Source organism: Delphinus delphis, chromosome 19 (assembly GCF_949987515.2).
Source record: "Delphinus delphis chromosome 19, mDelDel1.2, whole genome shotgun sequence".
Classification (NCBI taxonomy): domain Eukaryota; kingdom Metazoa; phylum Chordata; class Mammalia; order Artiodactyla; family Delphinidae; genus Delphinus; species Delphinus delphis.
In genome coordinates, this window is record NC_082701.1 from 11,778,079 (window position 1) to 11,901,319 (window position 123,241).

The following is a 123,241-nucleotide window of genomic DNA, read 5'->3' on the forward strand; positions in this document are numbered from 1 at the left end:
GGGCAACGTCACTGATCCCTGGAGGCACAGGGTGAAGCCCGTGCCATCTGCAGCCAACATTTTGATCAGAGAGATGAAAGCCTCTGAACCACGTTCAGCTCAAGGGGGAGCAGGTTTTGAGGGAAGAGCACATCTAAGTAAAAGCCTGGGGAGGAGGGAGCTAAGAGCCGCATCTGGGTGGCAGGAGATCGGCCATCAGCTGGGCCCACGCCCCCCGTGCCAGCCTCCTGCACAGAAGACACGTGGCAGAGCGGGCGCGGGGCACCCTGTGGGGACAGGGCCACTGCTCTGCCTACTGAACCCACAGGCACCAGACTCTGGGGTGAGGTGCAGGTGCCCTCCTTCAGACCCCCAGGCCAAATGAGGCTTGTGCCAAGGTCATGGGTGCCCCCCCCTTTAGTAAACTTTACATTTTAGGACTGTTTACATTTACAAAATTACTGCAAAGATAGCCCACACCCAACAGTCTCCCCTATTGTCAACATCTCACATTGCTGTGATGTGTTTGCTACAATGAAAGGACCAACATGGAATCACTGTTGTTAACTAGAGTCTGGACTTTATTCAGGTTTTCTTAGTTTTTACCTCGTGTCTTTCTACTGCTTCAGGACCCGTCCCGGACCCCAGGTGACATTTAGTCATCATGTCTTCTCGGGCTCCTCTTGGCCAGGACGGTCTCAGGCTTCCCTGGCTCAGATGATGTGCTGGGCAGGGATCTGCAGACTGTCCCTCTGCTGGGATTGGTGATGTTCCTCTCATGATAAGCCTGGGGTGATAGGTTTGGGGAGGAAGAGTACAGCGAAGTGCCTTTCTCAGCACGTCAAGGCCACGTACAGTCCCCGTGGCTCACCCTGCGCGTGTGGCCTGGCTGGCCTGGCTGAGGTGTGCTTGTCAACGTCTTCCTGGCACCTGTGCTCTCTGGAAGTCGCCGCGCAGCCCACACCGAAGCTGGGGGTCTCCTGGAGCAGCCGCTGTAAAGGGCAGCTTCTCACGTGCTTTCCCACGGGCACTCGGGTGCTCTCTGGAAGGTCCTGTCTAACCACTGACGATGACAATCTCTAAGACACACCGACGGCTCGCCATGTGCCGGGCACAGTTCTCGGTGCTTTTTCTGCCACCTACACCTCGGCTCTCCCAACACCCTGCTCAGGTACCTTGCCCACCTGGAATCTACCCAGGCCCCCATGGCCGTCACACTGCTGCTGTCCCAGCAACTGGCCCCGGGTACTGGCTCCCCAAGTCGGTGGTCATGCCGTCAGCAGCAGCCCCAGGTAGACGCCAGGCTTCGCCCTGTGGCAGGCAACATGGCCCTGCCTCATGCTGGACAAAGCCACAGTGTGCTAGAAGCCGCTGAGGTTACCTTCCTGACAGCAGGACACAGGCCTCCCCCCACCCCGGAGCTTCTGGCTCCAGGCACCCCCATGCCTTCTTGCTGACAACGCCGACAGTGTGAAGAATGTGGGCCGAGGACCAAAAAGACAGTACTCTGGACACAAGTCGGACAGTTCTGCCCAGTGACCCTGCCCGGGCCGGTCGCCCAGAGCACCTGGCGTGGAAGGAAGAGGCAGCAGTGGCCAGAGAGGATGGGGAAGATGAGACAGTGCCCATGCCTCCACTCTCTCCTGCTCTGGAACTTTCTGGTTACTGATTACAAGTGCTCTAATCCAGGAAGGAGAAAAGGAAGAGGAGTTCTGATTGGGTGGATTCTTCTCTTAGAGAGACGGGGAGGCTGCCAGGAGGAGGGGGGCGGTGGAGAAACAGCTCCCTTGACAGGCACGAAATTTCCCTGTGATCTGAGACACATCGCCACCCCCTTAGGCCAAGCTCAGCAGAAACCGGGTTGGGCTGGTCAGAGAGAGAGATGGTGGTGAAAACCCTTCAAAGTTCTGCGGTCACCTCAGAAAGGGCTCCTTCTGTTTAGCAGAAATTCACAAATCCTTGTGCCTGCCTTGCCAGGAGAACAGCTTGCTTGAAAAGCAGAGGCTGTCATCCTGTAATTAAATCTGAGACCCCCCCTCCCTACGTGACGTTGAAATGAAACCACTTACATAACGCAACTAAAAATAAGTTGATGAAGAGATGCACTTTGATTCTCCCTGCTTCTAGCCTTTTTCTCCGGGGCCACCCATGCTGGGGTCAGTTGACCCAGGGTCAGTGTCCGCAGCACCACGTGGTCAGATTCTTGTCTCCGACCCCTGCTCCGCACCCTGTGTGCGCGAGGCCCCATCACCGGTGCATGGGGCAGGGGGACCTCAGGTTCAGAAGTGGGATGCTGTGGGTCACCATGGCTACACACCTCCCTCGTCGCTCGGCCTGTGGAGGTGAGGACCGGCAGTAAGAAGTGACGGGAAACCGGCAGCGGGCAGATTCCAGCCCATCTGCTTTCTCAGTGATTCCTGATGAGCTGCTCATTTATAGAAAGCCGCTCCCCGACCCCAAGTAGTGCAGGAAGAACAACACCCTGGTCCGGGTGAGAGCAGTGGGCTTGGGGTGCTGGGGGCTGAGTGTTCTGGCTGGTCCTGGCCCTCTTGCTAGTCCCTGCAGAGCAGGCGGGAAAAGCAAAGGCTCTCCATCATGACAATGGCTTCTTACGGGTCTAGGAGAGGGATGGGCCTGACCCCAAGTCTAAACAACCCCCGCGGCACTGACCACCAACCTCCAGGCAAGTCACTAGATCCCACAGCACCCCGACGAACTCTCAGAGTCCAGGGGAAGGGAAGGAGGTGGGGTTGGTAAAGGTACCGAGACAAGCAGGCCCTCCTGACTCCCAGGAGTGGCACTGGGGCTGCCTTGGCACCCAGCCCACCCCCTGGCCCTGGGCACTGCTCAGGCTCTAGGTCCTCACCTGTGGTACTCAGCCCTGCCCAGACACTGCTGCCATCTGAAAGGCCTCCCACCTAAGAAAGGCCTGAGAGGACACTGGTGGTCTCCTGGCCCGAGGCTCTGACCTCCTTGCAGCTGAAGCGGTGAGCACCCAGCGCTGGGCACCTCGGCAGGCTGGTGGCTGGGGGAAGCCGCCCGGTAGGGGGCGGACTTTCTCGCTGCGGTTCTCCAGGCCCAGGTGCGACCCCCTCGCCAGTCCTGCTCTGCACCTGCCATCAGCCCCGCGTTTCTCAGTGCTATTGGGCTCAATGCGCTTATTTTCACTCGCCCCAGGTGCTCTGTGAGCACACTTCTTACTGATGGCTTCCCTCCTAACTGTCCACCTCCTGCCCAGCTGTCAGCTGGAGGGTGCAGGCCAGAGGTGAGGCTGCAAAGCAATTAGCCCAAATCAGGCAGGCCAGGCTGAGTGGGTCTCCTGCCTCAGCTGCTACCAAATGTGAGCGTCCCGTTGGGCAGGAGGAGGGCAGTCAGGAGCAGGGCCTTCTAGAGGGTGGGGCGGGGCTCAGAGCCATGGAAGATTTTCTGGTGAGGCCCCTCTCCTTTCTCTACTGTCTTGTGGCTGACGGGAGCAGACAGCCCGGGAGAATTCTCCCCAAGCTAATTCCCCTCCCAGAGTGATGAGACCCTGTTTTCTCCGGCCAGCCTCCACCCACCATTCCCCTGGTCCTGGTCACTCCACTCCCTAAAGACGAGCAACAGCTCTTGCCCTGCACCCACCCAGCTCCATGTTGGCCCGTGACTCCATGCAGGTCAATGGATGTCAGTCCTAGGGCTGGAAGGATGTAAGCGTGCGCTGCATCTAGCTGGCCTGGAGGAAAGGGAGCTGGGGGAGGAAGACGGGCCTGACTTCTGTCACCTGAGCCAACAACGCCCTCATTGTCAGAGCCAGTTTGAGCTGGCTTTCTGTTACTTGCAACCAAAAGAATCCCAGAAATTACTTACACCGGAATCTACCTTAAAACACTGCAAGCAATAAAACGGGGGCTGGTAGCAGAAAGGAAATTAAACCAAGAAGAATCTCTGTGAACGAAGGCTGGAGGTTAGGACAGAAGGCAAATGCTTCCTGAATATCCCTTCCATTTTCTTCGAATCCACGTGAAGCAGAGTGTAGTCCATTCAAGTCAATGACCCTGTGGAAGAAACCTGTCTTATGTCCCTGCTGTCTTCTGGACTCCCCCACCTGTCTGGGGTGGGGTGCGGGGGTGGGGAGGGAGTCTGTCTCCTGGGGCACCTGCACTTGAAGGGATGACTGTCCAGGGATGGGATGCTGGCAGAGACTGTCAGGTTTAATTAAAGGGAAACACTTAGATCTGGTGTTTTACGATGTAAAGCAATTAATTCCTCTACGTTAGTCTAATTTACGTAAATACTTCTCCAAGGGAATTGTACGGAACCCTCTGTGCCAACTTGGTCAGCTTATGCAGCAGAACCTCCCAGGAATCGCCTTCAAAAACCAGGCATCTCTGACCCCTTGATCCACCTAGGAAGGTTCCCCCTCCCCCAGGTTTTCCCACCCCACCAGAGTGCTCCCTGCCCCCCCTCCCCTTGAGTCCTCCCTCCCCAAGGAAACTGCCCCCAAAGAGGATCTTCTGCCACTACGAGGGTCCTCTGTTTCCCTAAGCGTTCGCCCTCAATCATTCCCACAGGATCGTCTCCCCACACCCCCTCCAGAATCTGCCCCCCAAATCCCCACTCCCCAGAGTCCTCTTCTGCAACCCAGGGCCCTCCCCTCTCCAGAATCCCAGCCTCAGGCCCCCCTCAAGATGCACCCCTCACAGGGTCCACCCTTCTCCAGCGTTCTCCCCAGGGTCCTCCCTCCTCCGAGACTTCCTTCAGGGTCCTCCCTCCCCAGAAGGGCTGGCCCGGGGATCGCAGCCACCCAGTGAACTTACCTACTAAAATTCCGGGTCGCGGCCGGACCCCCAGGGCACAGCGGCGGCCTCTCACCATCCTGCACCAAGCCCGTGCGGCAGGCATCCGAGCGCCCAGGGACCCTCCCCTACCCAGCGAGGGCACCCGACCCCGACCGCGTTCGGGGGAGCGGCGCCCAGGACACGGCCACCCCGACTCGCCACTTTGCTGAGTGCCTCCCCCACGCGCGTTCGCGGCCGGCGTGCCCCCCCCCGCTTCTGCTCCCTTCTTCCTGCGCCACCCCGCCCCCGCCTCCCCGCCCCCAGCCCGGCTGTCGCCCGGGCCCCCAAGGCTGTTCCCAGGGCCCCAGCCTGAGCCGCGCCTCCGCCTCCTCCCCCGCGATCGACGGCGCCAAGGCCCAATCGCTGCCTGAAGCCGGCCCAGAAGCCCCGCCCCTTACCCGCCCCCTTCCCCGGGCTCCGGAACCCGCCAATGGGAAAGGCGTTGCGGGGTCGGGGCCTGTCGGTTGCCTAGCAGCAGCGACTGGGCGGGGGCGCCAGGCCGGGGGCGGAGATCCGGGTGCGGCGGGGGCGAGCACGAGGTGGGCGGGGCCTCAGGGGGCGGGGCCTGATCGGCTATAAAGGCGGACGCCGGCTGGACGCCGCACTTTTGGTTTGGCTCTGCGCGCTTCGCGTTGGTAGTCGTTGCCGCGTCCGCAGTCGCAGCTGCTTGCGCCCCCGCTCCGGTCAGTGGTGTAACCGGACCAGCACCATGTCGCTCTCTCGGTCGGAGGAGATGCATAGGCTCACGGAAAATGTCTACAAGGTGAGCTCTGCGCCACCCGCGCGCTCGCGCCCGCCCGGGCGGTCCCTGGGCTTTCGGGGGTCGTCCCGGCGCGGCCGCGGGGACCCAGCACCGGCCCGGCATAAGTTGGCGCGGGCGCCCTCGTCCAGACAGCCCCCTGCTGCCCACGCGCTCCCGGGGGCTGGAGCCCTCGAACCCGAGTGAGGTGGGGGCACGGGCGCGGGCTGCGGTGTCCGGGGTCTGCCGGGGTCCGGGGCCGTGGCTCCTCGTCGCTCTGCGCTCTGTGGTGGTCCCGCCGGGCGCGGTTACGCAAGCCTCGGGCACTTTTTTCTCAACAGGCTTTTCCTTTCCACAACTCCTTCCCGGGCGTCTGTGGACGTGGCCGGGTGGGAGGTCGCGCAGGGGCAGCTTCGATGGGTGGACAGATAATCCGTCATCTTATGTAACCGCGGAGGGAGAAGACTAATTGTGTAGGAGGCTGGCGCGCCCGCCTCTGCTTCTGATGTGTGAGGAGTCGGCTCGCAGCCCCCGGTGCGGAACGCGGGTGTGCCCGCCGGACCCTCGTCGCCCCCGCCCCGGCATGTTTTGCGCCTGTGTGCACGTGGGCAGACACCCGAGTTTCAGTTTCTTAGCATCCATTTTTTCGGTTTGGACCCCCGCCCCCACCAGCACAGACCCAGGCTCCGGTGGCTCAGGGCTGTTCCCGGCAGCATTTCCTCACGGGAGATTCGTTCCTTGGGCGGTCCACGCAGTCCTCTTACAAAACCGTGCTCTGTTTCAAAACTGTGCCTCGGGGTTAAGCGGTGGTCGGGGGCGGGGAGGGGTGGGGGGTTCGGAGTTGGTATTTACGCGGCGGCGGCGGCTGGTTCATGGCGGCGGAGTGGGTTTGCAGCGCGCTGGCAGAGCAACAGTTTCTAATTGTGTTAAACAACTACGCTGTGCCTCTTTAGCCAGCGGCCTGCCAAGCCCTCTTTGCGCGCGGCGGGGGAGGGCGGGGAGAGGCCTCTGGGGGGCCGTTAGCTTTCAGCTGGAGTCCGGCGCGGCTGGAGTCGATCATGGCTGCTAATAAAGGTTTTTAAAGTTGTAGCTAGGTCACCTGGAAGAATCCTGAAGCTGGGTCAGGGTAGACTAAGTCAGTTCTGAAGCCATGTTAGAGGTGCTGGTAAACAGGAGACTGACGAAGAAGCAGCACGTAAAAGGAACAGCTCTTGGGGGTTTTATATTTGTCTCACGTAGAGTCGGTGGCATAGGTTTTTGGTTGTGTTGCTCTGTAAATGCTCTCAGGGGAGGGAGGTTTATTAAATTATTAGTCATTAGTTCTATTTCGACTTGCTCATTATTGCAGGGGGTAGAAGAGAAATGCCTGGCTTGGAGGTTTTTTTCCCCTGTTTTCCCTGCTTCTGCACTGAAACCACCAAACAGGAACTTTAATGGCGAGAACTAGGAGGGAGTGTGTGGCGTGGCTTTGCTCTGGAGAATCCCATGATCAGCCTTAATAAAACACTTAAAACCGAGCAGTCAGGCGTGTTGTTCCAGCTGAGCAGCTTCTGGATGGAGCTATGATTTGTCTGTAGGTCTGAAGTGAAATCTGTCGGCAGGATGGTGGCAGAAAACGGTTAGGATCCCAGCTTTGGGGGGTTGGGGCACACGTTCAACAGGCTAGTTTGCGGTCTGTGCTCGGCGGGTCAGCTGATGACTGAGCTCCCACGGGAAGGTGTGGCTGAGACCAAGGACTTTCACGTTGGACACATCGGAAAGTGGGTGTCCACAGGCTGGGCACCTCACACACTCCTGGCTGGTGACGGCTGCAGAGCCCGTGGGCAGGTCGGTTTGTGGGCGGTGCTCCCCTGCCACTCTGCGACCTGACTGGTGGGTTTTTGGTCCGGTGCTCTTACTGTTTGTGGTTTGTCACTGGGAGCTCGGGTTCTGCAGCAGAGCCAGGACAGGTTGGGCAGCTTCAGCACACTGGCTGGGCAGAGACCAGGCCACCTGAGGCGCAGTCAGGATACAGCCAAAGCCACTGTGTGTGGACCCAGGCCGGTCCGGCTGGTCCTCTGCTCTGTCCAGGGACGCTGCTGCCTCTGTGCCTGGGTTGGCAACTTGTTGGAGAGTGGCTGAGATGTGGCCCTGCTTAGTGTCACCCCAAGCTGCAGCTCAGCTGTTTGTTTTGGCCCCTGTGTCTTATCAGCTGCAGTTCTAAGTGGTGTTTGTCTTGTCAGAGAAGGGAACGGTGGGGACGCTTGTCCTTGGCCTTGCTGATTAAAAATGCGAGACTAAAATGTACAGTTTTGATTCTCTTCCCTGGAAGAAGCCCTAGCGCCGGATTTAATCTCTCTCCCTGTGGCCCGGTTCCCGTGGGAGCTGTGTCCTCGGGGAATTTCATGGAAGATGAAGGGGCGAGAAATGGAATGGTTTCCAGACATCTGCTGAGAGCTCACCCTCAGACCGCGGGTGCAGGGACAGGGACTGAAGCCCTCTGGGGACTCCCTGGGCTGGGCCCCTCAGGGGATGGGGGTGCAGGCAGCAGAGCCTGGAGCCCAGGACTTGGCTCTCAGGCAGCCCTGGGTAATTGCCTGGGGTGAGGAACAGAGTTGCGGGGTGGGGGTGGGGAGTCTGCTGCTCAGGATTAAGCCCAAATTGCAGCTCTCTTGGGAGAGGCCGCCAAGCATCCCCTTGTGCTGGAGAGAGAGGGCCTTCTTTAACAGCTGACCCTAGACCCCGGCTTCAGGAGAGTGACTGTCAGGTTCGTGTATTTCTCTCGGTCCTGTATCTCAAGAGAAGCCCTGGCTCCAGGCACCCTAATGACCTGGGAGGGGGGCGGCTCTGGCACCTTTTGTAGGAACAGCACCACGGGTCTCCGTCCTGTCCTGAGGATGTGGGAAGGTGGGGGACAGCCTGAGGAGAAGGATGTCTCTGGGAAAGCTTCAGGCATGGCTCTTCAGGGTGTCGTGGGCCTTGGGCCTTGGTCACCAGAGGCTGTCCAGTGGTCCTCACTCTGCAGCTGTGTGGGGAAGCTGGCCTGGCCTTGCGTACCCGCCCTGCGAAGGCTGCTGTGGCCAGCAGGTTCCTGCAGCCGGAGTCGGTCAGGTTTGCCACCATTGGTGCAAGGTGGTGGGCGTCAGCACTGGCAGGAGAGACCCCACCTGGTAGGTGAGAGCCCACTGCTGGCCAGGCCTTGCCCGCCACCCTCCTCCAGGTGGGAGCAGAGGGAAGCACGAGGGCCCAGGTCCTCTACTGCTGACCCTAGACCCCCTTCCACTGCTCAGCAGTCACAGCAAACTGTTGGCCGCCATCAGAAGCCTGGCGCCTAGAGTGGACAGAGCTGCGCCAGCTCCCCATTGGGGATGGTGAAGTGCTGCTCTGACAGGCGCTTCCTTGGCAACAGAAACGCCTGCTGGGGAGCAGCCCTGAGGGCTGTGTGTGTGCATGTGAGTGTGTGCTTGTGTGAGCAGGAACATGTGTGCACATGTGTGTATGTGCAGACGTGTGTGAGCTCGAGCACATGCATGCAGGTGCCTGCTGGTATATTCACAAGTCTGTCCAAGTGAGCACGTGTGTGCCTGAGTGCACGCATGTGCGTGCATGTGGTGCTTTGTTTTGCTTTAAAGGTGACTCGAGTGCCGCATTGGGGTAGAATCTTCTCATAAAAAGAGGGGCCTGATGTCCCTGAGTGGACTCAGAGCTGCCCTTCCATGAAGCGCGCTATGTGGTACCCACTCTTTCCACCACCAGCGCAGCAGCAGTACTGCGCCTTCCATCCCTTCTGGAGTAGCCAGGGCAGTTTCTTTGTCGCACTGATCTCTGGGCAACTGGCTTCAGCAGCTGCTTGTGCCCAGGTCACGTCCCTGAGGTTGCTGCTGGACATTGCCGAAGTTTGCTGATGGTCATGAGGTGGCTTGGTGCCTGGGGTGTGGTGGCTCTGCAGAGTTCCTCACTGGGCCAGGAGTGTTTTGCCTGTGCTGCCATCCCTATTGGTCTCTCCTGGAGAACGTGTCTTTTGTTGGGGAGGCTGCTCGGGACAGACCATGTGCACTTGAGGCTCTGGGTACTGGTCCAGGGCTCTCGGGGCATCAGTGGGGAGGGCCATGGGAGGTGCTGTGGAAGCTGCATGCTTGTTGCCACCTTGTTTTAGGCCAGAGCTCCTCTAGGCCTGAGAGCCAGCAGGTCCGTCCACCTCCCTCCCTCCCTCCCCTCCCTCTTCGGCACAGGTGGTGCTGGCTGGGCTGCCCAGGTTTTGGGGCCTTTCAGGGGAGGACAGGCCATTGAACAGAGGGCCCCGTCCCCTCCGGGCAGGAAGGCAGGCTGGCAGGGAGTCCGAGGCCCTCCTGGCACTCCCCCCCCAGTTTGCAGGTCTGGATCCTGCTCAGGGGAGCCCTGCACAGGACTGAATGTGTGGCAGGCAGGGCTGGCCTTGTCACTCGGCGGTCCCCACTCAGGCTTGCATGGCCCCCGGGACAGGCGCTGCCTGGGCTGCCCTCCAAGGGCAGGCACACCTGAGCAGTGATCTGGTGGGGGGCTCCCTGGGGCACTGGCTGGCTGGCTCCCGTCCTCCTTCCTCAACCCTCAAGTGCACCGGGCCAGGGCCCACCGCATGAGGCCTTCCTGGCCACTGTGTTCGGGCAGTTTCCCATGAGGCCTCAGAGTGGAGAGGCTGTCCTCATTACGGTGCAGGCCTGTGCCCGCTGAACACGCTGCACCGGCGTGCCCGGTGGGGCTGTCAGCACTCTGCTACTGTCTGCTGCCTGCGGCCGTGGCAATTACAGGCAGGTGTGGACTGTGCCTGCCCTGTACTTCCCCCACCCCCCAGCTCTGATTCATTTGGGCCCTGATTGTGCTGCACAGCTGTGAGATGACTCAAGGGGCCCCAACCAGAGGGTGCAGGGTGCACGAGGGTATGCACCCATTTCCCCCACCAGGTGGGTTCCCAAGGGCTCCAGCCAGCGGGCCTGGGAGGAGGTTGGCACCCAGGCTTCTCTTATTGGAGAAGATCCTTTTGTCCCTACCTGACGTGCTCCCGAGCAACAAGGTGTGGTGACTCAGGACCCACATGGCCCCTGACTGTGGGGACCCTGGCCTGGAAGGGTGGCCAGCACATGTGTGTCAGTGCTTGGGAATGGATGGACCTCGTTTCTGATTCTGGGGCTCTCGCTTTGCTCACTGTGACCATCTCTGTCGTGAGTCTGCTCTCTTAGCTGTTTGCTCCACAAGCAGTGGCCCAGGACCCCCGCAAGTTCTGAAGGTGGTGCCAGGCTCCTGTCCCCACGCAGAGTTCCTTTTTCTCAGGGCCTGAAGGCAAGCCAGGGTGTTAGCCAGAAGCACCTGGTCCTGCCATGTCCTGGGGGCCCAAGGGGTCAGTTGGTGTGAAGGCAGGGCCTGATGGGAGTCCTGTCTCTAAGAGGTGACCTTGGAAACCTCAGGAGCAGGCAGGGGATCTGCACCTGCGAGTGAGCATGCAGTGGGTGTCAGCAGGACCCCTTTCTGTCTGTCAAGGGGCGGTGGGGTGGCAGGTTGGCCCCTCCAGCTGCCTTTGGCCCCTCCTCCCAACTTTCACCGCAGGAGCCATCCTCTGCCTTGGAGGTCTTGTCTGGTGCTCTGCTCCTGCAGCGAGCACAATGACCAGGATGGCCCCAGGTCCCTGCAGGCTCCCCTTGCAGCTCCAGTGCCTGTCTGGGGCCTGGTGGAGCCAGTCCTGACGCCCTGGGCCGTGAGTTGAGCATCCCGAGGGCCTCCTGCAGACCCTCGGGGCATGTGCGTGAGAGAGGGACCCGCGCCCTTGGGTCACGAGTACCCTGTGCCGTAAGGGGCTGGGAGAGGTTGTACACCGCAAGGAGGAATCAGGGCCAACAGCGGGAACAGCGTGCTTTTTTTCTTGCTTGGGATATTTATTTTCTAGTTATGAAAACAGTTCTTTTAGAATTACTTGGACAGGTTTTTTAAAAGTGATATGTCAAAGGCACATGACATAGGGCTTCCCTGGTGGCACAGTGGTTAAGAATCCGCCTGCCAATGCAGGGGACACGGGTTCAAGCCCTGGTCCGGGAAGGTCCCACATGCCACGGAGCAGCTAAGCCCATGCGCCACAGCTACTGAGCTCGTGCTCTAGAGCCTGTGAGCCACAACTGCTGAAGCCCGCACACCTAGAGCCCATGCTCCTCAACAAGAGAAGGCACTGCAATGAAGAGAAAAAGAAAAAGAGAAAGCCCGCGCCCAGCAACAAAGACCCAATGCAGCCAAAAATAAAATAAGTTAAATAAATTAATAAATTAAAAAATAATAATAAAGACATGAGATTAATTGGTAGAGTTTTCCTAAAACCTCTTCGGATTCAGAGTCTGACTCTTCGGAGCTTTGTTTCAGCTCACAGTCATCAGGGTCAGGGTGTCGCCTGGGCCTCACCTCTGGCCATCCAGGTGTTGGAGAAATGGGGGCTTTCCTGAGCACGGCTGTGGGCTTTTCTTCCAAGCCCTCAAACCCTTGTTCTGCCACTTTCGTTTGCTGGCATTTTGTTTCTTGACCAAAGAAGGTTTCCCCACGACAGCCAGGATCTCTGTTCCTTCTTACTCGCTAAGTGGTCTGTAGATGTAATGTCCCCGCTTGCCCCTGCCCAGCGGTGCCAGGAACAGTCACCAAGCAGCCCTGTGCCGGGTGACGACACACGTGTAACAGGTTGTGAAACGTGCTGGGATTTCACAGGTGTCTGTGCTGTGAAAGAAATCGACATCCTGACGTTGGAATGGGGGTGGGAGCTTTGTGGAGGAGGGGCTGTGCCCCCCACCTCTGGGAGCTAGAATTCCATCCAGCAGGGCGTTTGCATCTCTGGGAGCCAAGCGTGGGCAGAGCTGACCTGCTGAGCCAGAGTGGCCTGGCTGCTTCCAGCCCGGCTATTAAAAGAAGGGGGTGTGGTAGAGCCTGCATTGGTGCTGATGTGCCCCAGGTGGAGGGGACCGGGGGTCCCTCCACACCCACTGCCCCTCTGAACCCACTGTGGGGCAAGTCAAGCCCCTCTGCCCTAGCCAGCACCTTGGCAGAAGCAGTTGTCGTCCACACCTCTATTTATTCCCTCCTGCCCCTCCCACGGAAGGCACATCCTTTGCAATCCAGGGACTAGTGGTTCCCAGGCTGTGGCCAGTCCTGCCCTTGGGGATCCAGGGCCTTGCTGGCCACAGGCAGGGAGGCAGCCAGGGGCTACAGTCAAGCCCCGGCAGGAGACCTGATTTCAGGCTTCTTGCACAGGCCCCCCTGGGCAGGGGACCATGAAGTTGGGTGAAGAGGCTGGACCGTCTCACGCTCTCATTCTGGCTCTGCGCTGTGGGAGGTGCCGTGGCCGCCTGGGCTTTGCAGTTGGCTGGTAATCCTGAATCATCGTGAAGAACCTTCAGTGGGTTGCTCGGTCCAGGCACCATGCTGGGAGTAGTGTGTGTGCCTCATTTATCTCTAAACCTGCTTCACGAGGGGCCCTGGGTGTCCCAGCGGGTGGGGGAGGCTCAGAGCCATGAAGCAGCACATCGCAGCCCGTCCCGGGTGCCCGGCTGAGCCAGAGCCTGCTTGAGCTGGGCCCTGTGGCTTCAATCCTGCTTCTCTGTTTTTCCATTTGGGAGCCCTGAGGGCTTCGGGCGAGGGTTTTTAGCTTCTGTGCCACCACTTTCTCATTCGTGATTAGCTGGAACCAGAGAACCCTTCCTGGCCGCAGGGAGCATCAGGAAAGTGGTGGCTATGGTTGGTAGCTTTCAGGATGGAAAGTTCTTGGAGGAGCTGGAAGTCCGTGGAGAGGGCAGGGAGGCCCAGCCAAGGCCTCTGTTGCTGCCGTCTGATTTCCTGGGTGCTGAGTGGCCTGTGTACCCACCGGCATGACAGCCTCCCCAGCTGGCTCGTCCCACCCGGCGGAGGGCGGCAGGAGGAGAGGCAGCTCCAGAGTGTTCCGGGGCTGTGTCCCTGCTTGCTCATCGAGGCTCCTCGTCCAGCGGGGAGCCCAGCCCTGTGAAACTCGGGTCAGAGCCTTGTCGGGGACAAGGACAGGTCAGCGGCCCTAGAATGTTCTAACCAGTTGAGCAGTAACCAGATGATAAGAGAAGTGATGGTTGGGCCTTCATAGGGCGAGTGGGGATCGGCCCAGCGACTGGGTCTGCTCGGGCAGCCAAACAGAGCGCCACGGGTGCTTGAACAGCAGAGAGGTGTGTCTCATCTGAGGCCTGGAGGCCAGGGTCCAGGTGTGGGCAGGGTGGTTCCTCCTGTGGTCTCTCTCCTGGGCATGTGCAGGCCACCTTCTGCCTGTGTCCTCACATGGTCTTCCCTCTAAGTGTTGTGTCCTGATCTTTTCTTAGAAGGACACCAGTCCTATGGGAGTGGGGCGCACCCAGATGACCTCGTTTTACCTTGATTGTCTCTGTAAAGACTCCCTGCAAAAACAGTCACCAATGAGGTGCTGGGGTTAGGCCTAACACGTGAATTCTTAGGGGACGAATTCAGTCCCTGACACCCAGCAGCCGTAAGGCCCCCACCTCAAGGTGCAGTGGGCTGGTATGTGGGGGACCACATGCCCCGGGGCAGGGCTGAGAAGTCAGGCAGGTGTGGCAGGGCCTGGATGCTGGAAGGCGTCTGCGGCCTTGCAGCGTCCTGCTCCTCTGAAGTCGGGACTGGCCGGATGTGCCTCTGGATAGGAAGGAAGTGGCCGGGCTGGTGGGGCCCGCGTGTGGACCCTGCTGCGCGGCTCCTGGTCTGAGGGGGAGGCTCTCCCAGTGGCACAGACCCCACCCAGCACTCACTGGCCCCTTCTCCAACCTGAGCCCACTTGTGGCTTCCTGCCCCCAAGACCTATTCCAGGAGGGGTCAGTCGGGTTGGGGGCACCTGAGGATCCAGGTCCTGAGGGAGAGCAGGGGTGGGAGGCGGGTGTCCACAGCCCCAGGAATCGGTGATGGTGCTCGGTCCCTGAACGTGGGCCTCTGGGGCTGTGGGAGCTTGGCTGCCCCTTCCTCACCTTGCATCACCTATGCCCATCCCCTGCAGGGGCCCAGAAAGTTCCCGCCCTCAGATCAGGACCGGGAGAGTTGGCCAGAATTTTGTCTTTTTCCTGGTGTCGCCCACCCCGTGGCTCAGGGCCTCCTGGGCCCCCTGCCTCAGGGCCGTAGGGGTGATGGGAAGGGGTACCCGCCCCCACCTTGGTCCCTCCTCATGGGAGGCCGCCATGCTCCCTGGTGTCACTCTGGGCTCCATGCCAAAGACATAAGTTGTCACTTTATTCTAATGTTGGCAGCTTCCCCAGAAGCTGGCGGAGGCCGAGAACCAACGTTTCGCTGCAGGGCCGCTTGTCAGCCTCTCACGCCCCGGGGCGACCCTTTGGCCGGGCTGCCAGGCCAGCTGGAGCGCCCCCCCCAGCATGAGGGCCAGCTCGGCTGCCCCCCAGGCCTCTCCTCTGGCTCCCAAAAGAGCCAGCTGTGCTCCCACCGCCTACCCCTCTCTCGGCGGCAGGGGACTGTCCTGGGCAGCATGGGTGCCTTGATTCCTGATGCTGGGTCCTGCTGCAAATGCTCTTTTGTGCACCCTTCTTGAGAGGCTGTGGTGAGCTTGGCCTCTCTGTGCACTGGTGGGACCCTGGCCCTTGTCCCCGCTGGAGGTGGTTGGGCTGAGAACATGCATGCCTGGGGGCGGGGGAGGGGTGCTCTTGTGGTCTGTGGGGGGCTCATGGCCCATGGGGGGCGTCCATGGAGGACGTGGGGAGGGGGGCCTAGTGCTGTTAAAGTGAAATCAGCCGGAGTTGATCCCTGCTTGGTTTGTTCTTGTTCGTTCGGGGGACTTTTCTGCAGCCACCACCAGCTTTGACTGTCCTGTCCTCACCTCACAGGCCATTTCATTCTGGAAGCTGCTGCGTCCACTCACTTTGTCAAGTGCAGACCCATTGTTATCTTCTCTCTGGCTGTAACCAAGAGAGATCCAGTGCAAGTTCTGCCTCCTCCAGGAAGCCCTCCCAGCACTCACTGAACTCCAGTTGGTTTTCTTCCCTTAAGAATGGTCCCCAGGACAGATGTCCCAGTTAATATAGGGGAGCAGAGGCAGGAGTCATGCAGAGCTGCAGTGTGAGCTGGGCCCTCTGTCCAGAGCCTCAGGTAGTCGGTGCTCCTGTGGAGGGCAGTTACAGCAGGCAAGGACAAGCCGTCCCTTGAAGGACGGCTGCCACCTTCCCCTGGCAGTGCCTGGACAGTGGCCCCGCGTTGGATGTGGGTTGTTGGCTGCAAAGCTGGCGCCTGCTCTTCCTGCCACAGAGGTGGGATGAGAGGACAGGTGGTCAGAGGTAGTCAGGCACCAGGCCCCCCCCCTCAGATGACCAGGTATCCTGGCATCAGCCCTTGCCCTTGCTCTGACGTTGCTGGAACGTGGCTTGTGAGGGAGCCCAGGGCAGGCGGAGTTGTTGTGTGGCACCTGGTCCTGTCCTGCCTGCCTCGGTGACCTGTCCAGAGAGCATTGAGGCCCGTGTGGAGAAAGGGACAAGCTGGGCTGTGCAGCCAGCCTGTAGTCGAAGCCGGGACTGGCTCCACCAGGACCCAGAAGGCTGGCTCTTAGCCTCCCCGAGCCTCTCTCCATCCGTCTGTAAAATGGACAGTGGCGCCCCCCACCAGTCCAGTGAAGATTCGGGGTGATGGGGTGTAAGGCCGCCCCTCCCCAGATGGCAGATAGAGCCCAGCGAGGTCTCATCCCCTGAGTTTGTTATAACAGGCGTCGACTGTGTAGGGAGGATGCAGCCTGGCTTGGCCACGACACGCGTGCACACCCATACATGCACACATACGCACGTGTGCACTGGACGCAGGCAGACACCCCACCCTGCCTTCCTTGACTGCAGGAGGGCAGGAGGGGAAGCAGGAGGCACGTCACTTCCCTGTGTCAGCAGAGAAACTTTGCTCTTTGTTTGTGGCAGCCCTGCCAGGAAAGTGCTGGAGGGGGGCTGTCGCCAGGAACCAGAGCCGTGAGGGATAAATAGAATTCCCGCGCTGGCGAGTGGCAGACCCTGGGCGCGGGCGTGGGAGCAACTGGAGCACAGTCCCTGGACAGAGCCCCCTCTCTCCTTGCGACCCCAAATTGGGGATAGGGGCGTCCTGCTGCCCCTTGTCCTCACTGGCCAGGCAGACCCGTGATCCAGGTCACTCAAAATGGGCGTCACTGTGCAGACGCTGGGCTGCCCAGGAGCCCGCCAGGCAGGAAGTCCTCTGCGCTCACGGCTGCTGGGGTGCTGACACCACCGCCCCTGCAGCCAGGCCCGGCCCCTCCCATCGGCTCCCTGGACATGCAGGGCTGGAGGCCCGGGGTGGGGGTGGGCGGGCCAGCCCTACCGTGGAGATTTGGTTTAAGGCCTGGATTCCTGGGACTGCAGGGGTGGCAGGGACATCCAGTGTGGGGACATCTCGGCAAGAGGGCCACCATGAACCGCGCCTGAGCTTGCAAGAGTCTCCGGCAGAGATCCCTCCTCTCCCTGACCTTTCTGGGGCGCTTGTGTGGTGGGGTGGCAGGGAGCCCTTGTGGCAGCCCAGCTTCCTGAGGGCACCTCGTAGGCACTGAGCCAACCAAGGAGTGATAGAAGGTGCTGAGCGCAGTGCTTGGCCCACGCCCCCTGCAAGGGGGTCGCACACACAGTCGCCACGTGCCACGGCATGGCGTTTGAAGGGATTTGGTTTCATCTGCGTAGCACAGGTGTCAAGTTTGGAGAAGGTGCTGGTCACTGCCCACGTTGTCGGGTCTCTGTCCCGGCTGCGGAAAAGCGGTCTCAGGATGCAGAGCCTCTCCCAGGCCCTTGAGTTTCACGACAGGCGTTTCACGACAGAGGTGTGTGCGGGGAGGCCGCCCTCCTGGCCTGGCCTTCGTTTGCACACACCCTTTGGCGTCGATAAGGAAATGCATTCCCTTCCCTTTGGGAAGTAAACAGGTCTCCCTCTTCCCGCCCTCCGTGGGAGGACGTCTTGGGGTTTGCATCTCAGTTCCCTCCATTGCTCCAGTAAAGAGTCCCATGGAAAGACACCGTCGTTCCATCACTTCTGAAAAAGTATCATGGGGCGGGTAATGTGTAGCAGAGCCCCACGGCCTCCTCGCCATGGCAACCGTGCCTCTGTTGGCTTCCGGCTTCCCCTCCCAGGGCCCCCTGGTGCGTGGAGGGGCTGCGCAGGCCCCCTTGCAGTGGGCGTGGCAGGGCCCCACTCCAGGCTTCTGATGGTGGGTTTGGGCCCATCATGGGCCTAGCACGGCCCCCTGGGTCCAAATGCCTCTGCCTGAGCCCTAGGATGGCAGTGGACTCAGGCTCTGAGAGGCCCCCAGTGTCGGGGGCCCCCTCCCACAGAGAAATCCCCTGCAGAGAGGATCCCCCACCAGAGGGGCTAGGCCCTTTTTGGGCCACCAGGGTCCCTCCTGACAAGGTCGTCTTGGACCTGGCTGGTCTCTGGTGGTCGCGGTTCTAGGAGATCGGTGACCTGGAGGTGGATGGGAGCCCGCTCTCTGGCCAGGGCAGCATCTGTGAGGAGCAGGGAGGAAGAATAGCTTTTGGCCAGGGAAGGAGGGCCCCCCTGGGACACCAGCCCCACAGCATTTATGCCTCTGCCACTGCCTCCAGGCAGGCGAGTCAGCGGCACCTGTGTGACCCGGCAGTGCCCTGGCCAGGTGTCCTGGCCGACACCCCAGCACCCCTCCTGCCCTGCCCCTCGCTCCCACATTCCTCGTGCCTGAGCTCAGCAGCTGTGCTAAGGAAGCGAAACCTGGCGGCTGTCCCCGTGTGTCACTGGGCGGCCGTGGGTGGGTGCCGAGGTGACCCTCTTTGTTGGCCTGGGTGGCTGCTGGCCTATTTCCTGCTGTCATTGAGGATGTTTGGGGCTCTAGGGAGGGAGCTGTGGAGCTTCCTCTCCTGCCCCCGGGATGGGTGGGGGCTGCAGTCCTAGAGCTCTGCAGCCCAGGTCTGCCCTCACATATTCCCACCCTAGGGCCTTTTTCAGCCCTGTGCCCATCGCTGCAGCGAGAAATGCATCTTACACTGAAATGCTGTACACACGCGCGAGCACATGCACAGATGTGCATGTGCATGTCTGGAACACCAGAATCGGGGACAGAAGCCACCCTTACTGGGTCTATACCCTGCTTTCGGTCCATTTCCTTTGAGCAGACACATGCGCCCTCCAGTGCTTTTCTGCCCCGACACAGGTCTGGGTGGCGCTGAGCAGCGAGGCTGAGGGCTCAGCCAGCCTGTGCGTGTACCCTTGGCAGACAGCCCCACACTGAATTCCCCTCCGCGCCCTGCCCGGACGCCAGTCCCTCGTCTGCTGCCTGTTACGTGACATCCCTGCCCTGACTGCTGGGCACTCCTCAGACTGGATGCATCCAGACTTGGGTTCCCCCCTGCAGAGTCGTCCCCAGACCACTGAGCTTCGTACTGCCCCCTGACCCCATCCCACACTGCAGTGGAGCCAGCTCTCTGATCCACCTTCACATCTTAGGTTTCTGTGCAGCTCTGAGGGGTCTCCCGCGTCTGTGCGGTCTCAGCTACAACCTGGGCTCCCTGGAGCAGTCAGGGGTACATTTCCTTTTGAAATGTAGTTGGATCGACCCTCGGCTTCCTGTCAGGGAAAGCAGGTGTCCCTGCCACGGGCTGCGAGGCAGTAGGTTTGGGCCATTAACTGCACACTTCCTGCCTCTTCTTACCTCCCGCCACCCTTTACCCTGCTCCTGGCATCCTGTCCCTGACACCAGCAGGCCCTGGCCTTGGGGCCTTTGCATGCCCCTGCCTGCAGCCCTCCTCTCTCGACAACATGCTTCTCTCCCCTGCTGTCCCCTGAGCCGTGTCCTGCTGTCTCGTTCTCCAGGTACGGGGTCCTGCCCGGTGTGTGAGGTGGGCCTGCCTTCCCTCTCGGGACTTTGTCCCATGGGGTCACTGCTGCGTCCCCCTGTGTGCCTCAGCCCCGGTGCAGCACGTGGCAGGTGCCCTCGCCTTTGTCGTGTCCAGAAAGGAAGGTGCACCTGCTCTCTGGACTCAGGCATGTGTCAGGTGTATCTCCTTCCCAGGTTCCCTGCACGGCGTAGAGCAGGTGGGCACCCAGCCCCGGGTGTTAGGAGGTGGTGGCTCAGGCTTGGGGTCTCATCACCCTTGGGCACAGGTCTCTGTTCCTCTTTGTGCTGACACTCCAGGCTGCTCCTCAGGGTGGGCGACAGAAGTAGTGGGTTTTTCTGGAGCCCAGATCCCACAGCCCTTCTCGGAATCCATTGTCGGTCCTGCTGGCTGAGGGCCCGGAACAGGGATAGAAGGGTGTTACCTGGGGCCGGGGCTGCCTTTGGCCTGTTGGCCGGGATGGGGCGGGCACTGCCTCTGTTCATGCAGAAGCACCTGGGGCTCTGCGGTCTGCCCACGGGGCCAGGCAACTTTCCCTCCCTGGTGACGTTTCTCTCTTACCCTGCGGAAAGATCAGACACATATCACGATAATTGACCCGAAGATGTAGGATGTGGCCGAGGTGGGGTTCTCCTTAGAAGCTCCTTGCAGTGTTCTTGCTGGCTGGGGTTGGCACCCAACCATCAGGGTACATTACCCAGTAGCGCTCACGTTTGGCTGTTGTTTGTGTGTGCCTGTTTTTATGCCTTGTAATTAAAACATTTATTTGGCCTTCGCAGTGAAAATCTAATTTCTTCAGTCTAAGGACTAGTGGTATTGGCACCAAGACTTGAGTCCATCAGGCGAGCGGATCCAGAGCCTGCTGGATTATTCATCGTGTGGTGTTTGCAGTCAGGCTGTGCATTGCTCTAATCAGAGCTGACGTTTCGTAATTGATGTGTTGAATGAAGATCGTGGTGGGAGGGGGCTCCAGGCAGCGATGAACCCTTTGTGTGTGGCCTGCGGAGGGACCTTCCTCGCTGACTCAGCCCTGCCAGACGGGGTAATGGCACCTCAGCGCAGCATATCTGAGCGCCGGATGTATGTCGGGTACTGCCCCACGTGTCATACGCATGCTCACTTGTTTAATCTGCAAGGCCCCTATGGAGCAGGTTCTGTTCTTTCCCCCATCGTACAGGTGTCAAAACTGAGGCTTGGGAAGGTCATTTGCCCAAGGACATTCAACAGGGGCAGAGCTGGGATTTGGACCCGGGGCCCGGCCATGGCTTCGTGGTCTTGACCCCGCATGTGATGCTTGTGGGATTTTCCCCTCGCCGTTCAGGCCCCCAAGCCGCCGGGTGCCTTGCCTCTGATGCCGTTCCCTGCTCTCTTCCAGACCATCATGGAGCAGTTCAACCCCAGCCTGCGGAACTTCATCGCCATGGGCAAGAACTACGAGAAGGCGCTGGCAGGTGAGGCTGACGTCCCTGGCCCGCGGGTGCGAGTGAGGACATCTCAGTAGGTGGACAGCTCCTGGGGCCTGATTAGGGAGGGACTGCGGTGTTTCCAGAAGCACACCGTGGCAGAGTGAAGGTGGAGGTGCTGCACCACGGAGGGCCATGATGTTTAGCGCACACTGTGGACATGGGGCCAAAAGTGGCAGGATGGTTCCAACCCTGGAGCTGGGGGGATCGGCCTGCACATTTCAGGCCGATGGTGGTTCCTTTCCTGAAAGCATCACCCAAGGACATCTTACCCCCGGGGGTTTTCTCTCAGAGTGACGTAACTTCATTCTCAGCTGCCCAGCGTCGATGGCCTAGGGTGAATCCGTCAAGGCCCGGCCTGGGGTCTCCCACTCACGTGCCCCAGCCCTTGGACATGAGGCACAGGCCTCCTTCCAGGCTCCTCCACCCCCACCTGGGCCCCCAACAAAGTTCTGTGGAGGGGGGGCCTGGAGGTGTCCTCCCTTCCCCATCTTCCTGGACTGCCCCATAGGACAGAGCCCCTCAGCTGTCCTCGGCCGCCCCAAGGCCAGGCCTGGGCCCGCTAGGCTTTCCTTTCATCTCTTTGAAGGAGCCCACCCTGCCCGGCAGCAGACGCGCTCCAGCTGCTGGGGTGCGGAGCCCGCACGCACTTCCAGACTGCAGAGCAAATTGCGTGTGCTTAATTGAAAACTACCTAAATAAAATGTGATCAAGTGTCCAGTAATAAGTCCCTAACTGGGTTCTGGAGAAAACGGATTAGAAATAGTAATTATGCTGCTGGCGGGTGCTCCCCATGGTCCTGCTCCAGAGGCGCCCTCGTCCTCCTTCCAGCGTGAAGTGCAGCTGGGGGGGCTCTTCTGATGAAGGAGTTTGTGGGCACACCCGGGGTCTTGAAGGGTCTCCGAGTTCTTGGAGGAAACTCCATCCCAGGCAGTGGGCAGCGGGCACCAGGTGTGGTCCCAGGAAGTCAGCAGGCCCGGCGCTTCCCGTGCCAGTCCCTTGCGAAGTCAGGTTAGAGCAGAAGTTGCCCTGGGAAGTGGTGTGAGTCCCCCGGCTCCGTCCCGGTGGTGCTGCCTTTAGCCCACTTTGAGCGTGTGACTCACTCCCACTTACTTGCTCTCTCTGAGACCACAGACGGGGACAGAGTCCTCAACCCAGGTTGGCTGGGGGGGGTCTTCCTGCCGACCTACTTTGCAAGTCTCCTGCCTGGGGTTGGTGTTTGTCTCGTCAAGACACCAGGCCTTGTGGTCAGGGTGGCACACTGCGATTTGACTTGAAAAGCTCTGGACCCAAGCGGTACACTGTGCTCTTACACAGAGAAGGAGCTCTCAGGATTGGAACGAGAGAACATCAACAAGAAACGGGCTTAGGTCCTGCCGGGGCTGGAGCCTGCTGGGCACAGGGGAGGCGGCTGACTGCCAGGCAGGCAGGATCGCCGAGTAGGTGCTGCGGGTGTTGCTACTTCCCAGCGAGGGAAGTGACTGCCCCTTGCTCTTCTCTCAGGTGTGACGTATGCTGCCAAAGGCTATTTCGATGCCCTGGTGAAGATGGGCGAGCTGGCTAGCGAGAGCCAGGGCTCCAAAGAACTCGGTAAGACCCCTAAATGTGGCAGAGACCCCGGAAGTCCCTGAAGTCGTTGGATGTCCCCATGCCGATCTGGGACCCCGCCCTGTCCTGTGTCTGGTCCTTTGATTTGGGATCAAGTTTTCCCTGTACAACAAGGGAAGACTTCCTAAAATGGCAGTTCCCTTGGAGCTGGCGAGGACTGTGGGGCACACACCCTGCTGAGAATGGGGCGCACCGGGCGGCTCCAGGTCCCCTGAGAAGCACGGTGTGGGGATGAGGAGACAGGCAGATCCACGTTTACGGGGGTGTTTGTGGCAAAACTTGAATGGTTGGCATAGGGGAGCCATGTGAAAAGTTGGACTCAGATGATGGTCTTTAATGGTGTGGGGAAAGGTTCTTGGTATAAAAATGAGCCAAAAAGGAAAAAAAAAATGAGCAAAAAAGGATGCAAACCCATAGCATGGTGTGACCAGATTTTGTAAAAATACACTGGGGGCCGTTTGTCTCATAATACAGGAGGAGACCCCAGAAGCTCAGCAGGTAGAATTCCTGGGATGGGTTGTCTTCTTTATGCTTTTACTGGGTTTTGCACATTTCCAGCATGAGCTCACGTTACTTTTATAGTCGGGGCACACAGTGTGAAATGGCAAGAGCTGTGGGCTCCCTTGGAGAGGCTCTCGGTTGTTGGCAGGTTGGAGGGTGTTTGTTTTCTCTGTGTGTCCATTAATTCCAGCTCCCAGAGGTGCCTCTGTCTTATCTATGGTGCGGCCTTTAGCAGAGGCTGCCCGCTCTCGCCCGCAGCACCGCCCTTCAAACTTTTCACACCGCCCTACCCCGTAAGTCAGGCCTGCCCACTGCCGGGCTTTGTGGTGCCCTCTGCTGCTCCCTGTTTGAGGACACGGTGGCCCAGCTGGCCCTGCCGTCCCGGCCCTGGGTCCACACCTTCCCCAGCAGGCCTGCCAGGTGTGTGTGCTGTGTGTCGTGACTGCCACCCCGGCAGAGCAACAGTGGCGTCCGGGTTTTCCTGAGAACAGAGAACAGTGTAAAAGCCAGACACAACTATGGGACCTTCCTGGGCTGGGAGCAGGGGCAGGCGACCATGTGCAGGCGAGGCTGGGCGGAATGAGTGACCAGGGCTGGACTCCTCATGTGGGCTGGGCTCTGCTCACCTGGATGTGGGCCTTTCTTCAGTGTCTACAGAGCTGGCTGGTGTCCGGCTCTGTGGCTCTAGAGGGAAACCTGCTGGCCTCTTGGGGATGCTCAGCTGACCTGCCCTGGGCAGCCCCGTGAGGACATGGAGGCCGGGGTGCTGTGGTCAGGCCTGCAGGCTCGGCCTGGCTGGTGACGTGTTGGATGTTTGGGCAGATGGAGGCCTGGACCCCTTTGTGATCAGCGATGGCCGTGAACCAACCGACTCTGAGCTCAGAGGCCACGCATGGGCCCCGCCCAGCACTCCTGGGCATCCCGGCTGCGACTCCTGCAGCCACTGTCTGGACCCCTTGGAAGAAAGTTGGGTGTTGTGTGTGATCCTGTGTGTTTATACACGGCTCCTGTCTGTGAAAGGGGCGCTTTCCTATCGTGGTTAATCGTGGTGGCCTTCTCCCCGCAGTCACACACACGTGTGGAAGGGGAGGGTCTGTCCACGGGGAGATCGGGTCCCACGTGGCCCCATAGTGAGGGTGGGCATGTGCGAAACCGCAGTGAGATTCCTGTGGGCAGAGTCCTTGGGAGTTGTTGCTACAGCAGGCCCCGTGAGCAGGACAGCAGGCAGACTTCTGCTGTGGAGTCCGCACATGGAAGGGGCGGGCGGGGGGTTGGAACATCCCTCCACCCACCACTCTAGGAGCTGTCTGGGCTCCGGCCTGAATCAGGGAGCTTCTGGTTTACTTGTGGGTTTTTGAACTCTCTCCAGGGGCTTTTGGGGCTTTGTGCATCTGCAGAGGTGGCTGGTGAGGACTCTGTTTCCTCTACTCCCAACGGTTCTGACACCAGATGTGGGTTTTCCTGCACCAGCCAGCCCTCCAGTTTCTGAGGACCCCAGCTGGGCGTCCCATAGTTCAGCTCACTTCTGACACCATCTACCCAGGGTCAGTGCAGACCCACAGGGTGAGGGCCCCATCCCGAGGGGCTGCCCCCCACCCCATAGGCTGGCACAAGTCATGGGTCCCCAGTTCACCACAACTCTGTCCAATTTGGCTACAAATCGGGTTCCCACCACTCCCTCCTCAGACCTGGTAGTTTGCTGGAGCGGCTCACGGGACTCGGGGAGGCTTACTTCAGAGTCCCAGTTTGTTGTAAAGGGTATAACGAAGGACCCAGGTGAACGGCCGGAGGAAGGGCTGCACAGGGCAAGGTCTGGGAGGGTGCCGAGCGCAGGAGCTTCTGTCCGCGTGGAGTCGGGGTGCCCCACCCTCCCAGTCCATGGCTGTGTCCATCACCCTGGAAGCTCTCTGAACGCAGTGGTTTAAGGGTTTCCAGGCATGAACGATTGTTGGCTCTGTCTCCAGCCCCTCTCCCAGAGGATGGGGGTGGGGCCCAAAGTGCCACTTCTAGCCCTGGCTCGGTCTTTCTGGTGACCACCCCCATCCAGGAGCCCACCCAGAGTTGCCTCATTAGAACAAAGGATGCTGCTATCACCAGGAGATAACAAGGGATTAGGAGCTCTGTACCAGGAACGGGGGCAGAGACCAGTGTGCATTTCTTCTCAGGTCACTGTCAGCCCTGCTCTGGGAACTGAATTTTTTCTTTTGGCGACAGCTTTACTGAGATGTAATTCACATGCCATACAACTCAGCACTGAAAGTGTACAATTCACTGGTTTCTGATGTATTCACAGAGTTGTGCAACCATCACCATATCTAGTTCCCAAACTTTTCCTAACCCGCAAAATGTAAGCCGTCCCCATTAGCAGTCCCTCCCCCTCCCCCAGCCCCTGGAAGCCACTGATCTGCTCTCTGTGTCTGTGGCTTTACCTGCTCTGGACGTTTCGTATGGATGGAAGCGTGCACTGACCCATTGTGACCATTTGTGTCCAGCTTCTTTCAGTTAACATGTGTCTTCGAGGTGCATCCACGTTGTAGCGTGTCGGCTCCATTCTTTTTATAGCTGAATAATATTCCATTGTGTGGATTCCATTCCCCAGTTGATGAACATCTGGGCTGTTTCCATGTTTTGACCAGTTTCCATAGCACTGGTGTCAGCAGTCGGCACAAGTGTCTGTGTGGACACTTCATGTATGCCTGGGAGGGGAACTACTGAGTCACACGGTTGGAGTTGAATTTATATTAAAGCAGCACACACCCTGGTTTAAAAATAAGTCTCCCTGCCCCCCACGTGCCGAGGCCCTCTTCTCAGCCCTGCATGTCGTCTGCCTGTGTTTGCTTCCATACATGTAAACAGGCAGGTTTGTGCTGCTGTTTTTCATGTTTTTTTTTTTTTTTTTTTTAATTTTTCGGCTATGCCGTGCGGCATGCGGGATCTTAGTTCCCCGACCAGGGAGCAAACCCGCACCCCGTGCGGTGGAAGCACGGAGTCTTAACCACTGGACCGCCAGGGAAGTCCCTGTGCTGTTCTTTTTAATTTTGGACATTATTTAATTAATGTTTTTCTAGGAGATTTGGATTTAGCATTTTTATACCACTTCTCACCCCACCCAATAGAACGATGACAACTTTCGCTTAAATCGGTGTCCAGTATAGCCTTTGTGCGGTGCTGGCGGGAATACTCAGCTCAGACAGAGCAGTCTGACTGCAGTGCAGCGGACTGCACGTCTGAAGTGGAAGCATGATGAGATGGACATGCGTGCACACCTGCCTAGGTAGTGCACACCTGCCCAGCTAGCAAATGGCCCTGTCACCCCCAGCATTTCCTGGGGCCCCCCAGAAAACCTCGTGCCTTTCTCCCTCCGTGCCCCCCACCCCTTGCCAGGCAACCACTGCTGTGTATTCTGCCCTGAGACTCGGTGTGCATTTGCTCAAGTTTTGTGTAAATGGACTCGAGTAGTGTGTGCTGTGCTCTCTCTTGGTCTGGCCTCTTTTATCTCATGATTGTTTTGAAAGTCATCCCAATGTTCCACGTACCTCCAGACCATCCTGCCTTCGTGGCAAGTAGTTTCCGCTCCGTGGAGGTGACCCGTTGTTTATACATTCTTCCGTTGATGGACATTTGGGTTGTTTCCAGTTTGGGGCATTTCCATGTCTGCATTTCTCTAACGAAGTAACGACATCGAGCATCTTTTCACATAGTGTTTGCTGTTTGTTTATCTTCTTTGGTGAAATGTTTCTTCAGATCTTTGTCTCCCTTTTTTCAGTTGGGTTTTTGTCTTATAATTGAGTTGTAAAAGTTCTCTGTGGGGGACTTCCCTGGTGGCGCAGTGGATAAGAACCCACCTGCCAATGCAGGGGACATGGGTTCAATCCCCGGTCCGGGAAGATTCCCACATGCCGCAGAGCAACTAAGCCCATGTGCCACAACTACTGAGCCTGAGCTCTAGAGCTAGAGCCCATGCTCCGCAACAAGAGAAGCCACTGCAACGAGAAGCCCGTGCACCGCAACGAAGAATAGCCTCTGCTCGCCACAACTAGACAAAGTCTGTGCGTAGCAACAAAGACCCAACATAGTCAAAAATAAATAAAATTAAATCTTATATAAAAAAAAAGTTATCTGTGTATTCTAGGTTGAAGTGCTCTCTCAGATACATACTTTGCAGATATTTTCTCCCAGACTGGCCTTTCATTCTTGTCACAGTAGTTTATTTATTTGTTTGGCCGTACCACATGGCATGTGGGGTCTTAGTTCCCCAACCAGAGATCGTACCCCCTGCAGTGGAAGCGTGGAGTCTTAACCACTGGACCGCCAGGGAAACCCCTGTCACAGTGGCTTTAGAACAGAAATATTTAATTTTAATGAAGTCCAGTTGAGTGATATTTTTTCTTGAACTGTGGTCCATAGGTTTTTGTTACTATTTTGACAACTTTGTTTTTGCTGGAGTTAATAATTGCTTCCCTTCATTTGCATAGTGGTCAGTTTGCGATCATTAACTCGCTCCCAAACCCAAGACCGTGCTCTGGGACTCCTCCCTGCCGGCCGCAGTCCCGTTGATCTGGCTGCTTCTTCCCCTCTTGGAACTTGCCTCCCGGAGCCCCGACCTGCTCTGATACCCTGGGCCGGTGGCTGGGCCATGCATGGGACACCCCTTCTCCAGTCTGGGACCATGTTTTCTGGGTCGTGGGTCCTGTTTTACTCCCTCAATTAGGGAGATCATCCTTCCTTTTAATGGTTCCTTAGCGGGAAGAGGGGAAATAACGTTTCTGAGCCCATGTCTGTCTGCGGGTGTTTCTCTACCTCGCACTGATGGCTTAGAATTCCAGGTGGGAGACCGCCTTCCCTCGGGGTCCTCACCCCCGTCCTCTGACTTCTGGTGTTGCAGTCTTCACTGTCGTTTTGGCTGATTTTTTTTTTTTTTTAACCGTGAGTTTTTTGTTTTTCCCTCCTGGAAGCTTTTGAGATCTTTGTCCTTGGTTGGCTGTTGTGAAATTTCCAGACGTAGCTCCAGTGTGTATGTTGGGGGAGGGCCCAAGGGGGCCTGGAGAACAAAGCATCCCAAGGGTGGGTGTGGTGTGTGGCCTCCCGGGCCACAGGAGGGGGCAGGGGTTAAGCTGCAACTCCGACCTTGGGTGAGGCCAGCAAGGGCACCAGGAGGGGCGGAGGACAAGAGCAAGGGTATGTCCACAAGTGCAAGGTGGACAAAAACGAGGCATTCTGGCAGAAATGGGAAAGTCTGGAGAGGAGGGAGGGGGGCGAGGCTGGGGGAAGGGGGCAGGGCCTGGCAGGAGCTGGGGCTTCTGGCCGTGGGAAGCTGGGTTTGTGCAGCCTGCTTGTTGTACCCGCATTCCGATCCGCCTGTTGCCTGCAGTAGCGGGTGTTGCGTTTTCACTGCTGTAGAATATTCCGTGAACACGTGATGAACACAGTGTATTTCTCTGTCTTCTCGATCGGCGCTTGGGTTACTCCCGGTGGGGGTGGGTTTGCTGCTCTGAACGAGCTAGTCCTCAGGACCATGATGCCAAGCCCACCGTGGGGTGACCTCCACGTGGTTCCACAGCAGCCGCTGCCCCGGGGCTCACCGGTGTGACGCCACGGGGCTCTCCCTTCTGGCCCTGCTGTCCTCCCACATGACCGGTGTGTGAGGGTTCGCGTTGCTCCTGTCTGAGTGAGGCTGGGCACCGCTGCCTTCTATTCCCGTGCCCTCGTGTCCCCCTCTGTGTGGGCGAGTCCCACCCGGCAGGCCACCCAAACCCCAGGCGCCGAGGCAGCAGCTCTGGTCCACCTGGTGCTGGAGGGGAGGGGAAAACCAAACCGGGACCAGCATCTCGGATACCAGCAGGACAATTGTTTCCGCTTTGTTGTAACTTGGGGCGTGCTGGGTGCCGGTGTACCAGGGGCCAATGACCCAGCCCAGGGGGGATGCCCGTCCTGGGGCTGCCCTGCAGTGACCTGAGAAAGCTGAGGGCTTCCAGGTCCTTCTGAGCTTTGAGGCCCTGGTAGAAGTGGCAGAAATTTCAAATTGGGGACCTTGGCTCTTGGCTGGAGTGTGGTGGGGATTGGGGTTTGGTGGTGCACTTTGGCCACTGTCCTCATGGAACAGTGTCACTGGGTCACTTGCTAGGAAACGTTTTCTTCTCAGTTTCTTGGTCTCGTTAGCTCTGCCCGTGGCCCTGGGCATCTGTATGAGCTCCCCGTCCCCAAAAGCTGGTCGGGACCCCAGGTAGGGGGGCCTGTGCTGAGTCCTGAATTATCTGAATCTTGGGCATTCACTGACAGGCTGTTTGGTCTGGCATGTGGCCCATGTTTATAGGTTTCTGTTATGTTTGAAGAGAACATATGTTCCCTGCTTATTCCGATTCTGGGTGCAGGGTTCCTAATTGTGTTCAAATCTTCAGTAATTCCACCTCCTAATTAGTAAGTGAGAGGCATTTTTCTTACTCGCCAGGAAGGTGGGCTCATCAGTTTCTCCGTGAGGTTTTTGCTTTATGTGTTTTCCAGCTGAGTTATTGAGTGCGTAAACTACAAGTTATGTGCGGTCGTGTTTTCCTGACAGGCTGAACTTTATGAGGGGAACTCCTCTGTTCTCAGTAACCCTGTTTTCAGTCTGTTCTGTTTCATGCTGAATTTGTTTTCCTCCACCCTTCCTGTCTGCAGCCCTGGGGAATTACTCGTTTCTGACCACTTTCTTCTCGATAGACCTTACTCCCCAGGATGGAAGGGAAGAGATGCAAGGTCTCTGCTGTCCTGGGGATCAACCAGAGCCCTCAAGGGGTGAGTGCCTCTGGGGAGGTGGTGCTCCAGCCGAGGTGTGGCAGCAGCCTGGAGGGAGCTCTGCTCACACTGATGACATCCTGAGCCAGGCGCCGGGCTTCTGACCAGAGACTTAATCTCGAGGCCCTGCAAAGTGGGGCTTCATCTGCCCTCTTGCTGCCCACTTCCTGCTGGGATCCCTCTGGGTGTGGCCCCTGATGGTCTTGGGGTCAGGGATTGCCAGGCAAGCAGTGGCAGACACCCCGGCCACTCCCCGGTCCCCCTCCTTCCTCCGCTGATCCCTGCCCCGTTCTACCAGCTCTTCTTGCCTTTTCTTTGCCACGAAGGGCAGGAGCTGTATGGCTCCCGCTCTGCTCCCTGGGCCAACAGCCCACTAGGACGGTGTGGGAATCAGCCATGCCAACCCTCGTCTAATGCGTCGGGGGTACTGCACCCCCTCCCCATCTCCCTACGAGCCTTGCGCTGCATCCTTCCTGCATAGAGTGAGGGTCCCGAGCAGCACATCACCCCCCCCGCCACGTCAGCCAACCACGTACTGCCCAGAGCTGCACCCCTTATCACCAGAGCAGAGGCTTCTGACGTGAGGTCTCCTGCTGTGAGCGAGGCTGAGGCCTGTGGAGGTCAGAAGTCACAGCCCAGTCGCTGTGCTGCTGCCCCTTTGTTCCTCGTCCCTGTGGAGAGCGAGTGGCCACTCTGCCTTTGGTCCCGTGGCCAGGAGGCGGCTTGGGGCTGCAGCTCCAGACCTCACAGAGGAGACGGCCTCTCATCTTCACTCCACTCGGCTCTGGGTTCGCTTTGATAGGCAGGCTGCTTAGTCGGGGTGCAGGGATGCCCGCCTTCCCCATCGCCTCGCCGCCCTCTCATCCCCCGCCACCAGCCACTCACACTTGCCGTGGACTTGTCTCCCTAACCGCCCCCCTCACGGCTCCGTTGAGGCACACCTGGTGCCGCCCCCGTCTCTTTGATCTGTGTACTCGGGGCAGCTTTTCCGAGGCCCTGTCTGCTTGCTTTCCTCACGGATTTCTGTGCTCGTGGGACTGACCGGCAGCTCAGGGCAGCAGGGGTGTCCCATCTGGGTCCGAGGCTCCAGGCCAGTCCCCGGTGTGTGCAGACCCAGGCCTTCCCCAGGCCAAGGAGCCAGGATGGTGGCCCAAGGGAGGGTGACCCTGATTACAGCACCCCGCGGGGGCTCACTCTCCAAACTCGTTGACCACAAACTTGGGGGTTTGCTAAGATCTGGGAGTGAGCATGTTTTCATGTTTGTTTCTCCTGCTTCTGTCTCTACCTTGAGCCTGGGGGCCACAGGGCAGAGGGGGCAGGTGGCTCCTTTGCTGCTGGCCACAGCAGGGTGCACCCAGCCTCTCCCCGTCCCCCTGACACGGGCAGCCTGAAATGCCAGCATGGTGGGGAGCATGGCGCAGAGTGGGCATTTCCAGACTGCTCCGGCCTGGGCTCCGGGGCTGCTCGGGGAGGAGGTTGGATCTCCAGGCGGGCAGGCTCCTTTTGCCCTGAAGGAGGGAACAGTGCAGATGCTGTCCTTTTATCCTAGGCACTGTCAGCAGTGCCATGTCCCCTCTGGGCTCTCCCATTGCCTTAAGCTTTAAGTCACAGGACACTCAGGTCACGTCAAAGCAGAGAGAGCAGGTGGAGACCCCCCCCACCGGTGCCTGTCACCTACTGGCACAGACCAAGTACGGCGGCATCTCAGCCGCGCCCTGTCACTGTTCCCCTGGGGTGATCCCGATGGCACCCCGTCGCTTCTCCATCCAGCCTCCGTGTGCACCGTCGGCAAGCCCGGCCTTGGCCATGGGGCTGAAAGCACACAGGTACCCCAGTCCAGGCAGTGGACAGGCTGGCTTCCGGGCCCTCTGCTCCAGCATCATGGCCACGCCGGATGGGCCTGGTGCAGCATCAGTCTCTGTTGTCCTGCTTGCTGGATTCTTCCCCAGTGTTGGCTCCTGGGGTGCCCTGCTCCTGGGGGTGCCACCATGGACCTTGACCTCATCCTTGGTGCAGGGGAGGCCACTGTCCTGTCCCCCTCCCCGAAAGCCGTGCCACCATCTGCAGGAGCCCCCAGGGAGCTGGCACTCCTGAGCACATCCTGCCCGCTGGGTGGCCCCCTGCAGCCAGGCCCCCAGCTCTACTCCCCAAAGCCACTGTGCAAAGAGCAGGGCTGAGCCCAGCACAAGCAGGAGTAGGAGGTGGAGGCCAGAGTCCAGTGCACCTGGGCTCTGGGCACAGTGCTCAGGTGGGCAGGTGACTCAGGGGCTCTGTGCCAGAATCATTCATGCAAGAAAAGAGGGTCAGTCAGCTGCCCTGTGTCTGTGCAGGAGGTTACGGTGACATATCCTGTGGAGCATTCTAGGCGTTCCTGGCCGGCAGCACTAACATGAGGCCATCATTGCAGCGAAGGGCCCAGCCTGCCCTGAGCCCTCTGTTTCCTCCGTGCGTGGCCGACCTTCATGCTGGGCCCGTCCCTCCCGAGCCTGTGTCCGGGGCCTCTGCCAGAGCCTCACCTGGACATTTCGTCCATCTGCGCAGCCGAGGGCCAGCGGCTGAGCGGCTGTTCTGTTTGGGCCTCACCATCTCCTGAGGCCTCTGTTGCGTTCTCTGCCTTTGAAGAGCCCGCTTGTTTGTGATCCCGGGCATGTGTGTGCTTGCAGGTGCCCTGGGCCTGTGCTTGGCTGCCACCTGCCTGCACCCATGCTGGTATCTGCACCGCACCCATGAGAGAGCAGGAGCTCCGTGCTGGGCGGGGCCTCAGGGCAGGAGGCGGCTCCCTGCGCCTGAAACTGCGCCAGGTTTGGCCGCTGAGTCACTGGATTAAGGTGTGGCCTGAACACTCCCCTGGCGTTTGGCTGCTGTCCACGCCCAGCTACCTGAGTGAAGAACCGAGGCAGGCAGTCCCATGCCACCTTTGGAGACTCGCCCTGTGGGACTTGGCTACCTCTTCTGGTTCCTGTAGATGCCGGCTGACTTTCCCACGACTGCCTCATGCTTAGAGGCACGGGGTGGCCCTTTCCTGCGTGTGGGTCACTGAAATGCAGGGGCCATGTGACCCCAGGGGCCTTTGAGCCTGTTGCCGGATAGTTTCCTTGGCAGAGGTAGTTCTGAGATGGTGCCACAGGCCATCCACCAGGTCGGGGGGCTGCCCACCAGGTTGGCTCCTGTGCTCCCTGTGAGGCCGGGAGGTTGTCGGGCTGCATCACGGCCCCTTCCATGTCATGCAGAGCTGTCAACACCTGGCTGGGGAGCCCGAGTGTGGCCCTGCCTTCCCTGCAGGTGGGGGACGGTCTGTCTCACGTCCACGTGCTGTCAGACCCTAACAGCAGGACCCACCTTTGACTGCTAAACCTGACAGCCGCCACTTGGAGGACTTAATTACAGCCGCACAGTGGGAGGCAGGTCGATTTCACATCCCTGAGGGTCCCGACTCAGAGGCCCCACGTCACCCTACACTGTGGTCCCATGATGGCCTGGCGTCCCCAGGCTGGCCTGGAGTGGACTCCTTCACCTCCTCTTCCCAGCTGATAACACCAGCAGCCCCCGCCATGGCACATGGAAGGAGTGTCCTTTAGCCCCTGGGAGAAGTGGCCGGCACACGGGCGGTCACTGGAGCCCCAGGAATAGGGTCCACGCTCTCCTGGCCTCCCTCAGGCCTCGAGCAGATCTTGACACCAGGCAGGTATTTTGCAGAGTCGCGGCCCTCGTGTCCGGCTTTGGGTGGACGCTAGACCGGTCAAAGCCTGGGGCTGAGCACAGGGTAAGAGGGCAACCTGGGTCCCCTCTCAGGGCCCCCTGCACTCACATGACTGCTGTGAAGGGCCAGGGGCTCCAGCGTGTCCACTTGGCCTGCCCTGATGAGAGCTTTATGGGGCAGGCTGGAGCCTTTGTCAGGAGGGATTAATAAACGTCTTAATTGGATCTGCCTGTTCTCAGCGACTCTGGCCATAGCAGGAGAGACGGCTCAGGGTGTTTTCATGCTTCCTGGGTGTCCAAGGGCCCACTCCAGGGTGGGAACATCCATAGAGAACAGCGGTGTGTGGCTGTGGTGACCCTACACCCTCTGGCCTGGTTCCTGGGGGTCCTGCTTGGGAGGAGGGGAAGGGGGCCCCCAGCTGTGGTTCATTCTGAGCCTGGTTCTGGTGGTGAGGTGGGGCTGGCAGAGTCTGTGAGGACCGGGCCTGGGGCTTGTTCCCACTGGGTGGGGGGGCATGTGACCTGACCGGGGTCCACAGCAGGAGGCTTGCCGAGGTCTTTTAAAGCCCATACTGCAGCAGCACGCCTGTGAGGGCTCTCCCACCACGGCCAGTCTGACTCGAGTGCCTGGGTGGCTGGAGGGCCCTGGGGGCCCCCAGTCCTGTGACCCCGCCGTGTCTCCCGTGAATTGAGGTCCCGCCGGCAGCGTGTGCTGTGTTCTCAGTGTGTCTGCAGCTGCCCGCCCCCAAGTGAGAGGGCGGAGGAAGCGGTCCTTTGTTTATCCTCCAGCAGGGAGCCGGTGGCCCTGGAGCATCCCACACATGGCGGGGGGCCTGGTGGGCACAGATGCCGTCTCGGGAGCCTCTGTGGCAGGTCTCCACCTGTTCCGAGGGGTGCTGGCCCCTGGGTCCCCGGCGTTGGCAGGAGGGCAGGTGTGTCAGAGGCACTGTGGACGCTCTGACCGCAGAGGACTGCTTCCATGATGAACGGTCCTCAACGGGGCCTGTTCCTGTTTGTGTCTCGCATGATTTAGAGCGAGTTGATGCCTGAGAAACCGTCCCCAGGAGAGCTGATGTCCACTTGGACAGTTAATCGGGGGCATGAGTGGGCAGGTTAATGCGGGTCCTCATGGCACTTGGTGAGGATCGGAGCAGCAGTGCCTGCCCGGCCTGGGGCGCAGCCTCACGGGCTCTGTGACCCCTGGAGGGTGGCCGCCCTGGAGGAGGGTCATCCACGTACCTTCCAGCTCTGGCCCTGGCCTGCCCGCCCTGCCGAGGTCCAGGTGGCCTCCTGTGGTCGGGGATTGTGGCCTTGGCCACTCATGTCCCTGCTCTGGGTGGGAATGTGGGAGGAAAACCCCTCCCTCTGTCCACACCCACGTTTCCCTGTCCCCTTGTGAGTCGCGTCAGGCAGGAGAAAAGACGGCATTTTGAAGCACGGTGATGCTGGCGGGTGGAGGGTCTGTCGATGTGAGTTCCTGCCCCACTGTCTCCCAGCAGCACAGCCAGCGTCTCGCAGCGTGCCCTTTCCTGCTGCTGCTGCGGGGACCCGGCCGAGCCAGCGCCTACCCAGCCCATGGGCAGAGGACTCCAGGTTGACCCTAAGTCCCCGCCTCCCTGTCGCCCAGGCTCAGCCCACGCGCTCCACGGCCTCCTGTCGGCCAGTTCCTTGAAGCAGCCCTCCAGTCGGCCTGGGTGGCCAGCCTGGGAACCCCGAAGCCCCGAGTGTAACTGTGGGTGCCTGAGAGCTTGTGGATTGGCCGAGGACACGTCCAAATGCATATTTGGCTTCAGAAGGCCCGGGGCAGGCCTGAGCTTCTGAGATCTGATCAGACTCCCGGTGTGGCTGACGCCGGTCCAGGACCTGACCCGGAGTAGGTAGGGCAGAGGCTCAGGACAGGAAGGAGGCCAGCCCAGACGGTTGGGCCACGTGTGGTCGGTGCCTCCTCCACCTCATTCCATGACACTCCGGTGCCTGGGCGTCCACTTTAGACACAGCACTGATACCGACACCGAGGGGCTGTGTGGTCTTGCTCTCCTTCAGAGCAGCAGTCAGGGAGGGTCACTGTCCGCTATCATCACCATGGCAACAGCCATCGATTTTTGTCCTGGTTATCCTTTTGGCCACTTGCCATTTTTTGCCATTTTGTAGGCAAGAGAAGAGCCCTGCTTCTACCAGGGAGGAACTGGTGGCTTTGAGGCCAGCAGGGAGGATGGGGGGGTTGGTGGCTGATCCCAGAGGGGTCCCTCAGTGCTGTCTGAGCTCCGCATCCCATACCGCTGGCTCTCAAGGCCGACGCGACACCCCCGCAGCCCTTGGCTGTCTGTCTTCCCAGAACGCGAGAGCTCTATATTTGTGCCTTGTTCAGGCGTATGCTAATGAGCTCTCAGAGGCGCCTTTCCGCTCTGGAAGCCGCCAGAATAATTGAGCATTATGGATATTTGCTTCAGAAGGCTTCAGGAGGCAGCGGGCGCTCCCAGCCAAGTTTGAGCAGCTGACCCCTTGGCTCAAGAGCCCCTTGGCCACCAGCAGGGAACGGGAGCTCTGGCTCCTCCTGAAATGACAGATCCTCAAGAAACGAGTGTTTTGGCGCCCTCGGTGGCTGCCAGTGACCAAAAGGAACGCCATGACCACTTGGCAGTAATAGTGCGTCCTGCTCTCCAGGTTCAAGTCCAGCTCTGCGAAGACAGGGCTGGAGGTTTAGTCTCTAAAGGAAGGTCAGACACCTTCTCTGTGCGCCCAGCACCATCTGGGGCTGCTGTACCTGGGAGGAGGCGGAGAACTCCTGCCCACCCCACCGCGGCACACGCCCGCACACGTGAGTCTCATGGTCGCAGAGTCACGGCTGTGCTGGTCTCACCTCTGCTTCTCCTGGAGAGGTAGTCAGGGGTCTGGTGTCAGTGCCCAGGTGGGGTGAGGGCTCCCGGCAGGCCTGTGGCTGCTTTGGTCTTCACCATGGTCCCCCAAGCTCCACCCCTCACACTCTGTTGGGCTCCTCTAGTCGGGGGGAGGGTTGCTAAGGTGGCCCTGGCTGGACTTGATCAGGGAGCAGAGGGGCCGTCCTGGCACCCCTGCAGTCGTGCCTCGTCACCCCACCCAGATCATCCTTCATGTGACACCTGCACTGGTCAGTGGGCTTGTTACTGGTCAGTAACCGTGCGGACGTTCTGCTCTCAATTCCACCTGGGCCACAGCCTCCTGGCCACCCCAGCCTGGTGTTTCGGTGAACCCCAGCCCCTGCCTGACGTGGCAGTGCCGGTAGAGAAGGGCCACTCTCCCTTGGAGAGACCTGGCACTGTAACCCCAGGTGTGGAAGGACTTTGATCTTTGTGGTGCAGCCGACAGCCCTGGGCCACCCTGCCTTTTCAGACGGCTTCATTTCTAGCTGCATCGGGGCTCGGCTGCCCCCTGACCGGTGGCCCAATTTTATCCCCAGGAGGGAGCAGTATCAGCCACTTTGGAGTTGGGGCGGGGCCTCGGGAGGCGGCTCCTGGCGGTGGAGGGATGGTAGGACCCTCCCCAACGCACGATAAGGCTGCTCCTGGGGACCCGTCTGGGCTGGGAATCTGGCTGGGGTGCTCATGCCCTGGGGTGATCTGGCTTGACGTCTACTAGGCGGGGGGCCAGCAGGTTACAGGGAGCCCTTAAGGATGAGCCGCGTGGGCAGGGACTTGGCACTGGATGTTCCCATCCTTCCCACATGTTCTCAGATCCTGTCCTGGAAGGCTTATGCTCTGGGAGTGCCCAGCATGGTCTGAGAGGTCCAGGTCCAGGCAGCTGGGGAGCCGGGCTCTCATCAGCGTCCACCACATTTGTAATGCTGCTGAAGACACCCACTTTCTCGTAGCATCAGCTCCCCCTGCACCCTGACACTGTGCCTTCATGGGAGCCCCCCAGGCTCTTGTCCACAGAGCCCTGTGCAGTGTCCCATCTTCACGGCCAGGGCCAGAGACAGGCACGGCCCTCTCACAGTGGGAAGGACACAGGTGTGAGGATGGGGGTTGTGAGCAAGAGACCAAACACTCGGGACCCCTGCCCAGGCCTGACTTTGGCATCAGGGACGAAGGGCATAGGCAGGGGAAAAAAGGGCACCAGTGGTGCCCTTGACCACACGTGGGTCGTACCCTCCTGCCGGCCGGGGCCCAGCTCCTCAGAAGGACGGAACATGCATGTGGGCCGGGGGCTTTCCCTACCTTATTGCCCAGTTCCTGAACCTCTTCACCCACCATCCTCCTGCTTAAAGAAAGAGGGGGTGTGTGGCAGGACCGCTGGTGTCAAGGTGGAGCTGCACCCAGGTTCCTGGCTGTCCTTGTCACTGTTACTGGCAGGGGCAAACACTTGCCCAGCTCTGGGGCAGGGGCTGTGCCGTGTGCCTTGTCAGCCCAACCCCCTAATCAGGAGACACGTGGTCTTACTGATTTAATCCCGGGATGAGGCACAAACATGTACGCGTAACCCATGAGACAGTGAGGTCAGCCAGGCAGGCCTGGAGCCCTTTCCCCGCAGATGCCTGGACTATCAGGCATCAGGACTTGTCACCCCCAGGCGGCCCCCCTGACAGGCATCCCCTGGCTGGTGGACGGGCACCAGGATGGAGGCTGGTCTCTGCCCTGGGGGGTGGTCCTGCTGTGTGGCAGTGGGTTTTGGAGGAGGCCCCTCCCCACCTCCACACTTCCCACCCCTCCCCCAGCCAGGGCTCAGCCGCCTGTGCCTTGCAGAGGTTGAAACTGCCCTCTGTGACCTCCCCCACCCCAGGTCCCCAGCTTCCTCCCGCTTCTTGGGTTAATCAGGTTTTAGGAGTTTCACCGGGTTGCCCTCTGGACACTGATCTCGGGGGTGATGCTTCGCTGTGGGGGTCACAGTGCTCTGGGGGACCTGGCCCTCCATGCAGCTGTGCCCAGCCCCGGGGTCCGGCAGCCGGGTCCTTACCCTCTTCATCCCGTGCTGTTGTTCACTCTTGCTGGGGGTCAGCTCAGGCCGCTGGCTGTCTTCATGAGAACCATCTCAAAGCAGGCTTTCTCGGGTCTGTGTTGCTTTGGCAAAAATGTGTTCTTTTTTAAGCCTAAATGGTGATAACTCATCTTCTCCTGAAATCCTGTCCTCGCTCCTTTGGGATTAGGAGTCTAGCATTATGGCCCAGGAGGGGGCCTCAGGTGGAGTCTGGTCCACCCTCGGCTCATAGAACAAGGTGGGGAGCTGCACAGATCTGCCGGGCGCCGGCCTGTGAGCGGCCAGACTCCGGGGCCTGAGCCCCGCTCCCACCCCGGCTTGTTCCCAGTCTCCCAGATCCACGCTCCCTCTCAGCTTCTTGTCATTTGCAGATTATAAGAACATGTGTTTTTTTCTGCAAAAAAAAAAAGAAAGAAAGAAAAAACCAGAAAAGCAGCCTGAGCCTTTAAAAATGTCAGCATTGTGAGAGATGCAACTCGAGAGGACTCTGCTGGATTAGAGAGGCTGAAGACTCCCGACTCCACAGAGGAAAGATAAGAATTCCGGTGCCGCTGAAGGTTAAGTCCTCATAACCCATGATTAAGCCTGTTTATGACTTACTTGTTCCAGATGCTCACAGAGCAGCATTTAGATAAACAGTACGCTGACTTATTGAGAGAGAGAGAGAGAGAGAGAGTGAGAGAGAGGGACAGAGAGAGACCTGAAGAGCCGCACGTGAGGTCCAGGGTTGGGGAGCAGCTCACAGGCGGCAGTGAGTTGGGCACCCAGGCTCCGAGGTGCGAGTGCTGAAGGAAGAGGGTCTGTGTCGGTGGCCGCTGTCCTTGGGTCGGGATGGCCGTGGGCCTGTGCACACAAGTCCGTGCTATCCAGGTGCAGAAGCTGACATGCTGGCCACGCCGTGATGTTCACTACTGTCTCAGGTGGTTCCGCCAAAAAGTGTGTGCACGGCTACCTGGGTGCATGTGTCGGAAAGAGAGCCGGGGAACCTGGTGAGGGGTGAGCGGGTACCCGCTCTGTTATTTTGGCCACTTTCGGGAGGTTTGGAGGTTGGACTGAGAGGAGAGTGTCTGTCTTCTAAGCGCTGATAAGAACAAATTCACGGCCCCTTTGATCTCCCGGGCCATGGATGGAACCCTCTGGGTGTGGCTGTAGACCTGGCCTCCAGCCACACTCAGGTCCCCTGTGTCAGTATTCAGTGCCCTGGGGGACTGCCTGGTGCCTTGTGGAGCTCAGGTAGGAGGTGGGGCTACACCTGTGCTGGTCTGGGGCTCGAGAATCAGTGAGATGAGACTCCCTGCCAGACCTCCCCGCCATCTCTGTGCCATCTGCAGCCACAGGCATCCTCGTCCTCCCGGCCTTCGAGCGGCCCTCCTTCCCGACCTGCCTGGCCCACTTGCCCCTCACTCTTCCTCGTTCCTCACTGGCCCACGTTTTGTCTGCCTCTCCCAGGAAAGAATGCAGGCACCACAGAGGCAGGGCCTCTGGTTAACTGTCTCACCTGGAGCGGCACCTGCACGGAGCAGGTGCTCACAGCGCAGTCGTCAGTGTGGTGACGATGAAGGTGAACGAGTGCCCCAGGCTGCGAGCGGGTCACCTTAATCTCAGTAACAGCTCTCACATGAAGACACCAACCTGCAATTTCTAGAGTGGGTCCCTTTTAAAAATCTGGTACCTGTAATTTTCTCTAGTCTTCTGGAATCTTTTATCTTTTCCCAAAGAGCCCAGTTTGGGGAAACACTTGAATGTTTCTGAGGTCTGAGATGTCAGTGGTGGGTCCTACATCCCTGAACACGTGTAAATCGACTGCTCCTCCGAACCGTCTACAAGTTCTGAGAGCACCCGGGGTGGGTGGCTGATCCCTCTCTGTCGTCTGCTAAGACGGGGCCATGTCACAGCGGGGTGCTGCCCTGCTCGAGTCCTGACCTTGCCTGGAGCTCCAAGCGAGAGCAGCTCCGCCCCTTCCCCTCCTGTGAGCTGTGGTCCTGCCAACACTGCTCTGCTGAGAGTCTGCCCCACTGCCATCCTCCCGGGTGTGGGGCCTTCCTGCACCTGGGCCTCCCCCTCCTCAGCTGTGCCCTGCACCTTCCAGCTTATCGCCCCGGCCCCTCTGTGCTGACGGGGTCGCTAGCTTCTGCCTTTTTCTCCCCTCAGTGGGTGCCTTCGGTCCCCAGGTGCTGGCCAGCACTCACACTGGCCAGTGCCAGGCCCCTCCACCTTGTCCTTGTACTGAGGTTCTTGCCAGGGGCTGTGAACATTTTTGAGAGTCTGTTGGGAATTTTTTCATATCGGTGGTGAAATAAAACACTTAAGGAAAAGAAGCAGAGCGACTGAGCCGTGGTGCTCGCTCTGGCTCACGATCCCAAGGTTTGGCAGAAGCCAGTTCCTGCTGGGGGTGGCCAGCGGGGGCAGAGGGTCCCCCGCAGACAGTCCCCAACCTCCCCACTCAGCTGGGAAGCGAGAGGGTTGCTGAGTCACCCAGACTTGCTAGAGAGGCGGGCTCCTGTTGTGGAATCAATTCCTCTTCCTATCTGCAGCCTCATCTTCCCAGGGGCGTTTGGACTAGCCTGGAGCAGGGAGCGGTCCCCTCAGAGATGGCAGTGGGCGCCTGGAGGGGCGCTGACCCTGGCTCCCTCCTGGCAGTGGGGGGCTCGGTCTGGCTCTGGAGGAACCTGGGAGGGCTTGGCGGCTCTGAGGCCCCAGCCCCCACGTGCTCACAGTACTGGCTGGAGACTCCCCTTTTACTCACCTCCCCCCAGGGTCTGCTGGCTAGTGGACTCTTGCTCTAGGCTGATGGGAAAAAACCTCAAAAATCATATTGCAAAGATTGTGTACAAAAAGAATTCAGAGTTATTATAAAATAAAACTGCTTCCTAAGGAGAGCTGATTATCACAACAGCCAACACTATTTGTAACGGCCTGAAAGTGGAAACGCCCAAATGTCCTCCGATGGACATCATGGGCGACTGGATAAACAAAATGCGGCTCATTCCCTGGAATGTCATCCAGCTGGGAAAGGAATGAGGCCCTGCCACACTGCCACGTGGTGAGCCTCAAACACCAAAAACATGCTCCGCGAGGAAGCCAGACACCAAGGCCTGTGTCACGGGATCGCACTGATACTAAACGCCTAGGACAGGGAGATCCGTACAGACAGTAGATTAGTGGTTGCCCGAGGCTGGAGGGAAAGGGGAGTGACTGCTGCTGGGGACAGGTTTTTGGAGTGATGAGAACGTTCTGGAATTAGGAGTGGTGGATGCTCCTTGAGGACAGAGTGGCCTGTGAGGGGCTACGCAGGCCTGGGCCTCAGCCCTCCCTGTCCAGCCACCCCAGCTCCAGTGTTGTGTCCTTGTTGGGGGCCCTGTCCCTGCTGGAAGGCTGGACCAGTTCTTTCTGCCCCTGTCACCAAGGGCAAGGCCACCACCCTGGGGGACAAGGGCACACCCTGGCTCCCGAGGCCGCACAGCCTCTCTTCAGGGGCACACGCACCGTCTGCAGGATGCTCAGGCTCCCAGGCCACAGTCATGCAGAGCAAAGGTGGTGGCGGCTGTCCCGACGTTGTGCTGTCTTAGCCACACCAGACAGAAGCAGCCTGTGTCCAGCCAGACTGTGTTGGAGGGGAGGGAGGTGAACAGCACGTCGCCTGTGTCGGTGAGGAAGTGCAGCATGTGCCGACATGTGCGTGTGTGTGTGTGTGTGTGTGTGTGTGTGTGTGCGCGCTCCTGCGCTTGCTGCCCCAGCCCCTTCCCTGGGGGAGGGGAGTTGCCATGTGTACCGAGTTCCACTCTTAACCCAAAGACACAAGGCTGGTGTTAAAGGTTACCAAGAGTACCAGGAATTTTTACACTCAGAGCTGAAGGGTGTGCAGCCGGAGGTGACTCACTGCTGACCTGGCTGCCTCCTCACAGGGTAAACACTGGGTGGGAGGGCGTCGCCTCGTTCTCAGATGCCTGTGTTTCTGTCGGTGGTTTTGTCTTGGATGAAGCCTCATGGCACCCAAGTGTGCCCTCTCCTGTCCCTGCTCCCGATGGCCTGCTCCCAACCCCTCCTCAGTGCCAGGGTGGCCTGCCCGCTCCCCTCCTGTGGCGCCCTGGGGCCTGGCCACCTGCCTGCCTCCCCCTCTGTTCACACTCCTCGAGACCCTGGCGGTCCCATCGGTGGTGACAACTGAGTACCCTGCTCCCCCGCTCTTTGCTCTGGCGAGGCTGGGTCTGGGCTCTATTTTAAACCTGGTTTTTCGAGTTTAGGGCCCACCTGTGCTGTGGACCGAGACCTGGGTTCCCAGATGAGGCCTGGTAGAAAGCCCGGTGGCCTCCTCCTCCACGTATGGGGTGGGCCTGGGAAAGTGTCCCCACCTCATGCTGGCCTTTGAGCCCAGAGAAGCGGGGAGGCTCTGGCCGGCCCCATGGCTCCAAGGACCTTCACTCGCCCGCCTCCCAGGACCCGGAAGGGACCTGGGTGAGAGGACGAGAGAGTGTCCGTGCCAATGCCTGAGGCCCCCCGCATTCCTGGGAAGCCTAGTTCGGGGCACAGCCTCATCCCCGGGCAGGGGTGACCGCCCCCTGCAGCTGGCCCAGTGCCCCCACAGTGCTCCAGGGTCCATACGCTCACACCACCATCATGTACACGTGGCTTCCTGCAGCTGCTTGTGTAACGCACCTTAAAAATTCCCCGTGTGGACCGGCTTGTGGCAGCCACTGGCTTGCAGCTCAGAGCATGTGCCCACTCCCCGCATGCGTGCGCAGGGACACAGGCGGAGGCTCCGGTGGGCGGAGGCGATGCGGTGCAGTGTCCAGAATCCTCAAGAAGCTTCACACACTCTTCTTGGCAACGGGAATTCTTTATCTAAAGGACTTGGTATTTGTTGTTGTTATTTTTCAAATGTTTTCTTTCAACTAGTTTTGTGTGGCCGTTCAAGGAAATACATGTGTTCAGTTTGATCCGGACACTAATTTACGATTCTGGGGCCTCAAGCGTGAGCACCGGTGCCACTTGCTCTGTGTCTTATTTATGGACTTCATGTCCCTTGAGAGAGCCCACAGGGCCAGAGGGTGACCTGTGGGTCTGGCTTTTCTGTGCGTGCCACCCTTGACACACAGGACAGCATCCCCTCCAAGCATATCGGATCTGGGGATGCGGAAAGGCCGTGGCGATGCCGGGAGCCTCATCCCACTCGGGAGCTGCGGGTCTGAGCAGGTCAGGTCAGGGTGGTGGCAGCCTGGCCTTGTCCCCTGGGCTGCCTGCTTGTATTTGTCCTGGTGGTTCCTTTTCAGCCAAGGGCGGGGACCAGGCACCTTCTGTCCCCTGTTGTCCTCGGCCAGTTCCCTGACTCATAGACCGCCCCCTGGGGTCGGGACGGGGTAGAAGTGGGGTCAGGGCCAGGAGAGGATGAGTGAGACTCACATCCTATCCTGCTGGGGCTGCTCAGCCGCAGCTCAGCCCTCAGTGTATGTGGTTGGTTGACCATGGACCATGCTGCCCCCAGGCAGCCGCGGTGGGGGCGGGGCCTTCTTGTCCCCAGGTGCCGCCCCCCCTGCCCCGCCACACCCAACAGCACTGTCAGGCCTGAGGTCAGGCTGCCATTTGGAGCCTGAGTGGAAAGTAACTTCCAGGGACTCTGGGCCCCCGCCAGGCCTCCCCCTGTGCCCTGGTGCTGGTGTCCGTGGCCCTGCCAGCATGCGCAGTGCTCAGTAAATGTTTATCACTTTGGATTAGGGGATTTGTGCATCAGGAGCTCTGGTGTCTGCCCCTGCTCGTGCATCTCCCCGCTCCGTCCTCTCCCTCCCGGCTCATGGACAAGCATGGTCCTAGAGGCAGACCTGTGTGGACCGGCTCTGATCCCTGTGGCCCACCCAGTCACAGCCCGGTCACTTAGCTTCCTGGAGCCGCGCGTCCACGGGGCCATAGCAGCACCCCAGGGCTGCGGGGAGAGAGAATGGAGACTGAGGCGCACACAGCCACACGTGTACCCACTCAACACCCACGCCCAACACAGCCACACACGCTCACACCCACACCCCTGCATCCATGCACGCACTCACCCCCATGCACACCGTGGGCACCTACATGCACACACGTGTACACTCTGGCACCCACACGCCCTCCCCCACTCACACCACACAGACACTACCCACTCACTCACGCTCACACGGCGTGGCACTGGCCCTGACCGCAAGCATCCTTCGAAGCCTCAGGCTGGGCCTGGGCGTCTTCCTCTCTCTGCAGTAGCTGTAAGCAACTTGGTGCCTTGGGTGCCAGCCTGGGCCCCCCAGGGGTCTGTGCTTCCTCATGTGGTGCCTGGGAAGGGGTCTTCGCACTGTCGGCACAGGCAGCCTGCTGGACACTCAGCCCAGGGTCCAGCGAACCACAACTATGTGTGGTCTGACCCCATCCGGAGGGGACCCACCGGCATGCCTGTGTCTCCCTTTTTCTTTTTTTTTTGGCCACACCCCATGGCTTGTAGGATCTTAGTTCCCCAATCAGGGATCGAACCTGCACCCTCAGCAGTGAAAGCATGGAGTCCTAACCATTGTGCCGCCAGGGAACTCCCCCGACCTTGTCTCCTGACAGGGACACGCGGTTGGCTTTGCAGGGCCTAGCCCCTGGCACACCGTGGCTCCTCCCAGCTGACAGGTGACCCTTGGGGCTCCTTCGGAAGCACTCTTCTCCCCTCCTCCTCCTCCCTCGACAGAAATCTGTGCATCCGAGGCGAAGCCAGGCCTTTGGGCACTCAGCCCAGCAGCGCACTGAGAGTGAGAACTCAGAACTCAGACGGGGGCGGGACACCCGCTGGCTGGTGAGGCCGCCCTCGCGTGCACTCCAGCAACAGAGAGTGACCCTGGGAGGCAAGGCCCGGGGCCTGCCAGCGGAGGCCAGCACTGCGGCCATTTAACAGCCCACTGACCTCGGGCAGCCTGCCCCAAGGATTGGCGATCTGTCCCTAATTCTGCCTGTGGTGATCACTGTGCTCTGTGGTCATCAGGGCCACAAGAGCACCAGCAGCTGACCGAACGGCCCGATGACCGGGAGCTGGCCGTCCCCAGAACCCAGCTGTGCTTCTGGGAGGGCAAGCGACCCCAGGGGATCATCTACGTGCTGTCCTTATGACCTTGGAGGGTGGGCAGCGTCACCCCATTAGGGCAGGGGCCACAGGAACTGTTCTGCTTTCTGGCTGGCCTCATGGGGACCAGAGGTGCTCATTGTGGCTGACCCCAACAGGATCCTCTGGGTCACGTGACCCCTGAGTGGCCTGGATGTGAGCAGGGGAGGGTCGTCCTGGTGTAAGCAGCACCTTGGGACAGGGTTAGTCAGCAGGTGACTGCCCCCGAGGGCAGGGGCGGGCCCTCCTCCACGTGGCCACAGCGCATGGTTAGTGCCTGCCGCTAGAAGTGGCTGCTTAGCAAATATTTGCCAATGAAATGAATGGAGCTCACACTGCCCGTTCCAGACCCACCCTCTGCAGAGGAGGAAATGAGCCATTTGTGCAAGGAAGTCCTTCACGCTGACCCTGTGGGTGTGGGCAGTGGCCCTGAGGGTCTTCGGAGGCAGGTACCATGAGTGCCCCAGCTCGGAGCTTCTGTTCCACAGTGTTGATTTGGGGTGGGTGTCGGGACTCTGCTGACCATGACGTGTCTTGGGCCGTGGGGTCCCTCCTTTCACGGCCACCTTCCTTCCACGCCACGTCCCGGGACGCACAGGGGCTACGTGTTGTGGCTACCTCTGCCTGGGCCCGAGGTAGGTGGGCCGCTGGTGGTTGGCGCCTGTGAGAGGAGATGCATGTGCTCACAGGGTCGCACGCAGGGTTGAAACCTGCAAACGTAGGGTCTCCGATCTTCTTACCTCTGCCATGAATCTCAGATCCAGTGCAGATGCCTGAGGCCCCCAAACCCCCAGAGACACCAAGCCACTGTGTATCCTTGTCATTCTAGAATTTCCCATCTCCTCTTGGCGGCATCACCTGGAGAGGCACCCCTCCCCCTGCCCGCCGGTCCCCAGACCACAGCAGCCCCAGTGCCTGGCCCACTGGTACCTGCTCCCGAGCCGTGGAGGGAGTGATAAGACAGTGAATCTGAGTAGCTCACTTTCCTCCTGCTTTTCTCTCCTGCCATCTGCCTCCCAGGGGACGTTCTCTTCCAGATGGCCGAAGTCCACAGGCAGATTCAAAATCAATTGGAGGAAATGGTGAGTCCCAGCCTCCCAGTGCGACCCCGGGGAGGGAGGGGCAGATGCAGGTGAGCAGGCGCTGTCAGAGGCGAGGGGAAGAGCCGGGCATGTGCTGTGGCCGTGCATCCACTAGGGAAGTATGTGCCTTCCTGTGGTCATACCCAGAGAGGTGGGGGTGTCCCCAGGGCCTGAGAGAGAAGTCACACACCAGGGATGTGACCACCATGGGGGCTGAGGATATACAGACGGACCTGGAAGAAAAGGACACGGCCAAGATGGGGTGTTATTCTCAGCTGGCTCACACGCAGGGCCACATGGGGACATCTCGAGTGGTGGCCTGGGGAAGCACAGGTGCACCGAGACTGTAGGTCCTGCCAGGACCTAGCAGGTCTACGGCTCGTGTCAGCTTATGCCTATGTTACCCACCAGCACGGGAGAGCAGGGACAGTGGGGAGGCGGTCTCTGTCTCCCCGAGGGAAGCGAGGCTCCATGCCTGTCGAAGGCCAGGCTTCAGTTCAGCACTCACTCCCGGGGCCGCGTGGCCCCGCGGGGCCCACCTGTCGCTGCGGGGTCATCGGCTCCTGGATCAGACAAGCTCCTCTCGCCCATTGGGGTGCCCAGCGTCCCAGGTGCCATGGTCGTGGTGACCGCCCCCCCTCTCCCGGGACAGCCACACGTCGGAGCTGACGGCTGTTTTCTCTCCATGTCCAGCTGAAGTCTTTTCACAACGAGCTGCTAACGCAGCTGGAGCAGAAGGTGGAGCTGGACTCCAGGTACCTGAGCGTAAGTAGCCCCCACCCTGTACCTGCTGGTCACCCTGAGCTGCTTGGGCTCTGCTGTGTGTGAATCCTTCCCTGTCTGAGCTTCCTGTGAGCTCTCCATCCTGTGGGTTTCCTGCAGCTCCTCTGACATTCATGCCCATTTGAAACTAAATGTGACCCCGTGAGTGGACTCTTGCGTCTGATGCCCCACATGCCAGGTTCCACTACCCCCGCCTCTCGGCCGCTTTTTGTAAAAACGATGTGAGGCAGCCGCCCTGTGGAACCTGTGTGAACTCCTCTGACCTGCTGTCGTTTCCTGGAGTTCTTCATGCCCTGACCCTGCCCTGTCACCTCTCCCAGGTTGACAAGAAGGGCGAGGGGCTGGGCTCTGTCAGTGTTCATTACATGATTTGACCTGAGGCACTTCCGGCCCTGCGTTGGGAGAGAGCGAGGCTCGAGGCTCGGTGGGAGAGAGGGAGGCTGGCTGGTTTTCCCAGCCCTGATCTTTGCCTCCAGGGTGGGCAGAGCTGAGGCCTCAGGTTTGCAGCTGCACAATTCCTGCCGTCCACAGGTTCGGGGCTGCTGTGGCCCAGTTGAGAGCGGGAGGGGCGCACCAGCTCATTGCCCGTGGTTTTGTTGTTTGAATCTCAGGCTGCGCTGAAGAAATACCAGACGGAGCAAAGGAGCAAAGGTGATGCACTGGACAAGTGCCAGGCCGAGCTGAAGAAACTCCGCAAGAAGAGCCAAGGGAGCAAAAACCCCCAGAAGTACTCGGACAAGGAGCTGCAGGTGGGACTCGGCCGCCGCGTGCTGGGGGCTCTGCCTGGGGACACAGGAGTGTTGGGTCCCCGGTCATGGTTTTGGGACTCCTCGGGCCTTTTAGTGAGTGGTGAAGGGCAGGCGCTCTTGTCTGTCCCCAGCACTCACCCTTCTTGGTCTCGGGGGGCGAGGCTGATCCCTCCTGATGAAACTGGGCAGAGCCAGGCTCCACTCTCCTGGGGGATTTTGGGTGGTTGGGTGCCCGGCGTCCCGGAGCCAGCAGGACAGCAGTCCCATCCTGTAGCCTCGGTGGGTACCAGAGGGCTCTCCACCGAAGGAGCAGAACCCAGACGGAATCTTCCTGCCTGTTGCTCTGATTCCTACCTCGGCCAGAGATCCCAGACCGTTACTCTGACTGACTTGTGAATGCCTGCTCCCAGCACAGACCCAGAGACCCCGGGGCAGGCAGATGCTGGCTGGTCCAGCATCTCAGTGACTCTTCAGCGTGAGGCAGGTGGCATTGCAGGGCACGGGAGGGGCAGCCCTGGTTGTAGGCGTTACATGCTGGGGTGAGGGGCAAGGATTTAGGACAGCGTGGCCTGTGACGGGCACGACCCTGATACACCTGATTCACCAGAACCCTGCAGCCAGTTGACACAGATCAGGCCCAGACGCTGCTCTCCAAGGTCGCACGTCTCAGATAAGGAGGAACAGGATAGCCCCCAGTGGTCGGCAGTGGAAGCTTCCCCTGGGCACAGGCATGGGGGTGACCCCTGGGGTGAACCCCTCACCTCCTGAAGCCCCACCCTTCCTGCCAGTGATCAGGGCAGTGAGCCTGGGGGCACTGCCTGGGGCCCTCTGTGCATGGTGCCCGCGCATGCCCCATGGTGCCCACACCGCTGCCCGCAAGCACCTCTGGAGCACGCCAGGGCCAAGAGGCCGGTCCTGCCCACTTGAGTGTGGCATAGACGAGCAGGCCTCCTGCTCCCCCGGGGCGGCCCGGCCTCTGCGTCCCTCTGTGCCTGGGGCACCCAGTGGAGAGGATGGGGGGGGGGGGCGCAGCGGCAGCTGAGAACCGCAACCTGCCGTGTGGGAAGCAGCCGCCAGTCTCCTGCAGCCCCTTACTCAGGTGTGTTCCTCATGTAGTCGCAGTGACTCAACTCCCGCCTCTCTCTAGCATCCCTTCCCCAAGTCAGACGCGTTTCCCCACATCCACAGTCTCGTGACCATCGTCTCAAAAGACCGTCTGTAATCCGTCACCACCTCGAGGCCTCCCCTCCCCGCCGCGAGAGCGCTGCTGCAGGGAACCCTCCCGAGTCACCCCCGCCCGGGATGTGCTCCTGGGAGAGTGTCATGCGGTCGGGGCTGGAAAGACACCTGCACTGGTGTGTGTCCGTTTTTCTGTTCTGTCCCATCCTTGACGTGTTTTGCCATTTTGTTTCCTGAAAACCTTGACCCGCTGCCTGGGAGGGCAGTGGCCTCCTCAGAGCCCTATCTGAGGGAACCCTGGGGACTGGTTTGGAGGCCTGGTGACAGGGACAGGAGGCTGGCTTTCCAGGGGTTCAGCCTGTGCACTCCCCGCTCCTTAAGGTGCTTTTTTTTTGGTGACAGCTTTATCGAGAGGTAATTCACATACCATATAACTCACCCGTTTGATTTTGAGTACGTTCGTATAGCGTTGTGTAACTGTCACCACAGTCCATTTTAGAATGTTGTCACGGCCCCAGAAAGAAAGCCCGTCTTCACCGGTCCCTCCCCGCCCCCCGGCGGCATGACCGGGATCAGACGGCAAGTGACCTGCGTCTGGCTTCTTGCCCTCGGCGTGACGTTTCTGAGGTTCGTCCATGCTGTGTGTGTCAGTGCTTCGTTCCTTTTTATCATCACGTACCCGTGCTTCGTTCCCCTTTACGGCCACGGACTTGGAGGCTCCGTCCTGTGCCGAGGCCCTCTCCCTGGACGAGCTGGTGCTGCTGTGACCAGCTTGCTGAGAGCCGTCAGAAGGGACCGTGTCCCAGCCGGTGCATCCTGTGGCTGGGAGAGGACAGGCCGGGCAGACGTCAGTGCGTGTGGGCTGGCGTCATCCATGGTGTTCACTCCTACGTGACTCGGAGCCACACAGGCCTGGGTCATCGTGGCTCTGCTGCCTGTGGTTCCCAGTGGCCCACTCCCCTTGCCCCAGAGCCCCTGCCACCCACTGCAAGACCTCTCTCTTCTGGAGAGCCCTGACTGCTCCACTCTGGAGTCTGGGCCTGCAGGGCCGAGAGGGTGGGATCTGCTCCCCCAGCCACGCAGGGCCAGGGGGACACAGCACAGGCTCTGCAAACCTTAGTCTTTCCGTATGGGCAGTTGGGTGGTGGTTCTCTCCTTGGGGGGGGCCTCCCAGCAGTTCCCCAGCTTGGTGAGGCCGGCCATGTCCAGCCTGGCCTCCTGGGACCTGGGAGACATCCAGTGCTGACCTTTCTTCCCATGTCCAAGGGTCACCCCACAACTGAGGCTCCCCTCTGCCCTGTATCCTCAGCACAGCCCTGCTGCCCCCGCTGAGGCCCAGTCCCCTCCGGGTATCTGCCCTGAGGCTCTCTCTCAGAGGCCTCCTCTTCACCCCCCTGTGGCCTGTCACCGCCTGGGCATAGCCATGAGGCCCTGGCCGTTGGGTTTGGATCCCAGCTGTGCCCCGTGTGCACTGGCCGTGTGGTCACGGTGAGCTCCATGTCCTCTCTCGGTTTCCCCGCTTCGGAGGGGTGTACCTCGGCCTTCCTCCCATCTCAGAGCGGGAAGGGCCCTGGGGCCTGAGCAAAGCGAGGTCACCCCTCCCCGTTCTGTGCACTTCCTCGGTTTCCCTTGTCTTTCCCAGACCCACCCCAACCCCCTCTCTACCTGCCCCTTGGCCTCCTGAGGGTGTTACTGCAGTGGTTCTCCCCCAGTAATCGAGTTCCTCCCAGGGAGGGCTGGGGGCTGTGTTCCACGCTGTCCCTCTCGCCGTCCAGCCCAGGCTGCTGACGCGGTGATAGGTGGCATGTGATGTTATTCCGGTTGTGGTTGTCTTTCCAGCGACAGTCCAGCCAGTGCGTTTTTTGTTCCCTGGTGGCGCTGAACCTGAGAGGCCAGACTGGGGCACGCTCAGAGTCCCTCATCCCGCGTCTGTGCCGGAGGGGGTGGGTGCCCAGTGTGCTGTGAGACCGTGGAAGGCATGCTGGCCACCTGTCCCGTGGACAGTTCTGGCCTACCTGGTGGCCTTGTGGAGGTGCCCAGCCCACCTGGGCATGTGAGGGTCCTTTGGCACCTGGGTCTGTTCCTTCTGGTTCTTGGAACCTTTGCAGACCTGGCCAGGAGCCAGGACCTGATGTCTCCTTTGAGGTGTGGCTGCTGGGGGCTGGGAGGGCCTTAGGCACCTTTTGGTGTGACAGCCCCTCCCCTCCCCACTGTTTCCCCTAGAGGAAATGCCTGGGCAGGGCAGGTGTGTTGAGCCGGCCCTGCCCCTCGCCTTGCCTGAGGTCCTGCTAGTCACAGGAAATGGTCTGTTTAAGACACTTTTTTTTTTAATTTATTTTTGGCTGTGTTGGGTCTTCGTTGCTGCACCCAGGCTTTCTCTAGTTGCGGCGAGTGGGGACTACTCTTCGTTGCGGTGCGTGGGCTTCTCATTGCGGTGGCTTCTCTCGTTGTGGAGCATGGGCTCTAGGCTCACAGGCTTCGGTAGTTGTGGCACTTGGGCTCAGTAGTTGTGGCTTGCAGGCTTTAGAGCTCAGGCTCAGTAGTTGTGGCGCACAAGCTTAGTTGCTCCGCGGTATGTGGGATCTTCCCGGGCCAGGGATCGAACCCATGTCCCCTGCATTGGCAGGCGGGTTCTTAACCACTGTGCCACCAGGGAAGCCCAAGACACTCTTTTCCTGAGGAAGAGCAGGACTCTGTTCTCCCTGTCTCCATTTCGTAGAACGGCCGACACCCCAGCTCACACGCAGTCCACTCCTGTAGCGTATCAGCCGTGGGGGCAGCTCTGTCCGTCCAGACTGTAGTTCATGGCCCTGCCCTGGAGAGCTTGGCCTCACCTGGACCCACAGGACATCCTGGCCACTAGACCTGCTTACTCCAAGCAGATGTGTTTGCACGCTGTCACCAAGTGGGGGCAGGATTCCAGACTGTTTGGGCCCCTGGGGAGGTGGGGAAGGACCCCAGGCACCCGTGCCCCCCCCCCCGCTCTCTTGAAGCCCCCTCTGTATCCCCAGGGTCTCCACTCCGGGGACCTTCACCGGGGCCTGGGCCACATGTAGCCCAGTGGGCAGTATGTGTAGGTGGGTGTGGGCCTGGGCCCCACAGCTGGCACAGGGGCCACACCTGGGCATCCCCGAGCCACAGAAGCCCCTGGGCTGACGTGAGCTGCAGCGCCTCTTGGTAGAGGAGGTGGGACCCCAGACCGACGGAGCCCATGCAGCTCTGCTTTCTAGGTATGGATATGCTGCCCAGGGCTCCCACAAGTGGATGCAGGTGTGGGCTGACTCAGTGGTCCCAGGATGGGTGGACTTCCTTGGGTCAATCCCTGGGGTCACCTGTGAGCCTTTTGGCGCCCCTGGTCCATGTGTTTTCCCTCCCTGACTGGAGCTCAGTGTGGGCAGGATGCTCGCCAGGGAGGGTAGAGAGGCCCCCGAGCACCCTCCAGGCAGGGGTTGACCCTTGGAGCACCTACACACCTCCCCCGAGGCACCTCAGCTCCTGAATGGGGCGGAGCCTTGTCCCCCGTGAGCGTGTCTGTCTGTCTGTCAGTCCGTCTGGGATGGGCTCCCCGTGAGTGGGACTGGGCCAGTTTCGTGAACTGCTGATAATTGAGACTGTGTTTTGGGATTTCCAGCGAGAGAATTGATTTTAATTATAGGTCAGGGAACAGGCACTTAGAGGCATTTGGGGCACAAACTAGGACAGAGGGTTTTTTCTAGAAGTAGGGAGCACACCAAGTACTGCCCACACGGCTGAGGTCACGCCCTGCACCTCTGGTCATTGCCGTGCTCGCCGGACCAGGCACTGACCGAAGCGCCCATCTCTGTGGAGGCGGCTACAGGGGACAGTCAGTGGAGGACGTACCGTGTGTCTGACAGGGCGTGGTCACAGGCCTCGTCTGGCGCCCTGTCTCTGGCCCAGGGTCCCCCTCCCCAGGCATGCGGGTGCGTGGTTGTACTTTAGCCTGTCAGGTTCTCAAAGCTTCGGGGTGATTCTGATGGACAGCCGGCCCCTGGCTGGCTGGCGGTCTCCAGGGCTTCTGACGGAAGGGTCCGGGCTGGGGTGGGACTGGTGCCGAGAGCCATCCCGGATGAAGCACTTTGGAAAGCAGTGCTGGGTGGAGTTGGTCAGGCTCTGGGTGCACGATCCCCTTATAGATCCGGAGGGGCTTGGCCAAGGATTTCTCCCGTTTCTGTTTCCTTTGGCCCCACCCCCAGCCCAGCTCTGATTAGGCAGGAGTCCTCGTCCTCCAAGGGACACCATGACTGTTAGAAAACCCAGCAGTCATCTGTGCCTTTGGGATTCGCGTTGGTGTGTGGCCGGCCGGTGGGGGCCACGGGGAGGCAGTGTGCCCTGTCCACCCCTTGTGTAGGCTCTGAGCTCTGTGGGGAGGGGCCGCAAGACTGCAGCAGAGGGGAGAGCCCAGGAAGAGAAGGCTGGAGGCAGATGGATGGGCGTGGGTGTGGGGCGGGGTCACCCCCAGTGTGGGCCAAACCTTCTGCCCGAGCGCAGAGGGCCAGGGCCCTGGATGGTCCCTGCCGGCCCAGTGCCAGGCTCTCAGCAGCCCAGCACTTGGAGCTGCTGACAGCCCCAAGGCAGGCTTCTGCTGCTGGGACGGCAGAGGGCCCACCCACCCAGCTGGGGCTTAGGTTGCCAGGGGCCCCCTCCTCTGCCCTGATCCATCTTCCCCGTTCCCTCTCTGAGACGCAGAGAGTGGGGCCTCGAGTGTTCTGGGTGTGGGGTGTGGCTGTTGCCGGGGCCTGTGCTGAGTAAAGCAGGCGGTTCCTGCAGTTGGCTCCCCCTCGCTGGGCTCCCTTGTTCCGGAAGGCGCCTCCAGATTGCCCTCTGAGAAAGGGGAGAGAGAGATTTGTTCTATTTCAAGGGATGTGTAATAAAGCAAAAACAAAATAACCATAATTTAGATCTTCAAAAAAGATAATGGCAGAGGCTGCTCCTGTTAACCCGTGGAGTTTGATGGCCGTGGTTTAAGCCCCTTATGCATCTGCTGTTCTCATTTTAAAAAGCTCTTCAGTGTGAAAGGCGGTCTGTGGACAAGGCACCGCATCCCAGCAGTGGGACATCTTCTTTCCTTGGGGTATAAGCAGTTAGGGGTCTTCCTGGAAAAGAACAACTGAGAAGCCAGAAGCCACTGCGTCCTCTTAGGGCTTCTGTGTCCACAGATAGTATCAGGATTCTCAGTCCTCTGGGGGACTCTTTCCCTTCCCTTGGTCCCTCCCAGACCTACCCCCAATTCACCAGATCAAGCCACACAATTCCCCCTCCAGACTGGGCTGCCTACTTGGATAGCACCGTGGGAAATCGGGAGCATCTTATGCTGTCAGAGCTGGGAGGGCTCTCGGGGGCAGCACCGGGCACACGGCACCTGTCTTTTCACCCTGAGAGGTGGGCATGTAGAACAGTGAGAAGAAACAGGTGAAGTGTTTATTTAGCGGCACATGTCTAGAGTGTTATTTAGACACGCAATCATTGTAACAGATACTAGTGAGGTGTTCTGCGTTCCTGTTTTTCTGCTGAGTCTTTGAAGCTGGATGTGAATTTTGTACCTGCAGAACCTCCAAGATCACGTGAGGCAGGGGCTGCCATGTCGGGTGCTGACGATCTGGCTCAGCCCCTGAGGAAACTGAGACCCAAAGGGTCCAGAGACTTGGCAGGGACCCAGCAAGGTGGGCACAGGAGCCCGGGCTCCATCCTCCTCCAGGTCCCAGGGCAGCAGAGTAGACCCCAGACCTGGAAGGCGTGGGTCCTGGAGGCTTGGCGCGCTCCCTGGTGGCCACCCGAGGCCTCGGCTCAGCGTGCTCACAGATTGCTGAGACCCCGTCCCCTTGGACCGCAAGCCTTTGTCAGCATGTCCAGCCCACTGGTGTGGACAGAAGTGGCCCCACGTTCTCTCCTGGGGTCTGGGCATGGGGATGCCCATGGGCGCACCCCTCCCAGCACATCCTTTCTGGACACGCCAGCGTGTGAGTGTGCTGCGCAGGGCGTGGGCAGTGGGATCTGTTTGGTCACGGACCACCACCACCACCCCACCCCCCAATCTAGTGATGGCTGTGGGCCCTTTCTCAGGAAATTAGGAAGCCCGGGGCCCATGGGTCCCTGATGCTTGCAAGAGGCACTGCACTTTCTGCCTAAGGGTGTGAGCACAGCACATTCCCCGCAGAGCTGCCTGCTAGCTGTTGCATCTGCTGGACCATGGGCAGGAGGGCGCAGTTGCCCTCTCCCGAGCCTTGCTCTGAGCTCTTGTGTTTAAATGAGATTTTTAAGGGTCCTCCAACAATCCACTGAACCGCTGCCACAGCCCTCACCAAGCTTCACCCACTGACCCAGGCTGTCCTCCCTATTCTTGGCCTGGGTGCCAGGTGCATCAGACCAGGGAGTGGGCACGGGCCCGGTCAGCAGGGCTGCCCCCAGAAGGTGCCCAGTGGCTGAATGAATGCAGCTTGGGGGCAGCAGATTCTGGCTGTACCTTCCTGTACATCGCAGCTAATCGGGTCCCCTCCTTGTCTCCTTGGAGTAATGGTTACTAGTGGTGACAGCTGAGGCCCAAGGATTCCGCTGTCATTCACCAGCTGCAGTGGTTAGGGGCAGCGTTGGGGGTTTTGAGAAACGTGGGAAAGCCACGATGGCCTATCCGGTGAGGGAAACCAAAGCCTCGGGTGTTTTCTAGAATGCCCCTCCCCCGCTCTGAGTCACTGGCTTGCTCCACGGAGGAGAGGAGACGTGTGTTCTGATCACTTTTGTCTTCTCGGATTACAGGGCTGTTCAGCCCAGGGTGACTAAGTGGGAGCGTTCTGTGGGTCTTAAATGCTTTCAGCTGGGTGTTTCTATAGTGTGGTCTCCATAGCACCCGCTAAGCAAGGAGCAGGGGAAGGTGGGGGCAGGGAGGATGCAGGCCGCCAGGAGCCTGGCCACGGTGCCTGCCCGTGGCAGGGACCGGCTTGGGGCGTTTTCTGGGGCCTGTTGCTAAGTCATCAGAGCTGTAGGGTCAGGCACGTTCTGTCCTCTGCACGTCCCGGAGAGCGCGGCCACTCCACATTTGGGGAGTGTCCCTGCCGACAGCGGCCAGCAGCCAGCTTGGCCTGGAGGCTGCAGCGGGGGGCGGGGCGGGGGTGTGTGTCCTCCTCCTCCGCCCGTTCGAGGGTGAAGCTCCTCACTTGGCCTCGATTTCTAGGATCTGCCCGTGAAGTGGTGGCCTCTCTCCACAAGGAGGCAGCGTCCTGGGAAAGGAGGTCAGGAGGGCCTGCCGTCGTTCCTTGACAGAAGTGGCAGCCAGTGTCCTGGCCGGGTAGCTCTCTGCCCAAGCCAGATGATTGGTGTGGGGACCGTGGAGGAAGGGTCGGCTCTCCAGGTCCTTGTGGCCCCCGCCTGGGCTGGCCCTCCTGGCCGGTGTAGCTCGACATCTCTCCTGCCCCATCCCAGGCACCTGTGGTCCCTGGGAAGACACTGGGTGGCTCTCGTAGCCCCAGGTTCCCTGCCTGAGACCTGAGCTGCTCCTGGCCATTCTTGGGGCTCGTTTGAATAAATGGAAATCTTAAAAATAAACCACCACTCCCTCCCTCGGCACGGGAGGCTGCCAGGCAGCTAATGAGGCCAGTGCCCCGCGTCATCTCGTCCAGAGCTGGTTTCTCTCCCCTCCAGGGAGTTGGGAGCGTTGAGGTGAAAGATGTTACCGCAGCCTGAAAACCCAGAAACCGTCGGCAGGACGGACGGGGACACCGGGCCGGCACGAGGAGGAGCCGTCCTCAGCAGTGGGCTCAGGGCGGGCGGACCCTGGGGGCCCACGTCCCAGTTTACGCTGCTGTCCTGGGGTAACCGCTGGAGGAGGTGCCTTGCCCTCCCCAAAGTCCCGAATTAGGGTACAGTGGGAGGTTTCCCTTGGGCCTTCCTGCATGAGGCTCCGTGCTGATCTCTCAGTGTCTCAGCCCCTCTTGCCTGGGCGTGGGGTCTCCACATGCCTGGCTCACCCCGCGCCCACCCCTGGCCAGCGCTGGAGCAGCCCCCAGGGAGGGTAGGAGGTGGTGACCCCGGTGAAGGGCTGGCCGGCTGGGGCTTACCCTGGGGTTAAAAGCCAAACTCCTTCCGGAGCCTCGCAGCAACTTTTCCTGAGGCTGCCCCTTAAGGGGCTCCCAGGACCCCAGCCGAGCCCCTGTATGTGCCCCTGTATGCAAGGATGGGCAGGACAGGCCAAGGGAGGCGTCTTTATTCAGGGCTGGTTGAAGCCTGCAAGGCCACGCTGACGTCCCACCATCCCCTGGACGTGGTAGGACAGCCACGGAGCAGAGCGGGCGTGGGACCCTCCGGGGGATTTCAGTCTAGCATTGGGTATTGTTTAGGTGATAGGGCAGGCGCAGCGGGGTTGTGCATCAGGGTCCCCCTCTCTGTGAGGGAGCCCTGCCCCTTCCAGGCCCTTCTGTCCAGAGGGTGTTCCCGCCCCCAGGCTTCCTGTCCGCATAAGGGCTTCGGGTGTGAGCCACTCCCCCTTGGTGGGCGGCATCTGAAGGGACCTCCCCACACAGCACAGCCTTGCCCACGGTGGCCTCCACAGGCCCCCAGTAGCACCCCAAATCTGCAGACTTGCTCCCCTACTTCCTGGAGGAGCTACAGTGCAGGGGGTGTTCTGCAGGAGCAGGGGCTGCAGGCTCTGATGCACACGCATCTCAGAACCCGGAGGAGAGCACTTGGAGCTGCTCGGGCTGCTGGGGTGGGGGGCCGCGGCAGTGGAGGCAGGGCTGCCCTGGAGGCCTCTCTCCTCCTGCACAGACTTTCTCAGGCACACCCACCCCGAGGTGTGGCGGCCCTGCAGCTGCTCAGGAGGACCAGGGCCAGCTCCTTTAGGGCTGGGGTAGTGGACTGGCCCATTTTGGCTGCCCTCCCAGGGCGAGGAGAGGGGGTTCAGTGTTGAAGGCGGGGTGATCTGCAGGCGTTGGAGGGGGGAGCAGGGTCCCAGTCCTGGTGAGGGCGCTGGGCAGGCCCTGCCTGGGGTAGTGTGCTCACTCACGCTGACTGAGCTGAGCTGTGCACTGGTGAGAGTGCTGGGGACGGCCCACGCCCGGCAGGCAGGCCCTCGCCCTCCAGCTGAGCGCGCTGGAGGGGAGGGGAGGGGAGGTGACAGGAACAGCCTGCACTGCGCCCACCGGCTCCGCACCGCCCACCCACGCTGAGTCAGAGCTGGTGGAGGAGCCGGGCGAGTCAGGCGGGGGAGGCCGCCCCCTCGTGGCCTGGACCTGCCCGCGCCGCCGGGGATGGGGCTTGATTGGGCAGAGGCTGCTCCCTGGCCGGCCAAAGGACAGCGACACCAGCTTGGGGCGGGGAGTCTGTGCCCCGTGTGGAGCGTGGAGGGGCGAGAGGGGAGACAGGAAGGGGCTGGCAGGGCTCCCACACCCGGGAAGCTGGGCCCTGCAGACCCACACCCAGACGTGGAGAGGGGCCTGCAGGCCCCCCTGGGACAGCTGCCCCTAGTCTTGCTGGTACTTTATTACTGAAACTTTCCAACCTGCAGAGAACGTTCTGGGGTGCCCCAGTATCAAGCGGGGTCTCCTGTGTCTGCGTTCTCTGCCCACCCCATGGGATCTGGGTGTGAATTAGTCATTCTCCAGCACAGTGCCAGCTGAGCTTTCCTGGTCTACCGAGCATTAGGGTGGCTTTTATTAGGTTTGGAGTCCGGGTCCAAGGGAGGTGACCACCGCCACCAGCCTCACCAAGCAACCTGCCAGCATGGTCCCCACATGGACGGCTGCTGGGGCACCAGGGGGCAGTGGCACAGCAGGGCAGCCCCATGGCCAGGGTGAGTCACACGGCCAAGCCCCACACCAGTGCGCCGGCCGGGAGGTGTGCTCCCCCTCCGTGGGGCCACCCAGAACTGGAGGTGAGCGCGCGCTGTCCCATCGCTGGCTCATCTGCCTCTTCTATCCCCTCTCCCACCCCCAGTACATCGACGCCATCGGCAACAAGCAGGGGGAGCTGGAGAGCTACGTGTCCGATGGCTACAAGACTGCTCTCACTGAGGAGAGGAGGAGGTTCTGCTTCCTGGTGGAGAAGCAGTGTGCCGTGGCCAAGAACTCCGCCGCCTACCACTCCAAGGTGGGTGCTCACTCTGCGCGGGGCCGAGCCCTTGTTGGCGAAACGACTGCTTCCCCCGGGAGCACCAGGACGCGTCCAGCCTGGAGCTGTTGTGAAGGAACATTGTGCTGAACATCCCATGTGTTTTGGATTTCCCCAGGGCGGGAGTTCTGGAAGGAGAATTACCAGGTTAAAGCTGCAGATGCTTTAAGACTCCCGTTAGAAGCTGCAGGCTGTGTTTTTGAGAGCACTCACACTAACAGCCCGCTAAGGGGGTCTCCTCCAGGGATCGAGCTCCTTGGGAGGGGCTGCAGTGCCAGGGAACCCCTACAGAGGCCAGCTTAGGCCCCCGGGGCCAGCGAGACCCAGAGGACACACCTCCCCTGCAGGGACAGGTAGCTTCACTGAGGCTTCTGTTCCTGTAGTGCACAGGTAGGAGCTGGGGTGGGGTCAGAGCTGTCTGCGGGAACATTCCAGAACGTTCTGAGAGTTAGGTGTGGTTAGGCAGCTCAGCCAACCGGGGAGGCCCTCGTTTGTGTCCTTTTTCCATAAAGGGCTTCTGCGGGTCAGCACCTCATACACATGCTTGATCTGACTCAGCTTCTGGTCCCCAGGCGGGAGCTGCCAAGGAGACAGATGCCCTCCCTCCGCGGAGAGGCTCCTGCTTGCCTGGGCCTGCCCAAGGGCCTGCCGCCACCACAGGTGCAAAGCAAGGACGGTGACAGGACTTACGTCCTTTGCAGGGTTGGGGGTCGGGCCACCCCACCGAGTGCGGCTTTGCCGGCAGGCCCTGTGCCCCGAGGGCTCACTGGCAGCAGGGCGGTACTTGCTGCAGTTCTCCAGCAGGGCCTCCGCAGCGCCCACGCGGCCCCAGGCAATACTGTGGCAGGCATATGCGCCCTCTGGCGGCTGGGCCCCGTGACTGGTCAGGGAGAGCGCAGGCCCATACGTGCAGGAAGGGCAGGAAAGCAGTCCTTTTCCAGGATGCCACCATCTCCGTCTCCTGGGGGGCCTGATCATGTGTATGCGAGACACGACAGCTAACTTTCCAGGGAGCTGGACGCCAGCCCCCTGGTAGGTTTCAAAGAGGCACAAGCCCCCCGGGCTGGGGCACCGGGGCACGAAGGCAGTACCACCCCAGCCTATTCCCAGCAGCAGGCGCCCGGCATTTCCCTGTGCCTGGGTTCGGGCCCGACAGCGACAGGGCCGTCATCAGGGTGGGAGCCCTGGGCTGCGGCGCCCTGATCCTGGGTTGTCCCTGTTAGTACAGGGTCCCTGCTGACCCGCTTTCTCACCACCAGCCCAGACCCATCAGCTATTTCTCTCAACCAGGAGCCGGTTAGTAAATATCTCGTTCTGGTTATTGCACAGAGAAGTGGCCACAGATGGGTAAACCAACGGACGTGGCTGTGTTCCAGTCAAACCTTGTTCACAGACGAGCAGCCAGCCCTCGGGCGGTTGTTTGTTGGCCCCTGGTTTAAAGCAACAGGTGGTAGAGGGGGCCACAGCCTGCTCCAAAGGGCTGTTTGTCCAGCAACCTCCAGTTTCCCCATGTGGGCGCCACCTCCCTGCCCCAGACACAGGTCAAAAGAAGTGGGAAGAGAGACTTCCCTGGCGGCCCAGTGGTTAAGACACGGCGCTTCCATTGCAGGGGGTGCAGGTTCAATCCCCGGTCAGGGAACTAAGATCCCTCATGCTGCGCAGCACTGCCAAAAAATAGGCGGGGGGGGGAAGTGGGAAGATAAGTGAGGAGAGACAGTGAGGGCTGGACAGACCCTTCCGAGGTCCTGGAGACCGTGACTGCCCCAAGCTGGGGGGCAGCTCCACCCGGGGGGGGTCTGGGGTCTGCAGTGGAACATGGGTTGTGTCACCTGTTGCAGGTAGGGTAGCCCACTTTGGTCAGAGGGCCAGGAGAGGGGGAGGGCACAGCTGCACCCCAGGCCCTGAGTGTGTCCGTGTCGTGGACACAGGGCCCCTGAATGGGCTGCAGGGAACCTCAGGCTGGTGTCTCACTCTGGCTGCACCCCCATCCTGGGGCCCCGGTCAGGCCTGTGGCTTCCTCATCCTTTGTCAGGCCCTGTGCTCTTCTGGCTAGCTGTGTCCTGGGCAGGCCCTGGTGCACACTGGAGGGACAGCTGGGCTTGTGGGCCCCTGGGTGGTGCCCTGATCGTAGCTGGGCTTTGGGCAGCTCTGTCCCTTCCCCACGGTCTCCTCTGTCCCTGCGAGGTTTCCTGGCCCTCAAGTCTGCCCAAGTGGCGCTCTTCCTAGTATCTCATGGTTTGCCCACAAAGGGCCTTTCTGTTCCGTGGCTGACCACTTGAGCACCTGTCCATTTCAGCTCCCTCGGGCCCCTGGGGAGGCCCGCCCTGATCAGGCCTTGGTTTGATCTCACTCCTGAGGGTCCCTCGACTGCACAGCTCACTGCATCTTCTCAGCCCCTTTCCTAGGTCGGGGGTCAGGGACTTACAGGTGGCTCATCTGGCTGTAAGGTACCCACCTGGTGAAGAGCAGCCCTAGCCAGGTGTGCCCCTCCCGGGGTGCCAGGCGGGAGCCAGGGGGCTGCATCAGTGAGGTCGGCAGCAGGCCCTGGGCTCCCCCAGCCCTGCGGGCAGGCTACAGGAGCCTGCGGCCGGCCCTCATTGCCACCCTGTTTGGCTTTCTCCGCTTCAGGGCAAGGAGCTGCTGGCACAGAAGCTGCCGCTGTGGCAGCAGGCCTGTGCCGACCCCAACAAGATCCCAGACCGCGCCGTGCAGCTGATGCAGCAGATGGCCAGCAGCAATGGGTCTATACTCCCCAGCGGCCTGTCGGCCTCCAAGTCCAACCTGGTCATCTCAGACCCCATTCCGGGGGCCAAGCCCCTGCCGGTGCCCCCTGAGCTGGCCCCGTTTGTGGGGGTAAGTCCTTGCTCTGGAAAGCTTTATGGGGGTGTGGGGGGATGGCCCCCCTTGGCACCAACGGTTGGCATCCCGTAGCAGCTGGGGTGCGCCCCTGCTGGGGGCAAGGGGTTCTCCACACTGGCCTCACCCGGGCCGGGCCCTCCTGCCACACCGCCCCCATGCCGCCTCTTCCCGACAGCGGTTGTCTGCCCAGGAGAACACGCCGGTCATGAATGGCGTCTCAGGCCCCGACAACGAGGACTACAACCCCTGGGCTGACCGCAAGGCCGCCCAGCCCAAGTCCACATCTCCTCCGCAGTCTCAGAGCAAGCTGAGCGACTCCTACTCCAACACGCTTCCTGTGCGCAAGAGCGTGGCCCCCAAGAACAGCTACGCCACCAGTAAGAGCTCCGCTGGGGCCCCGGCCCTGCCCGTAGTAGTAACATCACACCTGAGGGGAGGCTGGGGAGGTCCAGAGGCTCGCAAGTGTGCATGCCTGTGTGCAGCACCCCGGGGGCCCCTTTGAGATTGCCTTCCTGGACCCTTGGGCTTGGCCAGGCTCCCCCATTAAGTGAACATGATAGGGCGGGGCAGGGTGGGGACGCCAGCAGCTCAGCTGGTGACAGGAGCAGGTGGATGACGCTGGGGAGGGCTTTGCCGACCGTGGCACAGGTTCCCGCCCTCCCACGTCTGCCGTGGTCGGCACTCTCCCTCCTGCAGCCCCACCGGTGGCCTCGGCCCGTGAGGGTCTCCTGAGTAGCAGATGGGAAAGCTGAGGCTCAGGCCCAGAGAATTGCCCCTGCTGATGAGTGGCAGGTCAGAGGCTGAATCCACACGCACCCCAGCTCCCGGCCCTTCCGCAGTGTGAGCCACGCAGCCCTGGAGGCCTGGTAGTCGCCCATCAGGATGGACAGTCCACCTCCAGGCCCACCTGGGGCCTCCTAGCCGCTCACCATCGGGCAGCTGAGCTGACGGGAGGGTGACCGTGCCCTTACCCGCTCGGGGCAGAGATCCCCCTCACACCTGCCCTGTCGTCCCGGCAGCCGAGAACAAGACCCTGCCCCGCTCGAGCTCCATGGCAGCTGGTCTGGAGCGCAATGGCCGCATGCGGGTGAAGGCCATTTTCTCCCACGCGGCTGGGGACAACAGCACCCTACTGAGCTTCAAGGAGGGCGACTTCATCACCCTGCTGGTGCCTGAGGCCCGTGACGGTTGGCACTATGGCGAGAGCGAGAAGACCAAGATGTGAGTCCTGTGTGGGCAGTGGGAACGTCGACCTCATGACCTGGTCCTCAGACGTCCTGACTCTGGGCTCTGGGTCCTCCTTTGAACTGATGGTCCAGGTCCCACGCTTCTGTTGGGAGGGACAGATGTAGCCGAGGGCCCCCCACCGTCCCTCACTTCCACATCCCCTGACCTAGCCCATCATCCCGCGTGTGCCCTCCCAGTCAGCAGAGGCCAGCCTTCCACCCCAAAACCTTTCCGTGCATGTGAGCAGCCCTCGCGCTGGGGTTCTAGAAGTGGCCTTGAGCCGGATGGGCCGCGCCGTCACGGCTTAATCGAACGCCTGTTGCCCAGAGGCTGTGCCAACGCCTGGCTCTTGTTCAGCCAGGGCCCGCCCAGGTCAGGGGCTGTCCCGTCCCACCTGCACGCTTCACACCCCACTCCACCGCCACCACCATTGTCTGCATGCGTCTGTCCGCCGGGTGAGAGACCCCTGCCCCGGGGCAGAAGCAGCCTGCCTTAGCCGGGAGGAAGATGCTGCGCGGAGCCTGGCTCTGGCCCACTGGCAGCCGCCACCCTTGAGGGGCAGCTCTGAGGAGCGGGGGCACCGGCAGGGCACCCGCATCCCCAACACCACACCTGCCTCCCCCAGGCAGCCTCTCACGTTGGTGCCGTGGTTCTGTGTGGCCAGTTGGGGCTCCGCCCAGCTGGGCCACGTGGCAGGAAACCAGCCCTGTTTGTTGAAGAAGTAAGAGCCCTGCTTGGGTCCTGGCACCTTCCCTCACCCCCATCCTGGCTCCCGTCCGGAGCAGGGCAGTTCCGAGCTGCATGCATGCCCCGCGTGGGTGCTGCGGTCTCTTGGTCTCCCTGGAGCGAGCACACGTGTTCCCTCAGGTGCAGCCAGGCCGGGGAATGGGTGGGACTTGGCGCCGGAACGCAGAGGCCCTGGCACACTCTGACAGGGTCTGCTTTTCCAGGCGGGGCTGGTTTCCCTTCTCCTATACCCGGGTCCTGGACGGCGACGGCGGTGACAGGTTGCACATGAGGTGAGCATGCCGACAGGGGCAGGTGGCCCATAGCTCTGGGAAGGGGCTGCGCCTTTGAGGCCCTAGGGTGCAGGGGTGCGGAGGTGCTCTGAGGGCGGCGTCTGAGAGCCCCGGGGGTCGCTGCCAGCTGTGGGGGGCGGGATGGGGGCCCCGTGAGCCCCCCAGGTCCCTCTGGCCCTCGGGAAAGCAGGAGACTCGCTGCCGGAGCCAGCAAGGGGCTGAGCGGCTGCCGTAGGGCTCGGCTCCCCTCCCGCCTGCACACTTCACACCCCGCTCCTAGGAGGGGGCTGGCCCACCGGGGCGGCGTGGCTGCACCCCAGGCCCCAGAGAGCAGCCTCTCGTTCCGCCTCCCTTGCGGGGCCCGGCGAGGTGGGGGGCCCGAGCTGACGGCCCTGCGCCACGTCCCCACAGCCTGCAGCAGGGGAAGAGCAGCAGCACGGGCAACCTCCTGGACAAGGAAGACCTGGCGCTCCCGCCCCCCGACTACGGCACATCATCCCGGGCCTTCCCCGCCCAGACGGCCGGCCCTTTCAAGCAGAGGCCCTACAGCGTGGCCATGCCTGCCTTCTCCCAGGTGAGCTGGGGGCCTTGGCAGGGGCCGTTGATGGGTGGGCTTGGCTGCAGTCCTGTGTTGGCACCTCCACTGGAAGGCCGTGGGCTCGGGGGTCTGGGCCTGGCATCTGCACCCCTGCTGTGGCCACCTCAGGGGGCACGGCCAGACGTTCTCTATAGTCTCAGGGCTCTAGAGAAGGCACGGCGGCCCCTCTGCCTGCCCTTCCCTCGGGCTCGGGTGCTGCCGGCCTTGAGACTGCACTGGACGCTGCCTCTCGGGAGGAGCCCCTTCCCTGAGAGCCGTGGGGCTCCTGCCATCATGGGTCCGAGTGCAGACGAGTGCCTGCCACTCAGGGCCTGAGACGTGGCCGGAACCTTCTAGTTAGTGTGTTTCTGGGGCCCTTAGGAGGCAGGGCCGGGCACGTGAGGTCAGGCCACCTGGTACCAGGCGACCAGAGGCAGAAGACTGAGGCTTGGGTCCCCGGTGGATCCCCTGATGGATCCCCCGTGTGCCTGGTGGTCTTGAGGTCAAGGCGGGGCTGGGGTGTGAGTGTGGACGGTGCTGCACAGCTCTGCTGGGGAAGCTCGTGGGGTGGAGGGGGCCCAGGCTTCCAGGACGTTCATCTGCTGTGGCTGCGTGGTAGGTGGGGGCCAGCAGCTCTGTTCCGGTGCCGCTCTCTAGGGCAGGGCCTCCCTCGGTTTGGGGATTGGGGGGCCCAGCCAGATGGGAGAGAAGAGAAGAGAACTCAGCTTTCTCTAGGGTTTGAGCAGCCAGAGAGTTGACCCAACAGCTGGGGCTCCCATATTGACAGTGTGATGTCAGAAGTGGGTGAGGCAGGGAAGGGCTCTGGGTGCGTGGTGGCCGACTCTCCCTTCCAGCTGTCCCTGTCCTGTCCTCGGCCACCTCTCCTTCCTGTGAGGAGGGCTCAGCTGGCATGTGCTGTGTGAGGTGTCGAGGGTGGAGGGAGCCGTCTTCAGGGAATTGACGGCTCAGGCAGAGTGAACACGTGATTCGAGACAGCTTAAGTGGTGAGAGGGGAAGGCCGAGGTGGTGTGGCCAGACCCTTGGATGGAACCTTTCAGAGAAGGTGATGTTGGGACCAGTGGCCAGGGCCAGCAGCAGGGAGGGAGAGGCTGATCCCACCTTGGGAGAGGCGTGGCGCCTCGGGGGGCCACAGGGCCAGGCTGCGGAGCAGTGAGACGCTTCAGTCCCTCTGCAGCCTCACCCAGGCCTCGGCTGGTCTGGCCTGGAGAGGTCTGACCACTGCTTGTTGCTCTCGCTTCCTGGTTGCTGGTTTTGGTTTTGATGCTTAGAGAGCTGAGGAGGGTGTCCCCAGTACCCCTCAATGGCTTTGGGGCGGCAGCTGCTTCAGGGCCAGGAAGCTGCAGCTGGGTGTGGGGTGCTCAGGGGCCGGCACAGGCATGCATGAGGCAGGCGTGCGGGTGACCTTCGGTGCAGCCGCCCTCCCCACGCCAGCCTCCGCCAGCCTGGCTTCCCCGATGCCCCACCGTCAGTGGTTTCAGCCTCTGGGTTCCCCAGGAAGCCCTCACTTGCCAGGTGTTCCTACCATGTGACCTGCAGGGCCTAAGAGCCATAGGGAACATGGTTGGAAAGGCATCATCAGGTGGTCTGTCTTGTGTGTGCCCGGGAGCGTGAGCTCACCGTCGGCCGCTGGCCAGATAAGGAGACATCCCTGTGAATTGGGAGGTCACTGCTCAGGAGGGGAGGGGCCCCTTCATGTCCTCAGCTGCAGGCAGCACTGCACACCCTGGGGTTAGGAGGGGACCCTGCCCTGCAGATCTGGTCTCACCCCCTGAACCCCAGCCTGACCTGTTTCTTCCTTTCCTCCCCAGGGTTTGGATGATTACGGGGCACGGGCCGTGAGCAGGTAAGGGGTTTTGAGACTCGTCTTGGGGAGCTGTGGTTTTGGGGAGCTGTCCCACCGGAGGCTGGAGTTGGGTGTCTCCCCTCCCAGGCCTGCTCTGTTGGGGCCTGGCTGGAGACCATGGTGTCGCCACTCTGAGTCAGTGAGCGGGGCCCAGGGTGCCTGTTCTCTGCCCCTCACCGCGTTGTGCCTTCCCCCAGTCCGCTCTGTAGGGCAGGGCCCTCGGTGCAGGATGCCCTGTCCCCTGGCAGTAGCCCAGGGTCCCCAGATAACGCCGAGTGGGGGAGGCAGCCCCTCCTGGAGCTGCCTTCATGCTCCCCTTGCGGGCAGGTGGGTGGGTTGGAGCAAGCCGGGCCTGGCCCTGTGCCCAGGCCGGAGTCAGGGACCCACTGCAGCCACTACTGGGGCTCCCATTCTTTCCTGGTGGGGCCCTCGGGCTGCCCACAGCCGCAGCATGACCCCCTCACCCGGTGGTTTTGTGGCCCTGCTCTTCCCTGGCGTCCACACCTGCTTGTCCAGACCTCGGCCAGGAGGGGGGCCCGCCCTTGGGCTCGTCTCCCCGGAACCAGCCCAGGCCGGTGCAGATGGCTCAGGGCTGCAGCCTCCTGAACCCCTGACCCGGGCGCAGCCCTTGTCCAGGCTCTGGGGGTCTCCTGTCACCACTCCCCCAGGGCCGGTGGCCAGTCGCGCGGCTGGGAGGGCAGCTGCGGGGGAGGTGTGCGGCCTGGCAGCTGTCCTGTGCTTTGTTTCACAGCGGCAGTGGCACGCTGGTGTCCACAGTGTGAGGACGCTGACCCCGGGCAGCTGCTGCTCAGAAGAGCTTCCGCCGTCTCCCCACCCCCCCCACCCCGGTCTGTCTGGTCTCCATCGGTTTCCTCCTCGGCTCTCGTTGGTTTCTTCCTGGGTTGTTTCTCTTTCCCACTTGCCCCCTCACCCCCGCCTTTTGGTTCGTGACCCCAGACTCTGTGATCCCCCAGGGTCCATGGTGCTGCCCCATCTCCGCTCCCTGTGTTTACACGCCCCCACCCGTGTGTTGGGACCTGCCGCTGGGCAGCGCGGGCGGGGTGTCCTCGCCGCTACTCCCCATCCGCCGTATTCATGACACACTGTCCCTCTTTGAAGGCTCACCGTGAGCCAGGTCTAAAAAGTTTGAAGAAAAAGAAAAATCTTTAAAAAACAAAAAAACAAAAAGATAAAAAACAGGAAAAGGACTTTTTTTTCCTGAAAAACAAAAACAGATATGCATGGACTCCGGTGTACGTACTGTTATCTCTGCATCTGACCCCCCAGCACACGCTGGCACCTGTGTCAGGAGAGGGAGGGTGCTGGGGGCTCCACAAGGCTTGTGGCCCCGGGGGCATCCTTCCAGGCCGCATCCAGAGAAGGGCTCGGGCTGAGCCGGGGGGCCTCCTGAGGAAGCTGGCCGCTCCTGTGAGGGAGGCCGCAGCCCCCAGCCCTGCCTGCCCGCCAGGCCGGGCTCCTGACCGCTTCCTTGTCCCGGACGCCATTGGACGATGTACAGACCAGAGCACGGCGCCAGCCTCGGGGCGCCGTGACCGCACAGTGCACTGGCGGGGAGGGGGACCGGCCGCACTCGGACATTCCAAAGACTTCCAGAGACCACCCCCAACCCCACGTGTTCTGGAAATCATTTCTTTAACCAGCCTGTGAAGGAGTGAGGGCGGCTCTGGGCGCTACACCCCTGCACCTGCCGTCGGGGAGCAGGCAGTCCCTGCCCAGTCCTCCCTAAACGCTCTCGTCTCTCTGTGTGTCTTGGTGACTTCAGAAACAGACATGCTGGACTGAGTGGCTGGCTACTGGTATTGCCTCTTCACGCCTTGAATCTGGGAAGTGAGCGAGGGCGCAGCCGCTCCGTCCTTCCCGCCACGGGAGCCCCCGTGAAGCTGTGGACGCTCCTTTTTTTGATGTGATTTAGCAAAACCCTCCCACCCCCTCCCGTGGACTAGAACATGGCTGGTAGCATTTGTGAGAGAAGCAGCTCAAGACGCAGACAGACCCTGTTTTATAATTAAGGAAAAAACAAAGCCAGAACATGGACCTTTGTAAAAAGAGCCTTCTATGTTGGTGTTCTAATTTTGCTAAAAGATCTCAAATCCAGGGGATTCCATGCTCAATGGATGAATGTAGACACAAAACCGCAAAACTTGTATGAAGATGTAAAGTGCTGAAAATATTTTTCCTGTTTCCTTTCGTCTTTTTTTTTTTTTAATCTGAATTGTGCCCTGTACTGCAGTTGTTTGAATAAAAGTTTTATTTATTGCATCGAGTTGGGTGTGGCGCCTCCTTCCAGCCCCTCTGCGTGTGTCCGGGCCACGTGCAAAGCCTGGCCTCCTCACCGACAGAGTGACCAAGGTGCAGAGCGTGCCAGGCCACACTGCTCTCCCTGGGGGCGCCTGGGGAGGCCCGCACCTGGGGGAGAGCCACATGGGCCTGATCCAGGGACGCCCTGCTTGAGCTGCTCCTTGGAGCTGCCTCCCTGCAGACCCCTCCCGCGGGCTGGAGAGCCAGCTCTGCCCTGTGGCTGGTGGTACATGCTCCTGGCAGCATATGCTAGCTGCCAGGCGTCCCCCCATCCTCCATCCGGCTTATGTCCCCTCGGAGTCCTCAGACCTCACTCCCACCTGCTCCACGTGCATCAACTGAGCCCTGTGTTTCCTTGCAGTGCCGATGTGGAAGTGGCCAGATTTTGAGCGGCCCCTGACTAGAGTTAGTAAGTTGCCCTGGTTTTCTTATGCTGGGGTCCGAGGGTCTGCTGAGCCTGCGTCTGCTCTCGGCTCTGGGTCTTTGCCTCCCTGGACCTCTCCTTGGGCTCTCGGATTTCCTCCCTCTGGAAGCTTGCGGGTCTGTCCTGGCCCTCTGTCTGGGTTCCCTGTTGCTTCTGCTGGGTGCTTTGGCCATAATCGGGGTGAAGCCTGGTGATCAGCTGCGAGGCTGGCTTTGGGCTCCTTCGGCTGAGTGCCCCTCAGACCGGTCCCTGAGCGTGGGTCTGAGCCCGGCCTGGCTGGCTCCTGGGTTGGTGAGTATCGCAGCCCCTCGAGGGCTGGGGAGACCAGGATGGGTGTGGGGATAGCGCCATGGCCTGTGCCCAGGTGAGAGCCACAGGCACGCGGGAGCAGCAGCATGCATCTGCCCCGCAGGGGATGAGCAGATGCAGTGGCCCCGTTCTGCGCAGGCTCAGCTGCTGTCTGCCCCGACATGGCTCCAGGGGGCTACTCCAGGCTTCCAGAGCAGGCCCCAGGGGCCTCCTCCAGCTCCCAACTGGTGATGGTCCCTTCCCCTGTGCCCTTGGAAAGCAAGCGCCAACAGCTGGGGTGGGGCGTGCAGGGGGAGCCCACTGCTCTGGGCTCCTGTGCCTGGGTCTGGGCAGCACTGCTGCCCCTCTGCCCCACCCCAGCCCTGTCACTGAGAAGTCTGCTGCGCGAAGCTGGCACGTGGGCCCTTTACAAAGATGGTCATCACTTCACCTCCTTGGGTGTCATGGAGATGCCATCCTCCCTCCCTGTGGGCAGCAGGTCCTGGACTCTCCCTCTCCCTCCTTCACTGCCTTTCTTGGTTTTTTTTTTTGGTGTGTGTGTTTGTTTGTTTAGGCCACACTGCGTGGCTTGTGGGATCTTAGTTCCCTGACCAGGGATCAAACCCGGGCCCCCAGCAGTGGAAGCGCAGAGCCCTAACCACTGGACTGCCAGGGTTTTTTATCTATATATATGTTTGTTTGTTTTTTCCTGCCTTTCTCTTGATGAGTTGCAGTGTGAGTTCTGGAAAACTCTAGAGACAAGTGCTCCTGAAATTGGGGGATGGGAGAAATGACTTTGACCCTGGCTCAGCAGTGGGTGACCTGGGCCACTCTCCTCCCCTGCATCTATCCCTCTTCTTCCGAGATGCTTTGAGACACCTGCATCTCCCGCCCCCACCTCTGCTGCCCTCGTGGTCCCTCTGAGCTGGTGGAGCCCAGCTGATCTCACCCACTGGAGGTACTGGAAGGGGGTGAAGGCTCAGGGAGGCTCGTGTGGCCTCTGCCTAGAACCCCACCCCTGGATGGAGGGCAGAGCCCCAGGGGCACGGCGGGCGGGGGTGCACTCATCTCTGGGAGCTCACAGCACGGCGGCCGCAGGGTCTGCCTGTCCTGATGATCCTACCAGGTGCGGGGGTGTCACAAGCCACCTCTGGTTGGTTGAGGGACGTTGCTCAACTTTGCCAGAGCTCACAGCCCTGGGAGGAGGGCCGGGGAGGAGAACGACTCAAGTCCAGAAGGGCCGACGTTCTGAAGTTGTGCCACGTTTTAAGAGGAAAACGTGGAGGAAGTTGAAATCTATGCTGTGACTGCTCTTCGCTCCTTCTCTGCCCCGGAGTCACCACGGGACACAAGCCATGCTTCGTGCTGACCGGGCTGTTCTCAGAACCACCCCCTTTCTTATTCAAGAAGTGGATTCAGAAGATAACCGAAGGTGATTCCACCAAATCCTCAGTGACGAATGTTTCATGAGCCTGGACCCGAATGCTGCTTGGCTGCAGGGGTCCCACCTTGTCAGGCTGTGGGGGTCTGCAGAGGACTGGGTGGTGGGGACAGCCATTCCTGGCGGGGGGCCTGGCTCATGCCTCCCTTCACCATGCCCGGGACTTCAGGCCTGCCCCCCGGAGGATACAAATCCATTCCGTATAAAAGCTACCGGCTGTCCCTGTGTCCCTGCTCAGGAGGGGGACAGAGCCCAGCCACCAGTCGGGCACCTGAGTGCCTGGTGGCCCTGCCTGGGGAGGGGCCCTGGCATCCTGACAGCACTGGCTCTCGCATACTCCAGCGTCTCCCATTTGGGTCAAGAAGAGCTTGTTCTGTGTCTGGGTGGTCGTCTGTTGATTGGCCCCGGCGTCCACCCCTGGGCAGTGACGGACGTCTGCAGGACAGCAGGATCAGCAGTGCCTCAGGTCCAAATCTTGTCATGTTTTGTCATCCCAGTGTTGACCCAAGTCCCTCACCTGGGGTCACTCAGGTGCCCTCCCCGGGGGTAGCTCTTAAGCCTGTTCTTTCACAGAACATCCCAGAAGGTGGTGAGCACCCAAGGGGGCCTCACACTTCCTCTGATGCTGAAGGGTGGGAGTGTCCCACCCAGGGGTCTCTGGCTGGGGCTGCAGGAGGGAGTCGCTCCAGAGGTCTGGAGTGATTACAGCTGCCACCTCCTTCCTCAGAACCTGCAGTGTGGACAGCACATGCTTCTTCCATGGTCACACTGTTTTGGGGGACGGTGTGGGTCAGAGGCCAGACACCCTCTTCAGGGAGGTCTTCCTGGTTCAGGTGGTAGTGTGGGTTTGCCACTGACCCTTTTTTTTTAATTGAAGTATAGTTGATTTACAGTGTTGTGTTGATTTCTGCCATGTAGCAAAGTGACTCAGTTATACCTGTATATATTCTTCTTTATATTCTTTTCCATTATGGTTTATCACAGGATACACTGAATGTAATTTCCTGTGCTATACGGTAGGACCTTGTTTACCCATTCTATATATAATAGTTTTCATTTGCTAATCCCAAACTCCCAATCCACCCCTCCCCACCCCTCTTCCTCCTTGGCAACCACAAGTCTGTTTTCTATGTCTGTGAGTCTGTTTTGTAGATAAGTTCATTTGTATAATTTTTTTAGATTTTATATATGTGATATCATGTGCTATTAGTCATTCTTCACTTAGTATGAGAATCTCTAGGTCTATTCATGTTGCTGCAAATGGCATTATTTCATTCTTTTTTATGGCTAATATTCCATTGTGTATATACCACATCTTTATTCATTTATCTGTCAGTGGACATTTAGGTTGTTTCCATGTCTTGGCTAGTGTGAATAGTGCTGCTGTGAACATAGGGGTGCATGGATCTTCTTGAATTAGTTTCATCTGGATCACATGGCAACTCTAGTTTTGGGGGGAACCTCCAGACTCTTTTCCATAGTGCCTGCACCAATCTCCCACCAACAGTGTAGGGAGGTTCCCTTTTCTCCACACCCTCTCCAGCATTTGTAATTTGTAGACTTCTTAATGATGGCCATTCTGACCAGTGTGAGGTGGTACCTCATTGTAGTCTTGATTTGCATTTCTCTAATAATTAGCAATGTTGAGCATCTTTTCATATTCATGTTGGCCATCTGTATGTCTTCTTTGGACAAATGTCTAGTTAGGTCTTCTGCCCATTTTTCGATTGGGTTGTTTGGTTTTTTGTTGTTGAGAGGTATGAGCTGTTTGTATATTTTGGAAATTAAGTCCTTGTCAGTTGCTTCATTTGCAAATATTTTCTCCCAATCTGTAGGCCGTCTTTTTGTTTGTTTACGGTTTCCTTTGCTGTGCAAAAGCTTATAAGTTTGATTAGGTCCCATTTGTTTATTTTTGCTTTTGTTTTTATTGCCTTGGGAGACTGACCTAAGAAAACACTGGTACGATTTACGTCAGAGAATGTTTTGCCTATGTTTTCTTCTAGGAGTTTTATGGTGTCATGTCTTATATTTAAGTCTATAAGCCACTTTGAGTTTATTTTTGTATATGGTTTGAGGGTGTGTTGTAACTTCGTTGATTTACACGTGGCTGGTCACTGACCCTTTCTGATGAGAATGTAGGTGCGTCAGGACACACCCGGCTGGAACTCCCTTTTGCCCCTGGCTCTGGTCAGCACAGGTGCCATCCTCCCTTCTCTGGGTCCCTTCCCCTGCTGGGTCCCCGACTCTGGATGGACAAACCTGCCCCGTTTCCAGCCCCACAAGACCCCCCGCCATGACCCTGGCTGCAGACCGCCAAGGGCATGGAGCCCTCCTCTAGGACAAGAGTCCAGTCAAGGCGGCCGCCCCCGTGGCTGCCCTGCATCCTCCGTCCCAGGGCAGATGACGCTGGTCACAGCAGAACCTCGGTTTCAGAATCTCCAGGCTGCCCCTGCCTGGGGCCAGTGGGGCTGAAGCACATCTGCTCAGACCCAAGCCTGGGAGGCCAGAGAGGACCTGAATGAGGGAGACTGAGGCCCCGCCGGCTGGAAGGGCCTTTCATCAGGTGCAGATGTTCCGAGGCAGGGGTGGAACGGCTGCGGGTGCTGCCAACTGTCAGGCAGCATCTTGGAGATGCAGATCAGTCTCCTCTCACTAGTTCATCCTTTGGACTCAGTTGTTCAAAGTGCCTCAGTGTTTTAGAAAATGCCAGGTCCTCAGGCAAACACAGGGTTGCCCACCCCACGTTCTATCTTCCTGGGCACCTGGACAGAGCGCCCACCCAGCTCCTGTGGACACCCAGCCATGTCAGAGGCCACTCCCACCCCAGGTAACAGCTCCCGTTCAGGCCGAGCCCTCCGTGTCCCACGTGCCATCCGTGCTGTCACCCTTGGGACTGCCTGACGTCCCCTGGCCTGCTCTCCTGTGCCGTCTCCACCTGGGCAGGTCCTCGGAGCCCGCCGAGGAGGAGAGGCCTCCGTGAGCACGAGGCCAGGTGCCAGCCCCACCCTGCACTCATCTCGTTCCATCTCAGCCCCTTGTCTGGTGCGTCTGTCTGTCTGTCAGCCGCAGCCTCGGCACGCAGGGGCAGGCACGGCTCCTCTCTGAGGAGGCGGTCAGCCCCTCCGCAGGGGCTGCGGGCGTCCACTCCTACCAGCCCCGTTGTCGCTGGGGTGCCTGCGCCTCGTGTCTGTCATGTCGGCATGGGACGGGCCACTCTCTGGGCCCCCAGGATGCATGGGCTGGGCTTGTGCACTCTGCTGAGCTGTGGCTCTGTGTGTCAACAGCTGTGTCCTTGCAGATGGGCTCAGCTGCTGCTCCCGGGCAGGTGGCGGGGGCGCTTGGCCTTGGGGGGCGGCGCACCGAGCTCGGGTGCGGCTCATGTGGGGCTGCCTCAGGTTGCAGAGAAAGGACCAGGGCTGATGTGGCGGGGCCCCCCCATGCCCACCCACCCTGCCTGTGGGAGGGTTGACGGTTTGAGGTGGGGCACCTGGGGGGGGTGAGCAGAGGGTGGCGCGCTGGGGCTCAGCTGGCCTTGCGGACAGCGCCCCTTTCTGGCTCTCCCCTGTGGCCTCTGCCACCCCCGGGCCCTGAGCTCAGAGGCTGGGCCATCGGGGTCCAGGTGGGTGCCGTCTGTAGCCACAGGGCGGCGCTCAGCACCCCTCCCGAAAACCACTCAAACCACTCTTCTCTCCTCTTCTCAGGAATCCCTTCGCCAGCGTCCAGCTGAAGCCGACGGTGACCAATGACAGGTCTGCCCCACTCCTCAGCTGACGGCCACATCTGCACCCACTGCCTGTGGGGCTCCTCCTCCCACACCCTGACCTGTAACCTGTTTTGTTACAATCTGCTTGCTCCCCATTTAGAGAATTGTCTCCTTCCAAGCCCTTCTGCCCCCACCTCAATCTGGCCTGGGCTGGACCCCGGCTGTTCCTACAGGGTCAGGAGGTGGCATGGCCGTGGCCAAGGAGAGTGAGGGGAGCAGGGACCTGCTGCCTGGGCTGGGCGGCCAACCTTTTGAATCAGGCCCATCTGTCGTGTGGGCCAGGGAGCCCCCAAGGTGCAGGGAGGGCCATCGCATCAGCTTGTAGCTGTAAGGGGAGCCCCTGTCTGGTCAGTAATGAGGCCGCCCACCTGTAGTACGTGCCTGCGGCAGCAATGCAGGGACGAGGGAGGGGAGGGGAAGGGGAGAGCGAGGGCCGGCCTCCCTTCCTTGGATTTAGTATGAGCACAACTTCCTGGCAGACCCCTGATTGGGGCTTTGCTGGGTCTCCCCCCTGCCACTGGCAGTTTTGTGGGCCTCTCTGTCCCAGTTTCTCCCTGCCCACACCCTAACTCCCATCCAGAACTGGCTGCAGGGCCCCCAGCTCTCCTCCCTGTCCCCAGGGTGGTCGGTGCTGTGGCCTGGCTCCCCAAGCTCTGTGCCATTGAGGGGGCCTACCCCAGGATTCCTGGGTGGGCCCCCTCAATGCTCTGGCTGTTTCCATATTTCAGCTGAAATATAAGATTTTAGAAGCTATCGGATCCACGCTGTTTGACATTTAAGGCTGAAATACAGCCGTGCTAATAACCACGTTGGTGACAGCAGTCCTTACCTCAGGAGACGTTCAGTTCCGGGCAGCGTTCGCTTGCTCCTCCCAGACCCTCCCAGGAGGGGCTCTGCGCACAGCCCAGAACACGAAGCACAGGGGGTGGGGCCCCAGAGGCTCTCACCTTGCAGAAGCTGGAGGCAGGCCAGGTGAGGCGAGGCAGGGTCACAGGGCAGATGTTTGCGGTGGAGGGGCACAGAAGCCCCACCTCCTCACAACCCACCTTGCTCCCAGCTCACCGCCCCCTCACCCGGCCTCCCCGTGCTGAGGGACAGGGGCCACCCCTGGAGAGGCAGGAGGAAGAGCTTCCCGGAGAGGTTCCCTCTCACCCTTACCTAGGTAGGGCCAGCTTCCAGGCAGGAAGTGAGGGCTGCAGGCGTCAGTCCGCTGGCCCTGTTCTGGGAAGACACCCCAACCTGGGCACCCTAGGGGCCCAAGGTCACTGTGTCCCTCCACCAAGGTGTGCCAAGGACAGCTAGAGGAAGGGGTGGTCTCCCTCCTGCATCCCCCAGTGGTCAGAAGGGACTATAGGGACCCCACCCCAGCACAGCCCATGCCCCCTCCTGCCCAAGGCTTTATCTGCAGACTCCGAAAGAAAACACGCTTAGCACGAAGGCTTTTTTCCTTAGTTTTGATTTCTCTTAAAAAACAGACAAGAAAGGAACAAGACGATCATTGTACCAGCATCATAAGCCTCAAATAAACAAAAAAAAAACAAGTTCAAAACAAGTCCCCACCCACACCCCCACCCCAAAAGCAACAATAAATTTTATGTCTCTTTGGCAACAATAACTTAAAAGCATCCCTCTTCCATCTGTTCTGACAACAGCGTTACAAAAATACCCCCTGTGCTGCCCTGCCCCACCCTCCCTCCCAGCTCCACCCCTTCCCACTGTCTCCATCCCTGCAGTAGGAACCCCCTGACACTGACCGTGGGGGGCAGCCGCCACTTTCCTTTGGCAGCTGGGCCGGGCTGGGCCCTACCTTGCAGAGGGGAGCCACAGACACCTCTAGACAGGGGCTGAAGCAGCAGGACTGCGACCTGAAAGCCCCCATCTTTCGGGCTGCCCACCTCAGTCCCCTCGCAGGGCTCCAGTGGGACTCAGGCAGGAGCCGGCCCATACCCTGTGGGAAGGGAGAGCTTACGGTCTAACTGATTCAGTGAAGGGGAAACAGCCACAGACTTGGAGCGGGGACACACGAGCCCGGTGTCCTCTTCTTGCACTGAGCAAACCCTGAACCGGCAGAAGGGGCAAAGGGGGCAGGGAGAGGCCGTCCTAGCAGGCCTGTACCTGCCCTCTCACCTGGGGTGAGGACACAGCAGCCTGTAATACACCACAGGAACCTGTAGGCAGGGCGTGCGAGGGCCCCTGGCCTCAGAGGCCAAGCAGTCTTGACAGCAGGGGGCCGGGGGGGAGGGGGCAGCTTCAGGGTGAGGGGCGGCTGTAGGGCATCCCTAGGGCCTAGCAGCAAACCCAAGTGTCCAGGACAAATCCTGCCCCCAGGGCAGCACAGGGCTGGTGTGCACAGATGCTCTTATGTCCAGCGCCTGCCCTGCTCCTCCAGGGTGCTGCATGGGGCACCGAAGCGCTTGGAAGCTGCTGCTGACCACTGCCAAGATGAAAGTCCCCACCACTCTTGGTCACCATCCTCGCTGCTGCCGGGGAGAGAACCGGCAGGGGATCCAAGCAGGGGCTGCCTGGGGCTCAGGCCTCTTTACAGCTGCCCCCAGCACCTGCTGTAGGACCTGGCAAACATGTTTAGGGAGACACTGGGGCCACAGGGACTCCTGAGAGCACCCTCCCCTCCAAGGACAGCCAGAGTCCCCTCGCCCAGGGCTTTCACCTGGCCTCAATCCCTGGCTTACGGGCCACTGAGCAGCTGGGGCTGCAGCAGGCCTACCTGCCCGCCTATCTAGGTAGGAGTCAGACGATTATCCTTCCCGCCACATCACCAGGGATCGGGCCCAACAAAGCTCAACGTCAGCCCTCTGAGTCCTCTTTTTACAGGTGGGAAAACTGAGACCCGAGCAGGACTGGGCTGGCCAGGGTCACACACTCGCCTCCTGGTGACCTGCTTGCTTGTTCAGATATCCATTAAGGGCACACTGTGTGACACAAACAGACCAGCACATCCTTCCCTAGAGGCTGCAGCCACATGCCGAGGGCCGCAAGGGAGGGGCTGGGTCTGCCAGGGGGACAAGATAAGTAGGGGCATCTTAGTGGAGGTGAGCTTTCAGGGAAGCCTAGTAGAATGGGGTGGTGGCAACTGGGCAGGTATGAGCCCACCTGGTCTGAGGTTGACAGGAGTAGAGCTTGGAGGGAGGAGTGAGCTAAGGCCCCTGAGTAGGGCCCCACGTGGGCACCTGAGCCACCACCACCATCTCTGGACAAGCCATTAGATCTGAGATGGGGGGCTGGTGGATGAGGCAGACCAGCAGGGGCTGGGAAGGTTCTGGCAGGAGAGGCTGCTGCAGGTCAGAGAGCAGGGTGGGGGGCACTCAGTGTCCAGCCTGGTGCCTTCGGAGGAGGGAGAAAAGAGCGGGGCGGTGCGGGGGGTGGGGGTGGGGCAGGGAGTGGACATCCAACCTACGTCCCGAGAGTGCTGAGCCAGCTTTGTCTGGGGCACTGCATCTCCTCAGGGCGGTGAGGAAACGTGCCAAGGTGGCCACAACAAACAGGCCTGGCGTGACCTGACCTCTCTGAGCCTCAGTTCCCCCGTCTGAAAACTGAGCTTGTCCAGAAAACACGAAATAACGAGCGTAGGGCCTCGCGCCCAGCAGGTGCCCTTCCCAGCCGCCCTCACCACTGTCCTGACTCAGTATCCCCTCCCGCCAGCCCCACCGCAGCCTCACCTCCCACGGACCCGGAGTCCGAGTCGGTGACGTGTGTGATGGAGAAGCGGGACGCAGGCGCTGGTGAGACAGTGAAGCGAGAGAAGGGGCTGGGCTTGGCGGGCGCAGCGGGGACGCACGGGGTAGGCTCCTGGGCCGGCGTCGGCGGGAGGCCATCGTCCCACTCGAACCCTCCGCCTGCGAGGTGCCCGCCGTCAGTTGTGGACCGGATGGGGGAGACACCGCCCGGAGCAAGAAGTCACGTCCAGGCCCCGCCCACCAGCTAAGTCACAGGCCCACCCCCACCCCGCCATGTTGCCCCGCCTCCATGAGGGCCCCACCCACCCCCGTTGCCCCACCCACCCCCGTTGCCCCACCCACCCCCGTTGCCCCACCCTCGCCGCCGCGTCACCCCGCCTCCAGCTCACCCTCTTCGGCCGCGGGGCCGTCGGGGGAGCGGTCAGCCCGCCGAGGCCGGCCGGGGGTGCTGGGGGAGCCCGGGCTGCCCACCGGGAACGTGGGGGACGACTCCTTGGCGCCAGGGAAGGGCTCCCCGAGCTCCCGGGTGGGGCTTTCCTGGAGGATCAGAACAGCACGAGTCTCCCATGGCTTCCCGTCCCGCCGCAGACCCCCACTCCGCCACGCAGAGCCCACCCAGGGCGGCTGCCCACCTGGTCGAAGAGGTAGACGGTGACGTCGTCGAAGAAGGACACGGCTTTCTTCTTGCGCTCCAGGTCCTCGCAGAAGGCCTCAGACAGCAGGCTGGGCATCTTAAGCAGGCTGCGCAGGTTGCGCGCACTCTGGCTCTCCGCCACCACCACTGGCACAGGCGGCGCCTCCTCCTCGCTCTCCTCGCTCGGCTCCTGGATGCTGTAGCAGCGGAGCTCCTCGTCCGACTCGTCACTGTCTTCGCTGTCGTCCTCTTCCTCCTCCGGCCGCCCCTCTGGAGCCGCGGGGACTGCCGGCAGGGCCAGGCAGAGTGGGGTTCTGGGGGCACCTGGACCCCCTGTCCGTTCCTGCAGGCCCGACCCTGACAGCAGTCCCAGGGTCTCCTGGAGCTCGGGGCGGTGGCCTTCTGAGCTGGGCCGGACCGGAGTCAGCAGGAAAATCTTAGAGTGCCCGGGGCTGGGCATGGGTGGCGCCTGGGCTGGGTCTTGGGGCCAGGGAGGCTCCCGCCTGGGGCCCCCGGGGCCGGCGCTTGGCTCTGGGGAAGAGCCCTCAAGCAGTGGCAGTGGCGGCACCTCCCTGGGGCCAGAGCCCTGTGCCTCCCCAAGCATCCCCGACTCAGGGGAGGGCAGTGCAGACGGCAGCCTGGGGCTCTTCAGGCTCTCCAGATCGGGCTCTGGCCCAGGGACTGGGACACCTCCTTGCTTCTCCTTGGGGCCCAAGGGGGGCTCTGGCTCCGTGTCCAGGTCTGAGAAGTAGGCAGAGTCGCGGTAAGGATTCTTCTCGCTGAGGCCACCCAGGGAGGCGGAGAGACGAGTCTCTGGCCCGGGGCTCTCACCCTCTGAGGCCAGCTCCTCCAAGGCCTCAGGCTCACAGGGCTCATGGGCCTCCTTGAGTACAAACTCAGGGGACTCATAGTTCTCTGTGTCATAGCCGCTGTCCAGGGCTCGGGGCTGCCCGCCAGGGGTGCCAACAGCTAATGGGCTGAAGACCTCAGAGCCGCCATCACTGGCTGAGGATGGGATGTCCAGGGAGTCCAAGGAGTCGGGGGTCCCCACCTGCTTCTGTAGGGAGCGGAAGGCTGGTGTCACATCTGGTTTCTCAGCCTGCGGGCCGTCGCTGGACAAGTCAGTGAAGACACCAGAAGTGGCCTCAGTCGTGTCTTCGTCTTCACTGCCTGGTGCCTCCAGCTCAGGGGAGCTGCTGCCACTGTCGCTGTCCAGGGCCTGGACTGGCTCAGTGGCAGGCTGTGGGCTGCCAGTGGGCGTGGGTGAAGCAGGCAGGGTGGGCGGGGTGCTGGCCTCCTCGGCAGGAAGCAGGGCTCCCTCTTGGGATGGGGATGGGATGGAGGGAAGGGGCAGCTGGAGTCCAGCAGAGCCCTCGGCCTCCTCTGCAAGCCTGGGCTCTGCCTGGGGGCTGTCACCACCACTTCTGGCTGCCTCTGTCCACGGGGATGTGACCAGGCACGGGGCAGGTGTCAGGCCCTCAGCAGGATACAGATGGGGGAGGCCAAGGCAGCGGCCCATCTCCTTACCAGAGGAGGCCCCCTTTGGCCCAAGGAGAGGCTCTCTGAGGTCCTCTGGGATCAGAGGATGGCCCAGCTCAGGGACAGTCTGTAGGGCCTGCTTCACACCAGGGCAGCAGTCCGTGTAACCTGAGAGGCCCGGGACCCAGAATTCTGGTGCTCGGTTGCTGCTGTTGTTGTTTGCAGATACATTGGAGCTCCAGTGTCTGTGCTGGGCAGCCCTGGGCATCCCAGCCTCTCCCAGCTCTTCCCCACCTGGGGATGGTTGGGCCCTGGAGCTCGCGGAGGGGGATGTGCCCAGCGGGTCCTCAAAGAAGGGCGGGCAGAATGCCCCCACGCCCCAGTCAATATCCTCTGCTCTGGGCTCCGCCAGCATCGGGGTCTCCGGGGAGGGTGAGCGTGAGGTGCAAGGCAGGTCACGGGCATGGCTCCTGCATAGGTGGTAGTCGCAGTGGCCCCAGGGGCCATCAGCGGGCGGCGCGTGGCCCAGCAGTGGCTCCATGACCAGCGAGGCGGCCGTGCTGCCGTCAGAGTCGTCATCATGGTCGCTGCCGTCGGGGCGCAGGGTGGCAGCGAGGGTGCTGGGGGCACAGCCGGCACAGTCGGGGTCGTGGCCTGCGGCAGGCGCGGGGTCTTCCAGGCGGATGAAGTACTCGCTGCCCACCGAGGGGCTGTGAGCGCTGAGCACCGGCACCACGCCTGGGGGAGCACCGTCCGGGACGCAGAGCTCCTGCAGACGCGCGTCTCGGCCCGGGCTCAGTGCGCCCTCAGGTGGCGGGAAGGCATCGGAGCCGCGGCCGGCTTCCCACTTGTACTCGAAGTTGAGGCCACGGCTCGTCTCAGTCACCGTCAGCACGTCATCACCATCCGTGTGGAAGCTGTCGCCAGCAAACTGCTCCAGCAGTGGGAAGGATGAGGTGGCCGCAAGCTCGCCCATGCCCCCCAGTGCCATGCCTGCCGCCCCCAGCCCGGGGCCCACACTGCCCCCCACAGGCCGCAGTGAGCGCCAGCGCCGCTCAAACTCCTCCTCTGCCTCGGTGGCACCCTTGGCACACAGGTAGGACAGCAGCAGGTGCACCTCCTCGGCCGTCGGCCGCTGCTCAGGCTGAAGCCAGCAGAACTGCATCACCTCATACCTGCGAGAAGGGATGCCCTAGGGCTCAGTCCCTGCCCCCCCCACGGGTGGTAGTGCCTGGCCAGGACCCCAACCCCCAGGGAGTGAGCCAGTCCGCCCTCAGCATGAGGGTCTGAGTTCCGCCCCTTCTCACACTCAGAATCCCGAGGGCAGTTACGGGCATCTCCTGAAGTGGGCGCGGTGGTGTGGGAGACAGCAGTGGACTAGGGCACTGTTCCCTCAGCTCATCCCTGCCAGGGCTGCAGGCAAGTTTGTGTTTTGGATAAAGCGGCCATTCCAGTGTAGGCACAGGGTGGGGCCCAGAGGTCACTGCTGGCCGGGGGGAGCCACTTAACGCTCTGGGGACTCGAAGCACCCCCCTTTGTGTTGTCCTTCCTGCTGGGGACACCCCCAGCCCCGCCTGGCCTCACAGGGTCCTCACCAGCGGTCAGAGAGGGTCAGCTGCAGCTGGGGCTTGGGCAGCTTGAGCTGCTGCTCCCGGACCGCATAGGCCAGCACCTGCCGGTCGGAGTGGTGCGGATAGGGCTGCGCTCCCAGCTCGAAGAGCTCCCAGATGGTCACGCCCAGGGACCTGTGGGGGTGACAGCCATCAGAGGGCAGGCACGGCTGGCCAACGCACGGCTCCAAAGGGTCTCGAAGACTTGGGTGCCAAGGGCAGCTCCTGTCATCACACCAGCAGCCAGAAGACGGCGCCTTCCTTCAGTAAATGGGCAGCGTGTGCCCCCTGGCCGGGTCCGAGCCCACGCCCAGGTGCTTGGACAAATAAACGCCAGACTGGCCTCCCACAAACCCAGTCCATTTGTTCACTCGTTCACTCCCGTGCCGGGCTGAAGCGCAGACACTGCCAGGTGCAGGAGATGCCCTGGAGAAGCTCCCAGTCCTGCCAGGCACCTGTGGAGGCCAGAGGGAGGGAGTGTGCCAGGGTGTGAGGCGGAGAGAGGGGTGAGTCTAGGGACACCCCAGCCAGCAGGCCAGGCAGCCAGTGCACGCGGGGCTGTGAGAAGGCAGCTGGGATCTTTCCAGTGGGCGGCAGCTTCACCCAGCTCCCGGGGACCCCCGGCTGTTCCACGAAACTGGGGGCATGAGGGACAGCAGATTTGGCGACAGAGACGTCACAGTGGCCCTGGCCAAAGCCGTCTAGGGGAGGGACCCCAGTCAGTGTGGGCTGGTGGGCAGGCAGGGGAAGGTCAGCCAGAGGGAGAGGCGAGCGGGGGAATGGAGTGTCCGTGACGGGTACAGTTAATGGCTCAGGGGAGACCCCTGGAGAGCTCAGGAAGGGGGACTGGGCCCTGGATCCAGGCCCTGAGGGTTTATCAGGAGCAGAGGGGGGCCAGACAGGCCTGGGAGGCTGGGAGGAAGCAGGAGGGGGAAGCAGAGGCTAGTCAAGGCCGGGGACAGGGGACCACCACAGCCAAGCCTCTAGAGGCTGTAGTCCTGGGTCCCAGCACCCGCTCTGTGCCCAGCCCCAAGCCTCCAGGCTGCAGTCACAGGAGACCGCAGCCCCACTGTCCCCTCTCAATGGGAACAGGTGCTACCACGAGGCCCCACGTCTCATCAACTTGCCCGAGTGCTCTGACCCTGATGTCTTCGGGCATCGGCCCAGCGGGCCCTGGGAGGGGCAGGGCTTCCTCCACAGACCCCACCGCTCTGCCAGCCTAAGTGCTGTGGGCCGTGGCACTGGGCAGCGACAGGGGGCCCCAGAACCCCCACGACCTCACCTGGGGGTGTATGTGGCCACCTCCCACAGAGCGACAGGGCTGCACAAACACACACGTCCTCACACACGTGGCCTTGCTTGGCGCGGCCAGCCTGCATCCCCTCCAACGCCAGGGAGCCGGCAGGCGGGTGGGACTCAGCCCCCCAGCGCCCCGCATCCTCACTGGACACTCACGCGGCACCGGACAGGGCAGCCATGAGGGCTGACAGCCGCAGGTGAGCATCAAGTCGTCGGCTCTCAGGGGTCCAAGTCCTCATGGCGACTGCCGGGCCCACACTCACCACACGTTGCTGGCCTTGGTCTGGTCCACCACCAGCAGGTTGCAGTGCACCTCGTCCACCAGCTCAGGCGCGATCCAGCGCAGTGGCACCCACAGCTGGTCAGCCGTCACAAAGTAGTCCTCCTGTCGGCACACGGGACAGTGGTACCCCGCGGGCAAGTGTGGCCGGCCCTGCCCCGGCCCGAGCCGGCCCACTCACCCTGTATTTGCCGTGAGACAGGCCATAGTCGCCGATCTTCACCGTCAGGTCGGCTGTGAGCAGGCAGTTCCTCAGAGCCAGGTCACTGAGGGTGGGAGGATGGGAGGGTGGGGTCAGCTGGCAGTGCCGGGCTGGGGCATCCAGGGCACTGAGGGGACTGGGCCGCTTGTCGCCGAGGGCATCCTGGGCTCGGTTCGGTCGGTGGGTGGGTGGAAAGGGGCATCTCAGAGGCTGCCCGCCCTGCCCCTCACCCAGCACTGGACACTTTGAGGGTCTGAGTGGATGGGGCCACACATGTTAGAAGGCAGACAAGGAAAACGAGGCCCAGGGCCAGCCAGAAGGTGCCCAAGGGCTCTCCTTGGGCGAGGTCTGCCTCACTGGAACCCCATCCCCTGACCCCAGTCCACTCCCCTGCTTCTCCTGGGACACCAGTCTGCTGAGCAGTCCCTCGGGGGCGAGCCAGCCCAGGGACACCGCAGTCTCCTCCCGCCCGCCACACTGCCACCCTCAGCTCCCTGAAGGCAGGCATCAGTGAGGCAACTGAGTGCCCCAGGGTCCTGCCCCTGCCCTGTGCACACACGGCCCCTGGCAGGGTGGGGGTGTGGAGTGCCCGCCCAGCAGTGCCGCTCACCCCCGCCTTTGCCTCCCACCCATGGCCGGCCTTGGCTGCCGGCTCCTCCCCTGCCTGCCTTGTGGCCCCATGGGTGTCTGGGGCCCAGGGCACTGGGGCAAACGCGGGGTCAGCACACATCGGCCAAAATGCTGCTGTGCCGGGGCCACAGATGGGCGCCTGGGGCTGGGTGGGCTCGGCGGGCCGGTCGGGAGGCTGGCAGCGGCCCTCTTCAACAAAATCACTGATGCTGGAGTTGCCTGTGTCATCACTCAGCACCAGGATATTGTTGGGGAGGACGGCCCGAGTGCTGTCCGCGGCTGGCGGGGCCACGCAGCGCCACTTCTTCCGGCATGTCCCCCTACGCTGGGCCCTGGCCCGTCTGTCCGAATCCAGGGGCCAGGGCGGGAAGCAGGACAGAGCCACCCCTCCCTCCAGGCCTGAGAGAGACAGAGGAGAGTAGGGGCCGCCGTAGGGCCACCAGGCGGCGCTGACCACCCTGGCGACAGAGGATGGGCTTCAGGCCCTACCGCATGCCCAGCCAGGCCAGCTGGACAGTGGACGTCGCCTGGCTTAACCCTCCTGCAGAAGCAGGTGTTCAACTCCCATCTGCCTGGTTATTATTTGACAAGATCCCTTTGTACAGTGGTCCCTAGAGGCTGAACAAAGACTAACCCGGTTAATTGAGGATCCACCTCACGCGGCCCCCGGAGCAGATGCGGAGGCCCTGCAGAGCTCGTGGGCCACCTGCGCCCTCACCTGTGCACGTAGTTGTTGCGATGCAGGTGCAGGACGCCACAGGCCACCTCACAGGCCATGCGCTGCAGGGTCAGAGGGTCGGGCGCCATGGACTCTGCCACCCGACAGCTCCGCAGGTAGCCCTTGAGGTCCCCCTGCCGAGAAGGGCAGCACTGTCACCTGCTGGTGGGAAGTGGGTGCCCGTGCAAGCCCACCACCCGGCCCCGCCCTCCTCAGCAGGGCCCACGGGGGGACCAGGCATCCTGCTGCTGCCACAGGGCTGCCGCTGCCCAGAGAAGCCCGTGTCCGCCCCCCAGGGGCCAGCTCTCAGTAGGATGACCCCGCAGGCAGCGGACACTTTCCCCACACTGACAGCCCCAGCCCCAGGCAGGCTTGCGGGCCAGCAGGGTCACATCCCGCATACAGACCCCTGGGGCCCAGATGCTCGCCACCTCTCAGCTGGTGGGTGGCAGACAGGCCACACGAGCAGTGACGCTGAGCCTGGGCGGAACCCAGAGCCGGTGGCCAGAGTGTCCTCTGGCAACTCCTTGACCCTCTGATGACCTGCTGACGCCGCTCAGCTCCAGGGAGGGCCCAGGCATCCTGGGGAAGCCCTGGGAGGCTACGCCAGGAGTCCAGAAACTAGATGGTGGGGGGGCCCACGTCTGTGGAGGCCGCCTCCCTGTCGGCAAGCGGCTCAGCCGTGTGTGTGTGTGTGGCGGGGGGCCTGAGAGCAAAGTACGGGCGAGGCCGTGGACTCGACGCAAGGGCCGTGAGCCCCCCGAGCGGGCCGGGGCGCCTCTCAGGAAAACCTCCGTGACTGGGAGCAGCACAGGCAGATGGGGGAGCCCCCCTCCCCTAGGGTACAGTGGAATCCCAGCCCGGACGGCCGCTGTCTCTGAGCGGGGGCCACCTCCTTCCTCCCCCAGGCCGCCTCTGGGAGGTAGTGGTGCAGAGCCACCTGGACCCCACTTTGGGGGGCATGTGAGGCCCAGAGGGTGGGGGTGGGGGTGAGGGGTCCCCGGCTCAGCAGGAAGGCCAGGCCCACCTTCCAGTAGCGTAGGGCAGGGGCTGGAGGGCCAGGGAGCGGGCGACTCACCATCGGGCAGAACTCCATCACCAGCAGGTAGGGCGTCACCTCGGCGCACTGGGCCAGGCACTGGAGCAGGTTGCTGTGCTGCAAGGCCCTGTGGGAGCCAACAGGCTGCCCCCTGACTCGCACTCAGGGCAGGGCAGGAGCGGGGCAGCACAGAGCTTGCCTTTGTCTACAGGGCCCACAGCCCCACCTCCCGGCCAGTGGCCCACCCCCTCCTCCGGCTAAGCCTGTCCCCAGGTGCCACCCACCTGTAGGGCTGCGCCTCCTCCAGGAACTGCATCTGCTCCTGCACGCTGGCGCTCACCTTCAGCTCCTTCACCACCACCTGGGTGCTACTGATGCCCGAGTTCACCTCCCCGAGGAATACCTGCGGGGCAGGCGTCACCAGGTGGGCGGACTCCACCGTCCCCAAGCTCTGCCCCCAGCCTTGCTCTTCCAGCCAAAGCAGTCTGTTTCTGTGCCTCAACGTACTCATCTGCAAAATGGGTTCTGGACCGCTCCTGGGAGAGCGAGCCCTCGTGGCTGTAATACTCCGTCTTTTGTGTCTGCCTCCCCTAAGGTCCCCGGCTGTTCTCAGAGCTCTGGGGGTCTGCAGTGAGGAAGATGGACTCCTTGTCCCACCCAGGCTGGTGGTCAGGGAGAAGCCAGGAGCCAGACACTGCTCCCCATCCCTGCCCACTCAGAGGCATCTCCCAGCATGACACCAGGATCTGCAGAGAAGAGGCTGCCGGACCCTGAGGTCCCCAGGGAGGGGCCCAGTAGAGTGCGCCTTGAGAGGGGACCCCAGGGCTGGGGAAGTTTCTGGGAGAAGCAGGTCGCCAACCCACCCTCTCCACCTGCCAGGCAAAAGAGCGGACCACGCTGCCAGTCCCTCCCCCATCCCCACCAACCCCTGGGACGGCAACTCACCTTCCCAAACCAGCCGTGGCCAATCTCCTCCAGGTACAGGAGGCTGTGCCGGCCCAGATCTGTGGACTTGAGCAGCTGCACTGTAACAGGGCAGGGGGCTCAGAGAGGCCAGCTCAGCCTCCATCATTGCCCCATCTTCTCTCGCCTGGCCCCTAGAGGGGCTGCCTGCATGGCCTGTTCTGGGGAGCCACCCAGAGCCCCCTGCTCCCTCCTGATGGAGGTGGCCATCAGGAGCAGGGCACCTGCTGCCCAGGGGAGCTGTGGATCTGCAAGCCGCATCCATGCATCTTTCTGAGTGGGTCTGGGAAGGCTGTGCCCCAAGCTACAGGGACAAGCCAGGCTGGAAACATCAGGGCCTGGAGCCGGGACCAGCGCACAGGCAACGCTGGGCAGGCAGTGTGGCTGGGGCGGAGGCCATGGGGAGGAGGGCAGTGGAGTGGCCTGTCCCCTCACCCCTGCCGCAGGCTGGCATTCCAGCGCCAGGCACGCCAAAGGCTCCTTTGTTGGGGGCTGCTTGGCACAGCCCTGTACGGAACACACTGGGCCCATTCTCCTGCAGGCTGGGCTGGGTGAGGTCAGCAGGCCGGAAGGGTCAGTGAGGGCCCCAGAGGAAGGGCCAGAGCTGCTGAGCCCACCCACACCCCGCCTGTGCCCCAAGGGATTCCCCGAATTCTGCTCCCACGCCAACTGCCCGGAGGGCCCAGGGGACAGGCTGAGCCTGGCAGCCAGTAGACTCCAAGGTGAGGGGCTGCTCCCAGGGACTGGAGACCCTATGGAATGTTGACCTTGATGCTGAGCAGAATTGGGGGTAAGGGGTCCCACTGGGGCCCTGAGTCCCGGGGCTCCTCCCCCTGAGGTCCAGCCTGGGGTCTCCCCAAGCAGGCTCAGCAGTCTTGACAGTGGGGCAGTGATGGAGGTGGAGCGTGCTGACTGCCAGCCAACGGGAAAGGTCTCCTGGCAGCTGCAGGAGGCGTGGCAGGCCGGGTCCCGGGGTTCTGGGGTCCGCACCCAAGGGGCAGCACCTACAGAGCCAGGCTGGGGAGCCTGAAGGCTGGGCCATCTTCCCCCACGGTTTCGAGGGGTAGTACTTGCTGCCCAGGTTTTTAATCCTTGACCTCCAGGTGGGCTGCCCTCCCAGCATCACCCAAATCTCTTCCCTCCCCAGAAGCAGGGCACCCTATAAAGGACAGAACAGAGCTAAAAACTAGAAAAAAGCATGCAATCACTGCCCCCTCCTGGATCCCTGTCCCCCCGCATCCCCAGGGACAGTCCCTTAAGCGGTAGAAGACACTGGGTCTCAAAGATTCCTTGGCGTCCCAGGCACACACTGCCAGGGGCAGGTGACAGGCCCAGGCCAGGGGTACAGTGTCCCCTGAGGGGACCCCTTGCTCCGCAACAGCTCCTAGCGTCCAGCACTGTCAGCACAGGCTCAGAAACTCCCATGGTCACCCAGGAAGGTTGGGGGGCTTCCTATAGCAGAGACCCCACCTTTAAGATTTTATGGGGTGGACCTTTGAGTCACTCAACAGAGTGGGACCTGAAATTCCTGCCTAACTGGTGAGGTCTCCTCTAGGAGACACCTGCAAGTGGGGGGAGTGACAGTCATGGTGCAGGGGGTGCTGGGCCCAGGCCAGCACCTTGGAGGCCCCCAGCCCATGGCGAGGGCTGGGCTTCGGGGTGGGCAGCACCGTGGTCAGGACCAGCAGAGCCCAGAACACATGCAGGCGGGGCAGGCCTACCCATCACAGGCCCTGGTGCCAACAGAGCCCCCCCTGGGCCTGACACCCTACTCAGTGAGCCTGGAGGAGCTGGGGGTAGGCGCAGGCCTGACCTAGGAGCTGCCAGGGAGGGGGCCTGGGGCCAGGGACCCCACCCACCAGCCTCCAGACACAACTGGGGGGTTCTTGCAGTGCTGAATCAGGCAGATATGGGTTCAAAGCCCAGGTTGGCCACTGACCTTTAACCTCTGGAGTGTGGGCCCTGCATCTGCCATGTGGGTTGCCAGCCTGCTGGGGGGACCACGGGATGGGGCGAGTGGGAGACATGGCAAGGAAGCCACAGGAAGAGGCCCCGCCTGCACCTGCACGCGCTGGGGGGACCCAGGCCCCTCCTTCCCCCACCCCAGGGTCCTGAGCAAAAGGCTCCACCCACAGAAGGAGCCCCAAAGAGCCCCTCCCCCCCAGTGGGTGGGCCCTGCTCCTGGGCACCACGGAACCCATGTACGGGGTCCAGCATCCCAGGGACCGCAGAGAAGTCCCTCCTCCCAGCACATAGGTGCCCACCCCAGGACCAGAGGGAGCAACCCCCACCCCCTTTGCACAGTAGCCCCAGCTGGCCCAAGCCTGCTCACAGCGCCCCAGGTCCCAGCAAAAGGGGACACACACCAGCTCCTTGCCTCCCCTCCCCGGGAGCACTGACCCCAGAGCCACACCCTACGCCCACCACCTGGGCCCACCTGGGGGCTCACTCACCTGAACGCCCGGGCTGCTTGGCCATAGGCAGGGAGACCTCGGTGAGTGGCAGGACATACACGTCGGGCCCGTTCTGAGCCGCTGCTGCCGGGGAGCCCTGTGCCGAGAAGTCGGCCGGGTACTCTTCCCCCTCGGCATTCTCAAACTCCTGGGCCAAATGGGTGACACACGCGGTGAGCTCCAGGGCTCCCCAGAAGGGGGAGGGGCAGGGGACAGGGGGCAGGGCAGGGAGAGAACAAGGGGTGCAGGCCAGCTCTGAAAGGCCCCTTTCTTCCCAGAGCCCCGCTCCCCCCAGCAGCCCTGCCAGCTGCCCCCTCCACCCACCTCCTCGCTCCTCAGGGCAGAGAACAGACCCCACTCCTCGGCTGCCCCCTCCGCAGGGGCACCAGCTGCCCCAGGAGGGCGGGGTTTGGTTTGTGTTGGGTGGGGAGTGGGGATTCACCTCCCACGGGCAGAGCCTCAAGGGTGGTGGCCGTGAGCCCCAGGGCAGCCATGCCTCGCCCAGCCTCAGCCCACCCACACCCACGCCTACCAGGCTCAGGGCAGGGTAGGCAGCACTGGTTGGGGGGGGGGGGCGGCTGGAGGCCAGCTGCCCCTGCCCATCCAGAGTCAGCCCTCCACGCCGCTCAGCCACCCCACCTCCCAGCAGCCTTTGCCCTGGGCGGGGGTACCCCATGGTCAGTGGCTTCAGGGTCGTGGCTGCGGAATCCAGGACAGGGGCTCCATCATCCCACCCACCCTGACCCAGCAGACAAGAAACTAAGCGCCCCTGCTCCTCCCAGACAAGGAGCGTTCCTGAGAGCCCACCCCCCGGCTTCACCCCCAAGCAGGTGGTAGCTGGCAGCACCACCTACCGCGGCCATCTGCCTGCAGGGCCCCTGGACTTCGACCCAGGAGGGCGGGCGTCTGTCCGCTCCCCGGGCTCCTTAAGAGCCTGGCCCTGGGCACCGGGCTGGGCCCCACCTGGCCCGGCTATTTTCAACTTCAGCTGCCCCTTCGTCTGTCTGAGGAAGCCCCCTCACATTCCTGAGCCACGGCCAAGTCTCCCAGGAGCCCTGGGCCACAAGCAGAACCACAGTACTAGCGCCACAGGCCTGCCTGCCTGACCAGGACAGACCGCTGCCAGGTGGGGAAACAGGTCGAGGGACTTCCAAGCAGCTGCAGCGGGGCCGCCCCTGTGGCCAGGCGGCTGGACTAGGAGCCGCAAGGCCTAGGTTCCCTGCCCGGCCCTGTGACCCGAGGACACTCCTTTCTCTGGGCCTCGATTTCCTCAGCTGCAACAGGGAGGCTGAGAGCCCTCTGGGTGTCCTTGCGGGCCGGTCCCGGCCTGTACCTAGAGATGACAGAGCCACTGGGGACAAGGCCTGCAGGGACTCCCCCTCTCCAGGGCCCGGGAGACCACCCTTGGGCCCCGGGGCTGTCAGAACCAACCCCCTCGCCCTGTAATCCCAGCTGCGGCTCCGCAGAGGCACAGACGCCCGCCCGCCCACCCACCTCGGGGTCTGGCCCTGGCCCCAGCCTGTTACCTGACGGTGCCACCTGGAGGCCCACCGGATGGAGCCAGCAGAGCGGGTGATCAGATAGGACAGTGTGAGCATCACTGCCCAGCCCCTTCTCCCAGCACAGCTCCAGGTGGGAGAGCCCAGCACTGGCCCCCCAGAGCCCAGGCGGGAGCCTGCTATGCAGGCAGGCCCTCCCACTGAGGCGCACTGGTGCTGGAATGTTCCGGGCACCATGTTCCCAGGAGGTGAGGAGGGCACGGGTAGGAGGGGGCCGCACTGGCCCTTGTTTGGGGCCTTGTTCTCACAGCATCCTGAGAAGGGGCTGACATACAATAGCCTCAAGGCCCAGCCCTGGCCCCCCCTTTCCCCTCCCTCCTTCCCCTCCCCTCCACCCTCCCCTTCCCCTCCCCTCCCCTTCCTTTCCCCTTCCCCTTCCCATACCCCTTCCCTTCCCCCTTCCCATCCCTTCCCCCTCCCGCTTGCTTCTCTGGCCCCAGGATCCTCCAGGAAAATGCCAGCATCGCCTGGCCCAGCCCACTGTGTTCCTGCAGGCCAGGGAGACAGGGCTAGGCATGCGGATACCCAGGCAGGGGCTTGGATGCAGAGCCGAGGCTCCCAGGGCCATGGCCCTGCTGCCCAGGCCCTGAGCTCCACCAGCCCACCCCTCAGACAGCTCTGGATGGCCCTGCCGTGAAATGTGGCAAAGACACCTTTGTAAAAGGCAAGTGCTGCGCAGATGCCAGCTCCCCGGCCCCCCTGTGATGAGACACAGCAGGGGGAGGCGGAGGGCACTGCTTCTCTAAAATGGGGGTGACCAGGCTGCAATGTGGGTCACTTAGTATGGAGATGACTGGGGTGGCAGGCTGCTGTGCTGGGCCACAGGACAGCCCCTCCCCTCCTGACCTCACCAGGCCCGGGAATCTGACCTCCAGCCAAGGGCGGGGCAGCTGAGTGGGCAGGAGAATGACCACAGGCGGCGCTATGTGCTAAGTCGGCAGAACTCAGCCCACAGGGCTGGGGGGTGCTCTGGTTGGGCCCCTCAGTTCCCAGCTTTTTCTCCTGGTCCTCCATGCTCAGAGCTGCAGCTAAAGGTAGGGAGCAGCCGTGGGCGCTTCTAGGATTGGGGAACAGCGCCCCAGGGATGCCTCTGGGCCACCATCCTTAGGAGGGGCACCTCAGCCCTGGAATCCTGCCCAGGATGACCCCGGGAGCTTAGCCCTGCCAGGGCGGCCAGAGAGAAGGCGGGCCCAGCCTTCTAGCTGATGCTCCATGAACAGTAATGATCACTCCTGCTGTCCTACCGCCCTGATTCCCACGTGGCGCACAGTCCTTTCCTCGTGGGGCAGAAGACGCCCAAAGTAAGGTGACCCCAGCCAGAGAGGTGCTTCTGATGCCGAGAAGCGTGTCTGGGCAACTTTGGTTTCCCTTTGCTGATTCGAACAAGCAGGGATTCAAGGACCCCCTAGGCATAGAGACCCCTCCCACAGCGGCTCAGGAGCCCCCGTGGCCCCCTTGAGGCCCATCCTCACCGTCCCGGGGTGCACCGCACACAGAGGCCTGACCCTGAGCTGGGACATGACAGCGTGAGGCCATGCCTCCCCAACAGGGGGACCCAAAATGGGGGAGGCAGTGGGAGGGGTCCCTGACAGCCCCTAGGCCTCTCCCATCGGCTGCCCCCAGAGGAAGGGCTGTGGGGTCCTGGCCTCTATAGTCCCCAGAGGGCCCTAGGAGGGAAGGAAGCCCAGTGCCGAGTGGACACCAGAGGGCCAGCCCTCAGGATCTCGTCCACAGCCTCCCCCGACCCCCAGCCCTCACCTTGAACCCGATGCCGCCCTTCTTACAGCACAGGCAGGCCAGCATGAGGGCAATGACGGTGAAGAGCCCGGAGAAGGACACGGCCACCACAGACAGGGAGGACGACCAGGAGAGCTCGCTGAGCGGGGCGCCGTCTGCCGAGGGAGAGAGAGTTACAGGGCAGCTCTGCGACCCGGCCCCCATCTGCACCCAGTCCCCCAGGCACACTCCGGGGCCAGCCGGATCCCCACGCCGGGCTCCGAGGCCCCCCGATTCATTGCGGTCTGAGCCTCAGCACCCTTACCCTTGCTCCAAGACCCCACACTCGGAGGCACAGCCGCCGGCCCAGGGCCGGTGGACACACGGGTTGGCCACGGTGGCCCAAGCCTGCAGTCCATGGCCGGCCCCTGGGTGCCACACTGGCCTTGCCAAGGGACAAGGGGCTGGCTGAGCTGGCGAGGCCTGCTCAGCTCCCACTTCTGGGGGGCTGTGGACATCCCTCATGAGCTCAGGGTCTTGGGGCTATGGGGACCCTCTCCCACGTCTCTCAGACTGGCCAGCCCACTCACCCCTGTGGAGTGGGCCCCGGGGGCTGTCATCGTTGCCATAGCTATGGCATGGCACTGGTAAAGGCTGTGAGACCCGGGATGGGGGCTGCTGGGAGACGGACCAGGGCCCCGCTAAGCGGGAGAGACTGAGGACCTGGCTGCTGGCCACATGCCAGGCTCCAGGCAGCTGGGGGTCAGGGCCGGGACCTGTCCAACCTCTGAGGACAGGGATGTCACCGTCCCCAAGAAGGTGAGGCAGCAGAGTTCCTCCATGCAGTCTGGCGTTTCCAAGTCACCCTCTTACTGAACGCCCACCAAGGGACCCCCGGTGCTGTTTCTGTCTTGAGGACAGCAGGGTGCCTCGTTCTGCAGCACCTGGTCCATGTGAGCCCCTCATGGCTCACCCTCATGAGGGTGGGGTAACTGTGATGGGGTAACTGTGATGCCCAGGACAGCACAATGTGGCCCTCCAACACACAAGCATGGCCCCCAAATTAGGGCTCCAAGCTGCCCCCACTCCCCCGCTGAGCCAGGGCTTTGGGGAAGCTTGGCCCATCTGGTGCCCGCAGGACAATGTGGTGGGGCCAGCCGGGGTCCCCTAAACGCTGGGCAGGCAGTTCCACCCCTGGCCTGCCCTCCTGTCCCACAATACCGGCTCCAGTGCACGCCCCTTTCCCGAGGACTTTCTTTCTGCCCGTCCTCCCTTCGGACCCTGGAGGCTTCCTGCCTGTCCCCAGCTCCTCTGCCCACTGTGTACCCCAGCCCCCCAGCTCCCAATGGCTGATTCCTCAGGACCCCATCATCCCACCCAGCACACCTGCCATCACTGGTCCCTCAGGTCAGAGCAGGTCTCAGCAGCGCCTCACCGGGTCCTAATTGGCACTGAGGTGGCTGCCATGCCTGTCTCCACTGGACAGGAGGAAATGGAGGCTCAGCGAGGGTGAGAAGCCTGCCCGAGGTGGCACAGCTGACCTCTGACTGATGTGCTTCTGCTCCTGGGCATTCTGCGCCCACATGGGAAGCCAGAGCTACCAGTTAATGGGGTATCTAGGAAGACTTCCTGGAGGCAGTGTGAGCCCAAGAGGCTGGAACAATGGCAAGTGCGGCCTGGACTCCTACTCAAGTTTCTGAGCTCATTCCAGATACCCACACACAGGGAAGAGAGGCGAGGCTGAGGGCCCAGGAGGGCAGGGTCACCATGGCAGGGGAAACCAGCTCAGCCTGCCCTTGGAAGAGACCCTGGAACTTTTGGCTGTATTCCCCAGTCCCGTGGGGCTGCAGATACTTTCACAGGGGCCTCCACAGGCCAGGTTTCGGGTGGGGGGCCCACCCACTGTGTAAGCATCACCCCCCCAACTGGGCTCTCCCACCCAAATAGCGTGTACTCACAGGTTGCTGAGCAGCGCTGGCTGCCGCACCCCCAAGAAGCCATGAAAGCCCCCAAGGATGTGCTGTTGCCATGGCAACCCATGGGCGTTCAGCAGGCTCCCCTCCCGCCACCTCTGCCTGCACGCGCACTCCTGCATCTCCATCTCCTGGATGGTCCCAGGGCCTGGAAGAAGGCAGCAGGCACCAGGCCCATCACCCACCTGCCCCTCTGGGCCGCACAGGCTGCTGTCGGGCAGGATAACCTCAGATGGCCCAGCCTCAGCCTCTGCCCTCAGCCTCCTTGATGCTAGTCCTGGGGTGCGGCCCTCCTGTGGGTCCCCTCCCAAGCCCCTGGCGGGCCCTGGTCACAGAACTGGGCTGAGGGTGGGTGGGCACTCAGCATGATGTGCTCGACTCAGCAGCAGAGGAAGGTGGCGGGTGGGGCCCCGAGTGGGCCTCCCCCACCATCCAATGCCCACGTCCCTGAAGGTGGATCTGCGGGGATGGGGAGAAGACCAAACAAATGGGCAGAGGCAGAAGCGGCTGAGAGGCTGTGGACTTGAATTTTCAAATCTACGAAACATGTCAGTTTCTGGAGCCCCACCAATGCTGGAACAGTTGAAACCCTGCCCCCCTCCCCGAGACTACAGCAGGTGACAGGAGTGTCACCCTCAGAACCACTCTGCAGACGAGGACACGGAGGTCCGTGTCAGAAGCTAGGCGACTGCTCTCGGTCCCCAGGGAGCCCCTGTCCTGCCCTCCGCGGTCAGAGGATGATCCTGGTGGGAGAAGGAGGGTTCCAACAGCCCCTCGGTGTCAGATGGACCTGTCCCCTCCAGTGTCACCCCCAGATCCCAAGGCCGCACAGGGGCCGCTCACCCCCTGCCCACACATGGGCATCACTCACTCACTGCACCCTGGCTACCCCCAGGAGGGAGCCACCGACGCCCTCAGCACCTCCAGCTCTGGCTCCCGGAGCCCTTCTCTGAGCCCGCAGGCCGGCGCCTACAGCCTGGGCCCTGCTGGCCGTGAACTCCTGAAACAGACCAGTGTCTGGCAGAGACACCTGTTGTATCAACACAGCGTGAACAAACACACACACGGGGGCACACACACTATGTACGCACACACACATACCCTCTCTTCCAGTCCCCCCGACAAGCCTGCTCAGGAGGTATCATTGTGCCCACTTTAGAGGTAAGAAAATTGAGGCTCAAGGAAGTTATAGATGCAGCCAAACACCGACAGGGCTGGTGCCTGGGGGCCTGGGTAGACCCACTCCTGACTCCTGGCTCCCTGCTCCTCCACCATCCACCAAAGATGCCTACGGGGAAGGTCCCGCTCATGCCCTTAGGATCGGCGCCCACTAACAGTCTGGGAGGCCCATATGGGGTCCCATTCACGCCCCACCTCTTCCCAGAGGGCAAGAGGGGTCAGCACCTCGTTTCATTCTTTTGACAACCTCAGTGAGAGGTGTGACAGCCCAGGGATGCTCTCTGTGTCAAGGGCTAGAGGAACACTCAGGGCCTGGAAACACCAATAAGCCTGTGTTCACTGATGGAGGAAAGAGAACAGTGCCAGGACCACAAAGGGCGCAGAGGCCCATCAGGTTTGACGCTGGGGCAGTGGGGCCACGAGGAGGGGGCAGAGCAGCCTCAGGTGGGTATTTGGTTCCGCAGAGCAAATAAGCAACATACTGGAGCCAGTGCAGGACGGGGAAGAGCCGGAGGTGCCCGTGGCGGGTGGCGGTGCCTGCACGACCCCAGGGTATGGGCACCTGGCACACCTATAGTGCACAGACAGGCACTGACCTGTGTGTCTGTACTCGTGCACCTGCACACATGTCCTTCCATGCTCTGTCCACTGAGGGGGCCTGGCAGCGGTGACCCCGAAACCATCCCCCCAGTACCAGGCCACTCACACACCAGAACGACACCACGAGTGCCCGGGAAGACAAAAGTTGCAAATGGCTTTGTTGTTTGTTTCAGAAATGAAAAACCCATTCAAACAAACCTCAGGCCGTTCACCTCTGCAGCAGAGCATCCAGCCACGGCTTTGCTCCCAAACTCCGAGCCCTTCACCTCGCTGTGGCCACTCACCCTACCGTGACCGTCAGCCCCACGCGAGCCCAGCACGGGAAGGCCCACTTCCAACCGTACCCCAAGCCCAGACGCCTGCCGCTCTACCCTTGGCCTGGGGGACAACTACACAGGCCGCGGGAGGGCAGCTTGGCAGTGAGACACAGGTCGGGGTGGGGGTGGGGGGGTGTTCCTCACCGCCCACCAGGTGGCACTCTCTGGCCGTTTTATGTCCAAGGGTTCAGCGGGGAGAGCCTTCCTGTAGACTCTGGGCAGGTGAGAAAGGATCAGAACACCAGCCCCTGGACATGGCCATGAAGCCCAGCACATACATCACCGTGCCAGCCCCCTTCTGTAACCGTGAGGGGCTCCAGAACTGAAGCCAAGGTCTGGGGGCTGCAGGGCTGGGTACCAGGCACCAGGCCCCTGGATGTGGGGAACAAACGCCCCGCTTGTGCGGCTGGTGGCTGGCTCAGAGGGGTGCATGCCACCCGGGGGTCCAAGCTTGCGGCTACTGCACTTGGGACCCACCAGCATCGTGGCACATGGCCTCAGCTAACACCCTGTGACAGGAGGGTCCCCTGAGGCACTGCCCTGCTGGCTGGCCGTGCCTGGCCTGGGCCCCACTCGGGGGACCCTAGGCCTCCACGGGTGTTTCCGTCCACCCAATGCCTCCGGGACCCATTTCTGCAGCACTGTCACCAGAGGTTCCATCCCTGCCCCCAGACCCTGCCCCCAAAGCAGAAGGGAAGGCCAGACCCTCACGGCACCCACAGCTACTGCCCAGCCCCACAGAGCACAGTGGCCACGCATGGACAGGCACCGCCTCGGAGGGCCCTGGCGGGGGCAGCAGCTCCCAGGTCAGGTCATAGTCAAGGGCCGCAGGCTGGGCTGCCCAGTGCAGCTCCAGGAAGGGAGGGTGCCGGGGCCAGAGGTGAGGGGAGCCTGCTAAGCAGAGGAAGACCAACCCCCGGCCAAGAAGCCTCCCTTGCACGCTGGGGCACTCGACCACCGTGGGGCCTGGCCCCGTGGTCCTCCCCACAGGAGATGGGCACCTGGCGGGCAAGTGCTGGCACGTCTCTGTGCCCATGTGCCAGTACCAGGGGGCTCCTGGTCATGGTGGGAAGAAGCTACCTGCTCACCCTCCCCAGGCTGCGCTGGGGCAGCTCCAGGCCAGGCTGGGAGGGGGCTCAGGGCCTCGCTGGGCTGGAAGCTCCACCAGCTGTGGGACCCTGAGCCTCAGCTTCCCCATCTGGAAATGGGGCCACCCCACACCGAGTGTGCAACAGAGGAACACCAACCCAAGGTGTCAGCTAGGCCTGGTACACACCACAGACCCCCTACCACAAGACCCCGCCCCCCGCCCTTTCCCACTCCAGCTCAGCCCCAGGTAAGGGGTGAAGGGTGGGCTAAAATGTGCTCCAGGCCTCCTGCTGGCTGAGCGGAGGGCGAGGAGAGGAGGAGCAGGGGCAGAGGCTGGCCCCACAGCGAGGCCACAGGGCGGCCGCTCACCACCTGCTCCTCTCTTCCCCCATACTCCTGCCCAGAGGGCACGCCAAGATTATAAAAATAACCCACAGACCCAGGTGAAGTTCACACCACCGGGAGTCACCTGGGAGTGGCCAAGGGTGGCCCTGCAGCCCGAGCCCTTGGTTGTACCCCATTCAGTGAGCCCCCCGCCCCTGCACTCGCTCACCTCCAGGCAGGAAACGTAGCCCCCGCGGGCACCCAGATCCCAGAGCCCCTTCAGGCCCCACTTCGCCAATCTCGGTCCAGCTGGGATGGGGGAGGGCTGGCCCACCACACACGGGGCAGGGCAGGCAGGACTGCTGAGTGCTGGCAAGTTCTCTCTTAGGGTCCATTTCATCGTCCAGGTCTGCCCTGGGGCTGTGCAGACCTCCTCCGGCGTGTCCAAGCCTCGGGGGCATCAAGGCGGGGGCAGGGCACTCATGCGGTGTGGCCTCCACGGCGTGGGGTGAGGCTCCCACTGCTTCAGCTCACACCCGCCTCCTTCTGAACTCTAGACCCTGCCTTCCAGGGTCTCCAGGGTCTGCTCACTCCCCATGTGTCCCGTGTGCCCCACAGCGAGGTGAGCTCCTCAGTCCCTGGAGCCTCGTCCCGGACGCCGAGCTGCCTGCGTCCCCGGAGCCGCTCTGCAAGCTTCCTCCATCCGAGCCGCCCTGGGCGGGGCAAGTGGCCTCAATATGAACTGCTTTAAGCAGGGGCAGGTGGCCCCCATCAGAGGCTCCTTAAGCAGGGGCAGGTGGCCAAAGTGGTCCTTCACTGGGAGGGGGATGGGCAGCATCTCAGCCATGGGCTAGGTTCCTGCCAAGTGACCGTGGGCGTTGGCACACAGCCCTCCACCGTTGCAGCGCTCACTCCCCAAGGCCCCTTTCGCCGTGGGGGGCACCCACAACCGGGGGCACCCACAGCCAGGGTCACCTGGCAGGCACATAGCCTGCCTGTCTTCACCCAAAGGGCTGGGGTGAGGAAGTAACAGACAGGAGTCTGGGGCCCCCGGCCAGGACCCCTCCCTGCCCTCCCCAGTGCCCCATGCCCGCTCTGTGGGCAGAACTGGGGCCAGGGAGCCAGGACACTGGGAACAGGGTGGTGACATCACAGGGAGAAGCAGCGCCCGTGGGTGGCTGAGAGCACACAGGGCAAACCCTGGGCCCAGACCCCTCAACGGGCCCACAGCCTACGGGGCTGGAAGAGGCAGGGGCTGGGCCGGGGATTCTGGAAGGAAACCTCACGGGGTGGGGGTGGGGGGTCCCTGGGGTGGTGCTCCCTGAGAGCAGCGGCCAGCCCACCCCCACCTCCACCAGCAGGGGTCACGTTTCTGGCGTAAGAGGAGCTCTTTTTTGTCGTGATTAAGGCTCTGCTTTAATCAGATGAATTCACACAGGAAAGGACTGAGAGTCCAGCTCCCTTATGCGAAAACGCAGGTTGTAAAAGCCGACATGGTCATACAATACAAACACCTGTTAACCATCGACCATCACAACAAAGGTGGTGTGTGCGGAGCCAAGAGGCGCCTGTCCCATCTTCCCTGACACCCAGGAGTATTCACACCCCAGGGTAACAAATGCTCAGCAGCTCACCTCTGACACCCACCAGCCCCTACAACACCCCAAAACCCACGCAGCATCTGAGCCAGAGCAGCAGGTAGACCAGAACCACCCCGCGTTCCTGGCCGCTCCTCTGTCTGAGGTCCCGCCTCTGCAGCGCCCTCCTGTGGGGATGATTGATGGTGGACCCTGTTTCGTTAGATACTTCTTAAAATAATAATTATATCCACCTGCAGAAGCAACAGAGAAAACAAGACAGAGACGACCAGCTTCCCCCCGACCCAGCAGGCCTATGGCCTCCATCGGCCCAATTCTGCTGCTTGAACGGGACCCTGCCTTCCTGGCCAGCCCGGTGGCCTGATGAGCACTGCTGGGCAAGGCCCAGCCATTTCCAAGGAGGCACAGCGTTCGGTAAAACTGCATGGCCACGTTTAGGAAGAGTAACTCACGCTTACCGGGCACTGCTGTGTCCCGAGGGTCTCCCGTGGATGCTTTCTCTGCCAGGAGGGGCCCCTTTCCAGTTCATGATGAGCAAACAGAGCCCGCCCCCACCCCCCAGCCTCATGGGTCAGATCTCACCCGTACCACCCAGCTTCCCACCTGGAACCACCCTTCTCTGGCCCCACCCCACCTCCACTGGGCCAGGCACATGTGGGGGTCTGAACTGCAGGTCATTTCAGGGTGACAGCCCCCCACACAGCTGCAGCCAGGCACCACCTCCCAAGGCAGGGACACCGGGTCCACCAATGGGTCCCCACCCCTCCTTTCCCTCCCCTCCCCCTCCCCCTCCTTCCTCCCCCTTCTCCCTTCCTGCTTTTCCTGCTTCGTTTTCAAGTTCAACACATTTTTTGAGGATTCCCCCCTCCCACACCTTCTCTGCTGTCCCCCAGATCACCTCAGGGATCTGCAACTGGGGTAGGGAACCCAAGGGAGACAGGTGGGCCAGAAGACCCTCCTTCCAGACCCCACAGGGCTAGAGTCCCATGTCCCCAAGCCCTCCTTGCCTCCTGGACATCCCACAGTCCCCCATAAAACCTGCCAGGTGCTGGCTCTGGGACTCTGCCCCCACCCTGTCCCCCGAGTACACGACTGTAACACCCGCCACATGACAGGTCCTATCCAGTTCTCCAGGACCAGCCTGATCCCACTGGGAGGGCGGGTAAGCAGGGGGCAGGAGTGGGGTCCAGCGTCAGGGTCTGGGCACGAGCCACACCACCCATGGCCCTCAGTGGATGGACATGGAAGAGGAGGGGGGAGGGAAGCTGGTTTAAGCTGGGGTGGAGGCTGCAGGGCCAGGACCTGGGTGTCCCTTGGGGACAGATCCCCCCATGGCCCACCCTGGAGGTCTCAGGGCCCTTCACAAGGGGCTCCGTTTTTGGGGGGCCTGGCCCTGCAGGTGACACGGGAGGGGTGACACGGATCCTATGCTCCCCAAAGGGGGTGGACATCAGTACCCAGCAGATCCCTCTGGTGAACCACCCTCGGTGCTGGTGCTCTCTGGTCCTGGCCTCGGTCCGTCTCCAGGGAGGGCTCCGAGGGGCTGGTGGGAGGAGGGGGATGGACCATTTGTGGGGGGAGCTGTGAGGAGGGGAGGGAGCAGTTCTGAACAGAACCAGGTACCAGGCTGGGCTTCTTGTAAAAGGAGTGACTTGTTCCACCAATGAGTGGGGGTGAGGTCAGGTGAGTGGTGTCCATCAGGGGGCTGTCACACGACTTGGGTCACCCCACCTCCCTCACCCCCTCCCAGGCACCCATCAACAAGACCCATGGCCTTGTAGTGGATGAAGCTCTAAACAAGAGAAACTAGAAAAAGTGCAGAGAGAGGGATCTTGCCTTTCTAACTCTTAACATGTCCAAAAGCTACAATCATTAAAACCATATGGTTCTGCGGCAGAGATGGGCCAACAGGTAAAGAGCGAAATCACAGCCCAGAGCCAGGCCTGGCCTCAGCGGAAGACCCTGCACAGAATGCCCGGCCCCGTGTGGTCTTGCCTCAGACCACACACCAGGATAACTTCAGATCGACATCAGTGAGTCAAATTATAGCATCTGAGAAGAAAATAGATAAATATCAGGCTTCTCAATGGAGAGGGATTTTTAAGCTAAAAGCAACGGAAGGAATCATGAAAGATCAATGGGTTTGGCCACATAGAAACATATGTTCCATAAAAGCCCCAAATTAAAAGGAAACAACAAACCAGGACGAATGATTGACAGAAAATTTGTCAAGGACTGATGTGACTACTTTTGGGAGCACACAATCAGCAAAAACTAAAAAAATACATTAAGACCCCAAAACAGAAACAAGCAAACACCACACAGTCAGCCCACAAACAAGGAAATACAATTTGACCAGCCCACAGGAAAATGTGCAGCCTCGTCCATAATAAAAGAAACGAAATGTCACACCCGATGTCAGCTTCTCGACCACGTGAATTCTTAGAAGCTGGTGTCTGGCCGAAGCCCACACACCAGGACCAGCTGCCCAGGCGCTCTGGTGGGCGTAAGTTGGAGCAGCCTCTGGAAAGCGATTTGGAGACATGCATGCAGGGCCTGGGAGACCTGCCAACTCCCAGGCCTAGTGATTCCAGGTCTGGGAATTTAAACGAGAGAGCAGCCTGGATGGCACACAAATCCAGACTAAAAACAAAGGAAGGAGCAAGTTAACATCACAGGCAGGAATCGCTTCACACAGGGATGTTCCCTGCAGTGGTGTTTATAAGAGTAAAAACCAGCCTAAATAGTCACAATAAAAAGATTCCGTAAAAACAACAGTACATTTGCAAAAGAAGCCACAGAGAGTGAATTTAAGAAGATGTTTTAAATAAATGAGGAAATATCAACTTTATGCGAATTTTAAAAAGTGGATACACAAGGAAACGGTTGGGCTCAAAGCAAATGCTTGTTATTTGACCACGGAGTCAAGGGTTCATGAGGTCTCCCAAATATATATCCTTCATGAGTTCTGACATATCCGTACACCAAACCCATCAAACCCAACACTTTAAACATGCTCAGTTTAGTCTATTTCTATTATGCCTCAGTAAATTTGAGAACAAGAGGCAGGACATAGAATTGTTTATAAATCCTGATCACAACCATGTCAAAAAAAAAAAAAAAAAAAACTAACTGAAAGAAAATATCTCAAAATGTGAACAGTGATTGTCTTGGGTGGTAGAATTCCGGGTAGTTAATACCTTCTCGTCTGCAGTTTTCATATTTTCTACAATAAGCATGTACTACGTCGAGAGTCAGATGTGTATAATTTTATTTAATTATCACCCACGCCTAACCCCATCCCTCTCGTCTTTAAAGACCCCCACGGTCTCACCGTAAACAGAATGGAGCCCAGATCCTGTCCTGGCGTCACAGGGTCCTGGGTCTCCACAGGTCTCTGTCTGCCCCCCACCCCACACTCAAACCCCACCTGGGGGAGCCACATGGCTGGAGGTCCGTAAGGTTTCCCCAGGGAAACAATGGGGACACAGAGGTGGAAGGTGGAGGTGGCCTGGATCGGCGAAGAGAAGGGTCAGTGACTCCAGCCATCCTCAGGTCAGTGGAGCCACGTCTCGCGGCCAGAGTGCAGGAAGGAAAGCAGGTTGTGCCTCACTCTGGGTCCCGGGGTGGCCCCTGCACCCTCCACCTCCTCAGCCGCCCCCTTCACTGTCCTGGGCTAGACGCCATCCTCCTCCCAAGTGGACCCAGGCTTGGCCTACATCCCCTCCTGACCCCGTCAGGGCCCCAGCTCCCACCCTGGTCCCCAGCTTCTTCTGGGGCCCCAGACCCCGATATCCACCTGGCCCTGGCCCTTCCCTTGGGTGTCCTGGAGCATCTCAAACCAAAGCCAGCATGGAGTCCCTGTCCCCCTCAAGGCAAACCCGCTCCCTGGGTCCCTCCCACCCCCTCCCCAAGTGGGAGACCCCAACTGCCTCTGGATTCCTCTTGCCCCCTCCCCACATCCAGCCCTGCTGAGGCCACTGAGCTCCACTCCATGGCCCAGACCCTACCCAACCTCCTCGGGGGTCTGTGGTTTCCAGGCGGTTCCTCACCTGGGACTGAAGCCATCTTCCAAAAGCGCCACCCATGAGCCCCCTCCGAGCCCTCTACCTGCCTGCCTGCCCACTGCTGGCCATTCCCCCACTGCACCTTCATCCTCGCTGGCCCCTCGGCCAGGCCCCGTCCCAACATCCCCAGCAGCCTGAGACACACAGCACTCAGGAAGCATTTCCAGTCAGCCCCCTCCAGCCTCAAGGCCCAGTGCCTCGGTCTCCCAGTCTGCTGGGAGGGGCCGCGTGCTGCCGCCTGGCTCAGCAGCCACTCTGAAGAGTAAGGGAGCCATCTGAGCCACTAGGACGGCCATGATCTTTAAAGCAGAAAATAACAGTGTTGGTGAGGATGTAGAAGAAAAAGGAGCCCCCGCGCAGCTGGTGGAGAAGCCGTGGGCGAGTCCGACGGCCCCTCCACGGCACTGCGTGGTCCATCCCTGTGGAGTGTGCAGAACAGGCGGGTCCAGGGGACAGGGCCCGGGACGGGTACTGCAGTGGCACAGGGCTTCTTTTTGGGGTGATGAAAAGGCTCTGGAACTAGAGAGGTGGTAGCCGCACACCGCTGTGAACGTACTAAATGCTACTGACCCGTACACTTTAAAGGGGTTAAATTCACGTTATATGAATTTCACCTCAACTTAAAAGGATGTTAAGCAAGCGGTCTGACACCTGTGGAGACTGGGTCAGGGGTGTGCCAACCCTGCCGGCCCCCATGGGCGGGCACCCCCAATGCGCCCCTGGCTGGCTCACTGCTCCCCCCAAGAGCCCCTTTCCAATCTGCACCAGACGCCCATAGCCTCATCCTTCACCCACTCCCTTGGGGCGCTGCCCAAACCCTCCTGGAACAAAGGCCACTTCCACAACAGTGAGGGTCCTGGACGACCCCCCATCGCGGCCAGACACCATGGGGAGCCCACTCCTCGACCAGCATCTCTGCCGGGGGCCGTGGGCTCCGAGGCCAGAACACCAACTGCCTCCCTGCTACAGCCCCGTCTGGCCCTTGAGGTTCACTGGACGTTCCATCCTACTGTCGGAAGTCAGGGGGAACCCGGCCCCACCCCTGCTACTCAGGAACACACAGGCCAGGACCCTGTCCACTCGTCCACCCTGTGCCCACCTACCACCAGGGCCCAGCACCCTTCCTGGCCCCCAACATGTTCCCCTGTGGAAGGAGGGGAGCTCTCAGATCCCTGCCGTGGCCGAGTAGCCTCGAATACCCCCACGGGGTCACCCACCCCAAGTACAGCCAAACTGCTGTTCTGAGCGCCTGGCAGCCGCCTGCGTGCCCCCACCTCGTACCGCACCTAGTCCAGGGCCGGCCACAGGCTCTGAGGCCCTGAGGATCTGCTCCTGTGGCTCACACCGAAGCCCACGGCACCACGGTACCACATGAGGACACAGAACAGCCGGCCCAGCCCCCACTGGCCTACGGTTCCAGTGGGGGCAACCAGGCCCTCTGAGGGGCTCCGCCCAGCCCAGGCAGTGAGCCTGGCTCTGAGCGAGACAGCCACGCCCCCTGGTATTCCCAGTGCCCCAGCCGGCCTGCCTGGTGCGGATGCAGCCGACAGGGGCTCACACCCGGGGTCACCAGCAGGCTGGGGCGGGGCCCTGGCAGGGCATCGGAGGGCATCCTGGCACCAGTGCCCCTGCCCAACAAGCCCGCCCGGCGATGCAAACAGGATCTTGTGCAGGAAGAAGCTGTGCAACCTGGGCGGGCATATCTGAGTTACGAGGCCGAGGTGAGCGGACAGCACGAAGGGCAGAGCTCTGCGTGCCCAGGCCTCCAGGGGCCCATCATCTGTCCCTTATACTCCCACCTCCCAACCCACAGCTGGGGCAAGTGGCAAGAGTCTGGGGCTTCCCCGGACAGAGGGCAAGTAGGAGGGGCATTCATACCCCCATGAACCATCCGGAAGGTGGACCCAGCGCTGAGGGGCCCGTGGGGTGGAGTTTCTTGGCAAATGTTTGCCCAAAGGCCCAGACATGGAAGTTCCCCTGGAGAGGAACAGAATCCTCTTGGCGGAGGAAGGGAAGCAGGTCACTGGACTTGTGTGGCGCCTCCCAGGCAGGACCCAGGCCCACCCCATCCTGGAGGACCCAGGCCCATGTCCTCACTCCTCTCCCAAATCTCTGAGGTCAAGTAGAGAAATGAAAGGACGCTGGTGACTGATATCAGAGCCCTGATTGCTCGGACACAGGGGTCGCTTGGGCCCCGGCACACCCACCTCCCCGTGGGCCTCCCAGGATGAAAGCCACGCTGCAGGATGCCCCCATCCCAAGAGCTGGCGCTGGGTGGGGCAGTCACGGACGGCTCTCAGTCCCAGCCCGCCACCCCACCAGGCTCACCCTGACCGCCTCAGAACGCAGCTCTGGGCAGGGGTGCAGCAACCCCACCTCCGCGGCCGCCCAGGCTCCACCCCGGCAGGTGAGAGGGGCCCGAGACACGTCTCCATGGGGAGGCTGCGCCCCACTGCCCCCACCCCAGGACCTTCCAAACCTCTTTACCTGCAGTCTGGATGTCCTAATGTACAGAGACAGGTGTGGATGGCACCTGCAGCGTGGAGTACAGACGGCGTTGGGGCCGCATGGGGCCGAGGACATCACTGGGGGAAAGGGGCCGGCAAGCAGGCATCCTGGACAGTCTTGCACCCCAAGGACTGAGGGGAGGGCTGGAAGGTGGAGGGCGCTGCCTCCGGGGGACGAAGCTCAAATGTCCGGCGGCTAAGTGGCTGCAGCCATTCTGCCGGCTTAAGTGTCAACCTGAAGTGACGGACCTAGACCCGGCAAAGTCCACGGACACACAAACAAGCAGCTGGGAGGCCCCCCACCAAGGCCCCCACGGACACACGGGTCACAGCAGCCGCCTACACAGGAGGGTTCTTTCCCCAACCCCGGACCGCAGACCCTTGGCAGGTGGCTGGACGGTCGGCGTGGTCGGAAGCGGGTGTCATTCCCCCTCCTGCCGTCCACAGGGGGTCAGGAACTACACCATCACCCAGAGCCTAAGAGGGGAGCCCGAGGGCTCTCACTGCCCAGCGGCAGGGGAGAGCCGGGGGCCTGGGCCTCCCCCCGGAGAACCAGAGAGGGGACACACTCACACACACGTCCCCACGTCCTCACACAGGTGCACTCATGTTTACACGTGTGCTCACCCACTCCCACACACACACTCCCCCCACATCCTCACCCCCACTCAGACCCCTGCACACATGCTCACACTCACACACTCCCAGCACACACATCACACCCACCCACTCTCACACCTCTCACGCCAGGAGACGTGCTGGCAGTATGGGTTTGGACACCCAGCCCGGTCCCCCTCAGGCCAGGACCAGCGCTGGGCGTAAACACAGTCGCATGTGTGCCCCGAGCTCAGCACCAATGAGCAACACCCCTCCTGCCGGCGTGTGACAGGCCAGCCTGGCCACCACCAGAGGCCCCTTGACTCTTTCCCAGGAGCCCCAGGACCCACCCCAAGGCTAGTCCTGGGGCAGGGTGGGCACGCAGGATGTCCTCAGCCCTGGCCCCCCAAGCCCTGGTGACCGAGCAGCCCAAGGCACACAGCAGGAGTGGTTGGGTGGGGGGTGGCTGAGTGAGAACAGGGAAACACGGGCACTGCAGTCCCGTCTCTCCGCTCCCGGGGCCGCTCCCACTGACACCGTCTCCCCTACACAAACGGCCTCTCATTGGCCCCCAGCCTCCGTCTGCCGGTCCCTCCACGGCTTGCACGTCCCTCGGCCCCCACTCCCTGCAGGGGCTTGAGGGTGACCCCCTCTGCCCACCCTGTTCATCTGAGGACCCTGCCCTGACACCTGCTGGGCACGGGGTCGCCCCGAGGGGTACTGAGCTGGATGAATGAGTCCCTCTCACAAGCATGGGCGGGGGAGCATCGGGGGAGCAGCTGTGCAGAGGCCAGAGGCAGCCAGGCTCAGATCCACCCAGGAGAAAACCTACAGATGCACGGCTAGACCCAGGAAGCACTGCAGCCAGTCAGTTTCAGACAGGACTTGCAGGGCCGCCCATCACAAGAAGGAAAAATAAAGCAGAATCCGATGCACTGGCTCCCACTCCAGCACCAGCTGCTGAGGGGTGGGAGGGCAGCCCAAGCCCAGAACTTCCTGCCATCCTGGCCTCCAAGTTTCTGCCTGGAACCCAGTGCGGGCAGAGAGTGGGGTGAGGTGGGCTGGGGCAGCAGGGGCAGGGCTCAGGTCAGGTGCGGCCTCAGCCAGGGGCAGGACTGTGCAAGCCCTGGCCCCGCCCTCCCTGAGCAGGCCCCAGCCAGGGGCTCCCTCCAGGGCTGAGTGGCCCAAGAGGGGCACGACCATCCCTCTGGGTCATTCATCCCCAGGGGCCAGAAACTGCCTCTTGAGGACGCCTGCCTCATGCCAAAAGGATTCCAGGCGGCTTCCTGGGATTAACAAGCTGGCCTACACCCCTGGTTTGCTGGTAATGCTTAACAACCGGCTCTCTGGAAGAAAGAGACGGAGGAGGTTTCTGACGTGGAGGCTTTGCAGGCTCCTGGGGCGCAAATTCTCCCACCACAGCCCGTCTCAAGCCACCAACCTGATGCCACTGAGCACGGGGATCGGGAAAGACTCGCCCCAGCGGCGCCTGCATACCCTGCCCCAGACCAGCGAGACGGCTAAGGTGTGAAAGCATCAGCCCTGATGCACACCTCTGACCTCAGTTCCAGAACATAGAAACACCGCCCACAGCCGGGCAGGCCTGGCTCACACGGGGAATCCCAGAAGGCGACTTCAAATGGCCAACAAGCCCCCAGAAAGGCACCCAGGGCGTCAGGCAGCGGAAAAGGCGAGCCACGCTGTGGCCCTGCAGGAGCAGGGCCTCAATGCTGAGTGCTGGGCAGGGGCCTGCGTGTGGTGGCCCAGCCCTCAGCATCCACGAAAGCTGCCCCCAGACCCAGGCCCACTCCCTATGTTCCAGTGATAGAAAACGGAGGGCCCATGGAGAGAGACACAGACACACCTGAGCTGCACGCCTGCAGGTGGGAAATGTCCAGACAGGCGATCTCCAGAGACAGGCGATCTCCAGGGACAGGCGATCTCCAGAGACAGGAAGCGCATGAGGGGCTGCCGGTGGGCGTGCGGCTAGCACGAGGGGGACAAAAGTGTTCTGAAACAGTGGTGACGGCCGCACGCTTCTGTACATACAGTAAAAAGCACTGAAGTGTACGCTTGAAATGGATGAATCATACGGTACGTGAATCACATCTCGATAAAGCTGTCAGAAAAAGAGGGAAGAGACGGCGTTGGGATGCCTGGAGCTGGGCAGAAGGCAGTATCTGTCGACGGCTGGGCAGAGAACCTGCCGTTTCGCTGTCAACAAGGAGTGACCTCGGGCATGAGGCCGAGCGCACCCAGCCAGACTCCTTCCTATGAGCATCCTGTGCGGGTGACGTCCCCCAAAAGCGGGATTCCTTCTTCCCAGGGGGGTGCCCGGACAGCCAGGTGGGCCTCACAGCAAGTGGAGCCGAACCACCTGCCCGGGACTACAGGCAGCTCCACGCAGACAGCCACCAGCCCATTACACAGTCACCACACATCCCTCTACAAGCGACCACCTGCCATATCCTACCATGAGAGGCGACCGGGGACCCACCCCAGCCTCCAGATGCCGGCCAGCATCCTGCTGCCCCACCTCACACACCCTCTGTAGCAAGTGACCCCCAGGCTGCCCAGAACCACCCAGTGCCCTGGCCCTGCCCATTCCTGTCCTGCCACTTCCTCTGGCAGAGCCAGAGCAGGGGCTGGGGACCTCGCGAGTACGAGCCCCTGTCCGCTCATGCCCGGCCCCAGGGCTGGCAGTGGGAGAGCCCACACCCTCCCAGAAACCCCCACATACCTAGCTCTGGCGGCCGCTCCCGCGCGGCTCCAACTGCTAACTCCAGAGTCACCCTCAGCAGACCTTCCCTGACCCCAGGGCACCCTGGCCCCTGCCCCTCAGGCTGACACTGGCAGAGGAAGGCAGGGACCCGGCGGGGACGCTGCCTACTGCGACAGGCCAGACAGGCTGCCTGGGAGCTGGCTCTGGCCCGGCGTCCGCTGCCCTCATTTCCTCTGCCGGCTTCCTCTGCCGGGGGAGGGGAGGCCACGGGCCGCCTGTCCTGCTGGTGCTGGCTCCTCTGCAAGACGCAGCTGGACGCCGAGAGCGAGGCCCCAAGGTGCCCAGATGAGGGCTACTGGCCTGGGCCACAGCTGCCTTCCTTTCACTGCGGTCCAGTGAACTCGCGTGTTCTGAGGCGCCTGCACACGTGTTACCTTGCTTTCCTCCTAAGACATGTCCAGGTGGGTAGGGCTGTCCCAGTTTACACAGAGGAGATGGAGGCTGGCATCAAGGCAGAGGCAGGCTCGGCCCCAGATGACGCCCCGTGGGGCTCAGAGCCGCCCTGCAGGAGTGTCCTGGGGCAGCTATCGCAACGTGCCACAAACTGGGGCCTTAACGCACATGGAGTGTCTGACGTTCTAGAGGCCGGACGTCCTGCATGAGGGCCACACTCCCTCCAGAGGTTCCGGGGCACAGCCCTTCCTGCCTCTCCCAGCTGTTGGAGGCCCCAGGCCTTCCTTGGCTCGTGGCTGCATCAGCCCAGCTTTGCCTCCATTGTCATGTGGCATGGGACATCCTCCTCCCTCCTGAATCTCCCCCTGCTCTCTTGTAAGGACCCAGCCATGGAATTAAGCCACCTTAATCCAGGATGGCTTCATCTTAACTTATTACAGCTCCAAATGCCCTATTTACAAACAAGGTCCCATCCTGAGGATCCAGGTGGACATGAATTTGGGGGGATGCTATTCCACCCATGAGCCCTTGACCTGGGGAAGGTGCAGAACAGGGAGGAGGATGGAGAATGGGCGGACCTGCTCAAGGGCAGTGACTGCAGGTGGCCGGGTGACAGTGGGGCAGTCCTTCAGGGCCAGCCACCGAGAGGGACGGCTCCAGGCTCCTCAAGCCTCAGGCCACCGGGACCCGGTGACTTAGCCCATCAACTGAAATGAGAGCAGGGGTGAGGCTGAGGGCCAAGGGTGGGGCGGGGGTCTGGCTCCCCTCAGCCATGACCTTGACCACCCCCCGCAGGAGACCACAGCGCCCACGGCCCAGCCCAGGCTCGCACACAGGTGAAGGCATCTGTGAGCATGCGTGCATTCGTGTGTGTTCACGTGTGCGAGTGCCTGCGTGAGCCCGGGCACCGGCGCATGTAAAGCTACCCTGCGTGAGGGAGAAGCAGCCCCTTTGTGAGAAGAGCATAGGCTGGAGAATGTGCTAGAATGCAGAGAAACTGCCCGAGGGAGGACTGTGGCCTCCCCCCTGCCCTGAGCTGGCCCACACCCCCAGACTCAGCCCCAGAGCCACAGCTTCCACCCTGCGGCCAGCCTTTCTCGGGGCGCGGGGAGGGAGTAACACTCCGGCCCTTGATGCCCCTCTCCCCCCAGCCTGAGTCGATCTGGGGAGGGCCTGATGGAGGGGACGGGGGGCGGGTTGTGTCAGGCAGCATCTGCCTTCAGCTAGGCCCCGTGGGCAGCAGCCAGCGAGCGGTGGCCCACCAAGTTCAAGAACCACTGCCAGCACGTGTCCGTCAGCCAGAGAGAGGGACCCCCAGGGCTGCAAAAGCCCGTTCCTGGGGGCCTCTCAGTCCTCAAGTCCCCAGGCGCACCTGTCCCCGTGCAGGATAGATCAGGCCCAGCCGGAATGCCCTCCCTGCGCCCTGTTCCCCAGCGACACCTTCTCCCTAAGGCCCGGGCATGCCCAGCCCTGAGCCGGCACCTCGCGTACATTAACGCTGGTGAGCCGGCTCCCAGGGGGGCCAGGCGCAGGACGAGGACGCGGGCAGGCAGCAGCATGTGACCGAGAGGCTGGGGGCTGCCTTGTCTTCCATGAGCTTCCCCAAACTCCAGGTCCCGCCAAATGGTCCACGGTGACCCCTGCCCCAGGGTCAGCCTTGAGTGGTGCTCCCTGGGGACTGACCCTCACCCAGCGCTCCAGTCACCCACATGTGACCCTCAGGAGGGGACACCACAGTAATGCCCACCTACAGATTAAGAAACAGAGGCACAGAGAGGGCCATGGGATCAGGGAGGGATTGGTCCACTACCTGCCCTACGGGGTCCTCAGAAGCTCCAGGCCCCCAGGCTCAGGACTGCAGAGCTCTGACTGAGGCCTACACCCGGCAGGCACCTGCTGAAGGCCTGGGCTGTACCCAGTCCACCCGGGGCCGGAGAGGGTAAGAAACAAGGGCAGCTCCCTGCCTCAGACATTCCAGCAGGAGAGGCAACCCCCCGCCCCGCCCCTTAGAAGCCACACCTTCCCCCCACCAGCCAGACCCAGGTGCTCCCGATTCCCACGTGGCACCCTCATCACCCCTCAGCTCTTGGCTTCCATACCCCACCACCTGGTCTCCCCAGAGTGAGGCTTCACCTATGTGGGGCTGAGTCTCAGAGAGGTTGAGTGACTGGCCCAAGGCCACACAGTGCTGAGGTCACAGGGCTGTGACTGCCCAGAAATCCCCCAGGGTCACCCACATCCTAAGGAAGAGCTGGACCCCAGAGGAGGCAGCCCTTCCGGATGCCCACCCGCGCCGGCCCATCGCCCCAGGAGCACATGCTGGGCCTGGCCCCCTCCAGTGGCCTGCCCTGCCCTTATCTGATAGGTGGTGGTGGCCCAAGCAGGAGAGCAGTTTAAATGAGGTCCCCCAGCCCCCAGGCCTCACTCAAGCGTGTGCCTCAAACTCAGCCCCTGTCACTCTCTACATAACCGCACCATTTTCACCACCTATGTGGAGAACTGCCACAGGACCCATGACAGACAAAGAGCTGGCAGCAGGCAGCAGACCTGGCCTGGTGACACTGTGAGGACCCTCGGCCTGGGCCAGGCCCCTCTGTCCATCCCTGAGTGTTGAGTGACCACAGAAACAAACTCCGAGACAGCCACAAACACGACTATCCCCTGCCCTCCGAGTTTGGAGGACCCCGAGCAGGGTCCCCTCCTTAGACAGGAGCCAACTTCAAACAGAACCATCTCTCCCCGCTGTGAGGACGGGAGAGCCGCGCGCCACTGTGGCCTTGTCTCCACACCGCCCCCCCATAGGAGCAGCCTCTGCTCATTGAGAGTCAAGTTTTCACCAGGCGCTTAACCGCTAACTGAGCTTGGGGTAGGCACAGCTATCCCATTTTACAGGTGAGAAAACTGAGACTCTGGAAGGCAAGGGTGGGCGGGGGGGACTCCAGGGGGTGGGAGCTGGGCTCTGAACACTGGGCATTTAGCAGGAGGGCAGCGGACCCCACCCCACCCCCTCCCTAATGCCCACGTGGGGGCCAGCACAGAGCCCTGCACCCCAGCCAGCAACCCATTTCCACCATCTAGGGTGGCCCCTCCCACAGTGGGGCACAGTTCTCCCCTTCACTCCACCTGCAAACAGAAGATCTCCCCTTGCCTCCTGACAACTTTTTTCCCTCATAAGTCCTTAAACTGACACATTATAATTACATTGATCACAGCTGTTTACAGGGCCACTTGCAAGAGGAGCCAAGCTCAGCTGTCTCTCTAAGATGGGGGAAGGGCCTCGTGCTGGGACACACACACAGGGCAAGTCTGGGCCCCACAAAGAGTGCAAGAGGCAGGGCGTGGGGGAGGGCGTCGCCAACCCTGGGTCAGTCCTGGCACACGCCCCGCCACACTGCCAACGGTTCCAAGGCTGGACCCTCACTCCCCAGCAGCCGCACTGCATGGAGCGCTGGCTCGGAGCCAGCAGGACACGTGTCCCTAAAGGTTGTCTGGGCCTGGGACTGCTGAGCAGGGCCACCTCCAGCCCCTGCCCTCAGAGCCCAGCCAGGGCTGTCGCTGGCAGATTCTGGGCCATCCACTGGTGACTCCACGTTCTCCAAGCTCCAGGAGTCGCCTTGGGAAGTCATTTCTGAGCCAGTGACACCCACACCCTAAGCCCAGCAGAGGAACCTGCTGTCAGGTCCCCTCCCCCAAGAGCAAATGCCTTCAGATGGGGCCGAATCCAGGGGACCCTGTGCATCACTGCACGAACTGGACCCTACTCCAGGGAGGGAGACCCAGGAGAGGCCGTCACGTGCTCACCCGGCTTTGTTTTGGCTGGATTAGCCTGTGCCAGAGCCCCAGTGACATGTGGGTAGGACTCTGGGCCCTTCGGCCAAGGCTCCAGGGCAGGGGTTTATCTCCCACTCGGGCCAAGGAGGGGGGTGCTGAGGCCAGCGAAGACAGAGGGAAGAAAGCCTACACCTCCTGGTGACAGATGCGGGCCTCCAGCTGCCCCTGGTCCCTCTGCCCACCACGGCCGCCCACAGCTGCCAGGAGGTCAGGCAGCCATGGGTAAACAGGCTGCCAGGGCCGCCAGCCTGGCCCCACGCCCCCTGCAGCCAGCTTGACAGCGCCACCTGGGCCTCTCCCTGCCCGGAGGGCCTGGGCATCCACTGAGGCCCATCTCTTCCGAGCCTCTGCTCAGTGGGTTCTGTCCTGTGGGTTGACCACTGCTCCCACCTCCCCATGTGGGCGACTGGGTGGCCTGGCAGGGCTCCCCAGAACCAGCTCCCAGCCTGGGGAGATGCCTCCCATGCTAAGACCGTAAATCCACGAGGGGCCATGGTCACCTGGGCCTGGGGGGCGACATTCCCACACCTCCCGGGGGCTCTTAGTCCTGGCCACCTCCTCCCCTGGACACCTGGGGCCAACACGGGCCGTCTCGTGTTGTCCCGTTACCTGAGACAGAAGCTTCCACAGAGACAGGGCAGTGCCCCACTGCCCACCCCCGCTGCTGGAGGCCGCAGCCGTGCAGTGCCAGCCCCAAGGCCTGCCCGCCTCCGGGCTTCCAGGGGGTCCTGCGGGGAAAGCCGCTCCTTCTGCGGCTCCACTCAGAGTGGGGAAAGGGTTAACTTCCATGCAAAATAGGAAACCGGGGGCTCTGGAAGCATCATGTCCGCAGTTGGGCAGGTTAGGGGCAGCCGCAGCGGGCAGAGGGCCGGCAAGGGGCGCGGCCAGGGGACTCACCGGGGTCGAAGTGAGAGCTGAAGGCGAAGCTGGGGTTGAAGAAGGACGACGACATGGCCAGGGCCAGCAGCGCGTCTTGGCATCCCCCGGCGGGCGCTGCGCTCAGGACGCCCGCGGCCCGCGCCGCGCCATCACCCGGCCGCCGCAGGTGCGAGCGCGCCTTGGCCGCCGCGCCCGCCCAGCGCCCACAGCCGCAGCCGCGGGCCCGGCGGGGTGCGGGTGCGGGTGCCGGTGCGTGTGCGGGCGGCGGCGACAGACGAGGCGCCTCCCCCGGCCGGCCGCGGCGCCGCGGGGCTCCCGGGCTGGTGCAGTCCGAAAACACCGGCGGGAGCGCGCGCGCAGGGGGGGCTCTCTACACGGCTGGGGGGGCACGGAGACGCGCGGTGGGGGTACCCGAAGGCTGGGGGCGTACGGAGACGTGGCGGGGCACGAAGGCACGAGGGGACACAGGGACGCAGGATGGGAGATCCGGAGACGCGGGGGTGGCACGGAGAATGGGGGGGCGCTGGGAGGCGGAAGGTGCGGGGGGAAGGGGGCGGGGAGGGGGATACTGAGGCGCCGGTGGGAGCTCAAGAGACGTAGGATGGGAGACCCGAAGGCTCGGGGGCACGGAGGGTGGGGGAGGGGTGCTCGGAGGCGAAAAGTGCGGGGGGGGGAGGGGGGAGGGACGGAGACTCAGGGAGGGGGCACCTGGAGGCGCGGGGGTGGGCAGAGGCGTGGGGGGAGGAGCGGGAAGGCGGGGGCGCGGCGGCGCGCGCGGGGGTGGGCACGGTGGCACGCAGGAGCAATACGAAAGCGCGCGCTGGGTGGCCCGGAGGCGCGGGCCCCGGCACGCGGGGGTCGGGGCCCCGCACGCGGCCTGCACACGCCGGTTTCGGAGGCAGCTTGGGTCCGGCCCCGCGCCCTCTGGGCGGCGCCCGCGCCGGCGGGGTGGGGGGGGCTATTTTTGCCCAAACCGCCCGCGCCTGTGCCACGCTGCGACAACCGTGGAGAAGGAACGGCCGCCCCCGCCCGGGAGGGAACAGCGCCGGGCGTTTAGGGCGGACGCGGCGGCGCCGGGCACCGAGGGACCGTCCCTCCCCGCCGGCTGCGCGCCCTGCCGCGCCATCTTGCGTGGATGCGGCGGCTTCAGGAGGGCAGGCGGGCTGAGCGCGCAGGGGGCTGGGAACCGTCCCCTCCCCACCCCCTGGGATAGGAGAGAGAGTTACTATGTAGCCAGGATTTGAGTTTTATGTAACTTGGGTCACTCACTCTACGTCCATCCATTCATTCTCCGGCCAGATGAGCAAAGCTGCTTGGCTGACCCAGCTGGAAGGCAGGGGGTTTGTGCGGGCAGGAGGGGCTCCTAAGGCTTTGGGGAAGAGCAAGGATCAATGGAACAGGGGTGACCAGGGACAGAGAAAGGATGGTGAGGGCCAGCCCTCAGGAGAGGATGCCAGGACACATCCTTCTTAACCTAAGATGGCCCGTCGTGTAGACAGTTCCCCCATGGGCAAAGGAAGGGGCCTCCTCTCCTTTCAGACCTTCGGGGTCCCCTGCTGTGGGTGGCCCTGACAACCTCAGGCTTGTGGAGGAGCATGGGGCATCCAGAACCTTCTTACTGGCCCTGATGTTGTGGCCACTACTCTAAACAGCTTTGCCCCAAAGGCCTTGTTGGCGAGGAAGGAGCCACAGGGGAGTGGCCAGCAGAGGGCCTGGCCTGGGAGAGGGGCTCAGATCCCAGGGGCCTGGAGGGGCAGCAGCCACAGGCGCAAGGAGGGCTGAGGGCTGTGATCCAGAAGTGCACAGTGTGAGGGGGCTGGATCCACAGTGGGGGGTCTCCCCTCCCCACCTAGGAGGAAAGCCCAACACTGCCCACCCCCATACCATGGGCCCTGCCTCTGCCCACCAGGAAGATGCCCCAGACACCTGGACCTCGACACAACCGGGGGACTCCCTAGGGACAAGCAGGGAAATGACCAGTGGCCCTAAGTTGTCCCTGTCCAGATTCTCAGCGCCACCATGGCCAGCCTCAGTGACCAGGATCAGAAGACCCTCTGTGAAGACCTCCGTGACATGGGTTGACCAGTGAACACACACACAGTGCACACACATGCAGTGCACACACTGGCATACAGAAGGCCAGATCTCGGGGGCGTTAGGGTTGCAGATATCCTCCAGCGTCCAGGTGGGGCAGGAGAAGTCCACCCAGGGCTGCAGGTCCAGCACTGTTACTCCATTTGACCCGAGTGACACCTTCCCCCCGTGCACTGGGGTCCTCTGAGATTCACTGGACCCAGGAGCCCTGCTGCTCCCCTGCCGTGGTGACCGTTGAAGCAGAGGTGCCCTGAGTTCCTCCACCATTGATCTGTTCCTCTGGCCAGCGATTCCTGTGTGTGGCCGGCCACCAGCACTCACTGGCTACCACAGTGGGGGGCAGGAAGCCTGGCACTGGAACTTAGTGGGGAGGGCTTATCTGCACTCTTCCTGGGGTTGGGACAGAACTGCTGTCTTGGACTCAGGGTCCCCTGAGTTCAAGACCTCCAGGCCAGCCACGAGCCCAACCCTCAGCTGGCATGACAAGGCCAAACAGGACAGAGCGCTAGGCCCTGGGAAGGGTGGAGCTGAGAGGCCTGGGGCATGGGGCTCTCTCCTCGGCCTCAGGACCCAAGGACCCGTCCCCAACACACACACACACACACACGCACACGCACACACACACACACACACACACCCTACCTCTGTGAGAAAAGACAGAGAAGGTAGAAACCTGAGCCCCAGGGGCAAAGCTCCCACACGTGAACCTGGCTTGTCCAGTGCTGGGGTCAGGGTGTGCAGGGGTGAGGGCTCACAGGGGTAGACCTGCCAATCGGGGGTGACCAGTGGCCAGCCTGCCCCAGGACTCCTACAGAACTGGCCTCTGCCAATCCCGGAGTGGTACGAGATCCCTGCCGATGTGCCCCCTGCCCCACGACCTGGAGGGAGGCAAGATGCCCCAGAGCCCTACATAGCCGGGTCAGGGGCCAGGCCTGACAGCGGTGAGGGCTGGGGTGCCCCACGTGGAGCGACCACTGCCTCAGGCATGCCTCCACCTTCAAAGGCCGGGCTGGTGGGGATGCCTCGTCTCTGCTTCTCTTCCACGGGCATGAGAGCACCCTGGGCCTGTGGCGACCGAAGCCTCGGGCAGGAGCCTCAGGAAAGACAATATGGAGTCAAGGACAAGCCAGGGGTAGTAGGGGGGGAGCACCTTCCCTAGAAGGAGCCGACCCCCAGGGAGTCTGGGCCTAGAGGATTTCCAAGAGGGCCCAAGGCCCTGGGACAGAGGGGAGAGGCCTCCCAGGTCAGGAGCAACATGGGGGCCAGACCAGGGCTCAGGTGAGGCGAGGGAGGCACCACAGGGCACCAAAAACTCAGTAAGGACATCCATCGACAGATGAATGGACACACAAAATGCGGTGGATCCGTACAGGGGAACATTACCATCAGTAAAAAGGAACAAAGCGCTGACGCGCGCTGCAGCACGGATGAACCTTGGAAACGTGCTCGGTGGAAAAAGCAAAAGGACAAACACCACAGGATTCCACTCGTGGGAAAGACCCAGGCCGTTCAAATGCACAGAGACGGAAAGTAGATGGATGCTTGTCAGAGGTCCAGAGAAGGGGAAATGGGGGTACGGGGCCTCTTTTGGGGGTGATGAAAATGGTCTGGAATTTTATAGAGGTGATGGTTGCACGACCCTGTGAATATACTTAAAAACAATGACATGTACACCCTGAAATGGTCAACTTTACAGCATATGAATTATATCTCAATGAAGCTGTCAAAAACAAACTTGGTCTTCAAGGTAACTAATATTTTAATGCAATATCTTAAAGAATCAAAATTAATGAGAAAAATCCGTTATGAGCAACATATCGCAATTCTGAATCAAGGCAGGGGCAGAAACAGTGGTGAGCCATCTGGAGCCTGAGGCCAGAGACGCTCTGGACGGCTCACCTGTCAGCCTGGTGCCCCTTAAAGTCACAGCCCTGATAGGCACCTGGTCAGCCTGGTGGACACAGCTGCCTCTGTGTCCCTCCAGGAACCTCCAGGCCCCAGGCCTACATCCTACCTGGGTCCTCACCCGAGGCTCAGGAAGGGGTCAGAGGGGGCGGTGGGCCGGGGGTCGGGCAGACAGCGGTAGGAGAGAGGGCCGGAAGCAGGGGGCATGAGAGGGTCCCGGGAAGGGGCTGTTGAGTGTCCTGGGGCAGCCATAACAAATGACCACACACTGGGGGCTTCAAACGACAGAAATAGATTCTCTCACAGTCTGGAGGCTGGAAGTCTAAAACTGAGGTGTCAGCAGGACCGGGCTCCCTCCAAAGGTCTAAGGGAGGACCCTCCCTGCCTCTTCCAGCTCCTGGCGGCCCCAGGTGTTCCTTGGCCCATGGCCATATCATTGCAACCTCTGCCTCTGTCCCTCCGTCGCCACATGGCCTTTCCCTCTTCTCTGTGTCCCTCTTCTTATAAGGAACCAGTCACTGGATTAGGGCCCATCATAATCTAGTGTGACCTCGTCTTAAGGGTCACATCGGCAAAGACCCTATTTCCAAACAAGCTCCCATTCAAGGTACTGGGATTAGGACATGGACATATCTTTTGTGGTAAAGGACACAGGGGCAGGACCATGGGGATGGCCAGCACCTCTTGAATCCTTCCTGTAATAACCCGCATCAGCATTTCTGCACGAAAGGCGCCCCGGATTCAGCCCACAAACCCACACGCTGGGCACCAAAGTGCAGGGCCCCAGGGACCCCCCTGCCTGCCGGGATCTCACCCCCCAGGGGGCTCCCCCAGCCCACCCCTTTCTGCTGCACGGGGATGTGGTCCCGGCCTGGGATGGAGGCAGGGAAACAGATGTCCCTTGTTGTAATCACGCTTCCCCACCCCCACTTCTGTGTGCACAGGAGGGGTGCCAAGGGGAAATGCTGTCCCCCACCCGAACTTGCCCGCAGATAGGCCCCAACCTCAGGTGAACCTCTCCCCCACAAGCCCACCCACCACAGCTGTGCTCTGCAAAGTGGGGGTGAGAGGGGTTCCAGCATTTGCCAAAGAGACCTCAGAGCAGGTGCACCTGCCAAGGGTGCCCGGCCTCCCCAGGAACGGGAAGATGCTGCCTGGTGTTCTGAGCCAGCCTGGGGGAGACGCCACGCTCTGAGGAGGCTGTGGCTTGAAAGAGCTTTGTCCTTATATAAAAACGGCTCCCTGGAAAAGAAGAGCTAATTCCTCTTAGGTGTCTAGTACTCACGTCATGGGGCAGGGCTGGGCTGCGGGTCTCTGCAGGGGTTTCCAGTCTGCAGCAGGAGGGCCGAGAGCCCACCAGCCCCCCTCCCGCGAAGTTTTTCCAGGCAGGCCGGGGCGGGGGGCAGTGCCAGCCCCTTGAGGTCCCGAGAGACCAGAGTGTCCCAAGGGGACAGAGCCTGCCGTGCCTGGGCACAGGGGAAAACGGTATCCCCAGAGCTGTGAGCTGGTCCCCGTGGCCCCCTCCAGGCCAGCTCAGCCCAGAGGGGGGCCGGTAAGCTAGGGCCAGGGCTTCAGGAGAGGAGGGGCGGCCCAACTCTGAACCGAAATGAAACGGGAGGGACTGCCCAGGGGACTGGCCATCTGTCAGCTCCGGGCAGGTGCTGGTCCAGGAGCCCGCCCACCCGCTCCCCAGCCCTCGCTTCATGGCCTGGGCAGGGGTGGGCACGGATAGGGCCTTCTGGAAGGTGCCGGCGGAGGGGGTGCTCAGATAACATAAGCCATTTTAATGTGCACAACTCCGTAGCGTTTAGTGCATTCACGATATTGTGCAGCCGTCACCTCTATCTAGTTCCAGAACATTCTCATGACTTCAAAATAAACCCTGTACCCGTTAAACAGTAACTCCCCATTCCCCCAGCCCCACGGCAAACACCAATCTGCTTTCTGTCTCTATGGATTTGCTTCTCCTGGACATTTGATACCAACGGCATCACAGAATATGTGGCCTTTTGTGACTGCCTTTTTTCACTCATTGTGGGGCTGTCAGGGCTCATTCGTGTTGGAGAGCGTCGGTGCCTTGCTCCTTTCATGCGGATAACATTCAACTCTATGGACAGACGTGTTGAGAGATGTCCCTGCTGCCTGCTGGGGACCAGAGTGCAGTGCAGGTGTGGGTGTGCAGGGGGCGCGGGGCACCCAGCCTCGGCTGGAAATCTGTAGGGTAACCCTTTTGAAGAGGAACGTGGCAGGACCATGGAAACTTCCATCATTCATCCTGGTCCTCCCACTCTGGTCTCCCACAGTGTCTCTGATGACAAAAGCACTGGGACCTGGGACTTCCCTGGTGGTCCAGTGGTTAAGACCCTGCACTCCCACTGCAGGGGGCGCGGGTTTGATCCCTGGTCGGGGAACTAAGATTTCACATACCGCGTGGCATGGCCAAAAAGAAAGAAAGAAAGGAAAGCACTGGGACCTGCTCCGGGTCCAGCAGCAGGTGGTCAGTCAAGGAACTTACTAGAACATCCTCAGCCTGCTGGCCTAACACACAGCTGTCTTACGTCACTCAGAGCTATAGGAGCGCCACGTAAAACGACGGGGGCAGAAACCCCCGCAGGGGACAGCTGGTGATGGAGGGCTGGAAAGAGGCTGCACAGACGTCTGCACCGGCAGGGGCACCACTCTGTAAAATACTGAGGCTGAGAAAGTGAATGGACAGTGAGCCGTTCCCCTCCAGGTGGGCCACGGCCGGGGGGGCTCTTGGCGATGTGTCCCTCTCTGGTCCCCCGTCCTCACCCTGGTGACTGCCCTGTGAGGGCCCTTCCCAGGGAGAGAGACCAGCCCCGCCCGGGGTCACACAGCCCTGCTCCCTGTGCCTGCAGGAGTCATCCTGCCTGACGGAGACCTCCCTCTCCTCCCCTCGCCTTGACAGCCAGCCCTGGCATGGCTCCCAGCCCACCACAGTGACCCAGGGACAAAGGACAGCTGCCCAGCCTGACTTCTCGTCAGAGGAGGCCCAGTCGTCCAGTCTTCTGCTGCCATCTCGGACACGCTGGCAGCCTGTACCCCCTGGGCCATCTCCTGGACCGCCGCCCCCTCTCACCCCCACGAGGCCAGCAGGCAGGGTGGGACCTCTTGCGACAGATAGCAAGTCTACTCACTCGGCAATGTCATCACTCTCCCTACCCCCACCCCAGGCTCGGGGAGGCCAGGCGCTGCTAATGGTCAGTCTGCCCAGCCTGGTGTGGACGTGCCAAGTGCCAACGAGCCCCTGGGGGCGGCCAGTGCCAGGCTGGAGTACCCAGGAGAGGCGGTAGGACAGCTGCAGCCCCAAGATGTAAACAGGCCGAGCGGCTGCAGGTATAAAGGCTGGAGCCCCCACAGCCTCTCAGCAGCCCCAGCCTGACCCGCCTTCCCAGAGCCCTCGAAGAAAGCCAGGCGAAGGTGAGCCCTGCCCGGGGAGCGGTGGTGTGGGCACCCAGCCGGGCCAGAGCTGCCCGAGCTGCATGGCAGGGGCTTGGGCCTCGTCTTTCGCTGGACAAGGGGAGGCCCTGGGTGCTGAGGGACCCCCAGGGAGGTCTAGGAGAGGAAGAAAAAGAAGAGGAAGGAGAGGGGCAGCCCCAAGGTAACTGAGTCTGCAGGGGTGGGCACGTGTGCACG

General features: G+C 61.5%; 2 protein-coding genes and 1 long non-coding RNA gene across 7 annotated transcripts; 1 reads left to right on the forward strand and 2 right to left on the reverse strand.

The window, feature by feature from the left end:
• Positions 1 to 540: 540 nt before the first annotated feature.
• LOC132414135 (uncharacterized) lies at positions 541 to 4,991 on the reverse strand. The gene is made up of 3 exons (XR_009516896.1): positions 4,776 to 4,991; positions 3,826 to 4,013; positions 541 to 2,313 (listed from the first exon to the last, which is right to left on the reverse strand). It is a non-coding gene; the product is annotated as an uncharacterized lncRNA (long non-coding RNA).
• Positions 4,992 to 5,418: 427 nt separating this feature from the next.
• Positions 5,419 to 76,373, forward strand: BAIAP2 (BAR/IMD domain containing adaptor protein 2). 4 transcript variants are annotated; one of them, XM_059997502.1, is made up of 15 exons: positions 5,419 to 5,559; positions 20,767 to 20,842; positions 22,358 to 22,444; positions 46,503 to 46,564; positions 47,258 to 47,329; positions 47,959 to 48,096; positions 59,218 to 59,370; positions 62,020 to 62,244; positions 62,426 to 62,627; positions 63,270 to 63,471; positions 64,428 to 64,496; positions 64,908 to 65,070; positions 66,903 to 66,937; positions 69,618 to 69,665; positions 75,111 to 76,373. In XM_059997502.1, exons 1-14 carry the CDS (start codon positions 5,506 to 5,508, stop codon positions 69,643 to 69,645), a joined length of 1,566 nt encoding a protein of 521 aa, XP_059853485.1. In that variant the 5' UTR covers positions 5,419 to 5,505; the 3' UTR covers positions 69,646 to 69,665; positions 75,111 to 76,373. The 4 variants fall into 4 exon arrangements, with proteins under 4 accessions (XP_059853485.1, XP_059853482.1, XP_059853483.1 ...); XM_059997499.1 differs by lacking the exon at positions 69,618 to 69,665; XM_059997500.1 differs by lacking the exon at positions 69,618 to 69,665 and having other exon boundaries at positions 62,441 to 62,627.
• A 377-nt stretch (positions 76,374 to 76,750) lies between these two features.
• On the reverse strand, positions 76,751 to 115,682 carry AATK (apoptosis associated tyrosine kinase). 2 transcript variants are annotated; one of them, XM_059997498.1, is made up of 14 exons: positions 115,604 to 115,681; positions 93,492 to 93,625; positions 90,175 to 90,322; positions 87,704 to 87,783; positions 87,043 to 87,161; positions 86,798 to 86,885; positions 85,720 to 85,853; positions 84,351 to 84,435; positions 84,153 to 84,274; positions 82,576 to 82,725; positions 79,500 to 82,155; positions 79,257 to 79,404; positions 78,850 to 79,026; positions 76,751 to 77,742 (listed from the first exon to the last, which is right to left on the reverse strand). In XM_059997498.1, exons 1-14 carry the CDS (start codon positions 115,656 to 115,658, stop codon positions 77,702 to 77,704), a joined length of 4,137 nt encoding a protein of 1,378 aa, XP_059853481.1. In that variant the 5' UTR covers positions 115,659 to 115,681; the 3' UTR covers positions 76,751 to 77,701. The 2 variants fall into 2 exon arrangements, with proteins under 2 accessions (XP_059853481.1, XP_059853480.1); XM_059997497.1 differs by having other exon boundaries at positions 76,751 to 79,026; positions 115,604 to 115,682.
• Between the last annotated feature and the right edge of the window lie 7,559 nt (positions 115,683 to 123,241).

Coding starts and splice junctions, on each gene's coding strand:
- AATK (XM_059997497.1), bottom strand. CDS start 115,658: ATGTCGTCGTCCTTCTTCAACCCCAGCTTCGCCTTCAGCTCTCACTTC. Junction 90,323..93,491: donor AGGGCGGCATCGGGTTCAAG/GTGAGGGCTGGG, acceptor CATTTGGCCCAG/GAGTTTGAGAATGCCGAGGG. Junction 87,784..90,174: donor CAAGCAGCCCGGGCGTTCAG/GTGAGTGAGCCC, acceptor GCCCTGTTACAG/TGCAGCTGCTCAAGTCCACA.
- BAIAP2 (XM_059997499.1), top strand. CDS start 5,506: ATGTCGCTCTCTCGGTCGGAGGAGATGCATAGGCTCACGGAAAATGTC. Junction 5,560..20,766: donor TCACGGAAAATGTCTACAAG/GTGAGCTCTGCG, acceptor GCTCTCTTCCAG/ACCATCATGGAGCAGTTCAA. Junction 66,938..75,110: donor GGGGCACGGGCCGTGAGCAG/GTAAGGGGTTTT, acceptor TCCTCTTCTCAG/GAATCCCTTCGCCAGCGTCC.